The sequence below is a fragment of the Echiichthys vipera genome, assembly GCF_963691815.1.
Source record: "Echiichthys vipera genome assembly, chromosome: 7".
Classification (NCBI taxonomy): domain Eukaryota; kingdom Metazoa; phylum Chordata; class Actinopteri; order Perciformes; family Trachinidae; genus Echiichthys; species Echiichthys vipera.
Genome location: NC_139832.1, coordinates 19,797,691 through 19,919,485, shown reverse-complemented (window position 1 = coordinate 19,919,485; position 121,795 = coordinate 19,797,691). Strand labels below are relative to the sequence as shown.

The 121,795-nt window shown below is 39.6% G+C and overlaps 4 protein-coding genes across 6 annotated transcripts in view; 1 reads left to right on the top strand and 3 right to left on the bottom strand.

Annotated features, from left to right (window-relative positions):
• kcng4a (potassium voltage-gated channel, subfamily G, member 4a) overlaps window positions 1–7,751 on the bottom strand; it is a gene marked incomplete at its 5' end in the record, with an annotated part of 20,175 nt that extends 12,424 nt beyond the window's left edge. The window contains 2 exons of the mRNA XM_083915967.1: window positions 6,890–7,531; window positions 7,644–7,751. Of these exons, the coding sequence (XP_083772093.1) occupies window positions 6,890–7,531; window positions 7,644–7,751 (750 nt within the window). The remainder of the gene's footprint in view (window positions 1–6,889; window positions 7,532–7,643) is intronic.
• A 32,629-nt stretch (window positions 7,752–40,380) lies between these two features.
• LOC310949608 (solute carrier family 66 member 2) lies at window positions 40,381–90,379 on the bottom strand. 3 transcript variants are annotated; one of them, XM_083917100.1, is made up of 6 exons: window positions 90,022–90,144; window positions 86,828–87,083; window positions 86,163–86,296; window positions 58,793–59,009; window positions 44,333–44,465; window positions 40,381–42,061 (listed from the first exon to the last, which is right to left on the bottom strand). In XM_083917100.1, the coding sequence occupies exons 2-6, from the start codon at window positions 87,034–87,036 to the stop codon at window positions 42,044–42,046; spliced, it is 711 nt and encodes a 236-aa protein (XP_083773226.1). In that variant the 5' UTR covers window positions 87,037–87,083; window positions 90,022–90,144; the 3' UTR covers window positions 40,381–42,043. The 3 variants fall into 3 exon arrangements, with proteins under 3 accessions (XP_083773226.1, XP_083773225.1, XP_083773224.1); XM_083917099.1 differs by lacking the exon at window positions 90,022–90,144 and adding an exon at window positions 90,241–90,379 and having other exon boundaries at window positions 40,381–44,465; XM_083917098.1 differs by having other exon boundaries at window positions 40,381–44,465.
• Window positions 90,380–90,460: 81 nt separating this feature from the next.
• Window positions 90,461–93,134, top strand: hsbp1b (heat shock factor binding protein 1b). Its single transcript, XM_083915997.1, has 4 exons — window positions 90,461–90,630; window positions 91,946–92,012; window positions 92,187–92,313; window positions 92,619–93,134. The coding sequence occupies exons 1-3, from the start codon at window positions 90,586–90,588 to the stop codon at window positions 92,306–92,308; spliced, it is 234 nt and encodes a 77-aa protein (XP_083772123.1). The 5' UTR covers window positions 90,461–90,585; the 3' UTR covers window positions 92,309–92,313; window positions 92,619–93,134.
• A 494-nt stretch (window positions 93,135–93,628) lies between these two features.
• LOC310949137 (DNA topoisomerase I, mitochondrial) lies at window positions 93,629–121,225 on the bottom strand (the record flags this gene model as incomplete). Its single annotated transcript, XM_083916470.1, has 19 exons — window positions 93,629–93,731; window positions 94,022–94,171; window positions 95,868–95,968; window positions 96,205–96,332; window positions 97,005–97,119; window positions 100,669–100,737; window positions 103,666–103,851; window positions 104,409–104,552; window positions 105,640–105,784; window positions 106,348–106,535; window positions 106,709–106,831; window positions 113,483–113,604; window positions 115,710–115,825; window positions 115,985–116,136; window positions 116,264–116,348; window positions 116,572–116,688; window positions 119,323–119,369; window positions 120,014–120,068; window positions 121,110–121,225. 19 exons carry the CDS (start codon window positions 121,223–121,225, stop codon window positions 93,629–93,631), a joined length of 2,262 nt encoding a protein of 753 aa, XP_083772596.1.
• Window positions 121,226–121,795: the final 570 nt, after the last annotated feature.

Genomic DNA, 121,795 nt, shown 5'->3' with positions numbered 1-121,795 from the left:
TCACATCTCAGTTGTAGAATAGAATTACCTTCGATAAAATGATATGCTGGGAAGGCCTACGATTGTATTACAATAAAGCAGAATTGTTTTTTGTACACATGTTGACTGTGTTGCTTGGAGCTGCAGCACAAATTCATTCAAGTCCAGACAGTCAAAAATGTTAGATGGTGAATGACTACTCCCCCTCAGAGGGAATACATTTGGATGCTGGTTTTGTTGTTTCCAATAATGCAATTCTGCCCAGTTCAGTAGCAGGAAGAATGCATGCATAGGCAGAAATTCTTCTGAGATTTTATCACATCAAAATGATTCTCGACAGAACTGGACATTAGTGCAAAATGACAGATAAGAGAACAAACTGGCTTTTTCTGGTTGTTGGAGATGTAGCTGTACATGCAGCTACCATGGCAAAAGATAAAGTACATCCAGGTCATTCAATTTTCTTATTTTTTCTATTATATTGTGCTTAACCAGAATACTTAATATTTTATACAGCCCTCACTAAAATTCAGAAAACTCCCCAGTAACCCTAGGTTACCCAAATCATTAAAAATCTGTGCACTCCGACTTGAGTATGTACTATACTGCCCTACAAAATGCAGTAACTATTAAATAAAAAGTAACATGAGTTCTGCACAGTTTTGGGCCTATCAATAATACCATGGCAAACCAATTAACCAATATATCATAGATGTACCAACGATTCATTTGTTGGGACAGTAAACAAACTTTTAAGCCAATGTTTTCATTTCGTAGTTACTGCACTTTGGCTTTGTGTATTATGTATAACTAACCTTTAGTGTTGCATGTCAATTAGAAATTCAAAAAAGGATTTCTAATGGTGATTGGTCCCAGATTATTATTTCACTCATATTCCATCACTGCAGCTCACCGCATGTTCTTGTTGAACATGACAGGAATGAAAGGTTGTTTAACAGACTCAGCATGATTACACACAGGGTGCAAACTACAGGGGAGCTTGGCCCTCATTAGTAAGATATGAGCTCCCCTGAAAACGTTTGTGATTTAATGTTCATACATTTGTGTGTTTATGGGCTGCTTTTCTATTTGACCTATCCAAATCATACCAGATAAACTATATGTAATGTTGAACATTATTCAGCAGAATATAGTGTGCCCTGCTTAGTTAGCTGGCCGCATTGTGTCATACTTACTCATGTGGAGGTCTGATGTGTTCATACGCAAACTAAATTTAACTTGATGTTAGCCTTTGTAATGTGAAATGGTGTATGGTACGCCATAGGCAATTTATCTAATTCTCTCCTCCTTTAGACAGCAAATGCTCTGTCACTGTCACAAATCACTTAATGTTTTTAATGTTCATTTAGCGTAGACAGCTGCAGATGACGTGCACTATCTCATGCCGACATAACAGCTCTTGTTTGCCAGTCATCATGAAAAGATGTGACAATGACAAAGGTTGTTTTTGCAGCTTGTTAAGATAATATAATTCAACATTTGTCCCCACATTTAAAGGGCACTAATGCATTCATTTATATTTGGGGAAGAAAATGTGAGAGAAATCTGAAAACAATCATCTTTAGTCATAATCCGTTAGATTTGAGATACCTTGTTTCTAGCAGCCTCTTTAGCCTGTTCTTTCAGAGCCCTCCATCTTGTCACGTTCACGGTTGCTATGTGTGTTGACTTTTTTTCCCCTGTTACACTTCTGCCCTTACTACAAGCCTGACTCAGAATATGGAAGTTCCCGAATCCAGGTTACAATGAAATGCAACATAACCGGCAGTGACGAGCTCCACTGGAAGACCAACCGCTGTAGCTACATCACTAACATGGCGGTGCTATTGCATCTAGGGAGGGAATGTCACCACAGACACACAGATTGTAATACTCTGCAAAGAGGCAAGTACCAATCATCATAGTTTTAACTCACTCTTTGATAGATAATAACTTAAAAGACAATTAACTAGATGAAATTCACGGATTATATCTTGAATTATGATCTCTCTGGACTTTTGTAACATTGCTCAATTAGATTTTTTTTTATGAGTTTGTTCTTCCCAAGAGTAATTGTTATTGTAAATGTTATGAATGTATTTTTCCCCATGCCCACTTAACAGTCTGTATGCTACTTATAATATGCTACTATATGTGTTGAAGTGACATTTTTGATTTGATATTGCTATAAAAAGTCCTATATAATCATTCAACAATAATTTGGTTTATTGAATGCACTCTTTCAAAATGAACGAATGAATGCGTGTTTGTGTGTGTGTGTGTGTGTGTGTGTCCTCTTCCTTATGTGTCCAGTCTTTAAACTTTTGAACAGCTCCTCCTGTAGGGACAGGAAGGAGAGAAATCAAGCTTTACAGCAGGGTTAGTGTTTTCATCCTCCCCTCTTACTGTGTTCTCTTGTTATCTTCCACTCCTTCTCCATAACCTAAACCCCTGATTCCTCCCTTTACTCTGATACATAAAGAATCACCTTATCTTCGCTTCAGACGTAATAAGACACATCATCTCTGTCTCACAAGTCTCTGTTTGAGAACAAAGGGGTGGTCAATCAGAAAACTTGTCAAAACCTACAGTCTGAAGCTTCAGTTACACAGTTTGCAACTCAACTGTCTCTATCTCTCTCCATCCCCGTCTCTGTCTCTGTCCCTCTCTCCAGATACTTGAATTGATGCCCTGGGACATCATTATTGAACACAAAATCCCATTCCAATTCATGGCATTAATGCAGTCACTTCAGGCCAGAATATAACTGAATTAGGAAAAGGAGAACAAATCTGATGAGGGTATCTTAAAATACTCCATCATCTGGTGAGAATATTAAAAGCATAAATCTGAGTTACACTGGCTGAGAGTAAAACACTTTGATGTATATGCGATCAATGCATGAGAATGAATGTAGAGAAAGTTTTTGCTTTGCTGAAAAGTTTAACATGGAAATACAGTACGTGCAAAGAAAGTCATTATCTTCGGTGGCTGCTGACATTTGAACAGCATCAAGATGTAAACTCAGGTAGGCAGGTTATCAATGTGTGCTGAGACCTGCTGCTTCCCGGAGATATTTAAAAACTGCATACACCCTGTTCTTTCCAATCTAAACACTGTTGCTATATCCGCCAGAGATTACTGGTGTCAGTGCAGGGTTAGGGCAATAGTGACAGTGGAAATGTGTCTCATGAACTATTGAATACGCCCACCCATAAAGTGTTATGTTGAAAGTAAAGAACAGAAGGCCCTGAATCTTGTCTCTCCAGTTGGACATTTCACCCTTGGATGTTTGTTCTTTTCCCGTTTCACACGAGCTGCACGATAGAAAAGCCATCACTTGCTCGCTGTGAAATGTCCAGACAATGACCTGCTCCATTCACACATACACCTTCCTGTAGACTTTTTGCAAGGGAGCTTTGAGGGCTACAGCTGTAAAGTCTGTTTGATTTGGACATTGGTGTTCTCACATACAACTTCGCTTGGTAATGTCCAGATAATTCCAGGCTTTCAGTGCATGTGTGAAAGGAGCTTATGTTGACATTAAAATAGTGAAATCAGTGTCAGTGCAAAAATATTTTCCACAACACATGAGGGTTATACTATAAGAATACTACAAGGTCTGACAAAGTACATGAGGCTTATGATGAATGAGTGGGTAAGCACATGGCTATTACCTAGGAGACCTGGGTTTGACACCTGCGTGAAACCGATATTAATACTTATTAAATTATTATTTTTCACACTTTGGCTTATTTTTAGGCAACAAAACCACTTGGTAAGGTTTTGGCAACAAAACAGGCTGCAAATATCATTGTTGATCACTGACACCTGGGTGTAAATAGCATCTGCCATCAATATTTCATGCATATATTTACATTTCTGAAACCCATCGGGGGACTTTGTGCTTCTCATCAGAATTTTTCAACTGTACACAGCCAGATGTGTATTATATTGATTCTTATATGATTGATATACAGATAAGTTTTAACATGAAGAGCAGAGCACTTATACAGTAGAGAGATACACACCCTCAGCAGGAATGGAGGAATGACAGAGAGGATCGGTCCGTAAGATAAAGGCTCCTCCCTAAGCATTTAGTTTGTGATATACTGTTTGATAGAAGGGATCAAATGAGGACAGGGAGGCGCATATTACATAGATATAGCAGGAAAGGGGGGAAGCAGGAGGAGGGGAAAATTAAGTACTGTTTCTCTCATGCATTTTTTTCCGCCATAATCTCACTTTCATCCATTCTCCCTTTTATAATACTCTTTCCAAAGCATATTCTTTCACTACCATCTCCGAATTCTTTCCCCCTCTCAGACATCTTCCACTTATTCTATCTCCCCATTCACACAGAACAGGATGAATTATGAGTGGACAAGGGAATTTTGGTCCACTCAAGCACAAAGCAGACCAGAGACAGAGAAAAACAGTAGGGGGCCATGTGAATTAAAGCTGACGGGCTAGTTTGACAGTACAGATAGAGTTCAGTAGCCAAACGCACAAGACTAGTTGACTGAGGAGCATGTAGAGAGAATAGCACAAAAGCAGCAGATGGATTTGTTCAATCTTGAAGGGAGTTGCCGTCCTATTTCCAAGAATTACCTAAAATGTAGTTACAAATCAGAATGCCCTCACACGGCATGTGCACACATTCACACAGCAGTATAACGTTACACAAAACTCTTAAGCGCTTTTGTCAGAAGGAATCAATGTACGACAATGGTATGTGTGTGTATGTGTGTGTGTGTGTGTGTGTGTGTGTGTGTGTGTGTGTGTGTGTGTACGGTGTGTGTGTGTGTGTGTGTGTTTGTAAAGGTTGGGTGTCCACAGAGTTTGGTGAAGTGTATTGGCCCTTAAGGACAGTGCCATCCCTGCTACTGTGTTTACCTGAGAGACTTACAAGCAGGAAAGCCTAATTTCCCTGTCAACATCTCAAATGCAATTGTGATATTTCACATCAGGAAATACAATAGCATTTCACTCAGCAACACTTGTATCGTGAATAGAATATCTGCTTGCTTTCTGTATCCTGCTGTATATCTGATCCTTTTGTTGCAAACCTTGTCACTGCTGTCAGTGTACAGAAAATAAATTTACTGCAGCATCTGACTCCACTGTGCATTTACCTTAGGTTATTCCTACAGATCCGATCATACGCTGAAAAAGGTCCATATTAACGGCACTGCCCAATCATGCAGGCTCACAGCACTCAGTGAATCAGACCCAGGGACTCCAATCCTGTCCATCTGTGTTCCTATGACTGTTACCGACTCCTGGACTCCTCCTGGCGAGGAGCCTTCTCAACTCATCGAGCATTCTGCTCTGTCCACCGCCTCCCTAAATTCTCCAGTATCACTCAGCACTTGTTCCTTTGGCCGCCTGCGATCGTTCATATCAAAATCAATACAGGGGCACAGCTGTTGACCACTTCTCAACAGCTGTTGGACAGGTGTGTAGAGTTTTCTTGGAGCAACCAGTTTCTGCACACAAATCCGACACTTATACATATACTATTTCTTATGGGGCGACACCTTGGGATAAGATTGGCAACCTTTTCCCGATGCAGGGATTAACAGACGGGAAGGTTGTGGAAAATATAGAGAAGGATAAAATATGTGCTTGCAGTTAAATGGTATATGTAATCAGAAAACCTATCATAAATGAACATTGGATATGCTGCAGTAATATTTTAGTTAGAAGGGAACAGAAGACTCAAAATTCAGACAGAGCCGTGTCGGTTACAGTGGATGAGTTTATTCCTATTGTGCATGCGAGTGAGTGAGTGTGTGTGTGTGTGTGTGTGTGTGTGTGTGTGTGTGTGTCTGTGTCTGTGTCTGTGTGTGTGTGTGTGTGTGTAGGCACGTGACTGCCAGTGCATGAGTGTGTTTTTATGAGTGCAAATTTGTGCGACTGTTAGTGTGTCTACTGGTGTGCACATTTGTGCGCACGTGCATGTCTTTGGTGTTAGATACAGCAAGTCCATTTCATTACTCCCCAGTGTTTACTGACAGATACTGGACAGGCCTCAATGAGCAGCTCTGGCTTCATTATCCAGCGCGACTATGGATAGACACAGATCATGGGGCACGCACACACACACACACACACACACACACACACACACACACACACACAAATAGCAGCAGCATCCCATCAGGGATACTTAAGAGGGTGTGACGTCAGAGAGTTTTTATATTCGAGAATTCATAGCCTGACTTTTTGAAGCATCAGAAGTCTGCCCCGATCTGAAATGAATAAAATAAGAATCACACACATTTGTTTTGTCTTACTGACCTACTGACACTAGAGTTGCAACTAATGATTATTTGCATTGTTGAATCACATGTTGCCTGCATTATTTCTCCACTGATCAATTAGTTGTTTGGTCAAAAAAATCACAGAAAATGGTGAAATATGCCAGTGATGACATCCTCAAATGTCTTGTTTTGTTTTCCACAACTCAAAGATACTCAGTTTACTGTCATAGATGAGTAAATGAACCAGAAAATAATCACATTTAGGAGGCTTTTTTTCTCAAACTGATCGATAATCAACATAGTTGGTGATTAATTTAATAGTTGAAAACTAATTGTTTAAACAACTAACTTACATTGACAACGTTGGTTTCCAGGAAACAAAGTTAGTGTTGGACATAATGAACATCGAGTTTGTTATGAGCAGCTCTGTTACCGGTACTTCATGGTGACTTGTCTTTGAGCAGGGAAGAACTGTGATTAGAGACAGAGACTTTAATCTACTGACAGTCGCTGTAGGCATCTTACTACAAAACTTGAATTCATGGGCCCTATTTAAGTATTATAATTATTTAGTAAAAGTTTTGACTTTGGTTCAGGGCCATGTGCTGCTGACATCCCCATTCACAATACACTGATTCACTCACCCTGTCCTCTTCTTCTCTGAGATCTGGCATGGTGCTGATACACAAGCTGATGACAGTCACAGCAACCATGATCACTGACAGGCAAGCAAAGATCTTCCCAGGTAAGCCAGACTGCGGATTCTCCACCATATCTCTCAGCCAGTTCATCACTTTGCGGTACTTTGTCTCCTCCACTGGCACACGCTGCATGGCGTTTCTCTGCCTGCGCTCCTCCTCACGCCGCTCAAGCTCGTGCACCTCTTCGATGCGAGTGTACATCTTCCTCTTACAGCAACGCTCCATGTAAGTCATCTCAACTCCCCAGTAGGTCAGTTCATCGTGCAGAGAAAGAACGCACATCTCCCGCAGCAGGCGCAGTTTCCCCGCAGCCAGGAAGTTGAGGATGACCCTGAAGGCGGACGGCGAGCGGTCAAAGAAGAACTCCTTGCGGGCTTCGTCATAGTCGTCACAGACACTGGCGATGTCCTCAGGTGACCGGCAGCCACAGAGGCGGCCCAGTCGTGTGAGGGGGAACTGCTCCAGGGTGCTCCAGGGGAAGGTGTAGCGGTTTCCCCCAACGTTGATCACCGCAAGTAGGGCATGGTCGATGGACAGCAGGTCCTCTGGTCGATGGATGAACTGAGCCCTCTTGTAGTACACACCCTGGAGAATTAACAATAAAAAGGCTAAAAGGCTCGATCATTTTTTTTGATACAACTATTTTTTTTTTTTTTTTAATCTTTGTTATTTTACTCTTCTTTAAACATATTCATACCTTGATGGTCTCAGTTTCGGGGATCTCTGTGAAGATGCGGTCGAGACTGCTGTCATCGCTGACAGACAGATTGCTGAAGTCATGGTTTGCATTGCTGATGATGGGCATGGCAGCATCTGGAAAGCCTGCTGCAACAGACTGGGCAGCTCAGATCAGGAAATGAAGGCAAAAAAGTCAACTTCAACTTTTCAATCTCAGGACACAGCAGTCTTTTCTGTAGCCCGTTCTCCAACAACTTATGTTAGAGCTTGCACATGAGAACAGCTTTTCTGCAACAGCCCAGGTCTTTTGTAGATAAGTTGAGCATACAAAGGGCTGTAGCTTTCAGTCGTCTGGGCCTCAGAACCCCTCATAACATTCTTTTTCAACAACAGATGAGCTATGGCTGGCCTTTATGTAGGTAAAACCCAGAAAGAAGAGGAACGTGCAGTATCAGGAACCCTGTTGTCACATTCGAATCAGGATGAGATTTGACATTTCTGTCAGAGGTCCACAATAGACTCAGTCGGCATATCAGGATTCAGGCTCAGATTAGTGGGTAATCCGGGTCTGAAGCTAGAGTCTGGAAAAGGAAAGTCCCAGTGGAGAGAGTGGGTTAGGATTGATCAGTTGCTGATAGCTGCAGAGGATGAGCTGGATGAGTCAAGGAGGTGTCCTGGGACTGATGGGGATCCTCTGTGTCAGCACGGCAGGATTAAGGAGGTCCTAGAGACGTGATGGCACTACGCAGGCACTGAAAGAGAAAGAGAAATGTCAGAATGGAGCTAGGATGGATTTAGTTGTCACAATATAGAAAAAGAATGGGCAAAGTTTAGGAAACAGATGTGTGTGAAGACAGAAAATGGTGAGGAAGAGGCATAGAGAGCACACCTCAATGAGACTGCCTTTCAGTGGGAAATAAGATAGACACATCAGCTCTATTGCTATAAATGGTCCGTTAATGTGGTCAGCGCAGGACTTGACAGAATAGCAAAGGTATTTGCACTGCCATCAACTTCCAAAAGGGATGGCTTGGCTGGTTTACTTAATACAAGCAAATTCAAGGAATAAGAAGAAAAGAACATTCAGGTCTGTGGTGTTATTCACACTTTGAGTGAGTAATTGGCTGTTGTAGACGGGCAGCAATCCTAGCAACAGACACTGAAACTTATTGGCACACTTACAGTTGCCCAGAATGGGTGCTGGGCATCAAAGCCCTAAAAAGCTGTGGTTAATTTCAAACTGGGTGCTATCATCATTTGATACGTATTCACTGTAACTTACAGTTTGTCTATTTTCCTACTGCAGTTACTTAATGACATGCATGCATGAAGACCAGCTGCCACCAGATGGAAAAGTCAGAATGACTGGCAGTGGGAAAGAAATTGCCAGTAGATTTTTTTCACAGCTGACATTTTGACTTTTTGGATGGTCATAACAGGAAAAAGGCCTGCATTCTAGTTAGCCATCATTAATAAAGTCAATTACACTTACCGCAGCCCAGTCACCAGAGAAAAATGTTGGCATTGTTTGTTTCTGAAATGCACAGAAACATTGTTATGAAACTTATTTTACACCCTTTAGGGTAGAGATGCTCTGATACCAATTTTTCCTGTTCGATACCGAATCTGATACCTAAACCTAAGTATCGGCTGATACCGTGTATTGATCCGATATCAGTGCTTTACAAAATATATTTTTCTTATTATGGATGTAATATGATTGCTATAATTTCTGTATATCCTGGTTCAGGTTAAACTTTTTGTAAAATCTGAACAAATACATACAGCGAATGAATGACACAGACTTTCATTTATTATCTAGATTGATAGTCATCAGTCTGAAAAAGAACATGAATAAATTACTTTAAACTGGGGCTAAGTTAGGTGGTATCAGAACGGTACGGACTTGCATACCGAATGATATGGATACCCGCATTTTAGGCAGTTTCTGAGGCATTAACGATCATGGCATCGGTATCTGAACAACCCCATCGAGTCTATATGAGACGCACCACGCTTTCAACTGACTTGCTGAATAACTGCAGATGTAAAACTATCTGATTCAATGTTACACGCTCAGAGGGTGAATGGTGAATGGTTGGCTCATACACACAGCAGACTTTTACCAAGGAGACTGCAGTCAAGTTAGTGTCCTGTTGCATGTAAAAGTGAAACTTCATGATATAACGGACATAATTATTTTTACCCACACAAGTGGAGCTCCATAAGTGACACCAACTTGTTGGTATGTGATGAGTAGGGAATGAGAATGGGTTGCAGTGGTTCAGAAATGTTCATATTTAATATATCTGTGGTTTGCAGAAATGTACAATTACAACATTTTATTCTTGCAAAATGTGTGTGTGAAAATGGTCTTGTACGTTTACAGGTATTTGATGTATAGATTTGACACATTTTACCAGCCACAGATAGCAGCACAACTCTTTCAACCTTTCAAGATAAAAAAAAAATCTGTAAAGGCAGTGGCTGAGTATGGCTATAAGATTGAGTGCTATGGTGGCAAATGATGAAAGAATAAGGCCCAGATTGAAACAACTGGAATTATCCTTAGAGACTTATTCTACCATGGCTTGTTGTATCCAGCTACCAACAATAAAGCTGAAAGCTAAATGCCACTGAAGGCCAGATTCTATTGGGGCTATTCCAAACATACATTTAAAACATACAACACATGCACGCTAAAGAAACTCATCTGTCACTTTGACTAGCCCTGACTCACAACCCTGACTGAGTGCAGTGTGCTGTCCTTTAAGACTAATACAGACCTACAGGCCTGTGGGTTTGTCAGAAGTACAGTAGCGCTACATATTTTGCTCACTACAGCCTATATAGGACAAGAATATTATCATCAGTTTTGAGATTATTCTTTTGAGTGTCTATATCTACAGTACCCACAGGTTTATTGAATGAGTAACTGGACACAGCAGACAGTTTGAAGTATTGGACCAACGTGCATCACTAATTCAAATCTTGGAATGCAAGATCCTGTTTTGGAGGAGCCAATAAACCCCTTCTTTCACAATTCTATGGTGTTTCCATCTCACAGGGGGGAGGAAAGCATGATAAACTATTTATTAATCGATATGTATTCCCTGTGGAAGTGGCAAATTTTTCTAGGTGAAATTTTTTTCATTGTGGTGCAGTAGTTCCAAAATGTTTTTAACCGCAAGGCATTTCTACGACCTACTTCGGTTCTCCATTGGACACAAAAGACAGGAGAGGTAGGATATCGGAGGAAGTTGAATGTAAACCTGTTTTCTTCTTATTTGAAGTGTAATAACATATAAAGGTTGTTTTTTTTGCTAGATGAATTTATTGTAAACATATTGAAAGTACTGTTGAACTAAACCAACAATTTCTGTGAAAATGTGTTTATTATAGCAGTAGTTTTGTTTTTCTATGTTTCTATGATGGGGTAATAATGTATTCAGAATTTCTTCAGACAGCTTATATTATATGCATGGGCTAGTCGACAGTGACTGCATATGGTAACAACAGTGTCTTATATGGATTGGGTTGCTTCAGCATAGGACAACTCGCACTCACACACACACACGCACACACACACACACACACACACACACACACACACACACACACACACACACACATGCTTGCGCGGGGAGTACCATAACTATTTTTTGCTCCCGTATCAAGCTTAGACCCTTAATTAAGCGATATTATAATTATCATTTCATGGAGAGAAAAACAAATGATGGGACAATTAAAGTCAAAGTCAAATGTTGTTTAGAGGGCAATATTACCCCTTCTAATATTACACTTATTTTTAGAGCAACTCTCCCCTCGCATTAAATAAACGCTTGCTAAATAAAATACACTATAGTAATTTGTCTTTTCCTACTGTAGGCTATGTTATTGTGTTGACGAGATAAAAGGAGACCCGTCTTTCTCACTGTAAGTATTGAAACAACTTCAGACAAATATTCATCTACAAAACACAACCCCGGTATAACTTACCATCCCGAGCCCTCATTTCCAGAAAGCCAAATCAGCTCGGTGTAGTTCCCTTTGTCGTCTTGCAGTCCCTCCGATCATTCAACACCAAATCACTGTGTCAACGACCATTCCTAAAGCGCCACATGTTAAAACAGGAATACATCTCCGCCGTCCGCATCATCCGAGCCGGTGGAAGCCCGCTCAGAGTCTGAACACAGCCTGACGCTGATGGAAGCGGGTAGAGGTTTGGTGCGCTCAAAGTGTCCCGTTACAGCTCGGTTAGTGGTGCAGGAGGAGCAGGAGCAGGGGAGGGGGAGAGTCGGAGCCGGAGCCGTGGTGCGCAACAGAGGAGACTCCGGGTACCCATGTTCAAGTTTGCGTAAAGGTGACGACAGGCGCAATAATGTCCAGGAGTATGTGAGCTCCCGATTAGACAAAGATGGCATTTTACCAGAACTGTAGGGGGAGTGTAGTCCTCAGTGTTCTATCGACATCTTCCCCTCCCCTTTCAGATAATATAAAATTCAAGGACATGCAGGAAATACTCTCAACCATGTTCCCTGCCCTCATCGCTTCACGCGCAACAGGGGGCGCGGTTACCTCCCAGATTACCATTAACGCTGGTTCTGAATCTGCTGGAAAGCACCAGCTCAGAATGAAAAACGTTACACAGTTGGAGTCTGATATCACTGTAATGTCATAATAAGCACCACAGATAATGCAAAGTAAAAGAGTGTGAAATCATTGTCATTAAAGAAAACATCACATACTGAGATACAGAATACAACTTGAATAAAAGAGGATTGTTGCAGTTCTTTAAAAAAAATCTGGAATTCATCCATTATCCGTTTCATTTGAAAGCACATAAGTACCTCTGATGTTGTAACTGATGCGCTTTCTTGTTCTGTTCACTGGAAGATGTACTGTATGCTATGTACAAAAGCAGCATCCTGTCTCGCCACAGATACAATCACAGATGTCATAGATACACAGATCTATGTCCTACAGAAGTAGGAAGGACAGTGACATAAGTGACACTGAACAGCTGGCCAAACCTTTGGCTGAGTAAATAGGCCTCAGTTTTCAGCTCTAATTGTTCTAGATTAGTAACTTCTGTATTATGCCAACCTCTGCAAAGCTGGAACCGAATTTACACAAGGTGAAAGTTCAGGGAAAAGACTTTCAATATGCTTGCAGATTCGTCTGCGTCGCTGGTCTGCACACACCCGCATTGTCCTTGAGAGGCAGCTCATTAGGTTGCTTGCGCCTGAGGGAACTGCTAAAACAACCAAACACTTTGTCCAGGTCCTTATAGCTGCTAACAGAGCAGACAACACATTAGAGAGGGTAGAGATGGAAACTTAAGAGGTGGGGGTCTGTGTGTGTGTGTGTGTGTGTGTGTGTGTGTGTGTGTGTGTGTGTGCGCGTGCGCGTGCGCACACTGAAAACAGAGACCTCAGTTTATTGAACCCCTCCATCACTATTCATTAACCTACAGAACAGCATATGCCCCGGGCTGGTTAGTGTATGCAACATGAGACTGATCACACACGCTGAGCTATTAGTTCTCAGTCGGCTTCTTTTTTTTCTGACAAAGGAGACGACATTTTAGTTCTGGCTGAATGGATTAGGTGCCCTGCAATCTGCCCCACTGAGACAGTAATGCAATATTCCTTCTTAATTCTGTCTGTCATTTTCTTATGCTGTATCACACGCACACACACACACACACACACACACACACACACACACACACACACACACACACACACACACACACACACACACACACACACACACACACACACACACACACACACACAGAAAGACAGAGAAAGAGAAAGCTCTTTCTCGGATTTTGCACAGGTGGTAGATAGGGAACACCAGGGTTCTGAATTGAACCAGCTAACTGGTTTATGTGTTGCACCACCCAGCACGATTTCTGTCCCCACCTCCTTGTTTCTTTTTTTTTTTCATTATTAATCTAACACACCCTTACTCTATACCTGCAGCTGCCATCTCACACACACCACCGTGCAGTGCTGCAGAAACCAGAACACACATGCAGCAGAATACACAAAGATATAGCCGCAGTCCTGTCGGTACTAATAGCAAGCCTCAGTCTGGCGGATTAAGAGTTTAATCCCTCACAGGCAAGAGGGACTGAGATGAGATTGCAGCAGCCGGTGTGTAGCCGGGTCTGATGAGCAGTGGTTGTGTGAGGTGCGTGCAGGAGAAGAGCAATGAATCACTTGGCTATTAGAACACACACTTTCACACCAATGGTTACTAGTCCCACCCGATGGTCCTGTCCAACTTTTCCTCCCTTTCGCCTCAGTACTCTCTTTTCTGCCTCTCCCCTGGTTTCTCTCTTCTCTCTGTGTGCTTCTCTTACCGCCCTCCCCTGCCGAAATGTGTTTGATCTCAGCACATGCAAGTTTTGATCAGGTTAATTGCTCTCTCAGAGGGTGGTGTGGATGGACAGATATTGAATAATGAGCAAGCAGAAGAAAAGAGTGCAGAAAATGGACAGAATCAGCATAATGGAATAGAGAAAGTGAAGAGGGAAGAGAAGAGAGGGACAATGTTGACTCCGGGGAAACACCCTGGGGGAAGGAAAAGAGATGGTGAAGTGGGAACACAGGAATGGAATTAAAAGGAGAGGACAGGTTGATGAAACACCAGGCTGATACAAGAAGACAGCATCTTGGCTTACACCAGGTCTCTTTCAATTAGTGTCTCTGACAACAAGGTTCATATGATCCCATCAGTGATTTCTTTTCACTTGAATTAAACATCCAGACGTTGTCTGATTTGTTTTGTTTTGCCTGAAACAGTCACTGCAGACCAAAAATTTAAGAGCAAAAAACAAATCCTTTTGTTTACATGAGACTCATCTTTTACACTTTGAGGCAAAACTGCAAAAGCAAACATACAGATGCACACTCCTGCGGAGACCTGGAAGAAAAATGGTTTTAAGATTTTTTTCTCTGTAGGATCTAGTAAATCAGACTATCGCAACAGTGACAAATACACACCTTTACATACAGTTTATCCATGACCTTGACAAATAGCTCAAAGACAGGCAGGTCTTGTTATAATGGGATTTCCTGTAATGGATTAACAGACAGATTAACAATGTTTACTTGAATTTAAACAGGATTCCAAAGAATCTGAGTCTATGGCCATGCTTCCACCACTTACGCCACTAATATTGGTATGATAATATGAAAACAAAGATAATGCTAGCATGTTAATGTTTGGCAGGTATTACGATGTTCATCTTACTTAAATGGAGGTCCTCTCAGTCTGTAAACTAAAATAATGTACATTATTAATGTCATGAGACAAGCAAGTATAAGTATAATGTTCAGAATGGTCTGATGATCTGTTTTAATTGTTGTTTGCACATCCTGCAGCACCACCTGTAGAGGAAAATGATGGTTTGTAATTAGTGGCCAAACAACCATTCTGTGGCTCACTAATCGAATGAAATAAACTACATAGATCATTGTGGTGCAGTAGTTCCAAAAGTGAATGTGAGTTACAAGGATAGTAAAGTAAATGCCATTGTAATGTTACACTTGCCAGTACTCTACAGTCTCTGATTATAGAATATATAAAAAATGGACGTAGCATCTCCTTCGAGGTCCGTTCTCTCAACTTGATCCAATCATACTCGCCTATGAGAGTTGCCATCTTGTCAGACTTTGACTCCGCCTCATTTCCTCTTACCAATAAAGGAGATATGACCTTAACATACACACTAGAACGTGTGAAAGTTTTTGTACCAGGCCTTAAATAGGTTTTATTCTTCTGTGAAAACGGCGGAAATTTGACATGGGGGTCAATGAGTAATTGCTCTATTATGAAACCTCCTCCTAGTGGCCACTGTGTGAACTGCACTTTTCGGCATTTCCTTATTGGATCAACCAGAAAATCATTGTGGTTGGGACTTGTCTCTGACTCAAAGCAAGCAACAAGCACCTCTTTATCTTTTCAGGAGGGTTCCACCAGATAGGATTGTGTGAGTGATGGGTAATATGTATTGCAATTATATTTGTTAGCTTTGTTGTGCTGTATTGATATAGTACTATAACAACTATAAATTGGTTTAATAGATGGAACATGAATAATTTACTGTTGTTTACATTTATGTGTGACTGTTTATATATTTGATGTTGAATAGGTCAAAACAGAGCACCGTGTTTTTGGTATAGCACCCAAGGGTGAAAACTATAAAAGGCAAGCCTTTTGTTTCTGTGTGTGTGCTCAATGAAACTTCAAGGCACACAACACGGTAATAATTAATGAATGTGTGTGTCAATTTTTACAGCAATCTATGAAATAGCTGTTGAAATATTTTAATAAAACATGAAAAATAACAAGCTCATGGAGTTGCAAGAGGAAAATTAAAATAGCCAAAATCAATAGAATACATTGTCTCAGAACCAAATGGATGTCTGTGCCAGATTTTGTGCCAATCCACCCAGTACATCAGAGCACAAGTGAAAACTCTTGGGAGCATGGATGTTTGTGCAAACTGGAAATCCATCCCAATTGTATCTGAGATGTTTCAGTCTTGACTGAACTAGTGGACAGGCCGTCATGGCTAGCATGGCTAATAATAAAAAGAAAAGAGATGTTGTCATTCACCAGTATTTTTAACCTATTGTATCATATATAGCCTAGTAAAGTGACTTGCAGGATCACTCTGTTTCTTTCAACTGTGCCAGCTGACAGCTTGCCTTCCACACTCCACATGATACTACACATATTTTTATATATATATATATGCATTCTTTAGAGGTACCATATGTAGATTTGTCTGCATATCCCTGATTGGAGTTAGTAGATGTGTTATACCATTTTATGGTCAGAGGTTTCGGCAGAGGGACAAATCAGTGGGCAAAGATCTGTACAAACTGTAGTCCTTATTTCCATACAATGTTTTACATGAACCACCTGTGACTGATGTGGAATGAAAACAATCTGGCCAAACAAGTCACACTACTAGACAAAACATTTTGCATTCCCAGGAGAGGGTAAGAGAATGACAAACAAATGACTTATCTGGGTTGAGGACCTAAAATCAGCTCCTCCTCTTGAGGGGTTTTTATGGCTGCAAATTTTATAATTTATAGAACTAATGATAGTATGTATGACTAATAGTGATAATAGTAGTGGGAAGCGTCATGCAGAACCACAGCAGCAGTCACCACTATCAGCAGAGACCTGCGAGACGACAAAGCACAAACAACTCTGGGGAAGAAGTTGAATTAGTAACATGCCTTGATGAGACTTGATTTATACAGGTAGAGAGGATAGAAGCTCAGTGTGATCTATACCTAGTCTGTAAAGTGTCCTGAGATAACTTTTGTTATGATTTGGCACTATAAATAAAATAGAATTGAATTGAAAAGTATTATCCCCCGGCAGATTAGGCCTATAGCAGCATCATTAAGCATAACAAAATCAGCTTAGGCTCCGTACATGCAGGCTCTAAGAGAAATTGAATACCAATAGCAACATAGCTAAGGGCTCATAAGCCCTAGCTATAAGCTTTATCAAACAGGAAGGTTTCAACTTTACTTTTAAAATATGGGGACAGTTTCTGCCTCCCGAATAACACTTGGGAGTCGGTTCCACAGGAGAGGAGCTTGGTGGCTGAAGACTCTGGCTCCCATTCTACTTTTGGAGACTCTAGCAACGACAAGTAGCCCTGCATTCTCAAAGCACAGCGATCTAGTCGGGTAATACAGTACAATGAGCTCTTTAAGATACAACAGAGCCTGACCAATAAGAGCTTTGTAGGTAAGGAGAAGGATTTGAAATTCTATTCTAGATTTTACAGGTAGCCATTGCAAAGAAGCTAATACAGGAGAAATATGTTCTCTTTGATTTGTTTTAGTTAGTACACGAGCTGCAGCATTTTGGACCAACTGGAGACTCTTAACAGACTTATTGGAGCAGCCTGATAACAAGTAGTTGCAATATTCCAGCCTAGAAGTAACAAATGCATGGACTTGTTTTTCTGTATCTTTCTGAGAGTCAATGTTACTAATTTTCGCGATATTACGCAGGTGAAAATATGCAGTCCTTGTCGTGAGTTTAACATGAGAATCAAAAGACATATCCTGATCAAAAATCCAATCCATGTCCCTGTGGTCACGACAATCTTCTCCATGGTTTAGCCCTTCCAAAAGGCCAAATCTTTTGCCTTAGAAGTGGTCAATTCTATTCGTCTTCATATGCAAGGGTGGGTCTTATCCAATCTGAGCAAGGCTAGACTGTCACAAATTCACCCTGTTACTCAGAGCTTTGTCAAATGCTCCCAATCTCCATTTAACCTCACAAATACGGTTTGTATGGGCTTGTCCTAAACTAGCAAGATTCTCAGAGTGAAACATTATCCAGTCACCTGAAAATGTAATTTTCAGTGTGCCACCTGAAATGCAACCTGCATGCAGTTCCTGTGTTGGATGGATGGGTTAAGGGTATGAAGATGAATTTGTAAAATGTACCTTCCTTTGCTCTGCACACACATATATATATATATATATGAATATATTTTTGTAAATTGCATAATAGGAAGAAATCCAAAATTAATGTCCAGAGCCCATATTCATAAAACTGGAGGAGAGTGTTTACTGAAGATTTGGTCAGATGAAAATACTCAAAAACAGTTGGACAACACGCGCAAAAACTCTGAGGTCTATGGAAAGATTTGTAAACAAAGCATCAATCAATGCGTATGACGTATAGGCAGTCAAGGAGCATTCGTGCCGAGGCCCAAGTAGTGTGAGTACAAACAGGCCTGGGCCGCGGGGGGAGAGGGAGGGGGGACAAGTACCCTAAAGCACGGGGCATGGAACGGATGGACAGTGTGAATGAGCCCTAAAATGATGAATGATAGCTGAATTGGTAGAAGAATCCGAATTGGTACTGGTAATGTAAAAATATTCAAAACTGCACACCTTTCAATGGGCTAAATCAATCCAAATGAGCCAACGTCGCATACGCTGCCCCAGGAGAAATAATTCATATGCAAAGCAGGTTCACAGCAACAAGGCTCCCTGCTGACTTCAAAATCCCTTTCAGTATTAAAGGGAATCCTATACAGCAGGCTGCAGGCTACCAGGTGGGCAGCAATGACAGTCTCAGTGCGTTCAGTTTCTCCATTTCTGTCATCAATTAGATTTTTTTTTTCATTTGATTCAATGTCTGGATGCATATTTTAAATATGATGTCCCTCTTCTTTTGGATTTAGCCCATATCACTTATTTACTTAAATGGATTCGAATGTGTTTGAATTATAATCAAACTTCAGCTAATAGCTGTAACTGCACAGCGTTGTGCTTTCGACTACCCCTCTCGTTCCCTCTCAGAGGTCAGGTAACTTTAAGAAGACTGCTCCAAAACTATCAAGCAAACACTGGAAAAAACACTCAACACTCAATTTGTGTCTCCTCTTTTGGCTGAAAGCTTTGCTGCTGCATTTTATACGAGCCCTAAAGATGTGAAGGAGCTTTTCACTGAGGCAGGGATGAGGGGAGTTGCCATCACCCAAAAGAGGTGATCTAAAAATTTAGAGAAGTTTCTGTGCTTCACCTAGAGAAATAAATGATCTCATTCTGGACAGATTTTCCAGCTAAAGAAGCCAAAGCTGAGAAAATACTCTTGACCCATTCATCAAATCTTGAATCAGAATGACATACTGTACAGTGTTACTGCTAAATTCCAGACTCAACCCCGTCTCCAGCAAATGATTAAGGTTGTGAATTTAAACAAAAACGTTTAGCTTGCTTAGATAAAGGCATCAAAAATGGCATGGTCATGTTTAAGAAAAGATTGTAGTTTGGGTTTAAAATAAGTAAGTCAATTTTGTTTCAGTTATCACATGGGACATGAATGGGACACAAGCTGTGGTCTTCCTGGTCAAACTCCAGGAGAAAATCCTTTATGTGTGTGTGTGTGTGTGTGTGTGTGTGTGTGTGTGTGTGTGTGTGTGTGTGTGCGTGCGAGCGTGTGTGTGTGTGTGTCTGTGTTTTTGAATCAACCATCCACCCTGACCTTCTCCCTAAGAAGAGTTTGGGGCTTGTTATACTATGTCACCTGACTTCTGGAGCACTTACTCTGAATGTGTATAATATTAACGTGTATGGTTTTACACTGGTGACTGGTTTTACACTGGTGACTGACAGGTACGTGACTTACAAGCGTTAAAACATTTTTTTTTTTTAAAGTGTAAAGTGTAAATGTCATCTCTAGTCTAGAAACTATCAGATGATGAGTGCTTCATCAGATGTTTAGTCAGAGGTTGCCAGGAGTGTTTTTCCTCCCCACTGCTTTTACTTGATCCTAGAAGTTTCCTTTCTATTTGGAGACAAAGGAAACAGTAGTTGGAAACACAATCCTTGCAGACTGTCATTACCCTCTCAAGTTCTCACTCAGGTATGCTTGTCTCCTTCTCTACCTTATTACAAGTAACAGAATACACAGTATCGGGCTGTGGGATCAAAATAGAGCTCTTGATAGAGTGATAATATGGCTATTAACTAGCCAGGTGATCAGCAGTGGCAACCTACTCATCAGCATTAGGTTAATTGGATATCTATTGATTTTCTCTGCATTTTGTTGGCCTCACAACTCTGGAGAGCAACATGTTGTGCTTCTTACCTAACACTCCCATGCATTTGATTTTCTCTGTTGCGAGTGTGTGTTAAGGTATGAGTATGTAACGTAAAGAGGTGTGCATCTCAACCTCTGAGATGATTTGTTATGTGTTTTCTATTTCAAATTTGAAATGGTAGAATTGTGATTAAATTAAGTCGGTTATTTCCTCAATTTTCATTTAAAATACTCAGTCAGAACACCTCCAAATAAAACAATTAAGAGTTAAGCTGTCAGTATTCTACTATTTAAACTTGATAGTGAGCAGATTCTTTTTTTCTTGAGAAAAAAAAGAAGAAATAAGATTTTATTATTATTTATTGTTTGCTTACATTTTTTCAATTAAACTATTTGAACAGGTTAGGTGAATTGGTCAAAAATATTATTATCAGACAGTTACTAATACCTCGTCTTTTTCTCTTTATAAATACCATATACTGCAGATAAGACTGCACATCAGGTTAACAGCAAATATTCTCAGCTACATATCCTCTCTGGTAGACATATGGTGCTAAAATAATCTTTTGACATGATTCAATCTAGTGACATAACTGATATTTGACTTAATGAAAAAAAGCTTGATCCACATGTAATGTTAGAATACGTGTATCATGAGTGTCAGGATCTTTGTGCGTGTATCCACTTTTATCTTCCGTGATTACAGCGGCAGAAGCTTAGGAGCACATGAAAAGAGACTTGCCATCCTTGTCGATATTTGTTTTTTCAAAATTTCATGCAGAATTTGAGTTCTATCTGTGGTGGAGAGCTGATGTAGTCACATCTATAGCGACATTTTGGTGTTGTTTTTTAACACGTAGCAGTTCATCTTCACTCCCCTGATATTTATAACTGAGTTTTATATTTATTTTGCTATGAACCTACAGTGGGGAATTTATATATAAACACCACAATGTCTGCACTTGTTGTGTTTTGTTAATGTGCCAGCATGTTGGCGAGCGGCTGTGGTTGCCAGTGATGTATTTGCACTTTTGCCTGTTTAATCTGGGCTGCCTGGTGTGTCAGAGTCAGCTGCCCTCATTGTTAATCAGAGCATCCCCTCTAAACTTGTCAGCATGCTATAACACATGTGTAGTGGTCATTTTTTACCCTAACTGCCACTGAGTTGCTCGGTGGTGAGGGAATGCAGCATTACTATCGCTACCAGCGGCATGCCGGCAATCAGTCTCTATGACAGAGGAGGGGACAGAAAATAAGAAAGAGTGAGGACGCTGAGAATGTGCTAACAGGAGGTCCAGACGGAGACAGTTTTGTCTTATTGAAACCCTTTATCACTACACAGCGACCTACAGTGGCACATATAGTATGAGGTATGAGGCTGATCACACACCCCGGCCTGTTAGTTCTCCATCATTTGATGTTTCTGACACACCTGAAATGTACTAGCTGGCCTGTACTTTGCCACACTGTGACAACAATGGCTCTGTCTACCTCATCAGTATGTCCCTCCACTGTTGCCCATTTATTTTTTATTTGCCCTCACATAATATGTAAAAATTAAACCAGGAAGTTCGTTATTATCAAACAACCTGTCTCCAACACTACTTACTGAATTGTTTAATGATAGTGTTTAAAGGCCTACATCATCTGAAGACGCAACAACAATGAAAAAAGTCAGTGAGTCATCAGAAACACCATTGCCACCAGCATCTCCTGCATCAACGCCTGATTTGATGATGCTCAGTTAGAGTCGCTACTGTCATATCCACCATTGTTAGGATCGTCGGCAGGGTTTGTCTGAGGAAAAGTAAGTGAGAAAATATTTCCGCACAAGCAATTTGGAGCTTGTTCTTGTCATATGTTCTAGGCTTGGCAGTGTTGTAGCTTGTACACCCATTGCTTATTTGGGCTCAACCTGGACTGCTTGCTGCTTGTTAGTCTGGGCACAGGTGCTTAGATGACAACAGAAACAACTCGAGCATCAGCAGGATGATTTAAATCCCCCAGGGAAGTTTGGGAAGGAAATGAAAGGCAAAGAAACCAACAACTGCCTCTTACCTCAAGTTTACTGTTAGAACTCCACGAAATACAAAGCTTGTAGATTAAACCTCATGGAGCATCACAAGAGATCAGTGTTGAGTGTAATTATCAGACTGTGGCTGCTCTCAAAATAACAACCTAAGTTAACCAAGTGGCAGTGAATACAAAACACATTTTAAGAACTCAGTGAGAGGAAAATTTCATAAAAGTATCACATTTTATGTTAAACAGCTGCATTTGCTGAATGGAGGAATATTTGTAGCTGTGCTTAGTATCTAAACCATGGTTTTCAAAGTTTGACTTACTGAAAAAAAGTTAAAAACAGCTTTTTATTTATTTTTTATTTTGATATTATCTATAAGAAGATTTATGGAAATTTATTTATGATGGACATCATGGAGATAATCCATAGGGAATTGTAAATCATGCTGAATTTGAAAACGATGTATAGCTATTGTGTCTGTGTGTTCAGATTTGACTGTCGATTTGACTGAGCCATGACTCAAATTTTGACTCCTACTAGCACCTCTAAAGCTCACTGTTTACTTCATTTGTGTAAACATGGCAATTTACTGTTTAAAGGGTGGGTTATGCTAAGATTTAGTCTTTATACCAACCTGGGTTAGTATAAAGACTACACACACACACACACACACACACACACACACACACACACACACACACACACACACACACACACACACACACACACACACACACACACACACACACACACACACACACACACACACACACACACACACACACACACACACACACACAATTCATACATTCTCATCAAATCCCTCTCAGCGTCCACGGCTCCCTCTCCATCCTCGCTCTCATCCAGGGCTCAAACCGCAGCATTACTTACTTCCCACCACTGAACATGACGTGAGGGGTGGAGCGAGGAAGGGGATGTGTGTCAGCTGTAAACAGAATAATCAGAGACGGAAGAAGAAAGAAGCAGAAAAGTGTGAATAAAAGAATGTAGCAACTTTCCCTCCATTATTCTTGCACTTTCTTTGTTTCTTTGTTGACTGCCTCTCACACAGACCCTATCATCAGTCGTATCATCAGCAGCAGCAGCAGCTTCTGCACCAACATGGACAACAATTAAACATTTGCAGTACAACAGGCCTGAGGGAACTACATGTTATGAAGTCCTTCATGAACAAGCTATCAATAATGTATCATAACTTGCATATATAGCACTCCTTCTCAATTGATTCACATTACAGTAATGGCGCAAATAGAAAACCGTGAGAGGAAACTAGAGAACGGAAACAATTGATCGAAGTGTCGCCTATAGAGAATCTGCCTGAGACAGCAGGTTATTATTCCTCTGATATGTTCCACAGTCAGTACCCTATCATAGACTCTATATACTAAAGATAGCGCCTTTCAAGCTGTGCCACTGTGATAAATGGTATATACTGGTGCACACGTAGATGGAAAGTTTGGTAATTTTGGTAAGTGTATAATTTATTCATATTTAATTTTTGCTAACATTAGATTTTTACACAGCTGTCAGCCATATTTACCATTGCAAAAATGTGTTATCTGAGGCCTTCGCAAAGTTAGTTGACGTTAGCTTAGCTGTGTTGCCAGATCTCGCAAGAGTTCGTTGCTGGTTTGTCCACCTGAAATATGTTATTTTAGTGTCCACATTTTTGGGAGATATGTGGTACTTGAAAAATGGGTCCAATATTTACTTCAGTGACTACAGAGAGAAGGGATCAATCATAATCTATAATCACGTCCACCTCTCCCATTGAAATCGATACACTCAGGACTATACACCTGAGGTTACCACTTAGGTTCTTGGTTTCCGTTAAGGCTCTGTAGGGATTTCAAACAACAGGCATGGGTTGAATTTCCTAGACAGGGAAATGAATGCACAGAATGTTGAAAGTTGAAATACAACACCTACCTTTTGGGGATTTATCTTATAAGTGTAGTTGCATGTTTTTATGCATCACAGTAGCTTGAATAAGCGAAGAAGACGATCATTTTTTCTGTTTGATGTGTGCTCTTTTGACCTCAGGCACTGGAAGCTGTTCAAAGCTAGCCAGAGTTATTCGACAGAAAAAAAGGGTGTGTGCGTGTCTGAAAGACAGAGAGAGAAAGAGAGAGAGAGAGAGAGAGAGAGAGAGAGAGAGAGAGAGAGAGAGAGAGAGAAAGAGAGAGAGAGAGAGTGATGAAGCATGACTTCAATTCATAGGCGGCCAAAGGCAAGCCTACGGAAAAATATACAGTGTTGAGATCACGCTCAATCCTTTCATCCGTCTTTCTCTTCTGTCTTTTTCTTCATGTCATCATTTCATCACTACATTCTTCTCTCTTGCCTTGTAGGATTTTCTTACTCTCTTTAACCACCTTTCACTGACTCCACTCTTGCTCTCATTTACTGAAAATGAACAACAATAAAAGGGGCATATTAAATAACAATTAACCTACAATCATTGCTCACTGGTGAGTGGCACAAAGATGTTGTGCGATGCATTAACATATGGATGGGCAGAGCTGTTCTGGGAGGCAGAAAAGGCCAACTGTCACGCAAGATTCTAAACAAGGGAACACTGTGCTGCAGGCAAACTAGCTTCTTCACAAAGGAAGGGGAGGGCTTACTCTAACACAACGAATTTAGAATGAAAGATCACAAAGAGAGTTTTAATAAGTTACCGACTTTCACCGGCTTTCTGGTATTTTTTACATCCATTTATCCTAATTTCTCATCTCTTCATTCTTATTCACAAAACAGATTAGCTGTTGTTCTTATTCTAAACACATGAAACAAGCCATATCTTAGAGTTAAACCTCAGGACCAGCGTAATTGGCTCATTTGTAACTTTCTGGTTTACATCTTGTGTTTTTGTGGACAAACACTCTCTGGAATACAGTAATTACCATCACATGACCAATCAAAAGATGCAAATGCAAATTAATGCGTAGCGTTGCTCTAGTTAAATCCATAGATGCTTTTCATTTTTCTCAGCTCTTTTGAGGATATTACATGGAGGATAAACAAGCTGGCTAAAAGCCATGTTTGTGCTCCGAGTTCCCATCAATGTGTGATTCGCAACTTTTCTCTTTGAGGAATGAAGTATATTTAGTCCTGTCTCTCCTCCCCCTCAGATGGTCAAGTTTCTGCCCCAGCATTAGTCACATCATGACGAGCTGTCTACCTTAGCAGAAGTAAAAAGGAGTCTGTGGAGAACAACAGAAGAAATAAACCAAAAGCACAGTGGATGAGTAATTGTAAAAAAAAAGAAAAAAAAGAAATAGTGTCTGCTACATCTTTACCTATGTCCACATTAAATGATAATCAGAAATAATGTCAAAGAAACCTTTTTAGAAAATTGTAACAGTTCATGACAAGTCAGCATGCACAAAACCAAGACCCTGAAACTGAAGCAGCTAAATGGAATTCAGAAATCATATTTAATATCTAATCAGAAATCACATATGTCCTTAAATAATTTTAATATCACTTATACCTGTCTGTTTTACTTTCTAATATGTATATATTTCAAACAAAATGATGTGGTAATACTTTTTTTGTGTTGTTAAAAAAGATTTTTGGGCTTTCCATATAGTTGGCATTCTACTGTACATATCCAGGTTCTATGATATCGGTGAGACTTCGGCCTCCATCCCAATACTCATTTTGACTCATTTTGATTTGGAGCCATTTTGTTTAATAATAATCAAAATACTTAAAATTTGAAATTAACAATTTTTTTTTATGTTTCACATTAATGTGTCACAATTTCTCATAGCACGCTGCCAAATGTTTTTAGGGACTATTTTTTTCTTCAGAAAGTAGTCCAGTCACGTCCATAATTAGGGGGTGATGACAGAAATCAAACCAAAGTGACAATTCATGAGCAGAACCAGCCAACTCACCCATTCTTGTCTGTGAGCCATGTCTACATCAAGCCCCTCTCTTTGATTATTCGAGGCTATCAGCGAACAGCCAAAGAGTCGCACATCACACGCTTGAAATGATATGTTGAAAAGAACTGGGGATCCATAATAATCAGATGATCAAATGATTTCCGCTCTGTGAATCAGAGGCTTGCTGTGACATACAATAATTGCAGCGTTTGCACTTTGTGGCTTTGATGGTGGCTTAGGATGCAGTTCGCTGTCGACTGGATCGAGCTGTATCTTGCTGTATCTTGCTGCCTTTAAGATCATCTCTTCATATAGTCGGTTCTTTGCATTCTGCGGTTCAATAGCTCCCTTGACATACTTGGTGATGCATTTCTGGGAATTCCATCAAAACTGTATGTAATATGTTGTGTGTATAGGAAGATACCTACCTCCGCCATCATGTCTCCTCCTGAAACTGGATTTTTTTTTGGTCAAATTCACATTTTGGTGTGTATACTGTTTGCTGTGGTCACAGTGGGCAATGAGCATCAAGCACTGGGTAATTCAAAGCTTAAACAGCATGACAGAAGCAGCCAGGGAGCTCACAAAGCCATTCCTCAGTGTGCTGAGACTCTGTGGCTGAAGCTTAATGAAACCAGAGAGGGATGCTTTAAAGCACTGAAACAGTAACAGGATAATCCACAAGAACACACACCAGCATAATTCTCATTGATTTTTATCTCTTCTATGAACTAGCATTGTGTTTCTTCTTACACAATAGTCATTATTGACATCAAAAGCAGAGAAAGCTGCACGAAACATGGCACTGAACTTGTGTAGTCTGTAGTTAATGAGCAGAAAGACTCCCCCCCACCTCACTCTCTGCAGACTTTCCACAAGTGTTTGCATGGCTGGCTGGAAAGTGAGAGGGTAGGTTCTCTTTTTTTAAGCTGAGTGTTTGAGAGATGCTCTCCTCCCCACCAGCCTGTCTGGGCTTGCAGAGCGATAGTTAATAATTCACAGTGGGAACAAGAGGTCCATAAAGGCTCGCAATGATACAGCAAAGGAGAAGAGAGGTGCCTGTTTTAGAAAGTGAGGTGTGTGGGAGGGAGAAAAGTCTACTCTCTCCAACTCTTTCTCTCTTTGTGCTTCAAAGACGTGTTTCAGTGTGTGTGCGTGTGTTTGTGTCTGTGATGCAACCATGCACACTCTCCATGTGTGTTACACAGAGGATGTGAGGGTGGAAAAAGGTCGAGGAGTTGTTTACCAGCAAAGAAGAGAAGCAGTGGGCATCCCCTGAGTGATGGTGTGCAGGTGTGTGCGTGTGTGTGTGTGTGTGTGTGTGTGTGTGTGTGGGGGGGGGGGGGTTATGTATTGATGACTTAGTGTGCTTTTGTGTTTGACCAGTGTATAGCATGCTTTGAATGTTAACAGGTAAAAATGAGAAAAAAGACATTGTTGTTTTTTTTTTAAAAGCAATGCTTCAAAGATTAAGGTGGTATTCAAAGCCAATACTATTTCCAATGATAAAAACAACAGCAACTGTTTGTCTATTTTATATATTTTGTATTTCTTATTCTCATTTTGTTCCTCTCCTAATTATCTGTGAACTATATGGTGATCAATGTCTTTATTTAGCAAAGATGACAACTTTTGGGTGGGTGACCATAGACTGTATAAAATACGGACATAGTCTCTGTGTCACCTATAGGTTTCTGAAGAGACAAAATAGAGCTCAAAGTGGGTAAAAAACTCCTGGCATATCCAAAAATGGGCAAAGAGGTGGACCGCGGATGGAGCTGGGGCAGGTCGAAATGAAGCCAACTGTCTGTGTAGTCCCTTAATTATATATAATAACATTTTTATTTAATTTATATACAGTATATAATAAAAACTTTATTATATATATACATGTAAAACATGTCAGTTACATACAAAATAAAGAATTGCTGTTCTTGGCACTTTGGCTTTGGCTTAATTTTTAAGCACCAGAGATTGCATAAAATACAGGTGAAAAGAGGTTTAAAGCAAGTCTATTGCCATGCAAGAACGTCAACAACAATTCTACAAAACCTCGGAAATTTGTTCTTACACTCAAGGCCAACTTTTAATGAAAAAAATATAGTGCTCTCTATGATATGGTATGTAACTATTATGTGGTTAATGTTTGGAATCTAACATACTGGTTTAAGGTTAGGGAAAGATCACGTTAACAGTACTTTAACTGCAGCTTTGTTTTGAAACACATTGATCTCTACAACTGCTACACGCCCATTCACTCCCCCATCCTCAACCAAGACACAAGATCTACTGTATTGGCACGTTCTTTTGTTTTGGCATACATTTTATGCAGATTTGTCCAATGGGGGATGTAATTTGTGGGTTTATTGGACTGATTTAGTGAAAAAAATGTTTTATTTTCAGTGAAAAAAACTGGGCGCACAAAAAGATGCAAGTCTGTCCACTCTGTTTATAATAATCTATACATAAATGCATTTATTGTTACGGCTATACTCCAGCATGACATCATCAAAGGCATGTTTTAATACTATACCATACTCATAACTCTATATGGTCCACTGATGATAGTGACATCCTCTCTTTCTTTGTCCTTGAGGAGACTCTTCTTTCTTTCCTGCTGTTGTAGTCATTGAGAGCATCCCTGTGACCAAAAGCAGAAAAGCACTTTTCTGTGTTCACCGCGCTAATCAAGGTAATGGCGTGGTCGATGGAAAACAAGGCCATAGTCATATTTAAGCTTTCTGCTCAGTCACTGCTCAGTACGACTGTTTGTTGTAGTGTGATGAATTGTCATAACAAGATGGACTTGAAAGTAACAGTAAAGTGCCCCTAGTCCCTAGTTTGTAATGAATTGTAAAGTCTCCATTAAGTTCCTATCTTGGATCACTTATGTTTCCATCTTGGTTTTAGTTGCTTATTAAACATCTCCAAGCTTCTGTAAAATGCTTGTTAAATACCACACTCTTTTGCTATTCTACTATTTTGGTCCCCAACCACTGCTCCTGTTTTTCTCAACATCATGTGTTACAGGGTTTCAAACAAATACTGTGATTCACAGCAGGGGATAGGTTTTCAGCCTAAAAGCTAAAGAAAAACTGATTTTTGTTGAACCACTTCTGTTGCCTTATATACAGAAACTGTGACAATGTTTTTTAAATCTCCTCTTACCATTGTTCAGTCAATGTTTAGCTCCCTTTCACGTTTCCTTTTTCTATCTATCATTACCTCGTTTTTATCCGTGTCATCCTCCCTACTTCTTCTTTCCTCTCGTGCAGTGTCTTCCTCTCATGTTGCTGTTACAAATAGAAGCAGCTCAGCTTACCTTCTCATCCATCGTCATGTCTCAGAGAAGGTATCTAATGGGTTGGAAAAATACTATCGGATCTAGTGAGCATTCAATCCATTTAGGCGGACACACTCAAATAACAATGAGGTAAGAGGCATCCTGGTCACTCAAGGTGCATGTATTTTTTGCATTCACGAGGATACGAGTTGTCATGCAGATTCCTTATGTAAAGTGAAAAACGGTTTAACCCCAGCTTCCCCACCTTCCTTTCCTGTTAGGAAGGGGCTTTTCCCTCTTTCTGCAACACAGTTTGGTGCAGGCCATGCAGTGGGTTTATATAAGACAAGCTGTTTGCCGTGGCTGGAAATGGCATTGATGAGAGCTGTGAGGCATTTTTTACTATGAGCAAAAAGCTTTTGCATTTCACAGTTATTTGACTCATTGTTGATATAAAAGTGCTGATTACAGCAGCTTTAAGTATTTCTCTATAATAAAGAATATTTGAATATTATGACTAAATAAGCAACAGTAAAAAGAGTAAAAACAGACAAACTGTTGAACAGCTCTTGTCAGATTCACATTCAATTATCGTTAAATTCTGAGTGATGCACTGATACATGACATAACCTTTCTATCTCTGCCCACATCAAATCTGTGGCAACGAAACAGCAGAAAAAAATCTTGTAAAAATAACTAAACACTGAAGAACCTGTTGCACCACATCGCTCATAGAAAAAAAGCTGATTGAGAAAAAAAGGCTTTCAAAGCCTTTAAAAAGATCCTCCCTCACTCTCTCTCTTCTTCCATCTGTCTCACTCAACCCTTTAAAACTATCGTACTCCTCTGCAGCACGTCCAAGGTCATTCAGTGAGCATGGACTGTGCGCGGATCACACAAAAACACGTCTCAGCAAACTGCGTCCAAATTGAGCTGTGGACACAAAGCGCTGGTGGACTGAGGTGAACGGCTCAGACATAACGCAGTGATCATTCATCTTGCTGCAGCATGAGTATCTTGCATTGGAGTAGCACTAATGGCATCTGATTTACACATGCCTTACATCTACAACACCGCAAATCATTACAGACTGTGGCACATACTGCATTAAAAGTGATTTCCTGACAGAAGTAAACATAAACTGTGACAGCTGTACTTCCATGCAGGATGCTAAATGTAAGAAAGGCGTGATTGGGCATGAAACCTCATAATGCCTACACACACTGCACAGCTGCCATATGCATGACATTTCTTATCCTCTATATCCTCTTATTGTCAGAGTAAACATTTACTGCGATGGCCGTGATTATCAACATACATTCATCACCTTTTTCACATCCCAGCACACTCTGATTGATAATGAGGAGACAGAAATGTACGCGGAGGAGATAGACGAAGCATGCATATTAAATATCCTTAGACTCCGTAGCCTTTAAACTCTCTTTCCTTTTCATCATCTTTCCCATCTTATACATCTTCCTATCCTTGTCACGCAGCCTCTCGTGGCAAGTCTTCACAGTCACATTTACCCATCCTCTCCTCGTTTCTCGTCCTCTTGACTCATCCTCCTCCTCCTCACCCTCCTCCTTCGCCTCCCTTCTCTGTCCTCTCACCCTCCAGCCATCAGTTATCTTCCTCAGGGTGAGGCAGGAGAGGGCACCGCTGACCTTGGATCTCAAGAGCACTCTCAACATCTGTGCCTGGATTTACTTTCCTACAGAGGAAACTGACACATTCAGCAAACTCACTGCACTGTGAAACATTACAAATAGAGCCCTCGAAAGGTCTCAGTGGGATTTTTGTCTTCTTCAGAAATTCTTTTGTATTACCTCGCAATAAGTTTTGTGTTTCCTCTGATCTTCAGAGAAAGGTTGAGCTGTATTATGATATAATATTAAGTATTATGTCCGACTATATGGTTGAAACACAACCAGCAACATAACGTAATGTATTTTAACCACCTCAAAAAATTCCATTTCAGTTTAAATGAATGCGTAGAATCCTTTTGCAACTTCACCTTTCAGTCGGACAGTGTTTTCCTCTCTCTTTTGACCATTCTCTTCTCTCAGTGAATAAATACTCTCCAGTTTTGATATAATTGATGCTTTTGCAGCATCTAAGCTAACCTCTTTAGCTATCTACCTATCCCCAGTAGCCCCTCTCAGGGCGCAGAATGCTCTCTCATCTCTCTAATCGTTGCTCTGAACAAAAATGCACTGCTTGGAACCTGAAAAGATGGATTTCTGATATGTGATCCCACCTTTCTCTCATGATATCACAATATTAGTTGCACAAGGTAACACTAAGCTAGGCAAACTTGATAACTGAGTAGGTCTCATTAAGTATAAAAATTGCTGTGAAAAGCTAGCCTGGGAACCAGACAAATCTGCAAGCTTTCATTTGCTCCTCTTTTGCAGGTACATCTGAGTGAGTTCAATGCTTAAATGTAGTTACTGAACATAACTGGCATACTGCATCCACTGCAGTTTACCAAGTTAATATGTTTCCCGTTTCTCACCTAAAATGTTTTTTAAGAAACACACTTTAATGTACTGTTTAGCTGTAATTTCCCAAAGTTGACCAACCGCCATGTTTTTTTCTCTTTCAAAAAAGACCAAGCACCTCCTCATCTTGCTTCCACATCAGCGTTGCTTCATTGCTTTGTTGCTCTGATTGGTTGTAGGTCTATCCAAATGAGTGGTATTTTAGTGTGTAGCGTTGTTGATAACGCCCCTTAGAAATAATAAATTAACTGAGAGGTTCCAGAGAAATATTTAATAAGAATTAATCTGGTGATGACAGGCTAGTGAAACGCGAAATCACATTGCAAGTTTATATTCCACCAAAAACAGTGAAAAGCACCAATGATGGGTTTAAGCGACCTATACAGCATACACTATAGCCTATTTGTACATTTAAGGAGTCTTTCAAATGGAGGTCAATGGTTGTCATCAGCAAAAATAGAACATTAAATAACCAAACCGGATTGACGTTGCAGGATTAAACTGTGTTGGCTCTTCTAAGACATTTGATTTGATATTCTGCATTCAGCACTTATGAGCTTTGCAGTAAAATTGTACAGTTGTGATATGAAACATATCTCCTCATCATCCAGAAAGAATCTTATGATTCCAAGATGAGTTTAATTAGCTTGTTGTGAATCTACTTTCACTTCCAGCTTAATGACAAGAAGCTCTACAGAAGTTGATTATTTTGCCAAGCACATCGTACAGATGACCTCTGGTTAAACCCTCGTTTGCATGAGATTTGCTGTAAAGCATTAGATCTTCAAGCTCATGCAGTACCATAACATGCAAATGACCACTGGTTCAATAACCGTCAACGGTAGTCAGTAACGGTGTATAAACCCTACGCACTGTGAAATACTGTGAATAGACATTCCGCCTTCTACTCCTCAAGTAACTGTGGGAGGAAATCGTTTTGGCGCTGATGACAATAAGAGTTATGACCCATATCATCATGGCTGTTTTTATCATCATCTACATCATCATCATCATCATTAACCCCACTTGCTGACATCACCTGTCCAATAGATAGTCTGGGAGCTGGTGATGGTATTCAACGGTACATGCAGCCTTTTTGTGTCATAAACTTCTTTCCATATAAAGACATTATAATTACCTCACCTGAGAGCAGGAAATAGCTTCCACCAGAGGATTAATAGTCCGCAAAGCTACAATAGAGTAAGTGTTCAGTTTAATTGCCAGATAAGAGGTGGTTTAATTTGAATCTAAATTGAGCCTTAAAAAACAGGGAGATAGGTGGAAAAAAAAACTTCTTTTGGCGGGAAAGGAATTGGAATTGATCATAACGTTACACAAAATGGGATCGACTTAAGCTAATTGCTAAGGGAATGAAAGAATTGGACGTGCACGAGTATGAGAAGCACTGTGGTAAAAGCTTGATCTAACCCTAACCAGTGATTGGCTGTGCAAAGGCAGAGGAATTCATGCTAAATATGCTGCTGAGGTTTTCAGTGCCGTTTTACTGTGTTCTGCTTTTGCTAAGGCACTTTGTCTTAGTGCAGAGAAAACAGCTGGTGTGTGTGTGTGTGTGTGTGTGTGTGTGTGTGTGTGTGTGTGTGTGTGTGTGTGTGTGTGTGTGTGTGTGTGTGTGTGTGTGTGGGTGTGGGTGTGGGTGGGTGGATGGGTAGATGTGTTTATAAGAGGGTTCTGGGTGCATGACCTTACATGCCAACTAGTGAATAGAGGAAAGAAAGCGGCAGTGAAAGCAGAGTGCTTCTGAGGCAAAAGGGAAGTGCAAACACTTACTCACACACACACACACACACACACACACACACACACACACACACACACACACACACACACACACACACACACACACACACACACACACACACACACACACACACACACACACTCTGAGCCAGATAACATATGGGCGAACAACACAAAATGCTGGCAATTCTGCTTTAAATTAGAGGCCAACTGTGGCACAGTGAGAAGGTGGATATTTCACTCTCAGACTGCACTCCCCTCCATTAAACTAGCTTATGGAATCATTTAAGGTGGCTCTGGAGAGGGGACCTGGAGAAAAAAAGAAAGAGAGAGAAGAGAGAAAAGGTGTCTGTGAAAAGAAGTGAAAGAAGCATTCCTCTTTGACTGACTGAGATGCCTCATGATGAACCAAGTCAAAAATAAATAAAGCTGCAATCGATAATAGCAGAGGTGAAAATAGTACTAAAATTATGTACACTCAATATACCACAGTTTTAAACATTTTCAAACAAAACTACTTGGTTAGGTTTAGGAAAAGATTTGTGGTTTTGGTTTAAATAAGTATGCTTGTTACGTGACTTAGGTATGTGGTGTTAGTTAAGTACGTATGTTACATAACAAAAGTAAGTTATAAGCATAGACTATAAAAAATGGACGTAGCCTCTACGTCCAGGTCCATTCTCTCAGCGAGATCCAATCGTACTCGCCTATGGTAGTCGCCAGCTTGTCAGACTTTGACTCAGCCTCATTTCTTCTTACCACAAAAGGGCATTGATGTGACATTGTAAGGGAGGGAGATGCGTCAATCTGGCTGACGTATACCTCTGAGGGGAAGTGAGTGCCAGATGCTAGCTGTCACTCAAGAGGCTGCGCCCCTAATTATTCATAAACTTTAACCTCCAATAAAATGAAAACTAGCTTTAAAATTCACCCCCATCAGTGTTGTCATGGAGATATAAACTATCATAAGTCTATTTATGCTGTGAAAACAGCCTATTTAACATAACTTAGTCTAGTAATGTGTAACGGAGAAAATTTGGAGTGAACGTCCAATCAGAATTGGTTTTGAGGCGGGTTTAAGTTTGAGGCAACACATGCAAATCCGGCCTGATCTAGACACATTTTCAGACAGAGGTTGCTCTAATTCTGTTAGCTGCTCACTAATGCTTTTTTCTCTTGGATCCTTCTGTTGGAACGTGGACCGGACACCTGATATTCTGCCTTTTATCCATACATTTGAATTACACAAACAGCAAATATCCTTAACCGACATTTTTATTTTCTGAGCTTTGCCTTGACGCTCTGTTTGTACGTCATATGCTTCGTTGATCTGATTGGTTGATTTGGCCCAATAGACAGATGGTTTATCCAATCAGCAACCAGTATTTTGGCCCTACCCAAAATATCTCCAAACGAGAGATCCCAGATGGATATGTTGTGCAAATGAGAATCATGCAATTCAATCCATCTGGCGCAGTCAGGTTACATGGGGGTCAATGAGAAATTGCTCTATTATTAAACCTGTCCCTAGTGGCCACACAGCTAACTGCAGTTCTTGGCACTTCCTTTTTGGATCAACCAGGGAGTCGCTGTGGTTGGGGCTTGGTTATAAATCAATGTTGTCTCCTGGCTGGAAGTCCAGTGTATGTTATACCCTGCCCCACCCTAACTTCTTCACTACACAGACTTTGTAGCTGTCAATCCTGGAGCACTTGGTCTGAGTGTCTAATTATGCTGCAGATGGGTTAAGAGTTAGAATGTCTTTAAACAGACACTCAACAGCCCGAATATCCTAACCCATCCTAACTCCAGCTATTACCCTTTCACCAACCATTCACAGTCCCCTGATCCTGTATCGCCTGATTGACTCCCTGATTCTTATGTTAATCTTTTTATGTTGTTTTCAGCTATTGCAGCTGTGCTTGAATCACTGTTTTGTGGGATCCAGTAAAACAGTAGAATCAAACAACACTCATAGGACAGTGTACTGAAGTCAATATTGTGCACCTTTTTCTGTGAAGGACATCTGTTGTTATCTGCATTGTTCTATTAACCAGCTCAAACCATGCTGTGCTGATACTCTGCGCAAGCTAAATTCTTTCGACAGTAGCTGGCATATTCTCCTGTCATCTTCCCTTTCCTGCAGTTGAGTCTCTGCCGTTGCTCATGTGTTTACCGGCCGGCAGGCAATATCATCTGCAACAGCAACTAATGTCATTGTTCCATGTAACCTGAAACTTGCTGTGCTGCATTCTCTGTAATGATAGACAGATTGTACACACCCACACATAAACACACAGCTGTCAAAGCACACACACTAGTGGCAGTTCTGGACCATTAGAAACAGGAGGGGCCAGACAGGGGCCACCTATGTTTTCAGGGGTACCACATATAGTAACGATAGACTGTATAAAAAACAGACGTAGCATCTCCGTCAAGGTCTGTTCTCTCAACTCTATCCAATCGTACTCGCCTACGGGAGTCGCCATCTCCCATCGGAGGGATATACGTCCATCTGGCTGAGTAAACCTCCAAAGCAAAGGGAGGGCCAGTGGCTAGCTGTCACTGACCCACGGTAGAGCAGTTTTTGTTTTTTTTGGTGGGGGCAGGGGATGTTCAGGGGAGATAGCAGGTCAGCAGTAGATGCCACATAGAAGTGGTATACATCATCTGAAGAACCTGAGAACCGGAAGATCAATTTGAGAGGAGTTCAGTATGTGTTATTTTTTTCTAGTTATATATCTCTATTTAACATTGATATTTTATTAAGAATATTATTATAAGAGTATATGATGTCTCATGCCAATATGTCTAAGTTATTCAGAAGTTCCCAGGCTGTTTAGGGGCCGCAGTATACAGAAATACACCATTTTCTGGAATTCTAGTAGTAGTATTGGATTAGCATGAAGTGCGTATATGTCTGTCAAGGGGAGACTCACTCACACACACACACACACACACACACACACACACACACACACACACACACACACACACACATACCCGCACACACACGCAGGCACGCACGCACACACATACACAGTCACACAAACTCCAAACAGAAAAGCAGAAATTCTCAGATAGAAGAACCCTTCGCCTTCATAAAGAAAACTTGATCTTCAGATGGAAGCAAAAGAAAATATGCCCGTCACAGGGGAACAGTTATTGAAGTAAGGGCAACTAAGCTTGTTTATCCTCAAGTACACTTTGGTTACTGTAGGAGCCTCACATACACACTTTCTACAGAAAAACATATTGCAGCAGCATCCCATCTGTCCAACAACACATATAGAGGTCGGTGCATATAGTTTCTGTTATAGCTGCTCAGCTGTTATGCATGTCCTTTACATTTTATCCTTTCCGTGTGCTGTGCGATGTATGACCTGTGGTGCTCTGCTCTGATCTCTGTTGTGGCTCTGGCTCCCTGGTTAGAGTCACAGACCAGATGAGACCATCAATCAGAGGGGTTTGATGCTGCCCTTCATGCTGCATGGAGCTGCGCTGAGCCTCCATCTGCCTGCTTCAGGCTCGGTTTCCTCCTTCCACAGTCCCTAAACACTGCTTCAAGCGCAAAATTAAATTTTAAGTATTCTGTGGTTATTTAATTTGAAAACTAAACAAAATCGATACGTTAGCAGTACCTATAGGCAGCTAGTTTATTCATGTTTCCTTGCCATTAAAGACGTTATAGCTATTTCTGATTAATTGAGTCATCGATCTATAAAATTTCAGAAAATGGTCAAAAATGTCACCATATCAAAGAGCTTGAGAGTATATTACAAAATGTCTTGTTTTATACAAACAACAGTCCAGAACCCAAAGACATCTAATTTACTACCTTGGACACATTCCACATTACAGTCATTTGATTCATTGTTAATATCAAATACTGCCACTTTAAACATGTTTACCGAAACTACAATCTGAATAGCTACGTGGAATTGAATGAAATAAAGACTGGAAGTAACACTGATGTAGACACCTAACACACATCGCTGCATCTTCTGCGTGAATGTGGAGAAAAAGTTATGAACCTCCAAGTATAAGATGCATAGAAGGCATAATTATCCTGCAGAATAACTCTCTTCGAGGGAGTATCTGCATTGCTTTCACCTGCTAATACTTTTGTTCCATAAAGTGTCGTGAGAAATCTCTTCTTCAAACCCTTTTTACAGTGCCTGCACATGATGGATGTTCAAGGTTGCTTCAGGAATATGATTTAACGTCATTTAATGTGACACTGTGACTTCACATTTGTTATGTAACATGCTTTGAAAATCTAAAGTGAAGGCCTCAAATGAGATGTTGGTACCGTCTTCTATTTATTGGTTCTTACTGTTTCAGCAACAAAATACCAATGAAACAATAAAGAGATTTCAAAGTGCATGGGGGTCAGCTTTAAACATCCCCTGCTATTATTATTACTTTGTCCTTCTCTTCCTCCCTGTTCTCTGCAGTCTGTGACGCATCCATCTTGTGAGTTTGATTCTGTCCCGCTGTGCATGGCCTGCATTACATGCCTGCGAGGGCTGAATGTCCTGGACTGTGGGACCATGAGACTGCTCTAAGCCCAGAGCCATCTGGCTACGCTACATTTCCCAAAAGCATATAGTTTGAGTTGTACTTCCCTCTGATATTCTCTATTTTTGTCTTTTGCTTTCATTTCATCTCTTTAACACTCGTATTTATTGTACGGTAATAATATAAACGTCACATTTCTGTACAATGAAACATGTTGCTAGGAAACATCACTTGACTGGAAGACCATCTTTGTAGAAGTTATGTTTTCCTCTGTTTGTGCTGCCTTCTGTCATCAGTCTCTCCTCTCCTTACTTGACATTTTGACCGGGGGGGTCAAAGGTCAAAGGTCAACCTTAGACCCCCATTAGAAATGAGTTTATTAGTTTTGATGACAAGAGATCTCTTTCCATCTCCCTCTCGCATTCATTTCTCCTTTTATAAGTGGGGATTCTGCTGTCACTATATGAGGGAATATGGATGGCCATATGTCTATTTTGATAACAAAACATGGCAGTAGGACAGCAGTTCCCAAGAACCGCAGCTAATGGTGGATAAGAGATGGATAATGTTGGATAATCTTCCAAGTTTCCCATACAGGGATTAGGTTGAATTGATGTTTTCAAAACTTACACATCTGCATGCTGTTGATTATAGGGCACATGATTATCCAACTATAGGAAGACTTGTTTTGGGAAATTAGCCATTTTAAAAGTTTCCGGGGCCTTTAAGATCTAAAAGTATATTGTTTATAAAAGAAAGACAGGAGGTCGATGTCTGGTCTTTGCCAAGAAACATCTTTTGTTAGAAAATTCAAAGCCAGGTCGTAATCTTAACTTGGAGTGAGGGAGGGGATATTTCCCTCTTAGTTATCAAAATCCTTTCTAAATCTGCTTCACTTGTACAATTTCAGCTTGATTCATTCACTAAATGCCTACTAAAATGTGTCCTCTTACTGCTAATATGCCAAAAATCCAGATTAGGGTAGCTCTTAATATATCAAAATGTTAAAATACTCATTTTAGCAACCTGGGATTATTACATAAGAATTGTTTTTCCAAACTGATCAGGCCTCTCGAGGTAATTCTAGGTCAGGGGTGTCCAACTAGGAGTGAAACGCTTATTAATACATGCAGCAGGACGGGGCAGTGCGGCACATCACAGACGTGAAGTGCAGGTGGACTATTTTAGCCCACGTCATCAATCATTAAAACAAGTCACTGTATAGACAGACATGTCAGATGAACCACTGATGGATGGGTAGAGAAAAAGACAGAATGGGTGACAACGGCAGGCAGCCAGCAAGTTCCATTATGAATAAGATTTACTATGAAATATCTTGTAAATATCACTGGAAAAGTCATGTCTTTGTTGGCTGAACAGAAGAGTGATAAGCCTCAGACAGACTATACAGTATGCTACAAGTACAGGTTGGAGATTGGGTACCATTGGGTACAAAGAGAGGCTCCAGTCTGACTTATAGTCAGCGTATTATTAATGGATGTACAAGCCAGGTCAGGAGATGAGTACAGTAAACAGGTGAAGCACACAGTCTGTCCTTATCAAACTCATCTATAAATCATAGAGAGGCTCCCATTATCTACTGTATCCATTTTAATATTTTACTATACATAGTGAAGTGCTTCTCTGCACTGCTGACTGTCAGTGGTTTTAACTTGTGATGGTGTCCGCATCTGTCTGACGATGCATTATCCATTACTGCAGGAATGAGTCAGCACTTTTGCACTACCGGTTCCCTTGTTTTGAAGTCGATGGAATTTTTAAATGGGTTTCAGTTAGAAGCCTGAAATAAGGTTCTGTCTTGTATTTTGTGTCTTAATAAAGGCTGTTGCTAACAAGTGGATAAATTATGTGTTGTCAAACTACTGGGTACCGTTTTGCGGTTGTTTGGCTACTGGTATGTAGTTAATTTAAAGCCTGATGTTACTTTCTTAGTTCTGGTGATTGTATTTATGCTACATCATAAAAGCACATCATAAAACCGTTGTTCATTTTCAGAGATTATCTCGCTGAACAAAAAAGTGAAGTATAAGTGAAGAAAAATCCCATCAGCTTTTTGTCAATAACCAGAGCAATGCCAATATACAGGTTGGTCCACAAAATATGTAATCTTTGAAGCACTCTATACACGTTTTTATTAACCCCCCTTCATCAATTTCTTTCTCCTTGCAAGCACATTCCAACTCAGCCTCAATCTTTCATTATTTATTTGGTGCACAAACCTCTCAAAATAGAAGAATTCAAGGGTTTTCCAGGACAGCAAACACACACTCTATCACAAGCTCTGTGTGATAGCTGCAGTGGCAATTGTTGTATATAAACGATTTGTGTGAAAGAGCATTTTTTTTTTTTATCCTTATATGATTCAGGTCTGATATGAACTGGTTGATCTGGACCAAACTCAAAGGGATGACACAAGATTTTAATTCAGATTTTGGGTACAAAACTGTAACTGTAACTGTAAATTATAGCAGCAGCCTGCTGGGCTCAGATTCCTTCCTTTTTCCTTTGTCTGTGTCAAACCTTTTCTTCTTAACATGCTCCAAGACATTCATTCATTTTTAAAGCACATAGTCAGTAACAACACAAGAACACATGCTGAAATATAAATAGTTTACATTAGAGAAAATATCATGATAAATATTTCACATACAGACACATTTTCATGTGTGATGTCACTAGGGAATACAGTCACATACCTTTACATTTTATGGCGACCATCTCAGTTATACATGTCATTTAATTGATCTGGTACACAAAGGTTTCATGTTACATTAAATATATGTCTTGCATCTGGCTGAAGTAACAGTCTCCTCCTCCTTAGAAATGACAAACTACCCTTTTCTTATCAGTGTTGCAGTGGTAAGGCAACAAGTATAGTACATTAACCATAATGTGAATTTGGTGGAGGGATTATCACAACCAGGCAGTGTGTGCTAATCTGTCCTATTGCCCTTGAACAGAAAATGCTACAGGAAACTCAAACGTTCAAACCAGTCAGGGAGCCGTTCTGGGCCTCTACTGAGAGAGACCATATAAAGATATTCATCTGGCGATAAGAGCATATAGAATACAGAACTAATGCCATTTCAATACAACTGTGGTATGCAGGGTAGAGGAGATAAAATACAAATGGCTTTCAATATGGCAGTTAATTGATGTAATGTAAGATAACTGGAATTGAAGAATGCATGTATACCCACACTGAGTAAATTACACAATGGTAGGACAGAGAAATATAAAGTTGGAAGCTTGTAGTATTAGCTCGATATCAGAAAAGTGGATAAGCAACCTATTGTATTACAGCACCAGCAGAAAAGCACTTATGGATGCATACTCTTATATAATGTGGCAGTGTGAGGTGCATCCATCAAACATCATTAAACAATTTTTCCCACATCCTCATTCACATACACATGACATAAACTGATGCACATATACAAAAACAGAAGGGTGTGCTTTGCCTTTTAGATTTTGTTTTCTCCTGTGGACTGTGACTTTATAATGCTTTTTGATGATTGATGTTAAAACATTCCATGGATTGATTAACCATAGAACAATAGCTTGACATTTTGAGAAATACAGTATACTTATTCGTTGTCCTGTTTCTATTAGACGAGAAGATCAATACCACTGTCATGTTTGTATGATAAATATGAAGCTACTGCCAGCAGCCAGTTAGCTTAGCATAAACGCTGGAAACAGGTGTGATGTCTTGAGAGGTCGGGAGCATTTTGGAGGTTTGGTTGCAGGAAATGAAGACAGTAAAGGATTGTTGTCCAACGTCTACTCAGAACAGGTTACCTTAAGAAGAAGGTAAAAAAAAACAAAAATAGATATAATCTTGTTTGTTGAATCCGTACAAAATAAAAGGCTTGAAAAAAAGAATATTAAAAAATTAAACATTTTACACGGGGGGTTATGTGCCATACTATATCTTGGCCAGGACCGGTAACCACTGGAGGTGGATTTTGTTACCTTTAGACAGAGTCAACCAAGCCAGCTGTTGGACAATTTTCAGACATAGCTTCATATTAATCGTACTGACATGAAAGGAATCGTCTCATCTCACTTTCTGCAAGAAAGCCAAAGGCGCAATCCCCCAAATCTCAAACTATACACTTTAAAAACCCAATGTAATATCAAAGCCGAGGTAAAACATGACATGATGCTTAGTCACTGTTCTATTTAGGAGGGTCTTATACATTGTTGGATTATGAAAACAAAATTCAGAATTTTATCAAAATGACCTCTGATGTATATCTTATACACGTTGACCCAGAGAATAATACTGAGTTACACAGAGATGCAATTCTGCTATTTTTTTTACAAATGTTATCCTATGGCTGAGGCATACTGGCAGCTAAACTGTAGGAGGAGGTTGTCTGCACCATGAAAACCATAAACTACTGCAGTGTGTAATTTAAACAGATGTTTACTGAGGAGAAACTCAAAACAGACAGGTATAGATTACCAGACACGCACAAACTGGCTGCTAAGCTAAAACGGTGATCGAAAGACTTAATGAGCAGGTACAGTAGCTGGATTCTTTAATTAAATCATGCCTAGGGGGAAGTAAAAAGAAACCTGCACTGACTACTGATCAGCTTTTGGTACAGATTAGTTTCATCCTGCAGTGCTTTTGTAACAGGAAACTGTTGAGAAAGCTCAACTTAAGAGGCTTTATTTTTAAAGTAGTGTTTTGATTATATATAAATATAAATATAAATATAAATATAACTGAATAAAATATTTGTGTATGTGATCATAGTTAGAATGGGACAAAGTCTATCTCCAAGATAGCATTGGAGAGAAGGAAAAATTAAAGTAAAAATAATAATGAAAGTAATAACAAGGAATCAAATAATAGTAACTACTGCTGCGAATATACTTAATAAAGATATTGATAATAATAAAAGTAATAAGAGTATATTAACAATGATAACATTAATAGAGTGCTGTGCCGTCCACTGACAGTGAAACCGGGTCGGGGCAACTTTATATTTTTAGCTTAAAATAGTAAATAATGTACATGTAGTTAATAATTACACAAATAGCTAGATCAGTTATGCAACTTAGGCTGTTTGTTATATGCTGGACAAAAAGAGATATAACTGATCTTATACATAAATAACTTAATCTGATCTAATAAATATATATTTTTTAAATGTAGAATCTGAAGCTGGTTAGTATATTTGGCTTAGGAGCCAAAAATGGCAGAGAGCAATAGGTGTTAACACTACACTTAATCAATAAAAGATCATGGTAAAATATACTGTAATATTCCTGCTGATCATGTTGATTTAAGTGACGTTTTCTTTGGTGTCTACAAAAGATTGTATTACTGAAGTACAGTGCAAAGCATTGCAGCATTTTCATTGCTTTTTCCATATTTTGCGGAAAACCAGCATTGCTTGTAAACCACACTACAGAGTCGTAATACAAAGACTGATGTCCTATAGTTACTATAGCTTTGTGTACGTGCTGTGGCCTTGGCTTGGTGCTGGATGCCAATGGCAAAAATCAATTTGGCTGAAAAGACACACCAGCAGGAACACACACACACACACACACACACACACACACAGACATACACACACACACACACACACACACACACACAGACACACACACACACACACACACACACACACACACACACACACACACACACACACACACACACACACACACACACACACACACACACACACACACACACACACACACACACACACACACACACACACTCTTCAGGATCCAAGCAAACAGAGAATAAATAAATAGTTAGCTAAAAATGCAGCAAACTGCTGCCATATCTTTATAAAATTGTAAAGGCAAAGTGGTGTGGATTCAAGTGCTTGACTGAAAAGACATTTGATCAAGGCTAAAACGGTTTGCTTAATTGCACTTGCAGTAAAATTGTTTGCATGATACAGATATGACAGAATACTTTGAATCAAGGCTGAATGAACACGAAAAAGGGACAAAATAAATCTATATTGACTTTGGTTTTCTCTGTGTTCTTGATGCTCAACCTAGTTTGACCCGCGTGTCTTGACTGTAAAAAAGGACCTGCAGCAGAATGGCCACGTCAATTAGGATCTGGACTGAACCGCAAGCCCAGAACTGAGCCGGGCTTTCGTTCATCACGAAGTAGGTGGTCTTGAAGATGTCACCAGCCGTCCACAGCAGCACCATCTTCACACTGAAGTAATAAAGACAAAAAGAGAGACGTTGAAGATATGAGGACAGCGACTTACGGAGTTTGCTCTTAAAGGAATAATACCCTACCTAAGTGATCAAACCAGGATGGTGTAAGTGATGGAAAGAGAAAGACACAAAGACTGCCTGTCAAACAGACAGAGGATGAGAAGAAAGACATTGAAGAAGACACTAGTAGTCATCTGCCGTACCAGTGGCTTGACACCAACCCAATACCCTTAAAGAGTCGTCTGAAACTTTAACACTATTGTACTCTTCCACTCATCACTTTCTATCTTTTCTTAATTTTTCATCAGTTTTTACAGCCCCCATACTTTTTGTTTCTGTCTCGACTCATTTACTGCCATGTTTCTTTAACTCTTACCCTTCACAGTCTCTACCCTCACTCCTTCTCCACCTACTCTCTGCTTCCTCCTCTATTCTTACTCTCTGAACAGTAAAGTCCCATTGGAATCAATGTAATATAAGTTTATTATTTTTATTAGGGCTGACTGGGCATGTGGACGGAGAAGGATCATCAGTCATCAGTGAGACAGGGTCAGAAAGGGGTGAGGGCAAAAGAAAAGAAGGGAGACAGAGAGACTGCAGAGGACAGCATTTAGCTTGCACACAGTAAGAGAGAGAGAGAGAGAAAGAGAGAGAGAGAGAGAGAGAGAAAGGGGGAAGATAACAAAACCACCAGAGAGAAAGAGAGGGACCTCTGTGAGCTAGATATGGATGATGAGTGTGTATGGGGTAGAGACAGCCTAATGACTGTAGGGACAGCTGTCCTGTTCTATCCTTGAGCTCTCCTTGCAGAGTCATGCCAAACTCCTAGCTCTCCCTGGGCTCCCTTCAGGCCCCAATTGAGAAACCGAAGCATGCAGTGTTTTCCCTACCATTATCTTAGCCCCCCCCAACGGCAACCCCTGCCCCCTTGAAGTTGAAGTTAATTTTATGTAATTGTATTTTCTGAATACCTTGTCCTTTTAGTAAACGAACTAAACAGCCTTATGTTATTTATCTTATTTGCACAACAGCATGTCAATTCTGTCCCTGCATGGTTGTGTGTTTACAATTCTCAGAAAGCGTTGGAGATTCACATTTTCAAAGATCGTTTTTTAAATTGTTTGGAAAGAGGCACCACTCCTAAAAACGAAACTGAAACTTATCAGAGATCCTTTATTATTTTGTTTGAAAGGATGATCCATCTGTCTGGTGACTGTCTGTCTGTCTGTCTGGTGACCCCCTCAACGCTGTAAACTGAGGGGAAACACTGATATGTGTGGCAAACAATCCTTCTCTGGCATGGAAACAAGGACATTAATATTCAATGCACTAAATTTAGACACTGCATGTGATTCTAAAACATGATTACCAACCCAGACTGGCACATGCTGCATGCAAAGAAGGGCTGTGCTGTAATGATCACAGTTGAGTCCTTACAATACATGGGACAGTCTAGCTGCACATAATACTAAAGAAAACTAATGGACATGCCCATAAACTGAGTCATTTACTGACACATAATGGACTGATCTGCAGTGGGAAGTCAAACTGAAATCTAAATCAGAGATGCCCCGATATGCAATTGCAGATGAGCCTTATAGGCCTATGGCGATTGATTAGTTGTTTGATTTTGTAATAGCAGCTGGTACAACTGTATTAAAGTATAGGTCAGTTTGATTGCTTTGCCAGGTGGTAGTCATCATTTTCCAAAAATAAAGAGTCCTAGTAGTTCAACAACAACAACAAAAAAACAACAGATTCAGCATTAAACAACAAAAGACACAAATTCAGTTTGTTAACTTCAGTTCATAAAGGATGTTTATTCAGTGTTCAGTTCATTTTTTCCTCCATGAGTAAATCCTCTTCCCAAACAAATCAATAAAGTAACTCTATTCAGTTTGTTGGTTTCAGTTTTTACCCCATGAGTAAATTCTCTTCCCAAACAAATCCATAAAGGATCTCTCAAACCCAACATCTCCACTGGTATCAGCTGTTGATTGTCTTTGTGCAGGCAGGATATCAAGGATATCAAGGGCTGTTTGGAGACCTGCAAGGCGAAGTAGATGTAGCTCGGGATATTTCTTCATTACCACAAGTGCAACTCCTGACCAGTGAACAAGGTGGGAGCAAGACTATACACATGCCCACCCTTGTTGTTTTCAGCCCTTGGACGCATAATTAGTACTGGACATGGTGCTGCCACTCAGCTTGGCAGCCAGTTTTTTTTTCCAGTTGCCACCTTTTAGCAACCTTTTGTTTTACGACATAAAATACGTCAGTCAATACCCCACTCAGGAATTTTGAAGCTTGTATGTATTTTTTAAAAATGTGTTTACCAACAAATAGCTAAATGAGACTACAAACTTCATCATGCTGACATGTTAAATTGGTTGGAAGCCAGAGATGGGTGAAGTTATTGTTGTCTTATTTTTACAGGTTTAACAGTGGCAAAAGCTGTGTAATCCTTTGTTGCATTCACCAGATGCATGAGCTACCAATGAATCACCAAATAATACAAACAAAAAGTAAAATCAAGTAAGAATTATTGCTTTTGCTGGCAAGCTAGGCTAACTAGCTGCAGTGTTGCTTCCACTTTCCAATTGTCAGATATAATTCATGACTTAGAGGCTTGAAGCTTAGACACCGTTTCCACTGATACTGTGTCAAACAAAAGCCAACAAGACAAAACCAATCTGATTCTGTCAACACACAGCTCCCTGCTTCTTCCCTCTTCGTTCCTCCCACCTCCAATTTAAACACCTCAGGCTTTAGGAAGAATAAGGCTATTTCCATCTCTCCCAAAGGCTGACCAAAGAGCGCTTGTTTCAAGCACATTCTCACTGATGTGTTCTGCTCCCCTAACAATTTAAATCTTTGGAGTAAACACAAAATAAGTGCGCTAAAGAAGTTAAAATCATTCTTTTACTTCTCTCTCTCTCCAAGCTGCCAGTATTCCTCAGGGGAAATACTTGCTTTTTGTTCCTGGGAGAGTACCCTATGCTAAACTTCAGATTCCTTATTTCATCTCTCTCCTCATCTTTTCCTTTTACTGCACCACTTTCTTCTTACCTCTATGTCCTGTTTAACTATGATCTTTACATACATTATATTACCTCCGTCATTGCCTTTACTACTCACATCTCTTCTCTATTGAAGGGACTGGAGTTAGTGACTTTTATCAGCTTCTACTGTAACCATGCAAGTCAAATAATAAAAAGTCAAATAATAAGGCTAGCTGGTCAAACAGATTTCCAGCCGGCCATATCCTGGTCGGGACAATCACAACTGTTTATCTCATATAAGGTAGGTGCAGCCGGTGTGGAACCTTCTGTTGAACTAATATTTTGAAATTCTGACGGCAAAAACAGCGACATTCATTCACAGATATATGGTAAATGGTAAATGCTCTTGTAGTTATATAGCACCTTTCTAGTCCTCTGACTACTCAAGCAATTTTACACTACTTTTACCCATTGTCACATTCACCCATTCACACAGACTACAACATCAACCATCTAATCTAATCTAACCAGTCACACTGAATTCACACACCCATGCGCAGCACAGGGAGCAACTTCAGTGTCTTGCCCAAGGACACTTGTACATGCAGACCTATATATTGATGCTACTGTACACCATCACACCTCATCTCTGCACGCTGTAATCCTGTCTACATTTGTCTGACGCCAATGCCAACATTTCATTGCTCTGACTGGTTGTAGGTCTTTCGTCTTGCGTCCAGAGACATTTTGGTCTGAGACCATTGATAATTTCCCTTGGAAATCAAAAATGAACAGAGAGGTCCCAGACGAAATTACATTTACGGTTTGGTCTGGTGATGTCAGGCTAGAAAATTCATGGATTAACGTAAGGCTAGTGTTTGCTAGCTTTGTAAAATGCTTTTCCCATGTAACTTTAGTTTGTCACTCAAGTTAGGGAGTGCAGCAGAATTTGAATTTAGTTGAACTGTCAGCTAAATATCAGTACATAACTTTATGGCTTGCACAGCTACAAGAGAGCACAGCCACTCCCCCATAGGAAATAATGCCTCTTTTCCACGTGATGTCAGACTGCTTTGAATGTGATTCTTGACTTGACTCAACAACATAAATCTTATGACAGAAGTTGAGTGAATGCAGCCATGTCCTCTGCAAAAGCTGCAAACCAGTTAATTATGGTGAAGAGGAGGAATGAGGAGCAGAAAAGGAGTAATATTGCCTCTACAAATATGAGGGGAGATTTTTAATTAAGGGCAGGCTATTTTGTTTTTTTTTCTAATTCAAGAAGTGCATTCTCACCCTGTTTCGTTATCCTCTGTTATCTTTCTCTGTTTCCCTCTTGCCTCTGCCTAACCTTCTTTCTCCCCCTTCGTCCTCCCTCACCCTTCCAAATTCTCCGACCCCCCTTTGGCTAATTTCTTTTCTCAAGAGACAGCAAACATCATTAATGAGGATGAGTTATTAACAATGTAATTAACAAGGGTGGGTCATCTGTACAAAAGGAGTCTCCGCAGCAGTGCAGCAGAATGGAGACAAATGTCAGTTTGAGGTTGTTCATCTTTGGTAGGAACACACACATTCACAGTAAACACACAAACAAAACCACACTTTCCCCATATTTTACAGAGTCTGTTTGTCATGCTAGTCTCATGTAGTTCCATCTGCCAGAGATGCCATTAATTATGGGACTTGTGGCTCAGTTGACAGATGAAGAAAGAGACCAGTACTAACAACTGAACTGGTCTGAAGTGAGGCTTTGAGTGTCCACAGGGAGAAGGAGTTATTATGCTATCGATCGAGATTATTGACTTACTGACTATGGCACCTCTGTCTCACACATGCTAACACACTTACATCAACCAGCATGTGTGCCAGTTTGCTTTAACTTGCACTACAACACATTGAATTGCAGAGAAACATAAAATGCAAACCATGAAATTGATCATTTGCTTCATGTTTTCACTAAAGCACACACATATACACACACACACACACACACACACACACACACACACACACACACACACACACACACACACACACACACACACACACTCTGACACACACACATGCACTCATGCTGACTCATTTCATCTCATCCCGGACAAGTCTCTTATTGATTACAACTGACCTGACACCTTCATCTGAGCAAGTGGCAAGGGATGAGAGAGGAAAGGGTGAAATGGTGAACTGAGTACTTCAGGGATGGAAAGAAAGAAAAGAGAGCTAGGAGATGGATGAGGGCAGATAGAGGTAAAAGGAAGATGATGAGAGATGGACGACAATGTTGCCAGGCATGGGCGAGGATAAATCTAGACAGGGGGGAAAAATGAAGCCACCCGAGAATGACGGAGGGAGCAAGAGAAGAGGGCTGATTGCATGGTGTGAAAGCTGTGCCATATGTGGGCCAGGCAGTAATTGTGGTGTGTATTGAACGAGTGCTGTCAGGCCAGCTATTAGCTCCTCTAAGCGACTGGATGGGACAAGTGGAACATACTACAGGAAACAGGGCTGAGTGACATTTAGAAAGAGAGACAGAGGCAGGTGAGAGGAGTAGATATAATTATCATGGTGTGTAAAATTTAGTGATTTCACAGCCTTAACATAAGTCAAGTTGCCTGATACATCTTTAAAGTGCCAACAGACATATTTCCAACCCCATAGTGTTCTCATGTGGTATTGTATTCTGCTGTTGCCAAAACAGTCAGATAAGTTTCCCTTTCTGTTCCCCTCAGAGCTAACGTTACCAGCAGCTCAGGACACACTGCATTTGTTTACAAACAAACTGTGCAACAGAGACGATGATAACATATTTTCTGTCTGTTGATTTTCATATGAACAAGTAGACCGATTCAGTCAGGCTGGCTCTACAGTCACTGGGCCCATTAGTTACTTCATATTGTAAGCAACATGGCTACCGCTAGCAGACTGGCTACAGTCCAAAGACACAACTGTAAGTATTCCAATTTGAACCAGAGACCTCAATCTAAGTGCTCTGAGTTTGGTCTCCTTTGTAGTATTTTACATTTCCTAACACACCAAACATTTTCAATGTGTGCGAGGTTGTGACTGTATGGAGTCATGCTGTTGTAATATTTTCAGAATGTGGTTTAGCATTGTCTTGCTAAAATACGCAAGACCTTCCCCGAAAAAGGCGCTGTATACTTGGCAGCATATGTTGCACCAAATCCAGCTAAATGGTTCAGCATTAATGGTGCCTTCACAAATGTTACACATGCATTGTGCACTAATGCAGCCCCATACCATCACAGATGCTGGCTTTTGAACTGTGCTGATAACAAGCCGAATGGTCCCTTGCCTCTTTAGCCCAAAGGACCATGATTTCCAAAAATAATTTCAAATTTTGACTTGTCAGACCACAGGACAGTTTTCCACGTCGCCCAAGTCCATCTTTAATGCGCTCGATTCCAGAGAAGGTGGCGCCGTTGTTGGATCTGGTTTATATATACCGTTTCCTCATTGTATAGTAGCGTTTCCAATTGCATTGTATCATTCAGTCGCTAAATGATCAATCTAACATGACCAAACACATGATCCCCCAGGCTTTCCACCTAGCAGATATTAAAAAAAGACACTAGATTTTGTATTGGAACCCTAACCCTAACCAATTATTGATGCTGGATATGTAGCAAATCATGTCCTTTAAAACTATCCAATACTCGATTAGGTAACATTTGCAGGGGAAACATTAAACTTCTTAAATAAAATAGGCAGCTCGGTCCAATCAATAATAGTACTGAAACAATAGCTGCTTGTTAAGAAAGACAGAAAAAGAATGCGTAACAAATATGCATAACAAGTGAGTACAATTTATCTCATTGCAATTACAAAACTTCTATTTTGAGACTGAGTCAAACAAGAAAATACATCATTTCATGACATCACTTTGGGCATTTATCATTTACAGACAACAATTAATTGATTAATTCCTTTACAAAAAAAATAATTCATCAATAGCTAGAAGAGTCAGAAGTTGTCTACTTACAAGGTATACAGTATGATTATACATGGCAGCTAATCACAAATTAAACCCAGTGCAGGCTTAAAGCCCGGGGCGGTCTGAGACTGTTTTGGCCGATTCTTGCTCGTACCTATGGAGTGTGAGCATGCGAGCAACAGGATGCTGACTGCAGTTCCATTTCCTTTTCAGCGCAATCATGCATGTGGGCATTGGCATGATGTGTGTGTCCACGCTTGCCTATCTATTTACACATGTGTGCACCCACACGCAATAGGGATGTATGAGAGGTGATTTAGCAACAGGGCTGAAGCTCTCCTGGGGGGTGGGGTGGGGGGGTGTAGATAAAGAGACAAAAATCAAAGGCCCCCTACAAAAGAGAAGCTGAGCTGCTCTAAACCCACTAACTATGAATTATGCATGTTGATCGATCGCACACAGGCAAATAACGAAAAGTTCCCAACCTGCCAGAAAGAGATGGATTCCACTTCACCAAATAAAGCAGAGAGGCGGTGAGGAAAAGGAGGAGTATGACATAGAATCTGCTTGGGGATGTTTTAGGCACTTTTTTGGATAATGTAAACAAGCCACAATACATGAGACATCACCTGTTGGTGACGACTATCTAATATTAGATGTTCATTACATCTGAGCAGCCGCCGCATGTAAAGAGGCTGAAGGTCCTTGAGGCAGCGGCCCCCTCTCCTGTCTGTCCTATTTAATAAAAGGCATGAAAACCTCCAAAAAATAATCTAAAAAGATATTCATTACACCTCTGTTTGAAGTAGCTTTTTTTCTTAAATAAGTTGTCATATAAAATAAAATAAAAGCAAACTCGCAAGGCTACATAATCTTCTAAAAAGGTATTTTATTAAGCCAATAGTACCTTATGATACACATTTAGCCTAATTCCTGACAGGAACATTATAAGCCCTTCTTCAGTGTGCAGTAATGGGTGAGTCCTTTCACCTATAGTAACCATACAGGTGATTCAACATGATCTTACGATGAATATAAGTAATGTTACATTAACTAGCTTAATATACGTTGTGTTTGAAGACATCACTTGACTCACTAGAAAAAAATTGTCTTATGACCTCTGTATTTTGTAATGTGGGGGGCTTGAACCTTGCTACTGGGTTGTTGGCTGCCTGTCTTAATCGTTTGAAAGAGACAGCGAGAGGGGGAATGAGTTAGCAGGGGTACGGGAGCTTAAGTGGGCGCTGTTACTGCGTTGTCCTATTGCTGCAAGCTCTCCTGTTTGTTTTTATTATAACGTTAGTTTCAGACTGTAAAACATGGGGGAGGGTCCAATACTGCCTTCTGAATACAGACTTTACAGACTTTGTTATTTTGAAATACCCGAGACAGATGAATATCATGGCAATGCAGCAAGGCTGGTGATAAGCACAGAACATAATCATGTTGCCAAATGCTTAATAAATATATGCTTTTTTGTTGGTTAATCAGTAGAAATCTTGTTGCTGAATGTTTCCCAATGATAGAGATAAGTGGTTATGCTGGTACAGCTGTGGTCATCTGTCCAGATATCAGCCTCAGAAGTATTCTGTTTAAGACATTGGTCTAGGTTCAAGGTGAGTATGAAGGTTCAAGGTGAGAATGTATCATACTGTACATAAACAAAGAGATATATAATCCATATCCTAGAACACTGTAGACATGTACCATATATGCAACCACTGTCCTCATACTCACCTTCTAGATGTGCTCTCATTTGGTAAACAAAACTCTGCTTCACAGGTTACAGATTGCTTAGAGGTCATTACAGTGTCTGCAAGATATGCTCCAGGGCTAGACTGTAAAGGTACTGGCCTCAAATGTCATGGACACCTCAAGAGAAACAGGGAATCACCATGAGGCTGCCATTGAAGGGTCACCCTAATAGGACCACCTTTAACGCTTGAAGGGTGTTACCCAGAACTGAGAATAAGAAACAAGCTGCTGACTGTGAAGGTGTGAGAGAGACAGAGTGACATAGAGAGAAAATGGAAGCTGAAAACACGCAGCAAACACCGTTAATAGGGTTGCCTCTTGAAAGTCCAAGATTTGAATCATCAGTCAGAGACCCTTCCGTCAACTAAGACACCTCAAGTCAAGCAGGTGTTGTTTTGTCAATGTGCAGTGTACAAAAATAGCTGCTGAGAGAGCACTCCTTGCTTCCACTCTGCTCTCTGATATTGGTAGTTGTGGACCTGGACCACTGGTGAGTCTGAGTGAGATGGATTCTTCTGCCCTGAGGAAGAGATAGTATTATCTTCTGCCGTCTGCTTAGAAGTGGGGAATTTACAGCTCACAGCAACTAAATACAATATAGTCTCTGGCTTTTGTTTGTTATAACTGTCAGCAACAGACGCTGTTGCATATTTCAAATCCGCATTAGCTCGGAGGGCTAACATAGCTTGTTTACTATATAACATGTACATCAATTTCACCTTGAATGTTCCACCAAACCTTGTCTAGCATTCAAGCCTAGCTTGATAATCTACATTAAAAAGAGGAATGTGTGATGTGTTTATACTAACTAAGTGTGTGGGAGAGTGGAGACAGTGGTCTGTGCATCTGGCTGTTTCTGTACTTTCCATATTGTGCATGTGCAAAAGTGGCTCTTCACTACACGACTTAAGCTGACAGCCAACTCACACACGTATGTTCTTTGGTAAAATGTATTTGTCACTGTGCCAGTTAGCACAATACAACACAACCCAAACCCAGAAAGAACAAATGATATTTACCTTTCGCAAGCAAAGAATAGCACAAAGTGATTTTTCTCAAGATGCTTAATCGGCCGAGAAAACAGCCATCAAGGTCCGCCTAGTTCCAACGGTGTGGGACACCACAAAAACTAGAGTGATGAATGCTCACCATTGGCCCAGCTTCAAGTGATGGACAACTATCAGTATGATGTATCCCTGCCTTAACAGAGCTAAGTATCCATTGAGAAGGAAAGCACTGTTACTGGGCGACATTGTTAAGGTGGCAGATTTGGTACAGATCTGCGATTGTAGAAATTGAAAAGATAGAGTTTAATGTGAGGGAAGAGAAAAACAGGCAGTCCCCAGGCAGCTAAGCGAATAGTGCTGAGTAATCACTCGCACACAACATTGTTGTTTCCATACACAAATCACAACTTTACTCTTGAATTGTAGCCTCCAGCTGAGTAAGGAATGCTTTCAAGCTAGTGACGACTTAACGACCAAAAGCTGTCAGATGAAAACCTGGCATCTCCGTAAAGTAGGTTTTTAATGAATACCTAAAAAGCTTCATTAATTGACTGAACGGCATGTAATACTCTAAATTTTCAAAACAATATGGGTCAAAGAAATAAGATGGAGGGCTTAATGTTCAAACAGTAAATTTATTTACTCACACAATTACACACATTCACACCTGGAAGCTGCCCACTACAACCATAGTCTGATCTGACGGCCACTGAGTAGCTCCAATACAGCAGGTGGAGATTAGGACCTCTGCTCTAGGGTACCTCAGCAGTGGTTATGTGGGTGGGATGGTTGCTACGTATCACTTTACTTTATTAGGAAGTGCCAAAATACATGGAAGACACAAGCTTGACAGACCATTTTTCAGTTGATGATTTTTGTACTGACCCACATAAATGTTTCCATGGTTACTAAATGATTATTATATTGATTGCTAAGGAGAGCGTTTCGTTGACAACAACGATCAGTGAATGGATCAACTAAATCTAATTGTGCTTTAGCTTATATATACATCTTATATGACTGGTCTGGTTTGTGATCACACCACAGAGGAACACAGGAGTTCCAACAAATGTTTGGGGAGAAATGCTTCCTAGAGAAAAAATGTGTTAGTCTTTGGTCTTTTTAGATCAGGACGCATGTAGCCAAAAAGAATACTTCAAGGCATTCAATTAAAATGCCTTTACTGTAATGGCATACTCATGTTAGACCTAAAAACAAACAACGCCTTTCAACCTGTCATGGAGTCAAAAATGGAGTAGTTTATAGTATTTTTCCATCTTCACTCTGTTCCTTCCTCCGTTTCCCTGGAATAGTGTTGTAAATGTGTGCACAAGTGTCAATAGTGACCAGGCAACATAATTATGCTGTTGAGTGCAATTGAACATCTTTGTCTGTTTGTCTGTCTCTCCGCTTTTCCACAACATGCATCTGTGTGCAGGTGATCATTTGGGCGAGTTGAAAATGGTGAGCAGTCCTTGAAGAAATGGATTCATACATTCACAATCACACCTTTGTAATAGGACTCAGGGGAAATTTGACGGAAGAACAAGTAACTGTTTAATTGGATAGCATGCAGACTTATGTGCTGTGTCATCATATCTGTAAAACAGTTTGTTCAAGCTTAAGTGAACAAATTGGAGAATCCCTAAGTGCATGTGATGAGGGTCAAAATATCTAAAACACGTTATGCACACAGAGACAGAAGTGCTGAATGGGCAGGTTTTAACCTTGCAGGGTCATTCGTCCAATTAGACTGAGAAGATCGATAGCAGGGTTCAGAAATATTAGTGTTGAAATTACAGTATTTTCTTGATATTGTACGGCATATTCCCACAACTGTGTTGTTTTTGGTGGCTCATATTACAATATATCATCACATTAATGAGTTTGCAGGGACTTTGCCATAGATCTGAGTTTAGCAAATTGATGTTCCTAACTTATTCACCAGTCTACTCAGAGGCCTAATGTAGTGTTATTGCATATTTAATCTTTGGAGTTATATTCACTCTGAGTTGAATGGGTGCTCACAGGGAGTGTGAGCCCAAATGTACACCCTGAGGACATTTGATGTGAAATGGGGCATATTACAGAAGAAAACATCTTGCCATTCATACATTAAATCACGTTTAATGCAGCATCTTTAAGAGAGCTGTACCCAACATTGAAAGCATTAATATAGAAGTAAAAAAACAAGATATAGTGGAGAAATGACGACTTGAGCAGATAATGAAGTCACTTTCCCTCTCGGTGTGTTGTAAATCGACCACATGTGCATGTTACTGTGTGTGGCTGTGACAAAATGTTGGTATTTCACATATTAGGTAACAATCTGCGAAAACCACTTGGAAGCAATGCCAGCCAATTTTTATGTTTTCGTATGTTTTTGAATACTGCTCCTTTAAACACACTATGGCAAGACTTTAAAACTAAAGTATATTCAGAGCTTATTTCTGGTGTTTATGAATGCATGTGTGAGGCAAAATATGTGCAGGCTTGACAGGAGACTGCAGTATGTGAAGAATACATTAGATGACACCTCTGTTACCTGTGGTGAAAAAGATTGCCTCTCAAGAAAAACCCATATACAGTACACCACCTTCGTGAATCAAGGCCTTTCACACCTCCTCTTGTACTCCTTTCCCAAGTGTGAACTATTACTATGGTATACTCAGGAAAAAAACCAAACATAAGACAGCATACCAAACTAGAACAACAATGGTTAAGAAAAATAACAGCGATTAACAAGATGGAAAAGGAAGGAGCATTGGTGAGTAATGTATCTGTACAGACCGTTTTTAAAACGGCAGCCATTACCAAACCTCAACAAAACTAGGGTCTCAGTCTGAGCACAGATCCTGTGGTGTCAACCACAGAAGTAAGTCTTTCTCAGAACCCACCTTGTCTGTGTAACGCACATTGCAGGTGACTTTTCTTTCAAAAAAATAAAAAACATTAAAGTCCCAGTGAAATGATAAATACATTTCCCAGTTTAATTCTGTGTCTCTGTGTTAAATTTTCATTTCTCTTTTGATATTTGCCAAATATATGTCAAAAATATATTATATTTGTGCTAATTAACACATGTAAATATAATTAACATGGTAAACCTTACACCTGCTCAACATCAGCAAGTTAGCATTGTCATTTATCATGCTGACAAAAAGCTCAAAGCACTGCTGTGCCTAACAGAGCTGCTAGCATGGCTGTAGGCTTTTAGTCTTGTTCAAGCAACAACGCTAAACATTTGCAAGTTCTAGCTTCTCCATGGGGAGGATTTGCAGTTACTCTTTGTCTTATGTCGTAATAAACCAAAGGATTACTTGGTTAATCTATTAAATAATGAGCAGATTAATCAATTATTATATACATAATTGGTTACAGCACTTAAAAAACGGATTTTCTTTCATTTTGCATTTGTGCTTGAAAGATTATGAGTCAAGTTATGGAAAATAAAGTCACTACCAACCCCACTGGAAAATCCCAATTGTAGGATCAACATCATATCCCCCTGGTATGCATATTATGTGTGTCTAAATTGGATACTCCCTGAATATCTACTGAAATCAAAATGATGAGAGAGAAGGCGTAAAATATGTTTGCTTTGCATCTACAACCTCTTTTCAGGGATGAGAGACCAGCAAAGCAGGCAACTACACACACACACACACACACACACACACACACACACACACACACACACACACACACACACACACACATACACACACACACACACACACACACACACACGCACACACACACACACACACACACACAAACATGGATGTATGAAAGGTTTTTGCACTGTTGACAGACAAGAGATATAGTGAGGAAAACATAATCATAGTAGAATCATCATAGCATGAGGTTCTGTGGTATTAGGGGCATAACATTCCCAGTCCTCTACCTGAGAGGCTAATCAGAGTACACAATGACATTTGACCACTTTGACATAATCATACCGAAAAATCTCATCTTCCGATTCAAGGTGACCTTGATTTAACACGGGAACAGAGTAAACATCGGAAATGATAAAAATGTGGCATACAATAATACTAGTGAATATTTCTAGCATTTCTAACATTTCTATTTGATCCTTTTAAGTGATTTTTACATTGTAGAGGGTAGGTTCATTTATTGTATCATCATTACATTTTCTAGTTTTTTTGCTTAGATTTGTACAGTTAGTGCAGTTTAAACACAAGGCCTGAGGAAGGGACTTATTTTCATATTTTCTTAGGTTCAATCCTTGTGTCACTGTTCATCATTGGTAATGCATTTATCCTTCTATCCAGATAACTGTTATATAAAGTACAGTAATTGTAAATGACGGAGTCTTTATGTCTATACAAACCTTGATTCACTGTTTTTTTTATTTTCATTTAGCCTCTAATGATTATAAATTACCTTATCAGCATATTTTGTTCATAAGAATATAAATGATTTGCACTTCTTGGTTTCGAAGGTTATTTGCTGGGACGTTCCATGTGGTGTAAGTGAGCACTGAAAAAGTTCGGTGGCAATGTGCCACTGCATTCCAGTGCGAGTACAGTGAGTTATGAGCTTTCTGCAAAGCTCTGCTTGACCTCAAAGCATTCTATACCTCATGCCTTTGGTGGAGTGGTTGTGGAAGTTTTGTAGCAGCTGTGGGACGCCCAGCATGGCCTCAAACATCACAGCCAGGGAGCCCAGCGTCTCCACAAACACGTCCGAGTCCAGCAGCAGCAGGGTGATGACTGCACACAGCACGGTGAAGCTGAAGCAGAAGAGCAGGTAGTCCTCGAACGCGCTCCACTTCCAGAAGTAGCGAAAGTCCAAGTCTGGGTAGGGGAGAGAACAAAGCAAATACAGAGAAACAATTTCACTTAAACTCAGTACTTGTCATGAGTATTGTTTACGGTCTGTAAAAATAAAATTGAATAGATGTGACAGGTCGAGGAGAGAGGAAACAGGAAGAAAAGTAAAGATTGAGAAAAACTGTGGGAGGATTTAAAGGAAAGAAAGCAGACAGAAGAGCCCGGAGAGATGACGGAATAAAGAGCCAGACGAGTGAGGAAGTATACGTGTGTGTGTGTGTGTGTGTGTGAGAGAATTGTAGTGCTTAAGGGTGAGAAAGTTCTTACAGTACAGTATGTGCAGATGGAAACAGAGGAGCGAAGGTGACAGGCAGACATTGAAAGTGGCGAGGGCTATGTAGCGGCAAACAGACATAAGGAGGAAAGAGCCGGAAAAAATGCATTCCATTAAAGGATGCATAGGAATTCTGCAAAGACAGCACTCCTAAATCAATACTGTGCACATGCATACAGAAAGTGAATGGAACAAAGATAAATGAGATACTTGAAAGCTTTTACATTTCTATTACTTTGGAATAACCTGGCCTTTGGTGAGATCGGGCTATATATTTATAGTGCAGTTAAATTACCCTTGGCTGAAAGGTATCTTTCCACTGACACAACTCTTTTTTATCACGTATGGCTTTCATAAGCCACTGATGAATTAAATACCATGTTGTTCTTTGAAACGGTCACTCGATTTGAATTGAAGCGGTGGCCAACATTAGTGACTGAGTAGGAATGTCTGAATATGAATAAGAGTATGATATGCAATTAGAATTATACCAATGCTTAAATAGTCACTGTGGTCCAGCAACCAAAAACAATGTCTCTCCTACCAGCTTCAGAAGAACTCAGTTTGCAGCTTGGAGGCTCGTTTAGGAGTCGCCAAGCAAAGCTTATGAGGGGAACCATTGGGCCCACTTCACCATCAGCCATCTCCTCAGTGGACCATAATGTGAAATGATCGGCAATCTGTCAATGCTTACGTATTACCACTGAGCTGTAGAAAAACAGCTGACATCAGCTTAAGGGGATGGCTAAATAAGAGCACAGTAGTTAGCGTAGGGACTCTCACTGTGGAACCGGAAGGAATCAAGAACTGCCACTGACCAGTGGCCAGCCAAACAAAAAAAAGAATGGGGTTACACAACAGCCAGTCAGAAAATAGCACTATTTTATCTGGGTAAGATTTAACGCGACAACCAATGACAAAAAAGCATAGTTAGCCTGTTATTATTTGAGTGATCTTGGAGCTCCGAGCATCACTTTGAGCACAGAATGAGTCATCTCCTGTTTATAATGTCACATTACAACAAATTCCCAACTTGACTGCTGTTAGAGAATGTTGCCCAGATTATAAGCATCAGTTTTTTTCAATGCTGAGTTAAACCATGGATATAGAAAAAAGAATGAATGAATGAAAGAGTGAAACACCCCCATTCCTGATGGTTCCTGACTGACGCTAACGTCACCTACAGGAGCCCAGATGGACAATAACAGCCTTGCTAATGAGCTCACTATTCACAACTTCACCAGGCGTGAAAAAGCCTCGGAATCTGAATTGAAAACAACTCTTACAAGCAAACACATTTACAAAAAATAATGTCCATAACAGGTTTGAATATTAAGGGCTGCCTAATATTTGTTCAAATATCGTTATTTTTTGGAATATTTGAATATCGAAGTTCATAGTCAAAGCCCTAGTACATAGATATAATTATCTATGGTGTGCATGTCCTTGAATTTCTAGACGAGAAACTAATATTGATATAAAGGACAAAAAAAACTAAATTGTGGAAGTTTTAGCACTGCAACAAATTGTTTTCATTGGGGATCAAATCATTGATTCTTTTGAGGAACTGTTTGATCTATAAAACAAATGGTGGCTGGTTTCACAGAAGCATCTGTGAAGCCGTCATTGGAAACTGTTTGGAAAAGGGGAGAGACACTTTCCAAAAATACCTCTCTAGTGGAGCATTTTCAGTTGTAAGTGCTTCTCTGTCACACACAAACACACACACACACACACACACACACACACACACACACACACACACACACACATACACACACACACACACACACACACACACACACACACACAAACACACACACACACACACACACACCACAAAGCTGGGACGTTTCCCATTTCACTCCAGTGAGCTGCATCTGATGTTGCATCATGGGGCAGACAGAGTGAGACATCTTGCAGCGAGTTCAGTGTGGCATGTTTATGGCAAACAGTGAAACGTGATTAATGGCTTTATTACAGAGAGCCACAAAAGACACATTGCCCACAGTTGACAACACACACACGCAAGGTGGGAGAGGAAAGTGATACAACACGTGCTTCTCAGCCTACAAGCTATGATATTGACAGAAGCCAAAGAGCTGGAGACAGGGAACCTGGCGCATTTCTGCTTTTATTCACAAGTCCTTCTTCACCCCTGGTGCCCCTGTACTTCAACATCAAACCCGAGTCTTGCAGACACCGGCGGCTGGCAGAGGGAGACTGGAGAGTCAAGAGAGGCCTAGAGGCCCTTTATCAGCAACATGAAAGCCCTTTAATTTCCTTTTGAATGAGACCAAGATGGTGAGGTATAAACATGTTGACAGCAGCAACAAAGAGAGGAGTGGTATTTCAAAACTACTGTCACTTTTCAGTGTATAAAGCCTCCTGCTGAGCCTATTCATCTCTCACCCGTTTATCAACACCACACACACACACACACACACACACACACACACACACACACACACACACACACACACACACACACACACACACACACACACACACACACACACACACACACACACACACACACACCCAGTAAACCAAAAACGCTCTACTCTTGTCGTCTTACCAAGCGCATTCCAATCTATTTTCATACAGAAAGCAACACAACCACTTCCCCTCCTCTTTTCTCTGCCACCCCCTGTCCCATTATAAAGCCTTGTATGTTTACCTGTGTAATCGAATTGCCCAGAAGAGTATAATCAAGAGCCAAAGCTATGCATCATTATTCATGGAGTCCTCCCTTTTATTTTTCTTCATATATCATGCATAATCCCTAACTTCGTTTCCCTGACCAGCTCACTTCCTTCTGCTTACTGTTTCGGAAATTCCTCTGTTCCTCTGTGGCTGCTCTCCTGTCACCTCAGAAAAGGACAGGCGGCCTGGCCTTTTCCAAACAGCATCCTCCTCTCTGGTGTGTGTCAAGGCCAGGGCCGCATCTTAAAGACCCCCGAGACTCCAGAGTGCCAGAAGGAGGCAAGACACTCACTTCACACAGATTTTTTTGTTTACACAAAGCCCATACAAGATCAAACCATTCAATTACTAAAACGGGCAAGCAAGAAATATCCGCAAAATCCTTGCATGAAGTTACTTAAAGAAGATGTGAAGTTGTTCGGGTGGGATAAGTCAATCAATTCTGTCTGTTCAGCTGTAGGTTTACAGTTGTGACAGCCTTATCAGGTCTATTTGGGGTGTAGCATTATCAAGACCTTCTGTTGTTTCGCACTGTAATAGCTAAAGAGCACTCTCACACAAACTGAACAGAGGAGGCAGAGGATGTCTAGTGATGGAAGGAGAGATCGAGGGAGCGTAGCTTAACGTCAGTCATGTATGGTGGTTCACAGTATTTCCCATCAGGCCGAGCAGAGAAAACTGACTACGGAGATGAGAATAGAGACAGAGACAATGATGGAAGCTGGCAACAGAGCATTGAGATATGCTGACTCAGCACTGTCAGTCTCCAAGCAGAACGACCAACTCCGTGTATTTTAAGACGTGTGAAAGTTGCTGTTTTTGTCATCCCTTATAGGCTGTCTTTCGGGTGCTCGGCTCACTGGTCTCATTTTTAAGATTCTAAAAAAAACCCTATTGACTATTTTTGATTGTCCCCAGATCAGACTGACAACGCAAGGGACTAACTTAGGCTGCCTTCAGATGATAAGAAATTCACCACAAGGTTGGGCACCTACTATAATGTGGACCAGAGCCGTAGTGCAGGGATACGTCAAAGAGTGGATGCCTCACATACTGTAAATTGGTTGCAGTTTGAAGGGTAGGCCGCAAGATCGAGGTCATCATTGAAATAATTAGAACTTTGGGAGAATTGGTCGGTGGCAATTCCGAGCGGTGCGCCACACCAACAGTAGCCCTGCCAACACAGCACTTTTTACTGCTGATCATACGGAAGTGGCTTTACTTAATATACCATCCTAATCTGATCAAGAAACTCGACAAGCAATCTCACAATATCTTTGCACTCCAGACTGCAGACTGTGTTTGCTTTTTCAGGTCATGAACACAGCTCTGCAGAGTACAGCAAAGGGACACCAGAAATCCTTGAATAATGTCTTGAGAAGCTTTAAAGGGACACCCCACCAAAGACAATGAACCGTTCTAAAATCTGTCTTTGGACAGACTGAAAACCAAAGAAAGGATGTCTTGTTTCTGCAGCACAAACTTGGTTCACAGAACAGAACACGTCTGAGTAAAGACAGATAGGAAAGGGTCCACTGCTCTCTCAATGTGTTTTCCTTTCTATGTGTCAGCTCTCTGAATAATACAAAAGCTTCTAAAATAATGTCCACTCATTAAGTTACTGTGGGGATGTACACACAGAAACACACACAAGAACAAACTGCCTTCCCAGTGGATTTAGTCTCTTGAAGAAGTTCATATTTAACTTTAGAGCAGACTGATTTCATTACAAAACTGCTTTCTCTGGTCAAACATTTGGTTAATTATTAAGACAAATATGTGTAATGCTGACTGAGCTTTTAACTTGTTTGCATAGACTCACCACATAATCATCAAAGCACTCTATTTTAGCAATTATTTATGAAAGGGACATGGGCATAGAATCCACACACTGACCAACACAAACCTCATTAAAGTAAATCAAAACTCGGAAATAATGATGACAAGAACCATCTTGTTATAATTTCAGAGAAGAGCCCAAATGTTTTGCATCAACCACCTCTCCACATCATCTTTTTTATTTCATTCTCTCTCCCTCGTGCTAAACTGTTTAGACTCTTCCCAGCGGAGGCGACTTTAAGAAGAGGTGTTGCACAGTATCAGAATGGAACTGGCACTGTGGGGAGAACGGATGGCTTAATATGAGACCAGCCATGCGTTACAGGGGTTATTTGCGGTAACTAGGACTGCAGTTTTTGCCCAAATTCTCATCTGACTAGCTCTACACTTTCCAGTCTTGTTCTTCATGCTCTTAATTGGCCTCTTTAGCTGCCATAAAATGGTTCCAAGTAAATCACCACTCTATTAAAGAAGTCGAGGCAAAGAACACAACAAAATACAGTAATAACTCACTGGAAAATGTTCAAATACAATAATTGAAAATGTGCAAGATATAAATAAACAACAAAATGTGCAATTAAAAAGTGAAAAAGACAATGCAGTTATGGTCATTTTTACAGGGGCATGCAGGATTTACTTTGCGTCTCTGTATACTGACTGAGGAATTAAAATGTCTTATACAGTATAATCTTTAAGATGTTTAGCGAATATTGCACAATTTTCCCTTTAGCTAAATACAATGCTTGAAAACACACACAAAACACATGCACACACACCAGAATCACAATTCATGCAATGCAAGCAATGCAAATAGGCTGTGCACCACATTATGCATTTGAGTTTTGATTTGTTTTTGTTGGATTAGGTTTTCATCCTACATATTTAATACAGTTTTGGACTTGTTGCTTCACTGCCCAGTTTTTCCCAAGTACATCCTCTATTTTATGCGCAGTAAATTAGCAAAATAAATGAAGCTGTAACAGAGGGGCATATTATCTCTTTAGTCCCTCACAGCACTGCAACGGTCTCACTAAAATGTGCTTGGTCACATCCATCAAAACAAAAACAACTGTCTGCATCTTCTGATGCATATCTATTCACAGGGAGGAACTGCACATTAATTTGCATATATATACATTTTGTGTATTACAAAAGCCATTCATGCAGAGACATTCAAGTTATACATCCGAGTCAACAATTCACAGTTTCTTGCTTGAATGCCTAATGGTGAGGTATTGTGTGCATTTCAATAGAGGCTTCCTATTGGCAACTGGAAATAATGCGCTATAGTTTGCATTGTTAAAAACTAAGATGAATGTGATATTATGACAGTCAGCTAAGCACAATTACTTGATATTTATGAGTTCAAGAGCAGTTCTTTGCAAAGAGAGAAATATACAGTACATCCTCCAGCACGCCAGCTTTCACCAATTTTTTATTAACAAAAACAAAAACAAAATCCTAAAAAATAACCTTTAACAGAATCAATTGATGCACTGAGCAAGCGGCCGGTGACTGGAGTCGGATGATTTTCAGCTTTATCAACCATGAACGTGGTCAAATTTACATGCTGGTCGTGTTTTTCAGACCCTCTTAGCAACTTTATTTCCAAAAAGCGACAAGCCCCAAATTAACAACTTATTCAGGCCATCAGGCGAGAAATATATTCAAATAATTTATTGTAATTCACTCCCATGCATGGTGCTCAAAGTAATAGCAGTGACCATCTCTTCTCTATTCTCCCTCTCCTCTTGTGCCGTGCATTCAGTAGGGGCAGGCATGAGGATGCTGCTCGCAGGAGTGGGAGGTAAGGTAAAATAATTTTTCAGAACATTAATACAGCAGCAAACAACTGTTTTCTATGTAAATATATAGAGGTGAAATGGTATGTGTTATTATCAGAGTTTCTCTGTTGCTTGTTGTGATAGACAACAAATAAAAATAGTTATGATTTTTTGTCAAGAACACATTTTCCTCTGAGTTTCTGGTTTCAGCTTTGACCTTGCTAGTGAACCATGACTGATTGCTTCCTCACTGAGTGTATGTGTGTGTTTTTTCCAACCTCTTGACCCACATAAGGCTTACCTAATGAGCTGTATTGGCTGTAACGACATATAATTCTGTGACGGCTTGACATTTGCTATGTACTAATGATTTTAAATTTGTACCTGTATCATAAAACAGTAACTTTGGGATCCAAAGAGCCCATAGACAAGTCTGAATATACACTCCTTAAATGACAAGGACTCAACAGCCTTCACATTAACACACAGGACAGAAGCCACTTCTGTTTGACTTCTGTTAATGGATAGACAGAAAATGTTGATTCAAAACCTTTTTGTAAGGCTGTATGGGTGAGACTGCTTCACGACAGGAAGATTGACTGCCCGCTCCTATGCTTCCTTGTATCTTGACAGCATATCATATGTTTATCAGTACAGTCGGTACAGGACGTCTCCACACCTAATGACATTTGTGTCAGCTTCTTGTCAAACAGTTCTGGTGTACTGTGTACCGCCACCACCCAGTTTACCTTCAGCTCCATCTACTTTCATCCCGAAAAAGACTTGCATTTGACATCAGTTAATAATTTTAAATAATTTTGCATACATTTGCCATATTGTAATATACGGATAAATAACTACGAATCGAATACTTTATTTATTCCTTTGGGAAATTGCGTCATTTAAGCATAACATGTCATAAGGACTCAAAAAAAGGTTACATAAAACAATAAATCATAAATGAACATCTGCATGCAAAATCTGTAGGTGGACAACAGGACAAGCTACCACCGAAGGAGAGATATAGGCAACAACGTGGTGGCAGCAGAGAGAGCCTCTGGCTGAAGAGGGGAGAGGAGTGGGGGCAGTAGAATACCACTTGGACACAGGCCGGGGTCTGATCAGCCTCAGTTGGGTCACCTGGAGGAGGGTGTCTGTTGTAAGAACCGAAACACCCTGAGATCCCAGGAAACAACACTGATGATGTGTCCAAGGTTTTGCATCAGTAGATTTTTCTGTTAACTGGTTTTGGAAATGCAATTTCGAAACCCATCGGCTATTGTCTGACAATGATTTGGCTTTTTATTTTTTTCTTATTTATTTATATACGCAGATATTTGATTCTTGAGATGTCATATCTCAACTCGAGCTCTACTGTCACATCTCATTTTGCTCATTAGACATCAGACCCAGATATCTACTGGCTTCACCAGCAATCCCCTTTGCCTTTACCCCCAGAGGCTAAATCGTCATCCTTTTTCCATGTTGTCTTCTACGCTCTACTAGAGGTTATCATACGTCCCTTGGACCCAGGTAGCCCAAACACAAAGTGCTCAAGTTAACAAAAAAAAGAGATATCTGATCTGAAAATTACGCAAGGACAGTTAGAACCAGTCAGTCACAGACCAGCATTAGGGATGCATGATATGGATTTTTTTTTTAGCTGATACGATAACTGATAATTACTTGCTTGTCATGGCAGATACAGATAAGATAACTTAAAGAAATAAGTACATAACCTGTAGTGTATGCATACAGCTGCAGGTAGGAAAGGCTAAGATGTACTGAGCAGAGATGGATGAGTTAATATTCCATAGCTCTGACCTAACAAATCTAACATCACCATTGTTAACACAACAAGAAAAGCTCTGACTCTTCACATGTTCATCTATTTTTTCTAGTTAAGTAGCCTAAATGAAAACACAAACAAACAAACAAACATACTTTGCCTTTTATAGACCATATTTTGCCTGAACATTAAATGCCTGGTATCATCATTCAAATCAAGTCAAGTACAAGACATTGACATACAGACCTGGCACTCAACAACACAGTAGGAAGTCACCCTTTGAACATGATTAGATTGAATAATTTGAAACCTAGCCTCCCCTCAGGTCCTGGTCCAGGGTCAGTCTTCAGTTACTTGAAACAGAGAGGATCTGAGAATTTATAAGTTCACTCTTGCTTTCCTCTGTAAAGCTCTCTTTTCTTTCTCCCTCTCACTGTCAATCATAGGCCCTCTACTCTTATTCTCCTGCATCCATTCAGTGCTGCAAGTTCCATTAAGCGGAGAAGATCAGAGATGTGGCGTTGTCCTTCAGTTGTCCTGATAGAATCAGTATAAGCCTCCATATCTTGAGGTGCATGCAGCTAAATCCTTAAATGTCTCAAATCGGTTTCAAGATCACACAAGATGGGTTGTGTCTGAGGTGATTTGGCGTTAATAAACCTCAGCATTCTCTTTATGAAGTTCATTGCTTACTCGGGATTTGCTGTCTGCAGCAAAATCAAAGTTAGATGTTGTTTCAAAGAACGCTGTTCTTCCATTCATGTGTTTTTCAAAGGTTATCCAGTGGGACAAGAGAGCAGATATGTTTTCTTATTTTGTGTTAGTTTATGAACTATTATCTACAAATGTCAAACACTGAGGCTATTTTCATCTCTGCCAGCAGTGATTAATTATTCAAATTATTCCAAAAATTATTCATTTTTAACTGCTGTTTATCTCAATCATTTTATTTTCAGAAACTTAAAAAGTGCTGACAGACTGATCTGACTATCATTTTCACCAGCAGAAGAATAATGGCTAAAGGAACATCAAGAGATTCATGAAGCAAAACATCCAAGGCTTCACTTTTCTTTGCGCTTTCAAACCAGTTTTGGCACCTAGTGCTGTCAGACTTGGATTGTGAATGCTTGTTTAATAACAGAAGATCAGAGTATCGCACTGACGCTGAACTGACAGTGAGCAGAAAAGTCCATATTTTTTGGCTGCACTAATAATTGTAACTGCATACAAATCAGCCCCTCAGTTTGGGAACAGGGACACATCTTGTATTGTTCTGGCCCTACCCCAGCATGTTGGATTTGAAATAACACAATAACTATGAGATTAAAGTGCTGTCTTTCAGCTTTTAGGATGTTTGATGTTCAATTCCATATTGGGCTAACAATGTTGGACTCAGGTTTTTTAGGTCCTGGCTGCAATTTTAGGCTAATGCAACAGGACAATGATATTCTTGTCTGTGTACTAAGGAGTTTTCATACAAAGTGATTTGTATTTCATAAACCAAAATGATTAGGTACTCATTTTCCTTAAATGTCCCTGTGATACTGCTGATGTATGGCATTCAACATCAAATGAATTATGGTACACATTTATGTGGAAAGGGATACTAGTCACTTAGATGTTTGTTATACACAACAGACTGATAAACTGACCATCTATGAAGTAACTCACTATTCAAGTACTTATTTCAAATTTCAAGTTCAAGTTCTAAGTATTTTTATTGTCCCTTACATGGAAATTGGGTTTGCGGGTAGGATTCATGCAGGACAAATACTAAACACTGATGAACAACAAGAAACAACAGGACACACTTTACAGAGTGGTTCAGTAGGAGGTTCTTCAGCATCCATATACACCTTAACAAAGGGAGCAATATGTGCAAATGAGCCAAAAAATGATCAATCTGTCCAAATAAGCAATTTATGCAAAAGAACATCCTTTTCAATTCGCAACCAGATAAAGGTTTAAAACTACCTACCATTTAAAATGTATATGGCAGCGGAAACCTTACATATCTTGGTCCTCATGATTGGCATGGTAAATGAGGACCCAAAGGTTGAAACCCTGACCGAAAGGGGGTCGCAGCACTACAGAAGGGAAGTAGCCTTCCTGAAGGTCCGTAAGATGGGTTTGACCCCTCCCTGAGATCTTACTAGCTAATTTAATGAGGCTACCAAGCCTGCTTTTGTTGGCCAAAGTCAAGTTACCATTCTGATGAACTTCTTGAATCACCGGGGGGTTATACAACATTTTCACATTCTTATGCCCCTACAAGTGTTCAAAGATGAAAGATGAAGTTGGTAACTTTTGGTTTTGGCTCAATTTGGTCACAAACATTCCCATTTTATAGCCATGGTACACTAAAATATGTTTCTGAAAACACTTATGCGATAAATAGGCAATATAATACTGCTCTGCTGGGAAATGTTGTTATTGTGTGCTGCGGTGTCATTAGGATCACATAGAGGGCTCTGGAAGTAAACAGGAACACAAGGTGGAGGTAGAGATACATTACTTTCTCACAGGTCATCTGTCTCATTGTGCTGTCAGGATAAAGTGACAGTTTCATCAAATATGAAAAAAAACACATTTTCTATAGAAAGTTACCAACTTCAGCTTTAACTGCACAAATTTGTCATAAATTCCATTTTTTTTATGAATGCCTCCTGTTCATGAAGAGATGCGATATCACCAAAAATGCCATGTATAAGGCTGCATGGTTATGGAAAAATCAAAAACAGAATTATTTTGGTCAATATTGAGATGTGTAACACCATCACACATTGACTATTGATACATCATGCATTTATTACATAATATACAACAATACTACTACTACTACTACTACTACTACTACTACTAATAATAATAATAATAATAATAATAATAATATAACATAATTCAGGTGAACTGCATGCATATTTTAGTAAATGTACTACGTTTGCTAATGTAGATGTGTTTCTCTAGTTTTCAGTATTATTTAAGCAGTTCATGTAAAGATGTTGAGGATAAGCTTTCACTACCAAGTGATGCCTGTGAGTAAGGAGCAGGATTACAATCAGGACTCTGTAGAAGAGGAACTCTTGTTTGATGTTTTTGTTGTTGTTGTTGTTGTGTAACAGTTTGTTGTGTAAAGGAAAGTGGTGCGCTGGTTTTATAAGTAAAGACGAAACAAGAGCGTTTTTGTGAAATGGACAGCGGCACAATAATCCTTTTATTTTGATTATCTTGTTTTAATAATTGCTGGAAGCCAAAATCGTAATTAATGATAAAATTTAATTAATTTAATGCTACCTGTTTCATTACATTTGGGGCTGATTTTTATTCACAAAAACTATAAAAATATAGTAGGTCCTGATGAAAATCAGCACACAAAAATATAACCAATGTTTTAGTATCAGTTGTGGTGTTAGAGGAACAGAAACAATCTGAAAATATTAATACAGCTGTCAACAACATATAGTAAATTGGCAAGACACAATTATTTGTTTAAATGAAAATAAAAGTATTTTAAGTTAATGCCAGTTAAAATCCTAAATTATATTCCGATTAAGGCATTATAATTATTTAGTTGAAAAAATATTTTGGACCTCACATTTTACTCATACCTACAAGAAAACTTTTCTTGTAGTTTTCTTTTTTGGCACTTTGGTTAAAGTGAACATAAAGGGTTCTGAAAGGCTGTAGTGTTGATGTAATGCACGATGGAGCTGTTTGTTATGGATGATAACTGGACAGAATGGTGAAGCTAAAGTGCTGAGATGCAGTGACATTGGTGCTGAGGATGGTGGAGTGAAGTGGATGCAATTGAGAAGGCGAGGAGGAGGTGGACAGAGACAGAATAGTAGATCAAATTAACTAAAGTTGCGCTCTCTTGTTCTCTCTCATACACTCTCTCACAGACAAAGGTACACAGACACGTTAGTGTTGTGGGTGTACAGTACAGTATGTCATGACGTATATAGACAAAAGTACCATAGACTCCGTTTCTCTTCTTGTTTAAGACACACACACTCACAGAATCAAAGTTCAGCACGGCTGTGTATGAAGGTGATCTGGTTTGTTAATCAGCTGTTGTCCAGATGGAGGAGTCGGGAGATTCAGATAAAGACACGACAGCAAAGGGGGCCAATAGAGTGCCACCGACCCAGACTATTTAATAGGGTCTACTGGGCAAACACGTTATCAATCGGAAGCTTTCTCCCTGTAGAGATAAGCAGGTGTAAATAAAAGATAATGTGATTACAACACAAAGTCGGGGGTCAGGGGTGGTATTATCTGCAGAATGACATTGTGTAAGTCAAAAGCTTTCCAGATCAAACGTGACCTTCAGAGGAGAGATGATGGTTTATTGTTTAACCCACACTAACATCTGAATTCAACCTATACAGAAACATTCACAAAAAAGAAATGACTGGGGCTTGAGAAAATAACAGGACGTAATTATAAGCTAATCGCATTTGACATAAATCTTTGAACAGGCCACTCCACTTCATGTCCCTTGCTTTGTCTGCTTAGAGCAATGCATAGAAGACGCAATTCAACAATTGAAATTAGTGAGTGATCCCAAAGATCACAAGAATTAAAATTTTTCCGCAAGAAGATTATATGTATCTATTGTGGTTTAGTATCTCTCAGGATTTTAAACGCACACACACATTTATTGTACACATTTATGTATTGACTCAACATGTTCAGTTAACAGGCATATGACTTGATATATGGATGTATTTATTGACATGATTTTCATGCGCACACACACACACACACACACACACACACACACACACACACACACACACACACACACACACACAATTCTTGATGTTCTCCCTCAGGGTACAATTACCTCATCAACTAGTCTGAGCCAAGAGTAATTAGCACAGCAGTGCCTCATTAAAAGTCATTATTTAGATAGAATGTCCATTGACCTTCATCATACGCAATTGGCTACTTTCCTTTGTTCCCTTGTCCCTGAATGTGTGAGTGTGTGAATGTGTGTGCCCTAAAATAATGTCCATGCCAGTATATTGGGAATGTTTGCACCTGCAGCATTTTATACAACTATAATGGTGGATAGCAATGCAAAGCAGGGGCTAACCCGGCTAAATATTTGACCGCCTTGGCAAACAGTACAGAATAAGCAAAAAGAATAAAGAATTTGAAAAAAGCTTACGCATGACAAAGAAAGAAAATGTCTCAAACTGATCGACCGCATAAGTGAGAAATTTCTTTTGTCAGGCTTTCTGATTGCTGACTTCCCACCGGGCTTGAGGGAGAGAGAGAGAGAGGGAGTACAAAACTATGCTGAGATACGTTACACTGTCATTTCTGCTTGCACAGCCGAACTGTCCTCTCCCTGTTTGTGTCAGAGCTCCACACACACATACTGTCAGCGACATTTAAGGCAACATGTGTTAGACAGAGAGTATGAATTTAGTGGAAACATTGTGAACGCAGCAGTTCAGTGTGTGTACAGTTTATTGATGCTTTAATAAATGCTACAACTCCGAAAGCCCCTTTGCTTGCTACCCGCTGATTAAAGTGAAGGGAGTCAGCCCCGAAGCTAACATCAGCTTCAGCAGAGGTTCACTGCACCAACCTTGTAGTGGACCGGCTATCCTTAATTTAGTGACAAGCCACTCCTCTAAGTTTTGAGGAGTACCGTACCCCTCAGGCTGCCCGGACTGACAACTTTTTTTGAGGGAAAACCTGAAGCATCCTTTTGGTAGACAACGAAGTCATTGCATTCAGTTCTTGTTTAAACAAGGTGAAGCAGAGGGAGGCAAGCAGGTTATTGCTGTGAGGTTGCATCAGTGTCCACTTGCTTATATATTTATAGGGTTGGGGAGAGAAGGGGGAGTAAAGGGGGAGTAAATCAATTAAGTTTAAGAATGACAAACAATGAGAAACAGGAGCAGAGACAAAGATGGCTGGCTGCAGGAACCTCTCAGGGGGGGCAGATAAATGTTCCCTGTCAGAGCTGATGGGACTCGTTCAAGTCATATTATCAAAACACTCATCCTGGCAGGTCTTAATGCCAACTTGCTGTCACTGTGAGAAGGTTGGGGCCTGCTGTTCCACATCATGCAACCACATCGGCAAAAAAGTCCTGCCCACCTCATGTACTCTTGATATAAAAGTGGCCCATAAATCTGAAAGATGTAAGCCACCAGTGCTGATAATCTGAGAATGTCTGCTACCTGAGAGTCATTGGGAGTTTTGCATCTTGCAGTGTGCTTCCATGTGACATTAGCTTATTATTGCGTGCATCCACTGTTCCAGTGCCATGATGTTGATTACATGTGGGTAACAGGACATGTTTTCCAAAGATACTTCTCCTAGTCAGTGCGACTGATGAATGCAGTCATCTGAGGAGCAGTGACTAACATCGGCTACCCAGAGTGGACTGTTTTGACATATTCTAAATGAACAAATCCTAACTCAAAATTATCTGTTTACCCAATTTATATATGCTATGTCCTACTATAAACATAGGGTCGCCTGATAATCATTGATCATATAAAGCAGAACTGTGGCAGGATTTGCACATTTTTATAGCTTCCAACTTGAATTTATTGCTTGCCAAAGTGAAAGTTTCAAACATAATATTAATGGAAGTAATTAAGACAACCAGCAAAATACAGTACCCCATATGAATTAATCTAACAGCAGCGATAATTAAAAACTCTAAATCATAGCCCACTTGAGCTTGTCTCTTTTTTTTTGTTGCTCCATTTGTCATTGTGATAAGATGTAGTGTACTATGCAGGCTGCTATCTATTTTGAGCTATTATCTGAGCTTCTTGTTGAAAACCCTGCTCTAGTGGAACTATTGGATCTGGAGGAACAGTGAAACTTACAAACTTACTCACAAGAAACAGGCTGCAGGAGAGACAGGCTGTCAACCAACAACAGACAAACTTTAATCATCTGGTTGTCTGTTTCTTCTGATATCCTTATTTCAGTATCAGTAGTATTCAGTATGATGTTTGCCATGGTCTGACTGTGTGTGTGTGTGTGTGTGTGGGGGGGGGGGGGGGGGGGGTTTAGGGCAGTCCTGCAGGCACGGATGTTCTCAGCGGGACTTGTTGGAGACGAGTCAGAGAAGTCTGCATAAGTCTAGTGTCTCATGGATGGCACAGTGCCCAGAGCACTGCATCACCTCTCCAATTAGAACATTCGGAAAGCAGGCACCATGCTACATCCTTGACTACAAACTGTTCCTCTGCAAAATGGATCATCCCAGATTTGTTTTTTTTAGTTTAGAGTTTGAAAACTTTCTATGAGAGGATGTGTTTTATTTCATGACAAGTTTAGGTTGGGTAAGCCAGTGTCTCTCATGAGTGACTATTGAACTCTGACTAATTGACCCAATCATACTGCTGATATCCCTAACACTAGGGGTGGAACGGTATACCGAAAAAATCCGTCCCTTTCGGTACGCATGTCACGGTTGGGTACACGTGTATACCGTTCGGTTTATGAGGTGCAACATAGCGTAAGCCTTCATGACCGCTGTCCTCTCTCGTGTCTGTCTCAGCGCTACTGTCTAAGCGCTCCGTCTCAGCGCTCCGTCTCAGCGCTATGTCTCAGCGCGTCAAGTCCCGGCGCGCTGGGAGACTTGCTCCACGCTCTATCTGTAGGCACACGGCCACAACGCTACGCACGCTCCCGCTACGCACGCTCCCGCTACGCACGCTCCCATACGCTCTTTTTCGTGGGTTTCTGAATCCTCTTGGCAACAGCTCGCTAAGCTCCGCTGTTTGTTCGTTTCTGTGGTTAAATCCGTGGTTCAATCACCACATCAATGTCTCTTTCTACTCTGAAAAAAAGAAAGATTGACACAGAAAACCGCCAGTTCACCAGAGAAGTTTTAGTTTCTGTCACTGTGAAGCCTGAGTTTACTCTGCAGCCATATCTGCGTGTAAAGAGGAGAAGTTGATAACAATCATGCTACTCTGCATTTATGTTACATTCATTTGTGTCAGTCCAGTTTTTGAGCTTGAGCTTGTCAGCCTGGTAAAGTAACTAGTTACTGAAGTAATCAGATAAATGTAGTGGAGTAAAAAGTAGAATATTTCCACTGATTTGTAGTGGAGTAGAAGAATAAAGTAGCATGTAAATAAAATACTCAAGTAAAGGAGAAGAGCCTCAAACTTGTACTTTAGTCCAATAATTGAGTGAAAACCTCATTTTGGATAATTTTAGTCACGGGGCCCCAATTCCAAATGAATTGAATAGCCCTGATATAGCCTATTTCAGTCAGTTCAGTGATTGCTGTTTGTGTGTATTTTAGTGAAAGAAAACCTATTTTCTTCATTTCTTCAAAGATTTGATAATGTAAAAATGTTTATATTCTTACCTAAAAGGCAAACCATTGTTAACCTTTTTGCCAACTAAATATATAAACACGTTAATGCAGCAATGTGTCTCCTACTGTTTCAAAATCTCACTTCACTTTCATTTAAGATTGTTACAGTAATCCCTAAGCAAGCTGCCTTATTATTTCAGTGTTGATGAAGTGTTTGCGTGTATGATTGCATGACATGTACTTAAGAATATCTGATTAAATTTTCTTTTTAATTATTAGGCTACAGATCTGATACATGGTATTTTTAGAAGCTAAAAGAAATAGAAAAAAACAACCGAACCGAAAAAAACGTGACCCCAAAACTGTGATATGAACCGAACAGTGGATTTTGTGAACCGTTCCACCCCTACCTAACACCCTCAATAATGTATAGTTGGCCAATTAACCACTGAAATAAGGAGAATATAAGCCTGATATCAGACAGAACTGTCAACACTCCCTTTCCATCTTTAGTCTGACATTGGCTGCACTTTAACTGATGGAGGAGGGGGATTTTGTTTTCCCGAACCAATCACAAAAGATTTCCAGTCCGAGCCAGCTAATTTCAGTTAAGCACTAAGCGCTAACTTGAATGGGAGTAAAATAATTAAATCGTGTGCTTCTTCTAGACTTTCCAAAATGTTATCGGACCAAGTCTGACATTGAAACGAGCCATTTCATGAAAGTTTGCGGTGCTCAAAACTATTTATCCACCATTTTACAGCCACAACAGCACCGACCATAGACCCTTTATGGTAGCAACGGAGTAGGCTACAGCTGAATACGGCGGAGCCTATGGCATGAGACAATTCAACTAACTTGGGTGTGACTGGGCAGCTAGTGCAGTCTAGTCCCACTGATGGCGCTAATTGACTAATCGTCAGGCCCCACGTGGTGCTCATTGGATCGCCTGCATTTTTAACCGACAAACCACAGTTTGATGTCACAATGCCAAACAAATCAGTCAACTGTGTGGAGTGGGCGGATTGTCAGGTCTGGACATCGGTGTGCACATTTTCTTTAAGGTATTTGTTTGTGAGAGCCAAAGCATGACACAGAAATCCTTTTCTCTTAATGAGCGGGACAGTTTTTTTTTTTTTTAAGTTTGATTCTATTGTATACCCTCTTATCAGGTCTGATCAGAGCACAACACACTGAGCAACAAAGCTGTAAGACAGTAAAGGACGAGAGGTTGAAGTCAATCTCATTTAAGTTTGACTCAATGAGGGAATAATGAGCTCAAACCTCACAGGGATCTGTTTATCATGCCACCCCCTTGACATTGTGGAGATGAGGACTATTGTACATTAACCCTCCGGGAATTGCATGAGTTACTGGACAATCTAGCTCACCTTAGAGTACATGCATCGCTGGAGGACTTTCATAGAGATTCTTAAGTCATCTCACAAGCCACTACCAGTGCACTGACAAGAGAACCACAACATAATTACTGTATAATTTCCTCGGTCAGGTCACAATTCAGCTAAATGAGGCTGCCGTCAGTCTCGACAGTGTACCAAAGGCTAGCAACAACACAGAGGCCATTAACCGTGACGAAAAAACGGGGAGATAACAGTCCTACCAGAGAGAACTACAGTGATGAAACAGTGCTTTCATTTTACCCTTCACATAGGAGAAAACTGATGACAAAGCAAAGGTGGCAAAATTCCAAATTGTACTTTCAGCAAGGAATAACCACAATAGAATCCCCTTCATCACCTGAAAATGTACCATCCCAGCGGGTACATATTAAATTACAGGCTCATGCAGCTCAACATGCAAATATATGATAGCTGGTAGTTTCACCTAAACAGCAATCAATAATTTCCTCATTAGTGACTGCTAACCCTGATGACAAATAATGTGGTAACCTACTACTATAACTGGAGAGCAGTTTGTGTATTTGGGTGTCTTCGCATACGTTGAGAACTGTTTGTCCAATCTACGTCACGCTTGGCAAGTGTATTGCTGGGGTCCCATGGATGTGCTGTGTCGAATTTTGTGCAATTTGGACACTTTCAGTGTTAATCAACTTTGAATAAACCATAAGCACCCGCTCTGTGCAGAAGCAGGGGTCATCATCAGCGGCGTATATCCTGATGAGGGGTGGGGGCAATCGGGAGGTGGTCAAATCAATCGTAACTAATATGAAAAAGTGTATTTCAGTGGTGGTTCTGACTAGGAGTAGCCATTACTTGGTTGTGTTTTTCAGGTTCATTTCAGAACCATTGACAGAGAACGGATGTCTAATTATCACTAGTAATTTGTTTAAATGTCACAGAAAACAACATTTATTTTAAATGTTAATAAAATAACCTAGGTTGCAGCCCTAGACATGTTAAATGTTTTTGCTCAGCAAGAGGTTTTTATTTGGAGTAACTTAAAATATTGCTTGAGTCTAAACAAACCTGCACCTTCATTTATACATGAAGTGATACATATTGAGAAGATTTAGCAAGAATTATTTGTCATAATAAACAGACAGCTCTGCCACAGTGAATAAGCTAAGGCCGATCTTTCATTAACTTAACAAGCACTCACAAAGTATTGACTCAACATGTTCAGTTAACAGGCATATGACTTGATATATGGATGTATTTATTGACATGATTGTCATGCGCGTGCGCACACACACACACACACACACACACACACACACACACACACACACACACACACACACACACACACACACACACACACACACACACACACACACACACACACACACACACACACACACACACACACACAGTATTATATGTTGTTGTGTGGCAAGATAGATGGTGATAGATGGTGGCTGTTCGTCAGGTTTTCTCACTGGTGCTGATCCAATGAGGCAGACTGTCCTGATTGACACAACCAGTTCAGCAGGGTCAAAGACAAGTTCATGAATTGTTAACCCACATCCATAAATAACCACAGGGTAGCGGAGCAGACCCTCAGAGAGAGGCTGAGACATTTATTCAATATCACATTTTTGATTAGGGAGCAAATTTCTATTTATATTTCTATTGATTGATTTCTTCGACCGGGTTGGTCAGATGAAAATAATCTTTATTAAATAATTCTCTAAAATAAGTAAATTATATTTGGGTGGGTGTCTACCACTATGAAACTGAGTACAGTTTGAATTCAGATGTTTTCCCTTATTTTGGCAGATTAGACCTCTGCTCAGGTTGAAGCAAGGCAGTTGTCCTGCCCTATCAGGTGGAATAAAGAGAACTGAGGGGTGGATGGAGATGTCAAACGAGCACAATATACTAACCCACACATTCCTAGGAGGAGGTCTAATCATAGAAAAAATGGGTGTAGAATGGCATGGAATGGCTTAAAAAAATCAACTTGTTCTTGTTGCTTTGTTTTTTCTTTATAGTCAAAGCTTATTTACTATTAAAAGTTCTCTAATTGGTGCATTCATGTGCTTGCGGGCAATTTAGTCATTTCTGATTTGACCAAAAATCTACTGAATCCACAAGCTGTATGTTGAAACTTATGCTTACACATAAATTACTAAATTTAAAAAATTGAATAACTGTGGGTAGATGAAAAATGGCTCTGTCGAAGCTGTGACAGTGAGCCATCATGTAAAATACCAGGGCCATGAAACTAAAAGGCATTCATCTATTATTAATTTTGGTTTATGTCTTATATTGTGTATTACACACACACACACACACACAAAATTTGGAGAATATATGAAGTACTCCTTACAGACACATGATTCCTTTCAGGACATTTCAGAACAACATAAAGCTGTTGAGGGCAGCACGCCATCAGACAAAAGGGAGAGTCACTTCTCTATGTTGTTGTATTAATATCCACCAACATGCCACCGCTCACAATGCCAAATATATCATACACTTAAGGGACACACCAGGCACAAAAATGCTAAAACAGCTTCCTACACCCAAAAGGTAATTACAAAAAGTATCTTTGGTTTGGGAAAATGTTTTCACATTGTGGCTCTTCTGTCAGCTTCCGTGAAACCTTGCAAGCTATAATAATTATCTCCACAAATACTCCCTCTGAGGTATGTTATAAAATTTCAATGATACATTTTACATTCTACTCAAGTAATCCAATATACTTAACTGCTAATAAAGCACCTCTCACCTACCTGTCTTGATTTAACTTGCTAATTAAACTTTGCTGTTATCAGGGGTTTAATTAAACACACTTGACGTTGAAAGTAAGCAGAAACCGTTTCTGTTCAAGGATATGTAAATTAAATTGGTTGGGTTGCACAGTGTCTGTCATAGTGTCCACTTGTGTGCGTGCGTGTGTGTTTATAACACCTGATTTGCCCTGCTTCAGTGCTGCTTGAGCATTGCTTGCAGATAAGCGTGAGTGGCAGGGTCATCATTCTCTGCACCATTCAGTAGTTCAGAAACAAACGCAAATGCATAAAAGCCCGTTAATGATGCCCAGTTTACAGTTTTACCCACAGAATCCGTGGATCAGGCAGGCTAGGTCATAAATAATTAAGCTATGTGTGTGATTAATCACAGATGGGTGAAATAATACATCATTATTGAGGAAAATATTCATTACATTCCCTTGAATGTGAACATCATATTTTAAGTCTAATTTTTCATTTGGCATAGATTACCAGACTACAAGTGTAGTGTCCATGCAGGTCTCTAAATTTGGAGAAAGTAATTCCTTAGGGTAGGTGGCGGGTGGATGATTTATGTGTACATGCGAAAGTCAGAGCCAATCTGCGCATCTCAAGTGCAAACGACTGACCATTCCTGCCTATAAAGAACACAAACAAACAAACAGAAAACACACTTGTTTAAATTTATTTCAGATTTTTGTCTTCAAATGTTGTCAAAAGTCAATCAAACAATTTGTCACGTAAAATCATACGAAATAAAATTCTAGTGAAAAGAAATCCTGTCTTTTTTTTCAATGTATGAATAAAACTCTCTAAAATCATAAAAAGGAACCTAGTGGCCTGAGGGTAAACGTTTGTTCTGTGTCTCTAAGGATACAGTTGTACTCACACTGTTCAAACGAACTAGACTGTAGCCGTTAATCGTGCTTGGGCACGATTTGATTGGTAAGTGTGAGTAGACCCTCAGTGCTGGTACCTTATTCCCGACATCAACAGGGAAAAAAGGCTGTTACCCAGGTGGTTGGGATCTTTAATGATTCTCTGAATGAAGTTAAATGTTCAGGATTAGGTGCAGCCTAGTAAAACAAAAACACGAGTTGGAAGTGAAAAAGAAAATGATTCAGCCTTTCCTTACCTTCAAGTTCCCTTTGAGAAAAAAAGCACAGAGCCCTGAGCCTTAGTTATGTGTCTATTGATTCAGTAATGTGTTTAAAGGGAATACTCCAAATTTGGTTCTTGATGGATTTTAAGCAGTAAGTTCGCCTGAATGACTCAAGTTAGTTACCACAGCAGCTGCTTAGTTCAGAACAGCAGAGAGCTGCGGCTATATAGAACAGTTATGGTGTGAATTTATGGTGTGAATCTATGAAGAAATATGTTGCTGGAAACTGTGATAACTTGTTCTTCTGGGTAAATAAAAATAGAGTGAATGTTAATTTTGCAACATTACAGGCAACAAATCAGCCACCGACTGAGCACACATCCTTTAAAAAATTCCTATCACGAGTACAATGTCTCATCTGTCTAGCCTCTTCCGAAGAGGTTATCAAGAGCAAATTGAAATTGCTTTCACCACTTGAGTGCTAACGGTTCTAAGGATGACTGCAGGGTCAACACTAGCTATCAAAAGTCCCATCTCCTCCTCTGTTTATGGTCTGGTAAGTTCTTGCCGGCTCCCGCAAACAGAATGTTAAATAGCAATTGTGGTTCTTTGCTAGGTGACTCACAAAGCGTTGTTGTAGGTGAGAGCTGAGAATGTGGCTGGTTAAATGTGAAAAATAATGTCAAAAACTTAAGCAGGATGCACAGGTTACAGAAAAAATACCTTAAGAGCTGAGATCAAATGTGTAAAAGTAGTCAGGATGTGCTCTACCCAGTCCGACCAGTAGAGGATGATGCTATTCCACTCTTTATTTCTTTTAAAATGAGCTTCTATAAATATTTTAAACCTAAATAATTCACAGAATACTAGATGATAAGCATTTCCTCCTTTGCCTTACTCTGTTTCCTCTAGTTTTCTACTTTCAAAGTTACTCACCACTTTCATTGCACCAAGCTTGACACCTAGCCCAAGGTCATATTTGTCTTTGAACATTATCAGCCTCCCAATCCCTGTATCATAAGGCCGGGACTGTTAATGTGGCACCCTGAGGCCGCCACTGCAAAGTCACAACCCTGAGTCAGCTCAACGTGGACACCGTTACACTCACAGAGTCTCTGTGAATAAAGCACAGAAGCTCTAACTTTAATCCACCTTTTTTTTTAATTTGGTTCTCTGGATCACAATTATTCTTTAGATATAATAACTCATATCTCAATGTAATTTCATTTTAAACATATTTTCACAAATGAATATCTTTATGGATACCTATATTGGTGTAAATGTGAAGGATAACATTGTAATGGGCTCTGAAACAAAATCAGAAAACAGCATGTTTTTGATGACCTTTCATTCTGCTCTCACAGCACCACCAGCAGATTGAGGCAGCATAAAGAGCTGAAGTAGAGCATGCCAACTACCCCCCCCCCCCACCACCACCACCACCACCGCCACACACACGCACACACACAAAAATGTATTCATCCAGTCAATACCTCCTCAGACTCATTAATGATAATGAATGTGACCTTGCTAGAAAATTAAATCACGGTCTAATCACGTTGATTTTCTCTCTCTTCCACTTACAGTATGTAAAAATGGTATCTGTTAAGATTTTAACCCTGCAAGTATTGGTCGTTACAGGGAGCACATGTCACCAGGTAGAGTTTAACTTCTTTACTGGACTGTATGATGGTACATTATAGGCAGTAATGAGCTGTACATATTGTTATAAGTTTGCTGTCTCCGACTTCACTACAGGCAAATGCTGTGATAAAAAGAAACACTGAAAACAGTAATGCTTGAAAATAAAAACAAATCTGCATCTATGTTCATGTCAGCTGATGCATGTCCAATGGATCGTTTGTGTATGTGCATCCTTGGAAAAGTATAATAGATGTTAAGTCGTGGTCAAGAGAGGACAAATAGGTGTGCCAGGGCTTGACGCAAACCTTTTACCAACTTTTGGGACACAATGAAAATAAATCAAAAATCGGGATACGAGAAGACATTTACAAGCGAACTGATCCGAAATGTATAAGGATCGATATCAACTAACTTAAATTTTCTTACATTTCTTATGAAAGATTTAAAAATGACTGATTATTCATTTGTGTTGTTTTTGCTGTGGTGGCATGCTTCTGCCGCGCTCAAGTAACAACAGCAGAAAGACAACAAATTAAACAAAAATATAGTACATGGGAGCTACTGGCCACAGCATCTGCTAAAAACGCCAAGTGAGAGCACACATTAAAGAAATACATTTTACAGTTTGCACACATTTACAAGTAAAAAGCTGTATGATACCTACAGTATATGTTTGTTTAAAGGTACAGTATGTGAGTTGAGTTTTGTACAATCTGAAAGGGCGGTATGAGATTGGTATTGTTCATGTTTGTGTCATACTGTTTTATATAGTTGAACAAGAGGAAAATTCTTATTCAAGTAATGACACCATTATTACTGGTGTTCTTGCATTGCTAACAAGAACAGGGGAGATAAAGTACCTCACTGTTACATGAGGGTAAAACATAACCCTAACTTGATGCAACATAACAATTCTTTCCTAGCAGGTTTGCTTTGTTGTGGACGTCACTCCTTTCAGTAATGCTAACATGGCTCCATCCGTGCGTTGTTCACAATTTCTCTGCATACATCAGAAAAGGGTGCAGCATTGTTCCCTGACAACAATGATAAACACCTACACCTTGTTGAGGAAAGCATTATGTAAACATACCATGGATGGAAAGCAGGCAAACCCATTCTGAGAGAAAAATGTATACTATTCTTGTTAGCGTATATTAAACTTGTGTTAAAGCAACTGGGATCACTGCAACAATGCAAAGCCAGCTGTATTTTGCAGAAAAAGCTTGGCTGAACCCCAAATGAATCAAGACAGCATGCAAGATGGAGTCAGCAATGCACTAAACAACACCCTTAGGTGATATACCAGAACAGATTCTGCAGATATACATTACTAATATATGGAAAACATCTACTGTACATCGCAAGGGATGCTTTCACAAGCAAGAAAAACAGAAATCAGAGTGGGAAGGGGCGGAGGGAAAGCAGCACAATCAGCAACAACAGAATGTAACAGGGACAGGAATCAGCAGCAACAGTTGCACAGACAAAAGTGACAAGTAATTGTTCACTTTATCCATCAAGTAATTGGGAAATAAAGTGCATTCCCTATGTGTGAGTATTTATGTGTCTCAGGAACTGGAAAATTAGCTCAGCAAGTAGGGAACAGGTGTTGGCAGGCTGACAGTCAGATCATAGATGACCCTGATATGGCACAAATGGACTTCAGTCTCAGGTGTCCCTTCTGAAAGGAGAAGTTAGGAGAAGGAAGAGGAGAAGAAGAAGTGGGAGCAAATGAAAAAAAACAGAAGGACAGAAAGAAGAGAGAAGAAGTGGAGGAAGGTGGGAAAAAGAAGGGAGGGGGAAGAAGAGAAAGATAAAGGACAGAGATGGCTTCTGGGTGGGTAGTGGAAAAATGACAGGAAAGAGAGCTCAGCATGAAAGATCTTCAAAAATTGTTAAAAATCATGCCAACATGCATCTTGGGGAGAAGAAACTACTTTATATAGAGATGACCCTGATCTGTTGGAAAGACTCGATGGAGGGAGGAGCGTCTTGACGAAAGGCTGTTCTGATCTATTCTTGTCCGGAACCCACCCTCCCCCCCTTCGTACCCACGCTCTGTGAAACCGGACCTCAGAGCCGTCCTTCAGATCGGGGGGCTTGATGTAGGAGGGTGGTCATGCAGTGCTTTAGTAACCAGGGTCATAACAGATAAACCCATGTGTGAATATTCTATCCTGAGCTGCATCACTTTTCATCAATCAGCTCTCTGTATCTAAGCCTCTTTAACATAAAGAGTACATTTGGTATGCAGGCAGACTTATTGTCTAATGTATTTACAACATGTGTACACATACTGGTTACAGATAGATACATCCATCATAAATATCATCTACAAGCACCGCTAGTCGTCATAAATGATTCAATTTGCTGTGAAAAAGTTTGGGTTCATGATGAGTAATACACCAGCTCTTTTCTCAGACAAGAGAAGCACAAATGCCAGAGATAAAGATGGTCATTACTCTCATGTCCAAACACACAAAATCGCTTGTCTCTCACAAAAGTCACTTTAAAAGAATTGCCACTGACAGCGACACAAATGGACACACATTCTGTTTTGCTTTATAAAGAAATATTTCTCTCCTTACAAATGAATCAACATAATGTATTCTGCTTTGCGTCATCAGAGTATTACAAGATTCCATTATTCAGTTTCCCCTCCATTGGCTGTTATTTTATAAAAAGAAAAATGCACTTAGATTGAATTTCAGTCAGCCAGTTCGCAAAAGCAATCAACTCTCGCATCTGTTAAAAAACATGATTACCCATGAAAAACAGCAGACTATAAAGAGTGACCCCAAAAATATTTTTGGATGCGCTTGCAGACATAGACACACACACAGTGCACAGGGGATGCTGATGGTTCATCTTAGCATTCTCTATGCCATCTCCAATTCTCCCTCACCATGCACATCATCCACACGCGTGCGTGTGTGCGCTCACACACACACACACACACACACACACACACACACACACACACACACACACACAAACACTCACACACACACACACACACCATGCCCAGAATAGACTAATCTCATGTGTGAGTAATAGATCCATAGGACATTTGTGTTTTGCCTTGCACTTACTTACATATCTTAATATCTATGACACAATCTCATCATTACCCTTTAGGCTTAAACATAACCAGTGTACAGCAGCATCTGTCTAGACTAAAGGAGCCTAAACTAACTACTCAAAAAAGATGTAGGCATGTGGATATCAGATTAGTAGTAAATACGTCTGTCATAGGTAAGGCATTTTGAAAACAGCAGCCTTACAAGTTAAGCTTTTCCAATGGCCCCCTCTTTTGGCAAGAAGGAGTTGAAGCACTTGGCATCTAAACTGACACAAATAAATGGCATGCTGAATATGTTGTTTACTACCCTGAAATGATTTATAACTACTGTAAGTGCATGATGTGATTATGTTTTGTCAGTTTTAATTGTGCTGTTAGTTATGATTATTGTCAGTCAAGATGGTTTTGAAACAAAGCCGGTTACCTGAAAGACGGTGTTGCTTGGTGCTCACTCGGTTGGTGTTTTGGACCGTGCAGCAGAGATGGAGCATGGCAAACATGGTGAGGATCATCATCACACTCTGGAGCAGCAGGGTGAGCTCAAACTGCTTCCCTATCCTGCAAGGACGCAACCAAGACACCAATCACATTCTAGACTTCACAGAGGTGACAATTAAGAGAGACTATTAAGACAGTCTAAAAAATACCTTATAGACAAGAAATGAATATGGCCTTTAGTTTGCAATAAAAGTAAGGCTAATAAATGAATAAAAAGGTGATTTATTTATAATAGCAATTTATAGATATATGAAACTATATGAAATTATATTATATGGTTTTATTACAGGACATGTCAAATGGGCCATAAGCGGCACAGAAAGGCCTTATAAATAATTCAAGGTTCCAACCAGATTCCATAAAGAACCTATTAAATTCCCCCTTGTGTCCCTCCAGTCGGAAACAATGACCTGTGCTCTCTGATGCGTTAAACAATTTGAGGAGAAGCCTCAAAGTGAAAAGCATATGGCTCACATTTTATAATGAGTCTCATTTTATTATAAATGGCCTGTGCCTTTCAAAGGCCAAAAAGAAGAAAGACAAACAAAAACTTGTTGTATGAAAACACAGGCCTTTTCCTGTCTTCCTCACCAAAAAAATATGCGCAGGATGTTGGCTATGAGCAGTACCAGACAGACTCTAGTGGAGAAGCCCTCGCTGTTGCTGCTCCTCTGGATATCCTGGTACTGTGGCACATAGGGCAGAGCTCCCCCGAACACCATGAGGCAAGACGCCATCCAGGACAGCAACGTCCATGAGCCCTGCATGTCCTCCTCCTGCAGAACCACATCTGCATCCATCACACCGACAAGAGGTCAGGGGTGTCCAGGGGGTCTAAATGTTGCACCTGGGAAGCAGCAGAATGAATGGAAAATAATGGTTGTTCAGCAGAGTTACCACTAATTAATGTTCTGAGGTAGCCAGAGGTCGATAACAGGGCCTGAAATTAACATTCCTCAAGAGAGCATCAGCAGTAAAATGTATTAGGCTGATTAGATTTAAATACCTCACTTATGTATGGTTGTATGTTATAAATAACTGACCCTGCTGACTACACAATAATCTCTTACCACAAACTCTCATTAAAGTAAGACAATGGCTATGGCCTAATGGCCAGACTGGCCAAACTTATGCACACTTCAATCTTTATTAAACAAAGTGCAACTGAGACATTAGACCAATAGGCCTTTTTGACTGAAGACATTTTGACATGTCATAGTAGGAAAAACACAGGAGAAAAAAATAAAAGGAATGATGGCTGATCTACATTTGATAATACAAAGTATTGAAAAGTACTAAAGTATTGATACTTTTGACAACCTTAGTACAAACACTGACTTTTAACTAGGGTTCCCCACAACTGTATTCCAGCTGACTAAATGACCAGAGTAAGCAGAGTACTTATTTCATTTTAATGAAGAATCATATAATTTTTATTAGTAAGTTATTATACTATATGAGAATTTTGGATGTGCAGGACACACCTGCAACTGAAGCTTTCAAATTACTTTTTTCTATGATTACATAGGCATTGCGGCAGCAGTAATGTAGGCTCACACATTTATGGAAAGGTACAGATGTGTGTTTTATGAATTTGCAGCCACATAGTCAGATGGATATGACAGGCGGGGAATTGAAGTCAAAGATAAAGAAAAGTCCCACAGAGAGGGAGCATGTGAAATGCAAGGAAAGGTTAAACAGCCAATAGCCAGTGAGGACAAAGATGACAGGCAGTTATGGGGGCACCACCGAGGTGTTCTGGGTGGGAGGTGTCAGTATAAACTGCCACAGTGTGGAGATAACAAGCCAAAATGCAACTCATCCTGGTTACTGACTTCTCTCTGACAAATACACTACAGGTTCACACAGTTGAACACATATTATTAGCAAGCTACCCACTCTGCGACACAATTAGTTCAGACACTTAAGTTCCTTAAAATGGTGGTGTTTTGCACACAGTGGTAGCAGGCATTCTTGAGGGGATAATAACATAAACTACCACATGTTAGTAGTCCCCTCATTCTCTAGACCACCCTACAAACCAAATAGTGATTCATTTCAGACGTGATTTTGTAATACACATAAACAACTTGAAATGGGAACGACATTGTGGACATGTTTGTTATTAGAGCCAGTATGTTGCTGTATAACTGTATAACTATAACTTGCTAACACAAAACCATACAGATTCTGAGGAAATAGTGAAAAGTGCGGGAAATGGGTGTGTCGTGATTCATGTGTGACCGTGTGATTCTTCTTCTTGCTGTGCAATAACAATATCCAGGCTAGGCATAAATATAAACTCCTTTGCCCCCATACATATTTGGCAGGTCACTCAGTACAGCTTAGATAGCCAGTCAACACTGCAAACTTTAGTCATGACAAAATAAAAAGAACTCAAAAGCGAGTTCTCTGGTGGTAACTTTTTATGACGCTCCTTGTGTAATTGCTGATAGTAGGCTGTTTCAACACATGATGTGATGCAGCTGTATTGGGAGCATCCAGAAGATGAACAGGGTAGGGCTCCACAGTAACAGTTGCCAGGTTGCCATTGGCAACCATTTTGAGAATTGGCAATCAATTCTTGGCACCTTTTAACAAAAATAGGGACCGCCAACAGCCAAAATAAATATATATTTTTTAAAACATCTGTTGCATTAGAGATATTTAAAAAGTGCTGTTACATTCAGAACTGGAGAACTGCATGTAACACTACATGTGCATTTAGTAGTGGGCACAGACATTTGTGAGACAACAATAAAGAAAATTAAGTTGTTTGACTGTGGGGTGAAAAGTTCAACTAACCTGTCAGCATCGCAAACAAGTGTACAAATTGATTCAACTGACAAAACCAGAATGTTGAACATTTTCATTATCAGGCTTATAACTAAATATGATTTTAATTACTCACTCAAAATATAAGGTGACTGGAAATGGCAATCATATTTTCAGTGTCAGCAACCAAGAGCTGATGCCTGGTTTAAAAGGCTGTGTCCTGCAGCTTGTGACAACTCATGAGACACTGATATTTCCCGCAAGTCAGCTGTAAGTAAAGACATAAGGAAGACAATGTTTCAGCCAAGACCTCACTGATTTGGAGGCTAGAGCGAGGTAGGTGGTTCTGGTGGAGCAAAGCCAATTTTCAAATAATCTACACCTCCCAGTGAATGTCCCCCTGCGCTTCCTGTCGAGCATGTAAAAAGATTATTAATAATGCAATGGGAATGCAAAACTGTAGAGCAGACCTTGAACACAATCCATAAGTGTTTTTTTTTACAGGTTTCACAGTTAAACATTACTCAAGAATTTAACAACACAAGGTGTCTTCAGCTATTTCCTTCTGCCTGGTTGTGAGTAAATTATCACACCCACACCACAGTAGGGCCACCTCTAGCAACAGGACATGTTGTTATGCAAGCAAAGCATAGCTTTATGGGGTTGGGTCACTAAACATGCCTGAACATACAGGCATCACTTTTGGGCTACTGGGCAACTACAGTAACTGCACACAAAGAAACAGCTATAACACCGTCTGGTTACATTGTTACAGAGTGATATTGGTATACAGAGTAGGTTAAACGTGTGTAATATATAATTCCCTCATCAGAGCTACACAACCTCCAAAAACGCCCCCTGGGAGTATGCGTATTGTTCTAAAATAGTCACTTTTGTTTTTAAAAAGCGCGCTCACAACACGCATTAATATTGCCCCTGACATAGATTGTATGTCGATTCAACTACAGTATTTACAGGTAAACCATGAACAATTTTCCACTTTTACTTACCAGTAGCCTTCATTCACTTTCCTTCACCATATAAAAAACACCAAACTGCACACTCACACGGATGTTTCAGGCTAAAAAAACCACACTGGGTTCCCTGGCAGCTTCAACTTTCAAATCCCAACTCGTCCACAAGAGAGAAGAAACGTGCACGCGCATGTAAGGCACACAAACACGCGCGCAGACACATACACCGTTGTTCACTATTACTTTCAGACTTACCACATTTTCATGACATGCAGCCATTTGCACGGGATGCAGCCTAACTGTGGTGAACAGACGCTTTGAAAGATTGGCGTTTCTGGTTTTCTTGGGGCTATAAGAGTTAGAAAACCACCAAAATTAAATTAAACTACTGTACATGCTCCTCATTCAAAACTTAATATTCCACATCTCTTAGCAGCGAGTCAGCTCTCGCGAGACTCTGCGTGTTGTGGAACAGCTGACGGTGCGGTGGGTGGTGCTAGGGACTGCTAACAGTTACAAACCTAGATAGTGAAAATAATCGGTAGGCAGCTTCTTGAATTTTACTTTTGTTAAGGCACAGATAGTCATTCACCCCACGACATGGCTGAGACGGACCCCAAATCAGTGCAGGACCTTACCAATGTGGTGAGTCGTGCCAGCGTTAGCTTCAGCATCCTAGCCAGTGATGTCCATAACAATGCTAATGGTGGCAAGCTATCGTTAGCTAATTTTTCAAGCTAAAGTTAGCCGTAGTATAGCGTATTTCTAGCATTTAGTGTGATTTGTTTGTATAATCCATTATCTTAATGGGCCCGATGTGTTTCAATGTGTTCACTAAAGCCAGAACGTGCTGACCTTCTGTTTTGCACGTTATGTAACGTAAATGGTCAGTAGGGTTTTTACATGACATCACTATATCACAACTGAGTAAACCGCATAGTATTACATAAACAAACGTCGTGCTGCTGTGTAACGTCATTTCTGTAGATAGGCTTATTCCAACAGTAATTGCCAATTTATATCATATTGAATACTGTGCAGTTTCACTCACAGAACTCGCGCAACTCATTGTGCAAATGTAATTCTACTAATGTTTTCCAGTGTTGTCATGGAGATGAGTAAACCTTTATCAATACCCTGTGGTATTTTTCTTTCCCCCTATAATCTTATTTTTACTATACATTATTCACATAATTTGTAGAGTAAAGCTTATTTTTTTGCTTTTAACTAGCCTTAAGAAACAGAAACATCTTTATTGTCATTATACTAAGTACAATGAAGGGTTGTACTTAGTATAATGACATAAAGATGATTCTGATTCTTAAAGAACTTCCTCCCTTACACATATCAAAACGAATCAAATCAAAGTAGAAACAGAAACACAAAGTCAGTAGGCAGCAGTTGGCAAATAGTGTGAATGTAGTTTATTCATTTTATCATGCTGCCTGTTAGGGTACCTCTTAACTACAAGTATCTGACATCTGAGGAATACATTTGGGGAAATAAAAATGTCGATCCATGTCTGGAGGCGCAGACACCATGTAATAAAACATTTATAGAAGAGCCATATTGTATGATGGGCATCAATGCACCAATGCAGAATAGTATGAATCTATTGTGCATTCATTGTTCTGCACAAATGGTTATCAAAGTAAATCATTCTCCATGGTAACTCAGCTTTTACATTGTTTTCAAGGAAACTAGATACTTTTATCTATGTTCTCCTTTTTAAAATCCTTCATAGACCACACAGGCCTGGTGCATCAGAGGGAGTGCTGATGTTTTTCAGTGGCAGAGCTATTAATAGTGAACTTATATCCTCTTTGATTGTGTCATCCACAAAAAAATGGTAAATGTGATGTGTGACTACCCTCTTCAGTGAACAGACTTTAATCAGTAGATTCATTTTTTTCGTGTGTGGTTTCGTTGTTGCACTTACAGTATTTGTGCTGTTTCACAGGTCCAGACACTGCTGCAACAGATGCAGGACAAGTTCCAGACCATGTCAGACCAGATCATCGGGAGGAATATCCTAACTAATCAATCAAATGCAAGCAATCAATTGTTCCTTGATTAGATGCATTAAGTTTACAAAGTTTGATCTATTATATTCTAGTATAACAATGGATTTGTCTCAAATATAATGTTTCCCATTTAAAAGTAACTTTGTAAAGTTTAGTGGACCTTAACTGCTTTTCCACTTGATGAGATGAGCACGCGCATTGATGACTTGGAGAAGAACATCGCCGACTTGATGACCCAAGCTGGGGTTGAAGAGATTGAGGCGGCACCGGAAAAGGCTAAAGAGGGTCAAGGCTCATAATGAAGGTAAAAAGTAGGACCCATCTAGCATCTTTAACAGTGCAACACCAGTATACCCTCCTAACTTTTATTCATGCCTTCCATTTTGTTTCAAGGCCTATTGTTGTCGCTCTTCCCGATTGATTCATGAATAGATATCAGAAGATTGGATGATTGTTTTTTGCCATTAGTTTAACATCTCATTTAATCACTTGTTAATTTTGCGTTGTAAGGTGTTAACTTGGCAAAATGCATGCTTTTATGAATGGATTTATTATCATCTTTGAACCAGTTTACTACAACGCAGACCATTTGTTTTGTCTGTCCCGCAGGTTTCTAAGTAACAAGGTGTGAAGTCGGTCCTGTATTCAGGAGCAGCAGACTTTTCCATATTGAAAACAAATTCTATTATTTGGTGTGTCGTTGTGTGAAATGCTTTTTTATATATTGAATATTGTGAAACGGTAACAGTTATGTGATGACTTGAAAAATTGAAAGTTATTTGTAAGCTAGAATAGTGATATGCCCTTCAGAACTGTGCTCATGTGCAGGAATGCAACTTTTGGGATTTTTGTGCGTTGACCCGGAGGTTATTTCACTGACATCATATACCATGACGCCCTGAACTGTGCTGAGAAGTACAACCCGCAAGCTGGCCAGTAGAACCTCCATCCCTACCAACCTGGGAAAATGGGCACAGTGAACATCTGATGCCTGAAGGGTTTTATAAAGAGCACTGTTGCTACCAAGGTGTGGGATGCATTCCAGTTTCAACTGATTTTCTTCTATTAAAGCTATTTAATACAATGTAGTCTGTCATGTCTTACATAATAAATATTTGTCCAGGTGCTGAGTGAACTTTTGAATTATAAATAACTCTGAGGTGCTCAGTGTTTTTGTGTATTTTTTTTTTTTTAGTCAGTTGTATTTTATCATGCAAATTATCTGGAATATCTGTGTTGCATGTATAATGTATTTAACTTAGTTAAGTACTAACACCTGGGGATCAACTAAGCTTGGGAATTGGGAATTCAATTTCTTTAATGGTCAATACGATATTTTGAACTGACTTGACATGGTGTCACAAATTTGCAGTATTCGCAACAATTTCTGCTCAAAAGTTTGACACATCACTGCATAGTAGGAACCTTTATTCAAATTAGTGCAAACAAAATTTACAAACAAAACAACTGCCAGGGCATCAACCAGAAATGAACAGTAAACAAAGAACATTAGTAACCTATGAAAATATGAATGTGATATTAAAGTTGTGTATTTATTATACAGTGAATGGTTCCTTAATTGCATTTCATAGTAGCTTATGAAACTGGGGATTTCGAAGTTAGAACTCGAAATCTGCCTCCGTCATGTCGATGGCCCAGGCGAACTTGTCCCTTTGGCTCTTATTGTAGATTTTTTCTACAAGTACCTCCACGTTCTTACACCTGAATGAAAGAAAAACCATTGTTGAGCATACTCAGAAAAACAATTTACAGTTAAACCCACAAGTTGTCTTTTAAAGGGTCTCAAAATATTTTCTCTTAAAACAAGCATAGAGGTATCAATGGGGAATGTAAACACTGAATGTTTGAAGAACAAAAACATTTTCACATTATGGATTCTATACATTCTATTTTTCTGTAAAGTTATGGTACTACAGAATAGTTTTAACTCGTCATTTCAATGAGTTTATAAAAAACCTTCTCTATTTACATTATATTTAGTATTCACTCACCAAGCCACACTAATGCGTGGGTCCAGGTAATTGAGCTTTGAGGTACCAAGGGCAATCTGTTTGTTTTCTTCTCTGTCTGTCGCCTGGACCTCCATCTTAAGCAGCTGCTCCTCGCAGCGTTTCACTGCGGCCTTCTTCCGCTCCACCAGCCTGACAGAAAACATATACAAAAGGCAGGTGCAAAAGAGTCAGACACTTTTGGTAGATATGGTAGAAATAAGATTCCTGATTTGGTCTTTTAATGGGAATTCTTTCCACATTTTTGGCAAGTAAAAAAAAGAGTTCCTGTGTCAGTACATAGCCTAATCCAGAAGATGTTTTGTGTAAATATGAAAAAGTAGCAAATGTATACCTGTAAATAACATGTATCTATAACAAAACATTCAATTTTGTAAAACAGTTAAACATTCTATGGCAGGCCTATTTAACTTGCGGCACGCAGCCCAGCTCTGGCCCACCGTTCAAGCCAGACTGGCACACCAATCAGTTCCATTTACAAATAGGCCAAATTAAGATCATGCGTTACTGGTTATTTTATCAGTCCTTTTTAACATTTTGGTTTTATTTATTTTCACGCTGCAGCGTCTCCCCTGCTGTCTGTGTTGGCAACCCGATACTCCTCACACATATACGCAGAGTCAGCGAATGGATAGCAGAGCAGAGGGTGGAGCTGATAGTGAACTGTAACAAGCTGAAACAAAAGCTGTCTCTATGTAGTCCGGTTGTTTTTATTAGTTTGCCACATATCTTAAAAAGTTGCAAATTCTTATAAACTTAGCTACTGGCTGGGAGGGCAGTCCCTTCACATGGCTAATTAACATGCAGGTCAATTGTCAAACTTGATTCATGTCAGCAGAGGGAGCAGGACAGAGGACAGAAGGAAAGGACTGATACTGACCCGTGTCAGTATTTTCAATCTTGCTAAACTTCACGTCTGCAATTTATTTATATTATTAACTATTTAGATTTGTTTCCAGTGAGATATTGAGTTTATAAAGTGAATTTGCTGTAGTAAACCTTACGGTTGCTGTTCTAGAAAAATGAAGTTATAGCTAGGCTAAAGTAGAAATAAATTCTAATTCTGGGCTGATTTTTTTTATAATATATTTTTTAAAACATAGTTATTTAGTAATGAAAACTAACCAACAAGAGTATTTCTGAAGAACCAAACTGATTTGGAGTATTGGAAAAATCCTAACAATACCCTTCCCTAATTGTGATTGAAAATCTGAATGCTTGTTTCAAGTGTACATACATATTGAGAAAAGTATCTTAGGAAAAGTGTCCAGTCCCAGGGCCCATAGCTTACTGAAAACATAGCCCCCTGCATGGTCAAGATCTCCCATTTCCTATACCTTTAACCTAAAGATCATCATTCACAGTGAAGCAGTGATTTCTGTTGTTTGGAGGCACTTAAACCTTTATATTAGTAAATTGTCGAGATTTTGTTTAAAAAAAGAATGACATTGTTTCAATTTGACAATAACATGCAGATGATTAAAATTAAATTGTTAAATTAAAATGTTACATTACCACAGAGTTAAATGTGATTAACATCATCATAACCTATGATATTGTGAAATACTGAGATAAAGTCTGCCTTAGGTATCCCAGTAGGGCTGATCAATATTTACGTCATGTGGACAGCCCTTTATGTTCCTCACATGTTAATTTAATTCTGCTCAAAAGTTCTCAATAAAATAAGGAAGTACTCAATACAAAAATAGAGCTATGACATTATCTATAAAAGGGTTAGAAGACTTTGGCCATATCACCCAGCGACTTGTTGTCAATCATTTCAAATTTTCAACACCTTGCTTTTGTTTAGCACTATTGTGACACTTACGTCTGCAGCTTGGCGTCTGAGCTGCCTTTGGTCTTGGCCTCCTTCTTGGCCTGTTTCAGCTCTGTCTTTGCAAGGGCCAGAGTTTCCTTTCGAGCATCAATCTGGGAAGAGAACACAAGGACATAGGCATGTTTTTATATAGAGATTACTGTTAGCTTCAAAATATCACTGACTGGGCTGGAAAGGTTACAGAGATTGTGTCCTCTCTTGAAATCTGCCCTGGCCTTCTTTAAATAAACTGTGAGTGACACAAGAACGTGAAAAAATATGACCATCCCCTGCAAATGTTAATGTGATGAATGGATGCGTACAATAAATCAAGTCAAGCTGTTCTTACCTTGGCCTGAAGGTTAGCCATAGACTGATCAAAGGTCTTTGGCGGCGCCCGCTGGTGGTTACACAGAATTGCAACTGCTCTGTTAGCTCTGTTGTAGGACAGTAGCTTCTCTGCCACATTACTGGACTCTTTGGAGGGTGACAGAACAGTAATTTGTATTTGAACAGAAATATCACACTGAGAACACATCTGTCCAGAATTATGAACAGAAATTTAAGAGAAAAATCATGCTGGTGTCCATCATGTTATTATCACCCACCCACCATTCTGCACTACAAATACCGACCTTGAACACGGGCGCTCGAAAATAATTACAAGTTTCTGCTATTTCCTTTCCTTTGTTCAGATTCCTAAAAGCTCTGTTTATTCTTCCTGGGGTCCACATAAGACACGCTTACCACAAGGCATCCTGCAGATTAGCTCTCAGTGGCAATCCAGAAATGATAAGAGTGTGTGACACTTATATTTCTGAATGAAAAGTGGTGGCAGGCACAAGTCAGCCAATGGGACCGTGATAAGAATGAGGTAGAGACGCACAGCACTAGGTACAGTGATAATGAACTGCTATCAGGCTGGTTATCTGGAATCAAGCAAGCTAAAAATAAAAAAAATATCAGTTATATCATGGGACTCCATGACAGAAGCAGTCAGGTAATAAAACAGTGATTACTGATTACAGGTAATTTAATTATTTTTTAAATATTGTATTAAAGATATGTATGTCTGCCTTGCTGCGTAGGAATATGAGATGCTGCTTTAAAACATATTTATGTAATGTTAGACACGGGAATGTGACTCACTGTTTGTGAGCTTTTTGAGCTGCTCCTGTAAAGTGATGGAAGCGTTGTATGTCCTGAAGACCTTCGCAGTAAGACCAGGCATTAGAGAACCCAGGTGCTTGTTCAGCTTGTTAGTCTGCAAAGACAAATGGGAAGGAGTGGAGGAGAGAAATGGCAATATTCCCATCAGTGTGGTTTAGAACAAATACACAATCACACAAAACCATTAGACTGACTCGAATCTACCACCAGGTGGCACTGTGGCATTGTACCACTGCAGTGTTTAAAGCATCTGTATCATAACAAATAAACTAAAAAAACACCGTCTCTGCCTGCTTTATCATCATCAGCCATTAGAGCAGAGAGATTAAAAAGATCACAGTGCTATTTCCCCTCTGACATTTCAGTAGGTATAACAACATGTTAGAGCTGCCATAGCCAGTGGTTAGACATTAGCTCCTGTCAAATGGCTGCAGCTTCAACAGAACAGCAACGAGATGAAACAGTTAACACTGTAAGTGCACACACTGGTGCGAAGGCAAAGCAAGCACATATGCTCCCTGCTCACATACTGATATGAGATGCAAACACGTGCACTCAATGTATTTCTAAACAGGGATAAAAGCTCACAGATGTGAAAAAGAAGGAAAACATCCAGATAAGCTTGCTGGTGAGTTTACAGAAATAATTCTGATGAGAATTACAATAATGATGTGGTTGGCTTTATTCAGAGCAGGGTCAGGACCCGGCAGTCTGGGGCCACAGACTTGAGTGAATGCATGTTTCACTGCAAATGAAACATGGTGAGGGAAGATGCACGCATGCATGCATGTGCTGGATGCCGCACAGGTTACACGCACAATTGCTGTCGTGCCTGCCTTGCTAATGAGCTACCTAACTCTGGCCCTGAAATGCTAATGAAGGTATATGCGAGTCTGAGGGGCAAGTATGATAGCTCTCACATCCCCAACTCCTTTAGCATAATGTACTGTGCAAATCTGTGTGTTTGTGTGTGTCATTCATGTCATCTCTGAAGACATTATTACCACTTGCAATGACTGCAGTACTAATTTCCTATTTATAAACACAGGATGCTATGAACTGGATTTTCTCATTAACATACTCCAAGACAATTTGTGGTGATGGTAACTGATGCCAGGGAGAAATAAGAAATATTGTTTTAGCCAATCTACAATAGCTATGCACCAGTGCCCTGAATGGAAAGGCAGAAGGGATACAACAGAGTGAAGGGAAAATGCCAAAATAAAATAAAGAAGCTTGTAGGCACTATACTACAAAGCCAGGTAGTGATTTAATATGTTCTTAAAGAAATCCCTCTGAGGTGACGATTAACCTGAAACAGTGCATTTACTGTAGCTCTAATGATGTGGACTCTGGAGAGGAGGCGTCCAGACAAACCCAACAAATATCTGCATTTTCAGCTGAGATCAGGCCTCAACATTTTGTGTGTGTGTGCGTGCGTATGTGTGTGCATGCGTATGTGTGTGTATGCGTGTGTGTGTGTGTGTGTGTGTAAAATCACCATGGCTAAGCATTTTTGCAAATCCAATACTAAGGAGCACTCTTGCTGTCTCCCTTTGAAATGTCTTTCATTAAAAATAGAAAAGAATAGAAATACTTTATTGATCCCAAGCTGGGAAATTGCAGTTTTCTTTTTTTTCATTGAATAAAACATTAAAATGTAATGTTTGAAACACTGATTGCCTACAGGTATTTGCAAGCAAAGGCCACAATAACCCAAGTGCAATGTGCACTGACTCCGATGTACATTATTTCTGCAAAGCAATATAACTGCAATTCTGTCTCTATGGCGGAGGTTCCCATGGACTGGAGCATGGGTCACCTTTCGCACCATCCAGCAGAAACTCCCTGATTAATAATCGTGAAAGACGCGATATTTCCTCTGACAATAATCATAATATCAAAATGTCTTATTGTGACATCCCTAGTGAGCATATTGACATCTTAACACTAAAGAGTCTGCGGGACAGTTTTGAGAAAAAATATTTACACAAACAACGATAGAACCGCCCTGAGGAACAAAGTGGTTCCACAGTTTTTGATCTAGCCTTTTGTTCAGGGAGTCTACCATGTTGAAATCTTCCTTCTGCTACCAAGTGAGCACTACGGGAGCAATCAACACCATGCTCTCCTGCCATGCTAATTTAGCTCCAAACACCACAGAGGTTGCTAAATTAATTTACCTTTCAGTCAATTTTCCACTTTCATATTTAATGTCTTCCACCATCTCTTTTTTCCAGATCGTCATTCTCTCCCTCATCTCAGCCTTACAGCTGCTGCCTGGTTATCACTTGTTCATTGTACACTGTCTTCCCTTCTAACCTCCCCTCACCTGGGCCAGCTGTCACATTCCTACCACTCCATCTACTCCTCCACACCCTCCTCCCTCTGCTCTTTCTGTGGCCTGGCCTTTGCGGGTGCCAATCAGGCCTGCCCACAGCAGCCATTACCATTCCACCTCCTACACACCCTGACATTTCTCGACACACAAGAGGGCAGAGAGCAGAGGCACTGCACACCTTCCTTCAATTGCTCCATCTCCTCATCTCAATCTCTCACTCCTATCCTGTCTTGCATTTTCCTTTACCTACGGGTCAATCTTTATATACCAACATGTGACTGGCTCTCAAACCCTCTTGTGCTTTCTTATCTGCATCTCTTTCTCCTTTATAAAACCCCTCTCGTCCAAAGTGACCATTCATCTGTGGCATACATTCCGGCCTACTACCCTGTCTCTCTTCAGTGTATCACAAGACAAGGTATTTCTCAGTAATCACAGCACTTAACCTAAGGTAGCCAGGCTGTGAGATGCTTTAGAAGTTGCCTGGTTTCCAGTATAAAGCAGTATATTGAGGGATTCTAAATAAGTTTCCTCAACATGAAAATCTGTTGCCTGAGGTACAATCTCAGACAAATAATTCCGTTGATGTTCTTTTATAAAGACTGACTGCATCCTGAGAAGACCCTACGTCTCCCTGTGGTGGACTAACCATGTGTACAACTGCTCCATGCTGTGTGGTCTGGCTGCCTGCAGCTAGAGGAAGAGGTTCAGAAGACGGCAGATTTGTGTGTGGAAATTCATCTGCCCATGATGTTCACTCAATTTCCACTCACGCAGTTTCATTTTTATCAGCCAGAGTCCATTCCCTACCTCTTTTGAAACTCCTTTTCTGCTTTCAGTCTCCCCGCTTCCAATATTCTTCCCCTTCTCCTCACATTGCCCCTCTCATCTCACGACACCAATGGCTCATCCTCATTCAATCTCACCTCTTACACCTAACAATTCAGTCCCTGCTTTTCCTTTACTGCAGCCTTTTGTCCCCAGAAAACATTAAGAAAATTTTTGATTTTGCTTTCACAATCTTTTTTTCTGCCTTTCTCTTCAAATACTACAAACCTCAGTCCCCCTGTTATCACACTTAATACACAACCCCCAAAACTCAGATACGCTTTTAAAGTAAAAAGTTAGAAAATATTCAAAGCACTTGAGAGCAGTTTTTGCAAATTAAAAAAAAAAAAAAAAAACTTTAATTTCACAACTAAATGTAGTGGCAATGTTTCATAAAAGGGTCAAAACCAAACATCAGGGGCGGCTAGAATCATCGAAAACATGTTAGCCGTTAATGGTTCTACAAACACTCACATTAAGGCGGTCAAAAAGGTCATCTCCAGGTTGCTTGTTCTCCAGGAAGAGTTTAAGGTTCTTAAAAACCTGAAAAGATGCACAAACAAATTTGATCATGTATTCATATTGTAAGAACTGGGGCACAGCAAACCAGCCAATCAGTTACCATTCATCAACTGCCAACATTACCGGCTCAACTGGGGTAATTTGGATATTTTTTAAATGCATTCAAATCAATAAGTCAGATCTAAAACACCATAAATCACACTTATATTTTAATAAACATTAGACACAAGGACAGTGGTGTGTGAGTGTGTCTTCATTTGTCCATCTCAGAGCAAAGCCAGAGGGGGAAAATAGCCACAATTACATCTTACATTTCCACTTCCTCTGTGGCTTCAACAGATGCACCGTTCCCGAAATAAACATGTTTATGCAAGACACCAATTAATAGCAACAGATGTGTTGCTTTATAAAACACACTGGCATATTCCTTAGCTGATCTGCGTTGCAATGTTGATCCCTGTGGCAAAAAAAAATTAAAACGTAAAAAGTAAAGTGCAAGTTCTTTTGCGATGACAATGTAAATCAGTTATCTGTCTAAACATCTCAGAGAAGCAGTGACACCAAAGTGAGCTCAACTAATTGGTTGAGTGATGTGCGTGTGTGGCCGGGTGGGTGGGTGTGGGGCTGTGTGTGTGTGTGTGTGTGTGTGTGTGTGTGTGTGTGTGTGTGTGTGTGTGTGTGTGTGTGTGTGTGTGTGTGTGTGTGTGTGTGTGTGTGTGTGTGTGTGTGTGTGTGTGTGTGTGTGTGTGTGTGTGTGTGTGTGTGTGTGTGTCTGTGGGTGTGAATTAAATAATAATATTCAACAGGCTGAATGTACCCAATACAATACCTTTGTGCACATGTTCTGACATACTGTACAGTTAGAATGCTAAATGACTTTATCAAATAGCCCTAAACTGAGTAACAAGTAGGGACTTGTTTTAAAACAACAGGCAGATACACTGCGGACTAATTGTGTGAGCATCAATGGTTCGTAAAGGCACACGTTCATATGAATGGCTTATTACTACCCATTATGGCTACTCCCTGTTCCTCCTGAGAAACAATGACGGCTTTTTCTTTACATTTAATTACAGTCCATATGCATAGAGTAGCTCCACTTCAATGCCATTTTTGTATTCATTCCTTGTTTTGCCCTATGTTCTCTGGATGCAAATTTGTTGCAGAAGCATCAACTTGCATATTGAGTACATATAAGCCAAATATATGAGCCAATAAATGATTTCAAACCCCTTCAGAGGTTAGAAATGGAAATTCCCTCTTTCCAACCTTGTTCCATTTGATTCCATGTGACATTTAGCAGCAATCTCATTGATTTCCCTGGGAATTGATGATGCTTAAATATGCAAGAGTCTAATTAATTTTAGCTAATGTGTTGCGTTTGAATCTGTAATTTGAATAATAATACGTTCTGCCAAGAAACCAAACATTTTAGCTGTCAGGTGCTTACATTTCTTTTTCCATCTCTGGAACAGATGATAGCATGGACTGAGACCAGAGGAGGGGTTGCAAATTTGCATGCGAACAGAAAGGCTGAATTTAAACATAGGAACTAGTCATAAACTGCAAGTACCTAAAGCTGTACCATAACTATGGAAAAGAAGCACTGTGAAAAATCTAAGTAAGGTTCAACAGGCTTCCTGTTATCAAAAATTTTACACTGTGAAAACAACCTCTGAATGGCAACAGCACAGCAGATCTTAAAGATGCACTCTACGCATTTAAAATACAAAGTCCAACTTGCACGTCATGAGAAGTACCACTCTGTTTCATGATATCTTCTGTGGCCTGAGGTCAGTGTGACATCACCAGGGTTGGGATGAGACCATAGACTGTACAGAATATGGACGTTGTCTCTGTGACATCACCAATAGGTTTCTGAATAGCTAAAAAAATGAAGTTCAGTATGAATGGCTACCGGTGGCTCCGACAGTGCCTGACATCACTTAACTCTTGGCTAATCCTAAAAAGGGCAAACAGGGGGTGTGTGGATGGAGCTGAGGCAGGCTGGGTGAAGTCTACAGTCTCCTGTGACAGCGGCATCCTGTCAATCAAAGCAGCACACCCCTAGTTATGCAGAACTTTAAGCCTTTATATAAAAATGTGTGTTACCGCTTTGAAGGTAAAACAAATAATGATTAATATCATCCATTACTCTGCTGCTAATTCTTTTGATCATTCATTTTATGAAATGCCAAAAATAAACACAATGCTTATCAAGCCAAAACTTTGCCGCAACATTGCTTATTTTATCCGACCATGAATGAAGAACCTAAAAACTGTGTAATGCTTTACAACAAGCAAAAAATAAGGAAAAAATAAGGATAAAAGGAAAGCATTACCATGCATAGCATATATTCTAAGATATGAAATGACAGCTTGCAAGTAGCAAACTTCTAATACAAGGGAAATAAATGACGATTCCTATAGTACCACCAAGTACTGCTTAGGGAGTATATGCTTGACCAGAATAGTCAAACCACATTATGATGCATAGACCAACTCCAAGTTCAGTTAGTGGGTTAAGAATTCACCAACATGAATATGTGATCCAATAGAAGCAGGCTGGAGCAGAGGGGCAGATCAACAGTTCTAACAGACAGACACATTAAACCACCACAGCCACAGGACTCCGAGCTACAACTGTGCCTGCCTAAAGGACATTTCTCAGTCAGTTCCCATTCTGCTTCAGGCTCTGTGTGTGTCGGTATATATGCAAGTGACCTTCTCTGCAGGGACTTCTGCCAAATCCCAAAGGGCAAAACCTAGATTATAATAATGGAAATCTATTGGTTTTGTACTGCAATGAACAGTTATTGTGTTAGTTTCTTTTCTGAGGTCTTCTTCTACTGAGAATTCACAGAGTTGCCTTGTATGAACTCTCATTTCCAGAATAATATTTTTAGGTCCATGAAAAAACATGCTTTTGTGCACTTTTGGTTCTATTACCTTCCTGATGACGGGGACCTTGTTGTAGTAGCGAATGGAGTCTTTACCCAGGAAGTCGAATTCCACCACGCACTCGTTGCCTTCCAATTGCTCATGGAGGGTGATGTGCTCCACGCGTAGTGAGCAGCAACCAACTGTGTCTGCCGTTTCTCCCTCCTCCTTCTCATTACCAGCTCTCAGTGCCAGCTTTTTTGGGTCAGAAGATACAGAGATAAAAACACATTGAATCTACAAATTCACTCCCAGCCCCCTCACCACCATCCCTGATTTACAGAGCAAACATGTGCCAACCAGATGAATATTACATACATACACATGACATGAGATATGAATAAAGAACTGCATAGTAAACACAACAAAGCAGAATCAGAATTTAAACAATCTTTGAGCCTAAAGCAATCACATACTCAATCTATCATTTCACTTAATGCAGACCAAGATAATTAGTTTGGGGTCGCTGGAAGAAAATGGCTATATATAATCTATTTATCTCGTTGCAAAAGACCTTCAATCCAGCCATGTAAGAAGACAAAAGGAGCAATCAAGACACATCACATTGATTTCCAATATGTTCACATAGCTCTTGGTACCCAACCTATCTCTAAGTAGAATCAGTGAAATTGACAGCAGTTTATTTCTAGCACTGGTGTAAAAGTTGGTATCCTAATTGCTGTATCTTTACTTTCAGTTTTAGTCTCAGTTCATCTTTCAGTTTGTCTTTGACCAACAGTTTAGAACCAGACCTTGTCTATGAAGTAGAGGGCCACTGCTCTTTGTCTGGTGCGCATCTCTTTAGATTTGAGATCACGGTTGTACTGGTTACGGATGTTATCCACGCATGACTTCAGTTTCCGGGCAACCTCATATTTCTCCCAGTCCTTCTCTCCCTTCACAAAATGAAAGCAGGAAAAGCAGGAACAAGAGGCGTGCAGCCAAGGAGAATGCACCCGAGAGCAGGAAAAAAAAGGGGGAAAAGGGAGACAGTGAGAACAAAGAACTAAAGAAACCAAATGACAAAATAAAATAATTTTCCTTGAAAAGCCTTAAAGTTAATTTGCAAGTTAAATAATAGAGTTGCTTCACACTTTTGTAAAAATACACATTATACATTGTTTGTAGAGGATCAACATTCAGATTGAGCATAAATTGCTGTACAAAGGTAACAGACTATATTATATCTCTGAAATAGTTTTGGAGAAGTCTACACTCCTGAGATTACAGTGTGTTCAGTTTTTGTGTGCTAAACAAAATGCAGGCTGGTAATATTATTTGGCAATTGGCAAACAACAAGCTGACCTAAAAGAACTAGTACTAAAAATGACAAGCTCGTCAAATTATTTGAATTGCTTAGTTTTAAAAAAATATATCAAAATTGATTTAGCAGTCCAAGATATATATGTTTTTTCTTTGCACATTTTTCTTCCTTATCGAAACCTGACATCTATTTTTCTTTATTTTCATTGGTGTTGTCAGCCAATGGTATTTTTCGCTAATGTAATAAGACAAGAAATGGCAATGATTATGTTGACTATTTTCCAAGGCAGGCTATAAAGTTTTGATTGATGAATGTGTTTTTTTTCTGTCCTTCAGTCAGTGATTGTTCTCTGTTCCTGTCAGTGGGGTATGGTGGAAAATAACATTAAAGCCCCGTAAAACTTGCCTGAGATACATAATCCATTGGGATGAATAACACAGCATGTGTCATTTTGTGCGGAGGTTGCTGTGGCAACACTTGACTGGTGGTGCATTCAAGTGCTTCAAGGAAGGTTGGGTAAGTGTTATGTATTGCATGAAAACCCAATCTAAAAACCTAAAGTGTTGAATTAAATCTGAGTAACAGTATGTAAAGCCACACAAGCAAACACAGACTGTGCCTGAACTATGCCAATAAAACTGTCTACATTTAAGTGTCCTTTTAATCCTGACGCATGTGCAGGTTATGCATATGTAGGAGTAATTCCGTTTGCAGCAGACCTTGAGTTTAGAGTTGGCATTGAGCATGATGTATTTAATGCTGCCCTGGATGTTCTCAGTCCAGCTGGCCAGCCATGTCACAGAGTTGTCATGTCGAACCTCTTTCCAGCGGTGACCAGCAGGCGGCGCAGGGATTTGGGCATCTCTGCCAATGAAAACAAAAGAGCAAGAAAGAATGTGTGTGTAAGCACTCACAGCATTTGATTACTGTACAATTTACAGCATCAAGGCTCAAGCCTTCGAAACATAAATGTATGACACCAGCACCAGAAATGGATACTACAGTTGTAATACCAGGCTATATGAGATGAATTAAAGTACAAAAGTTTTTTTCCCCAGCACACCAAGCTACTGAGAGTGATGCAAAACTATAATTCTCAACTGATGTTCTGCTTTACCATACCATATTCTGACGATAGCTAAAGAAAAGACATTGATTTTGTCAAAATCCAAACACTGCACCATATGCAGTAGTGTACCACCATTGCCTGTGCAGCGGTGTTGTTGCATGCAACATGGAAATGTATTGTTAAATTGTAAAATATTAAAATGATTTCCCCACGATTCACAGCTTTTAAACACTTTGGGCATTTAGGTCTCCCAGCAAGTAAATTCTGTTCTGATTTCCGTCAGATCAGTCTTTACTTATGCATCACTACACTGTCACAAAACTCTGCATACAGTTTGAGCCCTAAGTCATACTCTTACATGCTGCAATTGATGATGACATCCTCTGGTTGGATCCTTTTCTTCAGCATGCCCTGTTTGGGATGCTCGCCTCTACCCCGGAACAGCCCTGGAGGCTCAATCTTAAAGTTGCCGATGCGCTCTTTGTGGTGGTCCAGCAGGCAGAAGCCGTACTTATCCACTATTTTCTGGTTGGCCTCTTTTAAAACCTACGACAGAAATCAAACCAAAACAAAAAATGGTATTAAATATTTATAAGAATTATCCAGAATGTAAATTATCCATGGTGACCTTAAGACACAGACAGGAAGAAGAGTACTGTAAGTTATGGAAACAATTGAAAGAATACACATGCACAGAAGAAAAAAAAACCTGAATTTACCAATTTCTCCTCCTTGGTCATGGTTTTCCTGGCCTCCACCTTTGCTTTATGCATGGCATGGATCTCTCCAAAGTCACATTTGTCAAGATCTTTAATCAGTGACCTCTCCTCATGGGTCATTTCCTGAACAAACACAAATGCACACATTTGACACTCAAGTGTGATTCCTTCTTGAGTCTGGAATTTTAGTAAGTCATATCTGCATAAAAACAAGGATATCTTTTAGTGATAAAAATATTAGTAGAATATTTATTAGCATCAATTCTGATCAGCAATAAATATTTTCAGTCAATTATGTGATGGTCATTTTTCACTGTTTTCTGATATTTTATAGTCTAAACCAATAATCATCCATCCATCAATTGTCTGCCTCTTATACGGACTGTCAGTCAATATTATTACTTAGTATCCTGGAACACACTCTTGAAACTCTCTACATAGCTCCACCACCTCCTAGACCCTCACCAGATTGGACTCAAGGCATGACACTGAACAGAGACTGCCCACCTTGCTGTCACAGAGGATCAACAATACTAGAGCAGCCTCTCTCTCCTCCATTTCCAACCTGCTGGAACTCTCAGCAGCCTTTGATTCAGAGAACTATCAGATCCTCCTCTCCACCCTCAGGCCTACCTTAAAGATTGCAATAACAGGGTAACTTGGAAAGGATCTGTGCCTGAACCTTATAGCCTCAAACTACTGGGGTCCATCACGGTTCTGTTCTGGGCCACACCATCTTCTCTCTGTACAGCAAGTTACTTTGCTGTTATTAGCTCACATAACCTTTCCTTCCACAGCTTATACAGATGACACCCAACTAATTCTGTCATTTCCCCGTTCTGAAACCCAGGTGGCAGCATGAATCTCTTTGTGGATGTCGACACAAAACTGAAGGTCAACCTGGATAAGACTGAGCTGCTCTTCCATCCTTCATACCTTCTTAAGGTCCTGGCTCCACATGGTGGAACATCAGGACAGCAGAAACCCTACACATTTTCTGTTGCAGACTGAAAACTCAAATTACTTTGATTCCTTCCATTTTTGTTTTCATAGGTACAGCAGTGACAGAGTCACCATGCCGCCAAAAAAACAACCAACGATGGAGGAAGTCGAGGATATTAAGGAGTCACTTGGACTTTCTCTTGGGGGAGATTACCGCTGTCAGGTGGCAGCAGCAATCTATCCTGGACCTGGTGGTCGAGGTGAAGGCGCTGAGGCTGGAGAACGAGGAGAAGGACAAGAAGATCATGTTCTTGGAGAGAAAAGTAGCCGATCTGGAGCAAAGAATGACGTGATTATTACGGGGCTGCAAGGAGCAGCGCAGTGAGTTTACTGAGGCTGTGGAACGTCAAGTGGCAGCATTCTTACAGTCAAAGGGAATCAACTTTGACTGCAACACCATTGAAGCTTGTCACCCTCTGCCTCGCAAAAGCAACACCCACAAACCAGCCGTAATAATGAGGTTTGTGAACCGCAAGCACAAAATCACACTACTGAAACAAGGCAGGCAGCTGAAGGCGACAGACATCTACATCAACGAACACCTTACAAAACGAAACGCAGATATTGCCAAGAAAGCACGATTCATCAAGAAACTAAATAAAATACAATCCACGTGGACCACCAACTGCAAAATCTTCATAAAGCTGAATGGAGCTGAATACACGGAGCACAATTTGCAAGACATGGAATACAATATTGACCCGGAAAATAACTTTAATGAAGACTGCGGCTATTACACAAATTAACAGTACAATAAGACCATTAAGGCAGATCAGAAGCTATCAATCATTAATTTTAACAGTAGATGTCTGTATGCAAATTTCCACATCATTAAGGAATATTTACGTCAATTTGCACAACCAGTTAACATAATTGCAATATCAGAAACTTTGATCAACCCGGAAAAGGGTGTGGCTATGAACTCAACTACAAGAACAGAGAGAACAAGACTGGAGGAGGCATGGCTGTGTATGTGGACAAAAATCTTAATTGCAAGGTAGAAGGAATGACAATTGCAATCGGAAATTTATTGGAATGTTTAGCTGTTGAAATCGTAACGTAATTGTTAGTTGTATTATGGAGTACCAAGTTCCAATATTGATATATTTAGGGACTGGATGGAAGAAATGTTTACAAGGTCTAATCAAAAGGTCATGTTCATCCATGGGGATTTTAATATAGATTTGCTTAATCCCAATAACCACAGACCAAATGAAGACTTTATCAATACAATGTAAAGTCTAAGCCTCTACCCAACAATCACCAGACCCAGCAGGATTATGTCTCACTGTGCCACATTGATTGATAACATATTTACAAACGTTATAGACAATAATACAATAAGTGGATTAATGATCAATGACATCAGTGACCATCTGCCAGTGTTTATAGTTTTCAATAATGACTACAAGAAGGAAAAACAGGAGCGTACATTCAAGTACAGAAGAGTATGGACAGAAAAGTCAATACATGCTTTAAATAATGAATTAACAAATCAAAATTGGGAACTATTATATGAAGAAGAAAACATTTACAAGGCTTATGAAATGTTCTTAGGGACATTTAAATTGTTGTAAGATAACCATTGTCCAATAAAAGGAAATCAAATTTAAATTTAAATATTCAGATAGTCCATATATAACTAAGGGATTACAAAATGCCTGCAAAAAGAAATAATACCACTATATAAAGAATTCATGAAACTTAGAACCAAAGATGCTGAAAATGAATATAAGAAATATAAATACGCTAACTAATATTATGAGAAACAGAAGAGAGAATATTACAGTAATTTATTAGATAATACTAAAAACAATATTAAAGGTCTACGGGATATATTAAATAGTATTATTGGTAATGGTGCTAGACAAATTAATTATCCACATGACTCCATTAATAATGATATAACTATTGATAATATGGAGGATGCAGTTACTGGATTCAATGATTATTTTGTGAATGTTTGACCAATACTGGCTGAGAAAATCCCGGTTTCGATGAGCTCTGAAGACAAGAATTATGATTTCATAGACATGAATCCAAAATCAGTGTTTCTGACATCTGTGGAAGAGAGTGAAATTATAGAGATTGTTCTTAAATGTAAAAACAAAACTTCTACTGACTATAATGACATTGACATAAGAATAGTTAAACAGGTCATTTAGGGAATTGTGAAACCATTAATACACATCTGTGACTTATCATTGAAAACTGGTAGATTCCCAATAAAATGAAAACTGCAAAGTGATACCGCTGTACAAAACTTGAGACAAACACCACTTCACAAACTACAGGCCTGTTTCACTGCTTCCTCAATTTTCAAAAATTTTAGAAAAACTCTTTGCTGACAGACTTCAAAAAAATCAATAAACAACTTACTAACTGAGAAAGAATTATGCAGCTGGTGTTTTTGTTGATTTAAAAAAAGCATTTGATACAATAAATTACAACAGATTAATTAATTAGAACGGTAGGGTATCAGGGGGATTGTATTAAACTGGCTGAGGAGCTTTCTACATAACAGGCAACAGTTTGTGCAGATGGGTGAATACACGTCATCTTGTTTGGACATTGCTTGTGGTGTCCCCCAGGGGTCAGTGTTGGGGCCAATTCTTTTTATTCTCTACATAAATTATATATGTAAAACCTCAAATATTCTACAATTTGTGTTATTTGCAGGTTTTTTTTGTACGGGAGAGGATTTGCAGCAGCTTATGGAGTTGATTTCCTCTGAAATGAGCAAATTAAAAAGACGGTTTGACAATAATAAATTATCCTTGAATTTAAGCAAAACAAAAATCATGCTGTTTGGAAACTGTAATTTAAATAATGACGTAAATGTTATGATAGAAGGTGTTAATATGAGTATATGTAAATAAATTCCTGGGTGTGACAATAGACCACAAGCTCTGCTGGAAACCTCAAATAAAACATATTAAATCTGAACTGTCACGTAGCATCTCAGTCCTATACAATGCAAAGTATATACTTGATCAGAAATCCTTGCATATTCTCTACTGTTCAATGATCTTACCTTATTTAAATTACTGTGTGAAGGTCTGGGGGACGACTTACTAAAGCTCACTGTTACCACTAGTCACACTTCAAAAACGAGCCATAAGAACAATCAATAAAGCTGGTTATTATGATCACACCAACCTGCTGTTTGTAAATTCCCGTACTTTAAAGTTCAATGACCTGGTTAACTATCAAACGGCACAAATTATGTTTAAAGCAAGAAACAAACTGTTAACAGATAATACTCAAACACTTTTTTTTGACAGAGGGGTTATAATTTTAAGGGAAAAGTTCAATTTTAAGAAGCCAGCAGTTCACACAACTTTAAAAAAATCTATGTATTTCAGTAGCTGGTGTGAAACTGTGGAATGGAATGCGCACGGAGCTAAAGCAACGTCCAAACATGGACCAGTTTAAAAAAAAAAGGTACAGAGGAATGATTTTCAGAACGTATAGGGACGAGGAAGGGCTTTAAAAATAAATAAATAAATAAATAAAATCGCTTTGTGTAGAAATATGGGCTATATATGTATATTTACGGTTATATATCCATATGTATATGTAGATGTGCTTCTATGGATGTTTATATGTAGGCCTATAAATGATATTATGTTACTTTATATATATATTATATGTTATTTATAAAATGTATAATATTGATTATTGTATAGTTAGATTTACAAATTGTACATATAGTGGATAAAAGATAGATTACAGCAATCACCGAATTGTTATAAAGGGGTAAGATTAAATAAGTGAAAACTTCTTCCTACTCCTTTTCGGCAGAATTAATTGTATACATGTTGTTACAGGGGTTTATTTCGTTGTTTTTTTCTCTCTTATTTGTTAAACTAATTCAATTTTGTATACTATACTATTTTTGACATGTCTGAAATAAAAATTAAAAAAGAATATCGATCACAGAAAGTATGCACTTTCAAACACTTCTGTGCTTAGTCATCTTGAGCTGAAGAAAGGGAGAAAAATAATCTGCACACAATGGTGCTTTATTCATTTTACTAGGAGCTATTAATACAGATTACAAACCTTTCTCTGTCAAATAGCGTATTATACCACAATGCATGAGAAAAACCAAATAGAAGAGCATAGCACAGAAGAGCATAGTAGATCAGCGACCTTTCATCTTATTTTTTAATTACTTATTTATGGAGGCTGAGTGGTATCATTATGAAAGGCCAGGGTATAGACACTGCTAAGCCAGCTAAACAGTCTTGACACAACAGTTCAGTAAAGGCAGTATCAGACAAGCTTAGTTTCAAAAAGGTCACTAACAGGGCAGCAATAAAGAGACATTCAGTGGAGGGTTTATGGTTCATCTTGTAAGCTTTTCAACGGCCCAATGCTCCTCAGGATGGGTTAAAAGCAAAAGTCAAATTTCACTGCATAGTACTAACAACTGTATGTGACCACTGATCAATCAAGTTTAAAGTTTCTGATGCTAAAATCTCATGACAAAATGAGTGGTGTAAATGAATGGGCAAGAAACCTATGGCAGCAGGGATTAGATGCCAGTCAGTTGCCCAATCTGGACAGTGCTCAAAAAAAGTTTTAATAAAGTACTTGTTAGAACGTCTACTCTTCTCTGCGTTTGTCTCTACCACCAAGCGGGGACGGAATAAGGCAGGCTTGTATACTTCATAGGTGAAATGGAGGTCAATATAAACAAAATACCAGTTGAAACACAAAAGAACATTACTTGTGAATTGGAGTAACATGACATGGTTGAGAATGAATGACTGTTACAAGTCAAGTGTATTATGCACGAGTGAGTGAGTGAGTGAGTCAGAATGCATCACTGTTTCATAGCATACAGTGCTATCAAAAACAGGGCAGTGGGCCTAATAGTTATCATTTTAAACACAATGTAAAAAAGACTTATACGGGTTAAACATATGACAAACAAAATGGCATCTAACCTGCAGACATCCATTAAGGATAAAGAGAATGACTCATCTACCAAGCGTTTCAGGGCAGTACTGATCTAATCCGTTTGTGCCATCTAGGGTCAAAGGAGGTTAGAAATATACCTCAGATCATCCCACACAAACACGCACTCTACAGAAACACTGACAGTGTGGACACGCAGTCAGTCTGCATGTCTAAGCATGACTGACACACGACGTTGGGAGGGCAGTGGAGCGAGGAGAGGTTTTTTCCGGCTGTAATAAAACAGTTTAATTGGATTTGTTCACATGCAGGAGAGCTACTTGTATGGATTAGCATATCAATGCCTTCACACAAATCACATTTTCAAGTGCATTGAGCACTAAGCAGCGCAAAATTAATTCTGCATGATATGCCTTTGGGCTTCTCTATACAGAGGACATTCTGACAGACACCAGTGTACAGGTACCAGCCACAGTCACACTTGACATTCATATACTCTACAATTTACAGCGTAAAGCTGGAATACAGACAATCAATGCTTTAGTTAATGCTGTACTCTGGATGTGACACTATGAGATTTGACAAAGACAGGACACTCATGTACCTAGAAAGTATTTAAAAGTATCATCATGGAAATGCTGCTGGACAAAAACCATAACGGTTCACATTCAGATATCTGACAAACCATTGTAAAGCATAGGAATATCTTTTTTGGAAATTTTACAAAAGGTTGTTTCCGTTTAAATGTCACTTCATTTTTTAGTACTACAAATAAACCTCTGAGCTGAAGGTGTTAGCTAGAGTTTATTCTATATGAAAGATCTAGGACTATTTTTCTTGCTTTACCTTCCTCCAATCCATATAATAGTTGTCCCGGAAGACCTTCTTGGTTGTGTACTCATGGTCCAACATCTGGGCGAAGAATACTGCCACCTCCTCAGCTGCCAAGCTCAGCTTCACCGCCTTACCTACACAGAAACAAACACAAGCCCAGCATTTTAATTTCCTTCAACAACAAATTACAACATTATGGCGTCACTGTCCAAACTTACGTCCTACAAAAATGGTCATGCTCCTCTGAAGACTTGTCAGACTAATTCATTAATTTATATAGGTCGTCTAAGAGGCAAGGACACAGCAAGTACATGCAAGAACAGATCAAACCAACTCCCTGTAGGACACTGTGTGGCTTGACTGTATAAAAAAGCAAAATCAGTGTTTGATTCAATACACTTTCAGCTTCCTGAAGATATAATTGTGCACGTCTTGCGTTTTTGTATGCCCTTCATCCCTAGCTTTTGTTTTTCACACAACTTAGTGCACACTTGGATTTAGAGGAACTGTGCACAATGTCTGGTTTTTAAAATCTTGACATAATGTACTCTTTCAGGTTTTTACTTATATTTTGTTTCTACTAGCACTAACACGTTAACATGCTAAAATGTTCAAAAAGTTGAAAAAACTCATACTGTGTCTGGATATACCTGTATTCACCCTCTGCCTGAAACAATCCATTTTTGTGCTCCGTCTCCCTTTAATTAAAAAAATGACACAGTAATATCCCTTTTTACAATATGACACATTTACGAATCTACATTATTTTAGCACAATTTTACCTAGTTTTTATGCAACAGTTTAATTTAATTGTGTACATATTTTTAAATGCGTACAACATTTTAACACTTTTTTTTTAATTCAAACTGGCTGGACGTTGCTTCCATGCAAGGTTAACTGTCCTGCTGGGAGATTAATACTCTTCTACAAACAGGCCAAAAATGCAAAACAGACTTCAATTACATTTTCAATGAAGACTTCAGACTGTTTTTTTCAGAAAGCATTTCTACACTACATAAAAAAAACGTAATCTCTCGACCAAATAATGCAACACTATCAATATTCTATAATCTCAAAACAGTCAGACAGGAGTAAAATAAATGATTCACCTGTTGTTTTAATTTACTTAGCAATTTGGCACTCTCTATTCCAAATAATTCAAGCACTAACTATCCATTCATGAAATTGAATTGCAAACTTTATGATCCTCCTTGCAACAGGGGCATGCACAAACATTAATGGTTTTTAAGTGAGACATTTAACAATGTAACAAGATGAGCAACACCTGGCCCCAGAAGAACAGCACACATAGAACTTCAAATCACACTTCAGGATGTTCTGTTAATAATTGACAGGTAACTGGTTTCACTTTCACATTACTGGAGTTGCGTCTGCTGAATTATATAGTGTTTTTGCATTTTCACCAAATACAGGTGAGGAAGCTTCTGTGTTGAGATGCATCGATCCAATGCCAGGATCGGATATCGGCTCCAATATTGACCAATTAGCTGGATCGGATATCGGATGAATGAGCCTGATCCAGCATTCTGATCCAATCATTTCTTTTTTCTTAACATCATACACAGCAATACCGTTACAGCGGTCTAGTCACTTCAATTCTATGTTTGCAACTTCGGTAAGGGTTTTAGATTAGATTTTAAATATCTGTTAGCAGTGCACTTTACATGGAAGTGTTATTCATTTCCCTTTGCTGTGAATGTACACTAAATAATATTAAGTACATTTATATGTGTGCTAATTTGTTACCTGTTTTCTAAAAAGGCTAAATGTTAATGTCAAGCCTGATGCCTTCACTCCCATCGCAAGGTATACGGTTCATTCATTCAATAGTGGTATCGGCTCGGTATCTGGTATCGGCCGATACGCTCAGCCCAGGTTTCGGATTGGAGGTGGAAAAACTGGATCTTTGATGATGAGTAGTTGGTTCTCACTTAGGAAAGTTAACTTTATACGAATGGGTTTTATCTTAAGAAAACTGCTGTTGCATTTTAAATTAAAAATCTAGAATACAACTTAAATAGTTCATGTAACTTTTAAGAGATATTGGCTATATTTTATATAGGGATAATCTGGCGATTAATCGGCTATCAGCTTTTTCCTGCTCCAAGCTTTCGTTATTATATCGGCCTTTAAAAATCCACTATTGACTATCGACTTCTACTTTCAACCCCGTTTCCATCCCCCTTTCTGACACATTCCACTTCCATGCTGAACTGACCATTATAGTAAAAGTTCACGTTGTCTGGCAGAGGCTGGTACTCAGGAGGAAAGTAGGGTCCATTATGTTCCAGGGACTTCCATTTCACCCCATCTTCATACCTCTCTTCCTCCCACCTGACAAAGCAAGATGATGAAAAAATGAGAATGCAATTGCGAGAGAGTGCTGCTTTTCTATAGTTTCTCCATGCAGTCTATCTGTCTGTCTGTCTGTCTGTCTGTCTGTGGTGGGTCCAGCCAGGTCAATGCAAGATGAAAAGAGCTGCATTTCCAAACCATCTCCAGCGACTCTGCTCCTCCTCCTCCTTCATTTTGATCTTCGACTGTCTTGCCTCCTCAATATCCTCTTTTGTCCTCTTAGGTTTTTTGGAGACTGGATGCTCTCCCTCCTCTTTCTTTACAGTCTCTCCTTCTTCTTTCTTTTCCGTCTGCTCAGAGAAAAACATGTGAGATGTCATTTTCAACACTGTTATCGTGAACCGCATTTCCGGCAAACTTCATATAGCAAGAGTATTATTGACAGAGACAGATTACCTCAGGAAAACAGAGGTTTACCTTTTTTGCTCTCTTCGGCTTATTTTTCTGAGCTTCTCTGTCACTTTTTTCTTCCTGCCGATGTTGCTTATTTTTCTTCTTTGAGCTGCAGTTACCCAGAAGACAGACAGAATACAAATAGCTTAGACAATACGGGAAAAAATAAAGACTGGAAGTTCATAAACTACCAAATTTAAATATTCAAACACAAATATGAACACTTGTTTCAGATGCCTGAAAACTTGGTTAACTGTAATTAGGGAAAGCCTACATGCAAAAAAATGATTTCATTTCAGGCCACCCACACGCAAAGACCTGGTCAGACTTACATAGTAGCAGTGGGGTGTGAAGGGCCTTCCATGGGATCATCTTTAATTATTTTCCTTTTCAACCCTTTCTTCTTTTCCGTAAAGTCATCATCCTCTGGCTCCTGTTTCACCTTCTCACTAAGCCACAAAAAGAAGAGAGGACAGTAATTGTCCATATAAAGCTGCAGGGATAGATACTAACAATTATTGGGCCCACAGGTCACCCTAAATTTAGTGGCCAGAGTACATATTTGGTGGGCAAAATGTAAAGTAAATGTAAGAAAAGGCAACTTAACACGACCTTCTTTGATATTTGTGTCAGAAAATACATTAACAGACTTAAAAAATATCATTATATATTAAAATTGAAAACTCAAGATATTTTTAACCATATACTTTAACAGTCTCTTAGTTCATAGTCTATCTTCTTTATCTTCTGACTTGAGCTGTTGCTTTTGAATTAGCCCCTACTCCACAGGCTAATAACAAGGCAAAGTAAAAGCAATGTGGCTTTTTTACACTGCTGTCTGCCACACCGCTGGCGACGGAATTAGGACAAAATTACCCTGCCATGCAGAATAGAGAGAAAGACAAAAAGGACACAATTACAACACACTGTCCACAAGGAAACACACATAATTATGGTAATTAAGTAACATTATCAAAACAGTAATGGTAATGACATAATAACAGCAATTAGAATTTAAAAAAATTATTACAACTGCAAGCTTGGATTTCCCTGCAGAGTGTGGAATTGGTGAATAGGGTAATGTCAAATTAAGAAATCAACAAATTAGAGTCACTGCTGCTAATAATTGACAGTGCTCTCCTTCTTTACACTTAACAGTTAGTAAAAGGGGAAATGTGAAGCACTGTAGCACGTAATGATCAAACTGGGTTACTGAATCTTAATTGCAAGCCACTATAGTAGCAACTACCTGCTACACATTGTTTGAGCCTAATGCACTCCCTGCACTTCTACGGTGTGACCTCTAATGGCTTCTGATTGAGAGTAATGAGCCCTCTTTCTTTCTTTCGTCTCTGACTCCATCTGTTCTTTGCTGAAAACACTGTACATTTTCAAGTTTAGATGTAAAACAAGGATTATACAGGACCTTTGTTTTACCTCCACATTTTAACCTTAACCCTTCAATAGATGAAAATGTCACTGCAGTTTTATTTCTTAAAATAAGATTATTAAGACAATAATATAATATATATAAGACAATTCAATACAGTTTCAATGTAAAGGTCAGAGAAGGAAAAGCACAGGTGCAAAATTATTGATGGTATTTATACATATTCAAGATTAGAAATCAAAAGGTGACTGTTGATTCAACTTTTCATGTCATCTGACCTTTAAGGGCCAGAGTTTCTTTAAAGAAGTATTGCACACTTTGAGTAAAAAACTAAATTAACTAAGTTATATGACTGTACTGTGATGAAACAGATCATCGCTGATGCCAATAATGACATCTCAACAAATTAAATTAAATCAGTATTTCATGGGTTGAAAATGGCTCAACATACCACCTACTGTTTTAAACTAACCCTGACCTTGCAAGTCCAAAGATAAGTTAAAGAAGAGGAGCATCTGTATTTTTTGACAGTACGGAAAATCATACTGTCAGGAATTTTCTAAATACCCTGGTTTAACCGTAATACTGATCACCCAAGCCTAATATGTACATGAGGATATAGGCCAAATACAGCTACACTCACTAAATTGATTTCAACAGGTTTCCATTGCATAAAGCTTTCTGCGTCAGCTCTCAATCAGAGACAAAGGGATTAATGATATCTGAATGTAGAAACGCCACTGACTGCCTGTTGGTGTCCCAATGTATCACAATCATGCTGAGACATCAATGCTCTTAACCTTGGCAAACTACTGTTTATATCCACTACAAAATACTCATATGGGAGATGTGTTTGTCTAGCATTCTCCCTGTTATATTTTTAGTTTGATTTGCAAACTTAATTGTGTGCCGTTGCCAAGGCGTTCAGTCCAACAGCTCAATATGGAGATATGGGTAAAAAAGTGTGCAAAGAAATAGTCATGTTTTTTTTTTTGGTATGCTGCACCACTGAGCAAAATCCATAAAAAGCTATACAAAGGAGGGTGGGTCACTGCCTCCATTGACATTTACGGTCTGTGGTTCTAATAGCCTTATGTTTCTTCCATAACTCTGATGCAGGCCCTTAACTTCCCCCCCTGAATGAAAGCTACTCAACTAGCACAGTTGCCACCTAAGCCTTTCTTGAGGAAACACCCATAAAGGCAACATTAAAAAGCCAGAATTTAGCAAAAAACATTTTTCAAACTGACATCTCCTTCGAAATATGTCTAGTCATATTGGATTGGGTTAAGTCCACATATGGGAAACAATCCATTAGCGAAACTGTAGAAACACTGCTGTGAGACAGATTTGACACAGCAGGCCTTCGGCCAAAGTCTGCCATCCCAGCAACACCCTGCTGAGCATCCAACTACTCAAACCATGCATTCTCATTTATTACTTTTCTGACAGCCACAGATATTTGTCTTCAGTGTGGAGTCAAATCAATTTTCTGAGAGACAGCTTAACACATTGTATAAAATGTGTATGGCTTCTATCCAAGGCCCTTGAACATCGAAAACACAAGAATTAATTTCCATCACCTGAGGAGGGAGGAAGGAAGGGGGAAAATCTGTCACTGTGGCTCCATGGTAGCTTGGCAGTTTATTATCACAGCCTTTAATACAGTCTGATAAAATTACTTAATCCCTACCGTGGGCTACTGGCTGATTCCAGGGTTTCAGTCTTGGGTGTCTTGACCTGAGGGGAGGACATGCACTGAGTTCAACACAACTGAAATGCAAGAACATGTACACGGATGACCTATGACACTATGCACTGTAACTGTGCCCATGCTTATGTAAACAAATATATGCATGAAGTCTTTAAACTTTCATACAACCGCAAGAGGTCATGTCATACCTTCTTGCACGTACATTTATCCACATCTATTGCACATCATAATTTGAACCTTGAAACATGTAAACATGTTACGCAAAGTCCTTTATCTGACGATATTAGTTTGAGGCTGGAATAATTAAGATAAGACTAAGATAACAACTTCCACTGGTCTGGGTATTGATATGCATGTAGATATTCTCTGCCAATGTGGTAATCAAATAGCCTGGAGATAACCTAGTAGGACAAGCTGTTGCACATACTGCAGCTATGATCATCTGCGCTGGGGTCAGTGGGTAACTGGGGCAAGAGTCCTCACCCTGCTGCTAATTCCAGACAGGGCACGAGTTATGGATGGACTCACATGACCATCACCAGGTCAAAATGACACCGTATCTCCATTGAGATGCTAACTTGGCCTCAGACTAAATAGGACATCTGTTCTGAGTTTAGCCAAATCTAGCCCTGTGCAGTATTAAGAGAAGAGAAGAACATTTGTGATTTACCTTCTTATGAGACATTCCATTATCAGTTTTCTCTGGAGATTTGGTTGATTTTGCACTACTCATCAAGTTGTCAGATTGGGACATGAATGAAAATGAGAAGGAACAAAAATGCTTGTTAGTGATGCAGTATTTGTAACACATGAGCAGTTAGAGAAATAAGGAGAGAGCAAATTTCCTCCTTTACTACTACATGGGTGTGAGTAGACCCCCAGACACAGTTTGAGCTGCACTTTTATGAAGTGTAAGCTTAACGTGAGAGTATATTAGGCTGATGTTCAATTCATGCCTTTGCCTGGTTAGTATCATTCCAATCAGACAGGACTATAAAATGTCAACAATGAGACAAACAGTCTCCCCTGTGGGTTCCACTACAAAACTGAACATGTTTCTTTTTAAGTTTGACCACCCTTCAGGACTGGATGTAACATTAATTTAGACAGCAATTATTCCCCAGCTATGTAATAAAAATAAATTTGAACATCAGGCTAAAGCTGTACAATATTTAAATCAAGAGCACATTTCATGCTCAGGAAAATGAGATCCATGAGTCCTGTAGTTGATGAGGATAAGTTGAACCGTAATCAGCAATTGCCAACGTGCCTTGAAATGACAAGAAGCTAGCTGTCACAGCAAGCTGCCTACTCTACTGCCAGTAGCGCTTACAGTTGTCCACATCGTCCTGCTCTCATCAATTATACAAGCCGATGACAGATCATTCCACATTCATTTGTCTGCTCACACATGCATGGTAATAAACGCATCAGACATCAAGGTAAATTAATGTATTCGTATGAAGATGAAGTGCCCACTGTACTTAGTGAAATGAATGCACGTACTCACTCAATGCCCGCCTTTCGTCTGATTTATCACCACTCCAAGAATTAGCCTAGTTTTATATCAAAATTCATTTATCTCTCCATATTTCAACAACGTGAAATAATAACGTGAACTTGACAACTATGGCAGGGTAACTATACAGGTAACTTATTTGATAATGGCACTTGATTGAAGAATGATTAAGTGTTAGATAAATTATTTTCTGAGAGGCATAATTTAGATATCAATCTTTACTTTCTTACACAAACCCACTACTCACCTGTTTTTGATTGTGTCTCCCCCGGCACCAGCGCTTTCATAATCACTCAGCCTTCTCAGCTTCCTTGCTTTGTGCTTGGCCTTCCCTTCTACTTTAGCTTCCTTCTCTTTTCCCATCTCTCACGTGTACCTCTATAGAGCACAGTGGGCACACAGTGGTTGAAAGCAAATACACTCAATGTAAAGTTACTGGTGAAAAAAAACCCATCACGGTTCACCCTATAATATTATAGCCGCCCTGGAAAGCTTTAGGTTTAAAAGAACTGTTAGCTAACGCTAACCAACGCTGGCAGAAAAAATACCTTAACTATCTTAAAACAAATATATCTTATTCCATGTTGGAAGAACATTACATTGCTAACTGGACTCGTGGAATTTTAACTGTACAGTGTCATTGGACTTGCTCACCACTTTTAATGTCGACAAGTACTGGACTAGCGTTATATTTCGTGAAAAATACAAACTTTTTAGGCGGTTCATGGACGCAGCGGACTCTCGCCTGATTCGGTTGCTGGCGTGGAGCTGAACTATGAGCTGCACACGCGTCAATCCCAGCTGAATTCTAATTGGCTGTGGTCATCCGAGTTGCCGGGTTGGGTGTTGTGTTTGGTTACACCGTGTTTCTGATTGTCCTTCCATGGTGTTCGAGTCCGTTTTTCCCTTAGGCTCATTTCAGCAAGAAAACTA

Bases quoted from the DNA above. Each gene is read 5' to 3' on its own strand.
- LOC310949608 (XM_083917099.1), bottom strand. From the start codon at position 87,036: ATGGATGCAGATGTGGTTCTGCAGGAGGAGGACATGCAGGGCTCATGG. The intron at 59,010-86,162 runs GTAACCGGCTTT...TCCCCTACCCAG, and splicing joins CAAGCAACACCGTCTTTCAG to ACTTGGACTTTCGCTACTTC. The intron at 44,466-58,792 runs GTATAGAATGCT...TTATTACTTCAG, and splicing joins CACTCCACCAAAGGCATGAG to TGTGAAGATGGTGCTGCTGT.
- hsbp1b (XM_083915997.1), top strand. From the start codon at position 90,586: ATGGCTGAGACGGACCCCAAATCAGTGCAGGACCTTACCAATGTG. The intron at 90,631-91,945 runs GTGAGTCGTGCC...GCTGTTTCACAG, and splicing joins TGCAGGACCTTACCAATGTG to GTCCAGACACTGCTGCAACA. The intron at 92,013-92,186 runs ATATCCTAACTA...CTGCTTTTCCAC, and splicing joins AGACCAGATCATCGGGAGGA to TTGATGAGATGAGCACGCGC.